The sequence below is a fragment of the Acomys russatus genome, chromosome 6 (genome assembly GCF_903995435.1).
Source record: "Acomys russatus chromosome 6, mAcoRus1.1, whole genome shotgun sequence".
NCBI classification, from domain to species: Eukaryota; Metazoa; Chordata; class Mammalia; order Rodentia; family Muridae; genus Acomys; species Acomys russatus.
The window spans coordinates 49,448,065-49,569,960 of NC_067142.1; the positions used below are offsets into that span (position 1 = coordinate 49,448,065).

General features: G+C 42.5%; 2 protein-coding genes across 6 annotated transcripts; one reads left to right on the forward strand and one right to left on the reverse strand.

The window, feature by feature from the left end:
* The first annotated feature begins 9,385 nt into the window (after nt 1–9,385).
* On the forward strand, nt 9,386–35,385 carry Ncf2 (neutrophil cytosolic factor 2). The gene is made up of 15 exons (XM_051147581.1): nt 9,386–9,638; nt 12,003–12,085; nt 16,017–16,125; nt 20,028–20,162; nt 22,624–22,731; nt 24,414–24,473; nt 24,824–24,867; nt 28,473–28,614; nt 28,796–28,864; nt 29,681–29,756; nt 31,435–31,460; nt 31,865–32,016; nt 32,167–32,278; nt 34,470–34,647; nt 35,192–35,385. Exons 1-15 carry the CDS (start codon nt 9,465–9,467, stop codon nt 35,302–35,304), a joined length of 1,581 nt encoding a protein of 526 aa, XP_051003538.1. The 5' UTR covers nt 9,386–9,464; the 3' UTR covers nt 35,305–35,385.
* Nucleotides 35,386–37,891: 2,506 nt separating this feature from the next.
* Smg7 (SMG7 nonsense mediated mRNA decay factor) lies at nt 37,892–105,847 on the reverse strand. Of its 5 annotated transcripts, none has more exons than XM_051147574.1 (24): nt 105,674–105,838; nt 84,402–84,540; nt 77,374–77,405; nt 74,581–74,698; nt 72,795–72,927; nt 66,970–67,141; nt 65,525–65,596; nt 63,677–63,827; nt 63,205–63,340; nt 58,658–58,820; nt 58,031–58,184; nt 55,874–55,944; nt 54,267–54,327; nt 50,246–50,365; nt 49,024–49,312; nt 46,344–46,488; nt 45,326–45,708; nt 43,938–44,309; nt 43,107–43,256; nt 41,177–41,257; nt 40,638–40,797; nt 39,694–39,864; nt 39,429–39,574; nt 37,892–38,734 (listed from the first exon to the last, which is right to left on the reverse strand). In XM_051147574.1, exons 2-24 carry the CDS (start codon nt 84,503–84,505, stop codon nt 38,621–38,623), a joined length of 3,498 nt encoding a protein of 1,165 aa, XP_051003531.1. In that variant the 5' UTR covers nt 84,506–84,540; nt 105,674–105,838; the 3' UTR covers nt 37,892–38,620. The 5 variants fall into 5 exon arrangements, with proteins under 5 accessions (XP_051003531.1, XP_051003529.1, XP_051003530.1 ...); XM_051147572.1 differs by having other exon boundaries at nt 48,886–49,312; XM_051147573.1 differs by lacking the exon at nt 84,402–84,540 and having other exon boundaries at nt 48,886–49,312; nt 105,674–105,847.
* Nucleotides 105,848–121,896: the final 16,049 nt, after the last annotated feature.

Genomic DNA, 121,896 nt, shown 5'->3' on the forward strand with positions numbered 1-121,896 from the left:
CTGCCTCTCGAGCTCTGGGATTAAAGGCCTGTACCACCACGCCCAGCTAGTTATTGTTGTTGTTATTATTATTTGTATAGGTATTTTGCCTGTAATGTTTGCTGTAAGCATACAATTCAAAGCAAAGAAGGAAATAGGAAAAATTTGTCCCAAAGCAGGAATTCCAAAGTTTTGGTTTAAAAGAGGAAGCATGTATGGACCCTAGGCAGAGCGCCATCCTGTCATGCTTTAACCTTCCTGCAGCATAACTTCTCTGCTGAGTGTTGTTTTCTAAGAACTCTGAAGAGGAAATGGTTACTCAGCTGATCGCTAAGGTCCAGTGTGCTTCAGAGAAGGGGGCTTGCAGTTAGGACAATGGTGCAATTGAGAGTCCTTGGGGCCAGCTGAGGGGGCGTTGGCCTGCACACTGAGAGCCCTTTGCTCAAACCAGCATGGGGTAGGAGGGAGGAAAAGTCAGGACCGCTCAGCAGCTCTCTACTACACAAAGATTGCTTGTTTATTTCTCTGTCCTAAGGTTATTATTTCAGTCTGGCAAGAAAGCAGCAGTTTAGAAATTCTTCTTAGAACCATTTAGCTGATGGTGAGATTAAGACTCAGGAAAAGGAGCCGGGGCATGGTGGCGCACACCTGTAATCCCAGCACTGGGGAGGCAGAGGCCGGTGGATCTCTGTGGGTTTGAGGCCAGCCTGATCTACAAAAAAAGTCCAGGACAGCCAAGGCTACACAGAAGAAACCCTATCATGGAAAAAACAAACACCTTATCGTCATTATGAAAATTAAAAGAAAAACTATTTATGGTCCTATGCATTTGGTGCACTAGCTGAGTGGTTTTTTTTTGGGGGGGGGGCAGGGATTGTTTGTTTGGTTGGTTTGGTTTTTCAAGACAGGATTTCTCTCTGTGTAGATTTTGCTGTCCTGGACTCCCTTTGTAGACCAGACTGACTTCAAACTCATAGTGATCCACTCTCCTCTGCCCCCTGAGTACTGGGATTAAAGATGTGCACCACCACTGCCGGGCTGACAGGGTCTTATTTTAAAGTATAGGCTGACTCAGACTCACAGTTCTCCTGCTTCCAGCCCTCAGTGTTATGACTGGAGTCATATGCCACCACTCAATCTACATTTTTCTAACACACATTCAAATAAACTGTTGATATATATATAGATATAGATATAGATATAGATAGATGTGTGTGTGTGTGTGTGTGTGTGTGTGTGTGTGTGTGTGTGTTTGTTGCAAAGTTAATATGATATTCTGCAATTAAAAATGACCTGACCATCATCCTTGAACACGGACTGGTTTTACAATGGATAGCAACACAACCATAAACAAAAAATGAGGAAGCTCTATTCTGATGAGGTAGGTAGTGCTGAAAGAAAAGAGCAAGGTACAGAATGGTGTTTCAGCTTTTATGTTTGTAAAAAGCGGTGGTGAACTCCACTGCATGTGTTTCTATAGCCGACCCTCAGGAAGAGTGCTAGGAAGTTAACAAAATGATTTCTCATGTTCGGGAAACATTTGGCAATGAGGAGAAGAAAAAAAAAAAAAAACCTCTTCCATATTTAATTTTTGAGCTATGTAGATATTTACTTTGTCCAAAGTTAAAATGGATTAAAATAAATATTTATCCACATACAAAACTCACCTTGTAAGCTGACAATCATTTATGTCCCTACTGGGGGGGATGTGTTGCTCTGATGGTCACAGGAATGGGGTGATGGCCATCGTATGCACCCTCAAACTCAGCCAAGTGTCCTCAGACAAGAAAACGGATTCAGTATTAACACTTAGGAGAACCCTTTGCTATGGAAGGATCCCCTGCAGAGTGCTTAGTGATGAACTCCACGGTTAGAGCTGCTCATCATCCTGAAACCCAGAGCAGCCATGTCTCGGTGGGTGAGCAGGGTGCCTGTCTCTGTGAGGGCCACATCCCAGTCTGCTTTGCCAGTTGGGCAGATGAGGAGGAGGAGTGAATCAGGAACTTCCTAGATGATAGACTCTGTGCTCACGTTTCAGCTGGGTCAGTCTGGGAGGCCTGGATGACAGAGAAGAGCAGCCGCTGGCAGAAGAGGACGTCTTCAGAGCAGCTTGCATGTATGTGTATATATATATATATTTCACCCTTTTTAGCATTTATTAATTGTGTGTGTGTGTGTATGAGAACGAGCAGAGGGCAGGGGACACATGTACCACTCTACAAGTATGTAAGTCAAAGACCTGAGGGAGTCAGTTGTTTCCTTCCACAAGGAGTTTCTGGGGGAGTCTCTTAACAGCAGACACCATTACCTATGGAGCCATCTCTGCGCCCTAAAGCAGCTTATTACCACCCATTTCCTCTCTGTATCCTCAACTCCCTGACCTACCTACACCACCCTGAAATCCCTAACACACACGCACGTGCTCACAGACTCTTCCTCTGGCACTAAGAAGGCCTTTATGTTGTCTTTACACATGCTTCTGAAAGCACAGCTCACCTTGGGGTTGTCTTTCCTTTCACTTACTTCCATCTTTGCCGAGCATGCGGTTGTTCCTCGGTGAGAAGCTTTCTAACTTTTTGGTTTTTCAAGACAGGGTTTCTCTGTGTAGCCCTGGCTGTCCTAGAATTCTCTCTGTGGTCAGTGAGAAACCTTCTAGCTTTTTTTTTTTTTTTTTTTTTTTTTTTTGAGGCAGGGTCTCTCTGTGTAGCCCTGGCTGTCCTGGAATTATCTCTGTAGACCATGCTGGTCTAGAACTCACAGAGACCCACCTGCCTCTGCCTCCTGCGTGCTGGGATTAAGGCATGTGCCACCACACCCTTAGTCTTCAGGATTCTGGGGTGATTTAGGACTCTGTTGTTTTTGAAAAATCTCATCTCCCTCTAGCAATTGATTGGTTTAGAATCTCATAGCAAGGACTCCAGTCTAATTTTCTTCTTTGCTATTTTATTTTATTTTATTTTATTTTGAGGGGGTGAAGAGACATACAACAGAATTTACTGGAACAAGCTTGCTGGGGCTGGGCAGTGGCCTGGTCCACTGGAACAAAGAGAGTTCCGAGACAGCCAGGGCAATTACACAGAGAAACCAGTTTCAAAAAACTAAAAAAAGAAAGAAAACTAAAAGAAGAGAGGGTGTACTTGGATGGGCTTTGTTTATTGATCTTTATTGGCAGACCCGTTCAGAATGTTCGCACGTGTTTAGTTGCTACCTCAGAGGAATTAAAAGAGAACCCTGGAGGTTTCTATCTTACTATATGTGGACTCTGTTAGGTTTCAAACTTGGAACGAATGACTGAGGTGCCTATTTAACACATCAATTGGACCTGGCCACTAGGTTCTCCCTGAATTCCTCAACCACTATACCTGTCACAGGGTCCTCCTGGCAGGTACACCCTGCCCCCTACCCGGAACTCTCAAACTCAATGGGCAAGCCTGCTCTTCCCTATTTAATCCAAGCTTTTTTGTTTGGGGGGGGGGGTGCGTTGAGACAGTGTTTCTCTGTGTAGCCTTGGCTGTCCTGGACTTGTTTGGTAGACCAGGCTGGCCTCGAACTCAAAGCAATCTGCCTGTCTCTGCCTACCCAGTGCTGGGATTAAAGGCGTGCGCCACCATGCCCGGTTTACATCTTGTTTTCATTCAAGAATGTGGTGTTTCTAACACGTTGTCACAATTCTTTTTCCTGTGTTGACAGGGTCATTGTGATGCTTAGTGTGGTGAACGGGATAGGATCCAGGAGAGGACCTCACGCCTGGGAGGGATCATCTGCGTTAGATTAACTGATTTAGGAGGAACTGTGGCCAGCAGCTTTTCCTGGGCTTGGGTCCTGCTCTGCATAATGTGAAGAAAGCTATGCAAGCATAAATTGTCTCTGCTTCTTGACAGTGGGTGTAATGTGACCAGCTGCCTCGGGCTCTGGACACCAGGATGGACGGCATCCTGGACCTGTGAGCGCAAATAAAACCTTCCTCCCTTAAGTTGCTCTTCTCAGGGTATTTGATCATAGCAAGAAAAGCAAACAAACAAAAACCAAAAACAAAACAACAACAACAACCAGTTTCTCCTCTTGCTTTATCAGTCACTGACTCACATCCAGTAGCATTGCCTCCAGCATTTGATGTCCTTGGTCCAAGAGCCCTTTGCCTGAAGATGTGCACAGGCTTTGATACAGGATGTTGTGTAAGAGGTTCTGTGGAAAACAAGGAAAACAGGAAGTATGCTTCCTGCCCCTAGCGTGCTTACAGCTGGCCGGATGAATGAGGCAGCGAATAGTCACCTGAGCTCTTGTGTTTGAGTGCTGGGTTATAGAGTGAAAACCCAGAGGAAGGAAGCTCTCTGTGACCTTCTCATGACCAGGGAGGGTTTCAGTAGGATGTGATCAAAACTGATTCTCTAAGGCTAGGCAGGTGGGCTCTGGTCATACAGGCCTGTAATTCTAGTTGCCTAGGAGGTGGCAGCAGGGTGACAAATTCCAGTCAGACCTGGGCTGCAAAGGGAATTCAAGGCCAGCTTGGTCAACCTATCAACCTAGTGAGACCTGTCTGGTTTCAGACCTGGACAAGCAGCTGAGGTGCTTTCCTTTCCTTTCCTTTTCTTTTCTTTTCCGTCTTTCTTTCTTTCTTTTTTTTTCCCAAGACAGGGTCTCTCTGTGTTAGGCTTGGCTGTCCTGGACTAGCTTTGTAGACCAGGCTGGCCTCAAACTCACAGAGATCCGCCTGCCTCTGCCTCCCTAGTGCTGTGATTAAAAGCGTGCACCACCGTACCCAGCTGGCACTGATTTTTTTTTTTTTAAAAGATTTATTTATTATTATGTATACAGTGTTCTGCCTGCATATACACCTGCAGGCCAGAAGAGGGCACCAGATCACATTACAGATGGTTGTGAGGCATCAGGTGGTTGCTGGGAACTGAACTCATGACCTTTGGAAGAGCAGACCGTGCTCTTAACCTCTGAGCCACCTCTCCAGCCCGGCACTGACTTTTTATTTTAAAGGCACCATGCATGGCATTGATATTAATGGAAAATGTAACAATCAAACAAATGGCAGACATGAGAGATACAATGAGAAACCAGATGGATCTCATGGATCATGAAACCGGACATGGATACTGTATTTCTGAAGCACACAGTTTAAATGTGATACCAACATAGAGAGAAACAATATCTCTTGTAACTGCACTTGGAACTCCACGAGTATGTGGTGGCACATGCATGCTTATACGTATATAGATATACAAAATAAATAAGTAAATGTTAAAAATCCAGGTATGGGAGCTGGAGAGATGGCTCAGAGGTTAAGAGCACTGTCTGTTCTTCCAAAGGTCCTGCGTTCAATTCCCAGCAACCACATGGTAGCTCACAACCATCTTTAATGAGATCTGGTGTCCTTTTTTTTTCTGGTGTGCAGGTGTACATGCAGGCAGAACACAATATATAAAATAATAAATGAATAAATCTTTTTTAAAGAAAAAGAGCACTGTCTGCTCTTCCAGAGGTCCTGAGTTCAATTCTCAGCAATCACATGGTGGCTCACAACCATCTATAATGTGATCTGATGCCCTCTTCTGGAATGCAGGTGTATGTGCAGGCAGAGCACTGTATACATCCTCCTTCTCCTCTTCATCATCATCAAATCCAAGTATGATAGCTTATACCTATAATCCTAGCACTTGAAAGGCAGAGGCAGGAGGAGGATCACTGCAAATCCCAAGCTAGCCAGGCCCGCATAGCAAAACTTGGTCTCAACAACACTGAACTCAGCATTTGTACCTGAACCAATCAGAACACTCTCCCTGGGGCATTGTGGGAAATATGACTTGAAACTCACATTGACTTAGGAGACAGGGACCTGAACAGAACTTGGGTTCTTACAAAAAGATGTTTGGGGAAGAAGAGTGGCCGAGAAGCCATTGGTTAGCAGTGGGAAGTAATGACTAAACAGACCATCCCCACGTGGGCCCTCAGGTGATCGGAGGGAACTGTGTGCAGTGATGAAGCAGGGCCATCACAAGCAGGGGTCACAGTCACAGAGGCCAGGAGGGGAAGTGAAAGATGCCTGAGAAGTAGCAGGGATGGGTGGGGAACACTGGGGCAGAGGGAGTAGCCCTTGCAGCTGGGACACAGGGAGGAATGGGGACCTTGGGGTGAGGAGAGGACAAGACAGGGCCTGCCTGCCCCACAAGGAGTCTGGAAAGTGCTTCACAAATGTGCTGTGACCTGTTTGGGGTAGGTTTCAGAAACAATCCACATTGAGAAGGGAGTAGGGTTTACTTAGGGCTGGTTAGGGGACTATGTTAACTTGGAGCTGATGATGGCTCAGCGTGTGGTGACAGGGATTGGGGAGAGTGATCAGAGCTGAGCCTGACCAGATGGCTGATACCCTGAGGACAGAAGGGTGAATTTTCCCCAAGTCCAGCTTCTGCCTGGAGGGTCAAGGTCTAGAGGTCCACTTGGTTCACCCTGAGAATAATCACCGTACTGGTCAAGTTCTGATCATCTGCTGGGCAGTGCCACAGATGTGACTGTTACCTCTGGGTCATTTCCTATCATGCAATGCTAAGCAAGAGCTCTAGTACTGAGCTACTCAGTTTTTATATTGGGACAGGATCTTGCTAGATTGCCCAGGCAGGCCTTGAATTTGGGATGCTTCTGTCTCAGCCTCTCAAGTGGCGAGGGTGCCGGGCCTCTATCGCTAAGATGGGCTCTAAATCCTGCCATCACTTCTTAAGAGTCAGTGCCAAAGGCCAGGCATGGTGGCTGACGCTTTTAATCCCAGCACTCAGGAGGTAGAGGCAGGCGGATCACTGTGAGTTCGAGGCCAGCCTGGTCTACAAAGTGAGTCTAGGACAGCCAAGGCTACACAGAGAAACCCTGTCTCAAAAAACCAAAACCAAAAAGGGGCTGGAGAGATGGCTCAGAGGTTAGGAGTACTGACTGTTCTTCCAGAGGTCCTGAGTTCAATTTCCAGCAACCACATGATGGCTTACAACCAACCATCTGTTATGTGATCTGACACCCTCTTCTGGCCTGCAGGTGTACATGCAAGCAGAGCACTGTATACATGGTAAATCTTAAAAAAAAATAAAATAAAGGCTGGGCGTAGTGGCTCACGCTTTTAATCCCAGCACTCGGGAAGCAGAGGCAGGCAGATCACTGTGAGTTCGAGGCCAGCCTGGTCTACAAAGTGAGTCCAGGACAGCCAAGGCTACACAGAGAGACCCTGTCTCAAAAATTAATTAATTCATTCATTAATTAAACTAAATAAAAAAGTCAGTAATAAAATGAAATAATAAAAGGCAGTGTCCAACGTTTCAAGGGACCTAGAGCTAAGCCAGGAGAGAGGAAATATGGTTGGTATTTAGGAGGAGAGGAGACAAAGGGAAAATAGTCCCTCTGTAATCTAGAGTGTGGAGGGCTGTCACAGGGGTGGGGACATAGGGAGAGACTGGACAGATGAGTCCGGAAGTATGAAAAAATTCCAGGCAAAGCAGTGAGATAGGAAGGCCTGACAAAGACAGGGTGAGTCTATGCAATGGCACATTGGTTTCTCTATTCAGTCCTGCTGTCTTCCATCTTACAAGCCCAGTGTTTCAGGTGCCACAAAACAAGACTTAGAAATATTCATGTCTTTTGCCTTCATCATTGTCTAAACTACCATGAAGTCTGGACTTGAGCAGATTTCATCCTTTTCACACTTTACCTCAGAAGATGTGTTTGTTTAATTTATTTATTTTTATGTATATTTGGTGTTTGGCCTACATCTATGTCTGTGTGAGGGATGCACTGGAATTTGAGTTACGGACAGGTGTGAGCTGCCATGTGGGTGCTGGGAATTGAACCTGGGTCCTCTGGAAGAGCAGCCAATGTTCTTAACTGCTGAGCCATCTCTCCAGCCCTGGTTTTTTTGTTTTTGGTTGTTGTTACTGTCTTTTTGTTTGTTTTTGTATTAGCATTGAGTTTACCACTACAGTACATAAAGGAACCTTAAGTCTGCATTCACAGAGACTGGTGAACTCCTTAGTTATCAGAACAGGGCTCGTGTCTTCAGCTTCTCACAGATGGAGAAAGGATGATTGCAAGGAACTGGGCCCCTCTGAATTCCCTTAAAGTTCTCTCAGACCTGGATGGGCATTAAAGATGTCCCATCCTGTCTCAAAAATATATGGCATGCTTTTTTTCTTTTTAACACCCCCACAAGACTTAAAAACAAAACCACACCAGCTTGTTGTAAATGTGATTTTGTTTTGATCTCAACTGTGGGATAGGGAACAGACTTGTGAGAGATCAGGTGATGTTAATCCACTAGAAGACGAGCCACCTCGTGTGGGAGCTTGGTTTTTGCCAGCTGAAATACATCTTAGTACAGACTCTGAAAGGAGATACATATATGAGCCCAAAAGAGGAAGCAGGGCTTTCTGGGTCTTGGTGTTGTTTGGCTGTTCATTGCTCCACTTCAACAAGCTCCTAGAGAGACAGCTCCAGAGAACTCCACTTCCCAGCTGCTGTTCCAGGTTCCAGCAGCAACTTTGATTAAGTTGCTGGTCTCCTAAATCCTGCCAACTATGCCAGGGGAATCGCTCCCAGGAACTGAGTCCAAAAAAGGTCTACTTCTCCTGTTCTCATTAACCTCTTTTCTCTCCTATCTAGGGTAGGTGGGTTGGCAGGGAGGTGTAAGCATTAAATAACCTCAAATAAAATAGGTTTGAAAAAGGTCAAAGCCTACAGCTTGTACATAGTGATTGCACAGCGTTAACTCCAGAAGGCTAGGAGTTCAGGCCGGCCTGGGTTACATCCACAGACCACAAACAAGCTTCTTTTTTGTTTGTTTGTTTGTTTTGTTTTTGTTTTTGTTTTTCGAGACAGGGTTTCTCTGTGTAGCCTTAGCCACAAACAAGCTTCTTAACAGCCTGAGACCCAGAGGACCAGAGAAGGGATGAAGAGAGTCAATCAAGTACAGGGCCATGCCCAGACCTGCTGAGGTACCCCTGACCTAAAGCTGCTACAGAAGGCCTGGGAGGCCTTTAATCCCAGCACTCGGGAGGCAGAGGCAGGCGGATCCCTGTGAGTTCAAGGCCAGCCTAGTCTACAAAGCGAGTCCAGGACAGCCAAGGCTAACACAAAGAGACCTTGTCTCGAAAAAACAAAAAAAACAAAAAAACAAAAACAAAACCAACCAAACAAACCAGGACCAAACAGGAGCTCTTAGAGTAACTGGCTGGCCCAGGGCAGGCCGTGTCTGTACTTCCCTTTTTCAAGCCATCTTCTCTCTTTCTTTTTCTCTCTCACTCTCGCTTGCTAGCTTATACGTCAGTTCCTGAAAGGTGGGGTTACTTCCTGACACTATGAAGCCGCCCAAAGGGAGGCTGGGCCCCATTCTGGGCACTAAGCTGGGATCCCCCGCTCCCCCGCAGCCTGGAGCGCCCCGCCCCCAGCTCTGCAGAGAGACACCCTGAACTACTTCCCTGCCTCCTGCTGAGCAGCACCTAATCATGTCCCTGGCTGAGGCCATCAGACTCTGGAATGAAGGGGTGCTGGCAGCCGACAAGAAGGACTGGAAGGGTGCCCTGGAAGCCTTTAGCGAGGTGCAGGACCCCCACTCGAGGATCTGCTTTAACATAGGCTGCATGCACACTATCCTGGAAAACATGAAGGCTGCCGAGCAGGTGAGTGGGAGGCCCCGTGATTATATATAGCCCTTTTGCCCTCTGGAAACATGACCTCCCAAAGCCTTTGAAAGAACAAAAGCCCTCCAGAACTACCGCCACAGGCCCCATCTAACTACCCCTGGCCTGGCAGGCAACTTAAAAACCTCCCAGGGCAGGTTCTCCTTGGCACCCATGGGTGGGGCTCCGCTCTTTACAATAATTTCTCGTTACCCAAGATCGTCTTCTACAGTTACCTGTTCTTTTACAACGCCTCCTGGACACAGGCGTTCTGTCTTACCCTTGCACCCAGCTGTAAAGTGCCTCTTATGGCTTCCTGGATCTTACCTGCTCAAAGAACAATTCTGATCAACACGGCAGGGTACTTCTCTGAGGATTTTGAGGCTGGCTGAAGGAATCACATTGCAATTGAATCATGAAGGGTACGGGGCGGGGCATTTTAGCATCTTTTTGTTTGTTTTTCGAGACAGAGTTTCTCTGTGTAGCCCTGGCTATCCTGGAACTTATTTTTTTAGACCAGGCTGGCCTCGAACTCAAAGATCCGCCTGTCTATGCCTCCCAAGTCCTGAGATTAAAAGCGTGTGACATGACCACTGGGCTTGGGCTTATTGATTGATTGACTGTGTGTGTGTGTGTGTGTGTGTGTGTGTGTGTGTGTGAGAGAGAGAGAGAGAGATGTAGGTGGGGGTGGATATAGCCATGGTGCACATGTGGTGATCAAAGGACAATTTTGTAGAGTTCTGTCTTTTCATTCTTTCCACCTTTACCTGGGTTTCCGTGACCGACCTCACATCTCCAGGATTTCACAGCAAGTATCCTTACCTGCTGAACCATCTCACAGGTGCCGCCCACCTGTTTTGTTGTGGTTTGGTTTTTAAGGTAGGGGCTCTTATCGGCCCAGAACTTGCCTTTTGGGCTAGGCTGGCTGGAGATCCTGTTTCTGTCTCCCCAGAATTAAGATTTAAAGGAGTGTGGTCCACACCTGTTTTAATTTTTAAACCTGGATTCTGGAGGTCACACTCAGGACGTCAAGCTTGTGAGGAAGCATTTTTACCTACAAAACCATCTCCTGGCCTGGAGGGAGCGCTGCCTCCTCCACCTCCCCTCAGGGCAGGCAGCATCCTTAGAGCTGTGGAGAACAAAGCACTGAGTGGAGTCAGGAGGCAGCTTTCCTGGAGGAAGCTCTGCCACAAGCCCTGGGTGCTCACATCTTAGCCTGAACCTGGGACTCTTGGCTATGCTGTGCCAAAGACTACCTCACCCACTCAGATCATTGGCTTCTACCCTTACTAGTCAAGACTTTTCTTTCCCTTCTTCTGTTGCTGGCCCCCTCATCTCCTCTGCCCTTCTTTTCCTGTTTAAACCAACATTAATAATATTATATATATATATACATATATATATATATATGTATATATATATATATATATATATTTTTTTTTTTTTTTCCCCCAAGACAGGGTTTCTCTGTGTAGCCTTGCCTGTCCTGGACTTGCTGTGTAAATCAGGCCAGCCTCTGCTTCCCGAGTGCTGGGATTAAAGTCGTGTGCCACCACGCCCGGCTTATATATATATTCTTATTTGTTATTATTTTAGTGATATAAATACTTACATAGTACATTTATATCAAGCACATACAACATATAGTCTAACTATGTCACTTTCATTTTATTATTTTATTTTTTTTAGTGTGAGTGGGTTTCTTGACTGCATATATGTTTTGACACCATGTGCATACCTGATTCTCAAGGAGGCTAGAAGAGGCTGAGCCCCTAGAACTAGAATTACAGATGGTTTTGAGCCACCTTGTGGGTGCTGGGTATTGAATGTAGGTCCTCTGGAAGAGCAGCCAGCACTTTTACCTGCTGAACCATCTGTCCAGCCCCATCACTGATTTTATTTTTTAAAGATGTATTTATTATGTACACAGTGCTCTGCCTGCATGTACACCTGCAGGACAGAAGAGGGCATCAGATCACATTGTAGATGGTTGTGAGCCACCATGTTGTTGCTGGGAATTGAACTCAGGACCTCTGGAAGAGCAGTCTGTGCTCTTAACCTCTGAGCCATCTCTCCAGGCCGTCCCCCCCCCCCCCCCATCACTTATTTTAAAGAGAGAGAGAGAGAAAAAAAATGAGGTTCAGGGAGATTAGGTAATTTACCACAGGCTACGCAAAGAGGAAACAACACCCTGGGACGTTGCGACCCAAGATGTCTGCCCCCCCCCCATCCCGCCCCCAGGCCAATTTTGTCACCCAGAGTTGCTGAATCATTATGACACACCTGCTTGCCTCTCCCTCGGGCTACTCTGCTGCTTCCTCTCTGCCTGGCTCTGGGACCATGTATGGGCCCTTCTTCCTGCAGGCCTTCACCAAAAGCATCAACAGAGACAAGCACCTGGCAGTGGCCTACTTCCAGCGAGGGATGCTCTACAGCAGCATGGAGAAGTAAGTGGTCCAGGGCTACAGGCACTGTAGGGGTGTGACAGCAAGCCCAGTGGCTCTTTGTGCTCGTAGACCTGGTGTTCAATAAGTACCCTTCAGCTTCTGTGGGCGGGAAGGCTTGCTAGCATCTTCTGAGCAGTTATGCAAGAAATAGCACGCAAGAGGCCTTTCTGGGGGAGGGGAGGGGAGCCTGATCCCATTGGAAGTCATCTGGGTCACAACCACAATGAGCCTAGAAACTACCACCGGCTGCTTGACCAGCTGCCGGGCCTCCCACCAGCGTCCCTACTGAGGACATCCACTGTGCCTCTCTGTGAGGGGCTGAGCAGTCCAAAACAAAGGCCCTCATGCAACCAAATCAACCCTGCCTCCCCCCCTGAGTGTGTTTGCAAAACCCAGCCTAAACTATTGGGTGAGGGTGAGGAGGATGACCCTATCACAAAAGGAAGACTACAGACAGCATATGTATAAGTTAATACAGACAAACAAATTTTACACACACACACACACACACACACACACACACACACACACGAGCTCATAGTTAATGGCAGATTTTAAAGAATGGTTTTCAAAACATCGTGTTAGTACAATGCCATTGGTTGCAGAGACTGGAAAGGCATTCGTTCCCCATTGCCTCACTCTAGTTCTTTCTGGATATTGGGTTGGTAGTGAAGTCCCCTTCCCACTATCACAGCATGCATGTTTGGGGTCATTTACAGTCAATAAAATAGTGAAAAGAGCAGAGGTAGGCGATCGCTGTGAGTTCAAGGCCAGCCTGGTCTACAAAGTGAGTCCAGGATGGCCAAGGCTACACAGAGAAACCCTGTCTCGAAAAACCAAAAAAAAAAAAAAAAAAAAAAAAAAAAGTAAAAAGACACACACACACAAAAGACAACACATCTTTAATCCCAGCACTCAGGAGGCAGAGGCAGGTGGATCACTGAGTTGGAGGCCAGCCTGGTCTACAAAGTCCAGTACAGCCAAGGCTACACAACAGAGAAACCCTGTTTTGAAACCGCCCCCCACCCCACCCCCCAAAATGAACCTCAACCTCCTGTTCTCTCCTTAAATGTCCAAACAACAACAAGTATATGCATAACACGGATAATATTCAAAATGTGAATTGCGGGTGTTTTTGGCAAAAGCCAGACAACAAACTGAGGAAAGTGCTAGTCTGTGTGTGCAAGTTCTAGGGAAGAGGAAACCAGCTGAGAGGAAGGAGGAACTTTCCAACAGTGAAACTGGCCAAGCTTGGTGTCGCTGAGGGCAGGGCATTGAGGGGGACGGGGGAGGGGGGGCAGGGGAAGGCCCTGAATGGGAGGAGAGCGCTGGATGATGAAGGCTGGAAGTCCTCAAGCAGGTCATGGGGGGTTTCTAAGTCAATTAGTATGTAAATGAAGACGAGACTGGTGGGAAGCAATTTGGAAGTGAACACAGGCATCCTTGTGAGGAACAAGGGTCTGAACTAGGGCGGCCAGCAGTAAAATGGACAAGAAGTGCATTGCCAAGGTGGTAACCCTGACAAGGTATGGGGCAGGTGCACTCTGAGTAGACTCTGTCACCCTGGCAGTAGTTGGCTGGTTACAGATGGAGTTGAGAGAGGGTGGACCCTTCAGGGTCACAAATGGAAGCCAGGTGTGTGTCAGTGAAAACACCACTTAGGGAGTAAGAAAAGGAAGGAGGCCAGGTGGTGGCGGCACATGTCTTTAAGCCCAACACTCAGGAGGCAGAGGCAGGTGGATCTCTGAGTTCAAGGCCAGCCTTGTGTATAGAATGAGTTCCAGGACAGCCAGAGCTACACAGAGAAACCCTGTCTTGAAAAACAAAACAAAGAAAGAAAGAAAAGAGACAGTTTGGCTTGAGAATATGCCAGACTTGCAATTAACTCCTCATTAGAGAGTTGCAGAACCAAAATTAAATTTGGTGTATTATTTTTCTCAGCTTTAATCATTATCATTCAGATTAAGTTCTTCATCTTCTTTCTGGAATCACATACACACACACACACACACACACACACACACACACACACACACACACGCGCGCGCGCGCCTTCTTTCATCCTTTCCTCCCTCCACTCAACCTCTTATGAGGCAGGTTTTATGTAGTAAAGGATGTGAGCTGAGGATGGCCTTGAATTCCTACCCCTCCTGCCTCCAATTCCCAAGTGCTGGGACTGCAAGCATAAGCTGCCATGTCTGGCCTTTTCAGTTCTAGATTTTTTTTTCTAAGTTATTCAAAATCTTAGCCATCCAGGCTCTGGAACTTTCAGGTATCTCCATGTAGAAATTCCTCCCAGAAGCCTGTCTCTTTTTTTTTTTTTTCTTTTTTGTCTCTTTATCATAGGTTATTAGAGATAATTAAAAGGAAGACCTTGGAGTTTGTCTTTTGAGATGAAATAGGCTGGGGGTAGGCTGGGCTGGGCTGGGTTATGGCTGGCCTCTGTGTATGTTCTCTACCTCTGAAGAAGATACTGGATTCAGGAGGCGGGGATGAGAAGGATGTTGAGGAGTAGTCACACTGTCTATAAGGCAGCCACCTCCACTTCTCCCCAAACCTGCTAGAGTCCTTCAGTGTGGCCAAGCAATTTGCCTGGTCTACAAAGAGAGTCCTGGATAACCAGGGTTCTATGTAACAAGGAAACCCTGTCTTGATAAACAAAACAACAACAACAAAAACCCAAAACCCAACAGAAACAAATAGACTTTAGCAAGATTACTTCCACCCAGCTTTTTCACACAAAACAAGCATTTTGGGTAGCTTATCCCCTTAAAAAAAAAAAAAAAAAAAGATGTATTTATTATGCATACAATACTCTGGCTGCATGTACACCTGCAGGCCAGAAGATGGCATCAGATCACATTATAGATGGTTGTGAGCCACCATGTGGTTGCTGGGAATTGAACTCAGGACCTCTGGAAGAGCAGTCAGTGCTCTTAACCTCTGAGCCATCTCTTCAGTCCCCCACCCCCCCAACCTTTTTACAAATTCACACTGGAATCTTGATGAGACAGAATTACATGGAGGACTTTGCTGAGTCCCTGCAGTGCCAGGTAGACTCAGGGCATGTCTGTAGCTGAAAGCCACCTGCTCAGTTGGCTCAGCAGGGAGTGAGGCACGTTTGTAAGCCAGCACTGATGACACTTAGCTGAACCTACTGAAAGTTTCCCTGCTCTCAAACAGGCTGTGGAACACAGTGGAAATTGCATCTGCGCAGGGAAGAGGCCATCTGTGCCTCCACCTGCCCTCTCCTTGCTTCAGGGAAATGGCACACACAGCCTGTGCTTTTACAGACCGGGGTCCAGGAAGCCTACCTTCTGGCCTGGGAGATGTGTGGGAGGAACTTCTCCCTCTTTTCCACAGTGTGTGGAGGAGGCAAGAGACCACAAAACCAAAGAGCTAAACTGGACTCCACAGAAGATACTGGGGGGAGGGGGAGGCGGAGCGGGGAGGGCTGTGGGCAGGAGAATGGTGCCCACAGCTACAGCCGTAACAAGGAACCCCTGGCAGCTGTGCCAGGCAGATCTGGCTGTGAGTGAGGGTGGTAAGGACTGCTTTGAATCTGAGACTCTTCTAAAGAGAAGCAGGGTGATAGGTAGGTGTAGTCCTGCCTGGAGTACTTCAGTGAGAGTGAGGATGGTGTTTGAAGGTCACCGGGGTGATCAGAAAGGTGGGATCTGTGTATAAGGCCCATAGAGTAGAAGAATCTTCATTACTGACAAAGACTGAGGGTCCCCACCTGTGCAAAATGACACCTAGCCTATAGAATCTTTGGCCTTGGGGGTTGGAGAAAAGGAAGACTAGGTCAGCCAGAATAGGAGGCCTTCTTCCAGTGGTGTGGATGGAGAGCGGAGAGGCATGGAGACGCGTGTTCTGCATTTCTTTATCCATGACCTGGATGGACTAGCTTTCTCCTCCCCCTGTCCTGCAGATATGACTTAGCTATCAGAGACCTTAAAGAAGCCTTGACTCAGCTTCGAGGGAACCAGCTGATAGACTACAAGATCCTGGGGTTGCAGTTCAAGCTATTTGCCTGTGAGGTAAGGAGCATTGGCCCGGAGAGCACAGTGCTCGATTAGCACCTGCAGAGGTTTACTGAAGTCACACTGACGCCTGTGCCTTACAGCTCAGGTTGTCTGTTAAGAAAATACTCTCATGGGAGGATACAAGGGATGGGATAACAATCTAGATGTAATATGAATAAATTAATAAAAAAAAAAAAAAAGAAAAGAAAACACTCTCAAGAGTCGGGCGTGGTGGTGCACATCCGGTAATCCCAGCATTCAGCGAGGCAGAGGCAGGTGGATCTCTTGAGTTTGAGGCTCATTTGGTCTACAAAGTGAGTCCAGGACAGCCAAGGCTACACGGAGAAACCCTGCCTCCACAAAACAAAAACGAGACTCGATGGTGTAGCTCAGAGGTAAATAGTGTTTGCTTAGCATGTGTGAGGCCCAGGACCTGACCCCAACATTGACAAAGGCAGGAAATGGAAGGGAATAGACAGAAGAAAAAGAGAGATGAGGAGGAAATGCCAATGACTTCAGACTCCTTATAGAGTAATAACTTACTGAGAGTGAACATTTTCTTAAATTAAGATTCAAAAACCAACGCAAAACTAAGCTCACTGTGTGCGCTGAAGGGAGACCAGACAGGAGTGTGCTGGCCTGTGAGAGCCTCCATAGTAATTTGCATATCTTATTTAGCAATTCAAGATGACATGTTATTTGCTCAGCATTACACTAACAGATTCAAAAATCATCATCGGTTCTGTGTGAGGAGCCTGTTGTGACCCATCCGGGTACTTGGTTAGCACTCAAAGAGAGACTGTGGGCCATTTGGTGCAAGTCTGTCAGAGAAGACTGCAAAGCACACGTTGAGGGCCAGTTCTCCAAACAAGGACACGTTCTTTACTTGTATTACTAAAAAGGATGGGCATGGCTGGTTTGACTTGTGAGTTTATGAACTTTTCGTCCCCAAATAACCTTCCCTATCAAACTTCCAAATATACACCACAAGCTTTGAACAACGAAAAACCCCTGCAAATGCCACGGACCTTTATTTAGAAGCCTCGCCGAGCGAATGTCTCTTTTGCTTCTGTTGCTCAGGCACAAGAAGTAAAGTGTTCCTAGGGTTGCTTGGAGCTGCAAGTAAAAATAGACTCGATTGCTGCCCGGAGTCCGTGGGGGACATGTGGCCCGTCTTGCCTTGCAGTCGGCGCACAGCTACGATGCCACTGCTCACAAGGGCAGGGACTGGCGGCCAGGAGAGGCTCCTCAAAGACCCAGATCATTGCTTGCCATAAGTTGTAGCAGACCCTTTGTTGCAGGGGCTGTCAGGTGCCTTCTGGGATATTTTTGGCCCTATCTCTGACCTCTCCCCACTAAATGCCAGGAGCACCCTGCCTCACCTTGTGATGACCAAAATGGTCTCCAAACGTTGCCATTCACCCTGCTGAGGGTTAGTTGCTAGTTACACGTATGGAAGCAGGAGCAAACAGGCAGCTGGTGGTAACGCACACCTTTAATCTCAGTGCTCGGGCAGGCAGAGGCGGGTGGGCCTCTGAGTTCAAGGCCAGCCTGGTCTATGGAAAGAGTTTCAGGACAGCCAGGACAACATAGAGAAACTGCCATCTCAAAAAAACAAAAAAGCTGGGCGTGGTGGCACACACCTTTAATCCCAGCATTCGGCAGGCAGAGGCAGGTGGATCACTGTGAGTTCGAGGCCAGCCTAGTCTACAAAGTGAGTTCAGGACAGTCAAGGCTACACAGAGAAACCCTGTCTTGAAAAAACAAAAACAAAGAACAATAAATAAGTAATTGTGCCTTGTGGTAACAAGCAGAACTTCATGGAGTCTGCCTGTGGTTAGAGTCAAAATGACCCAAGGAACAGGAAATTAGTCATTTCCCTACTTACGCCACTGTTGTAGAGTCTGCCTCAAGGCCCCTCCAGCCACAGAAACTGGTTATGGGAAAAGGCCTCAAGAGAAGGAAACTGAGGGAAAAAAAGAATTTTTTTTTCTTTTTGGTTTTTCAAGACAGGGTTTCTCTGTGTAGCTTTGGCTGTCCTGGACTCGCTTTGTACACCAGGCTGGCCTCCAACTCACAGCGATCTGCCTGCCTCTGCCTCCTGAGTGATAGGATTAAAGACGTGCGCCACCACACCCTGCTGAAAGGGATTCCTATAGCCCAGGCCAGCCTTAAATTTGGTATGTAGCCAAGTCGTCTTGCCTCTCCCTCACGAGTGCTTAGATCCCTGGCATGCCCCATCTGTAAGGGTTATGTGGTGCTGGGCTGGAACCCAGGGCTCTGCACATGCTGAGCAAGCGCGCTCCTAACTGAGCCACATCCTCTGTCCAGTGAGGGTGAACGGTATTTTAAGTCAAAAATGCATTCGTCACACACTATCTGCATCATCGTTTTATGGCCTAGCACACGAGTGTGTTATAGGAGGCACTGGAGGTCTTTTGTGCTCACAGATAAACACTAGGGACACATGAAATGTTAAATACATGCATAGTGTTGTTCTGCCAAGCCTGGAGGCAGAGGTAGGCCAGTCTCTGTGGGTTCGAGGCCAACCTGCCCTACAGAGAGAGTTCCAGGACAGCCAGGACCACACAGAGAAACCCTATCTCAAAAAGCCCAAAAAACAAAACAAAACAACAACAACAAAAACCAAAACAAACAAACAAAAAACCAAACTGATGACCTTAGTTCAAACCTCTGGACCCACATGGTAGAAAAAAAAAGACTCCAAGTTCCTCTGATCTCTGCACGTGCACCATGGCTCACACACACAATAAATAAATGTGGGGAAAAAAAATCTTCATTTCAACCATTCTAAGCCAATGCAGCAGCTCAGAAATGCGTGGTAAAAGGCATCTAGAGCCCCACTCCTGGGCTTGGTCCTGGCTTCCAGCACCAGCTCCAAGCCACTAACTGTATGGAACTGCGGACCTCGCTGCCCAGGTGTAGCTAGCAGGGTAGAATCGTCTGTTGGCCAGGGGCCTCCATTCTTGCTGCAGAAGAGCCTTGTGGAACTGGCTAAGTTTTGTCAGGACAAGGCAGCTGGTGCCCCCGAAAGCATGTGATCTAGGGCGTGGAAGACAGAGCTTCGGTGTCCTTTAAAACTCCACCTCAAGTGTCGCATCTGTTTCCTTTCCAACACACCCTTTTACTAGTGTATCCAAAAGTTTCGTTGGTTCTGGGTGTACAGTGTGCTGTAGACAGTAGACACTGGTGAACGACCCTTCAGTCCAACTGAAGACCGGGGAAACGCTGCCATCCCCTCCCCGACAGCAACTAAAGTGTTCCCCTGGGCTCTGTGAGTGCCGACTCTCCTTCCGGCTCCGCTGGACTTGGACCATGAAGTTGCTGCTATGTTGGAGTCTTGTTATTCCTGTAAACCCAGGCAGGTTCTGTTGGCTCTGGCAGAACAGTGCATCCAGAACCTTTTCCCACCCCACACCTGGCCTACCTACTGCTCGGCCCAGGTTCAATCGCAAGAGCAGGAATAATAATAATGTTATTGTTGTTGTTGTTGTTATTATTATTATTATTATTATTATTATTATTATTATTATTCTAAGAGCAGGAATTAGAAATCATTTTCCTTCCCAGCTCTGTCTCTGCCTCCCCACGGGACCCTGGGAAAGCTCCTCCTCTCTGTATTAGAGCAACACAGAAGCTCTTGTCCCCTTCTGACCTCCTTGGTTGCAGAAGAATGCACACGATACTGCTTTATGCTTTATGCATCAGAAAGTGTTTCCTTAACACCGCTTATGTCTGACATAACTAACTCAGTGGCTAAGGCTACTGTTGACTATCCCCTAAATCCTGGGGAAGGGAACCACGTCACCAGACGGCATTCCTTGTGTGTACATGTGACCCTTCCGTGGCGCCTGGCTTTGGAGTCATTTCAAGCCGTGTGGCCTCTGCTTTTCCAGGTGTTGTATAACATCGCTTTCATGCATGCCAAGAAGGAGGAATGGAAAAAGGCAGAAGAACAGTTAGCCTTGGCAACAAACATGAAGTCGGAGCCTAGGCATTCCAAAATTGACAAGGCCATGGAGAGCATCTGGGTGAGTGTGGTGAGGGAGGAGGGTTTCCTTGGAGTCCCATTGATTCCTAGACTACCAGGATGGGGAGCATTTTCTTTATTGGTTCTGGCCAATAAATGCTCTTTCAGTATCTTCCATCCTGAATCTGAGCAGAGAAGCCATAGCACAGCCCCTGGGTCTCTTCGCGTGGAGGCCTGGGCAGTGCCAGCAGTGTCTTGGTGCTGTGTAGCCTCCAAGCACTGTGAAGAGAGAAGCTGTGTTTCTCTGCTTGCCTTTGAGTCCTAACTGTCGAGCGCAGTGCCAGGGTCAACATAGTTTCCACAAAATTTTCCCAGTTCTATGAGAGAATTGTGAAAATTATTATTCATAGTCTGATTACATTTGGAAGCAACAGTTGTTTTTCTTTCTTTGGAAATATTTTCTTTTCTTTCTTATTTTGGTTTTTCAAGACAGGGCTTCTCTGTGTAGCCTTGGCTGTCCTGGACTCACTTTGTAGACCAGGCTAGCCTCAAACTTACAGAAATCTGCCTGCCTCTGCCTCCCAAGTCCTGGGATTAAAGGCACGCACCACCACCACCCAGCTGAGATATTTTATTTTAAATTATGTGTCTATGTGTGAGAATGTGCATGTGTGGTTAGGTGGGTACAGCATCCAGAAGGGTGTTGGATCCCCTGGAGCTGGAGTTACAAGCAGTTGTGAGCTGTCCTGTATGGGTGCTGAGAACCAAACACTGGTTCTCTGGAAGAGCAGAAAGTGCTCTTAATTTCTGAGTCACCTTCCAGCTACCAGAAGGTAGTTTTAACTAAGTTGTATTTAAAGAGCAAGAAGAGGGCTCAGGTTTGTGCGTGCCTGTGTACATGAGCAATACTGGTACCAGGAGAGCACTGTTACATCCCTTGCTTGGCCTTGAGCTACCCTTGTGGTGCCCTCTCTGCTAGGAGAGAGACTCAAGATACCACGCAGAGTGGGAAAGGGTCAGTGCTCTGGAAAAAGAGGGTGTTGAATGGCTAATGCCAACATAAGGTGATGGTAAAGCTAATTCCTGCTGGGTAACCAAGAGCAATGAAAGAGTTTGCACTACTTTGGTGACCTATGACTTCTGGGATATGAGCATAACCCTCCGTGTAGAATAGCTCCAACATGACCCTATTGCTTAAGACAGCACATGCATTGGTCACAGGAGATGGAGAACTCAAGTTGGAACTGACCAAGCAGCTTTCTCCGTGCTGGTTACCTCTAACAGGCCTAGAATCTGGTTGACTGCTGGGAGGGAAAGAGACAGCAGGAATCTTACTCTGCTGTGAGCCTTGTGAACTGAAATAATGATTTGTGTTGGTAAGATATGCCCTTGGGCGCAATAGTGGCATGAAAGCTATGAGGCAACCAACTGCCTTTGATTGAATTTAAGGCTCACTTTATAGGAGGAAACATACGCTTAGTGCTGCAAATCTAAGTACCCATATTAGAGAGCTCAAAGGCCCCAGAGGTGAACCTACTGCTATTATTTTGCTAAATGGGTGTTGTATCCCACTGCCCTCTAAATTCGGATCTGTTCCCATGGTTGACTACAGATCTCTGTCCTCTGTCAGATAAGTTCCTTTGTACAGTGGGGCTGTGGATGGTGGTTAACACAGAGTCTCGCAAGTCTCCAAGTGCAGAGAATCAATGGCTGAATAGTGCTCAGCCACAAATAGGACATCTGTGTCCCATCCCATCCCGATGGTTCAGGGCCATCAGAGAAAGGAGTGGGGGGGGCAGGGGGGAGAAAAAGTGTAAGACACAGAGGTCGTGGAGGACCAGAACAAAATAGTGTCCTGTAGGCATTAGGAACCACTGGCTGAACTCACAGCAGCTGTGGTTGCCTGCAGACGATCAAGCTGGTCAGCATTCCAGCAGGAGGAAGACAGGAGTTCACAAGGAGCCCCCTCCCTAACTGAAGAGGCATGGACACAGTTGGTAGCTTCTAGGGGAGCAAGAGCCATGTATGCCTGGTCTACATAGTGAGTTCCAAGCCAGCTAAAGCTACCCAGTGAGACCCTGTTTCAGGCGAAGGGTTCAAGGTTAAAGGAAGTCAGGAGGTGAGGGTGGGTCTTGTAGGAGTTAAGGGGAGGAGTTAGGTGAATGTGATAAAAATTCATTGAAATTCTCAAAGAATTAATAATAAATCCAACTGCTTCTGGCTTAGCTTTCTAGAGTAATAAGTCCCTATGGGTTAAAAGAGATGCTCTCTTGAGGCTGTCTCCAGAGGTCCATGGGATGAGGAAATCAGGAATGGTTTTATCACACCCATCTTCAGACGAGGAGATATAGTCATGAGAGATGGAAAGATGTTTTAGTTAGCCAATCCCATATCCCACAATGGCTGACCTGCCAAGGTCGTCTAAGCGCACTCTATGTTGCTCACACAAGCTCACCTAACAGTGTGTTATAATGAACCCTGTACCACTAGGTGACCTGTGACTGATGATGATTCTGTTACAGAAGCAGAAACTGTTTGAGCCCGTGGTGATCCCTGTGGGCAGGCTGTTCCGGCCAAATGAGAGGCAGGTGGCTCAGCTGGCCAAGAAGGACTATCTGGGCAAGGCTACGGTAGGTGGGGCTGCTCAGCTCTCCTCCTCTCCTATGTCCGGGGTTGCATGAGGCCTGGCGGAAGAGATTCAAGCCGACTGCACCTCCTCCCCATTCAGGGATGGTAATGGGGATCTCGCCAACAGTAAGGAATGAACAAACGCTTCCGGTTTATTCTCATCAGGACCCTCCGGTTTCTTCCATCATCCAGACCCTCAGTAACTTCTAAGGTTCCTCTCGGGATCCTGGGTCTTGGGATCAAGGCAAAAGAAAAAAGCCGTAGCGAGGGCTCCCTGGGAGTAGGGAGGGTGTTTTTTTGGCAGAGAGCCAGCAGGAGATGCCTTTGGCTCAATGGTCTTACAATTGATTACTGCTCAGAATTCTGTGGAATCACTCCCATTTTCACGGCCCTATGACCAGATTGCTTCTTCAGCTAGGTTTCTTCTGAACACAGGCCTTAAAGGCTTTCAGACTGATCTGAAGTGAGGCAGCAGGACCTTATGCAATGTACCTCTGACTTTGACAGTTTGGAAATGTGGGTTGTGCAGTCCTGGGTGGTTGGAGCTGAATCACAGAGGCCAACACAACCTGCCTAATAGACATACCCCAAAGAGCCATTAATACATAAATGGATATATCCAGGGCGATATGTCCATACAGTGGGCTACTCAGCCACAAGAAGGATAAAGTACCAATGCATAGTACACCACATGGATGAACATGTGTGCTGTCTGTAGGAGGACAGATACAAATGCTATATACGAGGGCTGCGGAGTGGCTCAGTTGTTCAAGTGCTTGCTGTGTAAGCCTGAGAGCCAGATTCTAGGTCCCAGGACCTGCTTACCTGCCAGGTAGCCATGGAGTCCCTCCTATTAATGACAGGATGCTCAGAGTGAGCAACGCCAGCCTCAGTTGGCTCTGTATGTGACTGAGAGACCCTGCTTCAGTGAATGGTGTGGAAGAGCAACTTGGGGTGACCATCAGCTTAACCAAGGGCCTCTACTTAAATATTCAGGCACATGCAAATCTGCCCTCTTGGGCATAACACACACACATACACACAATACATACACACAATACAGACATATAGACACACAGACACACATACCATGAAAAATGAATAATTCAAGCCGGGCGGTGGTGGCACATGCCTTTAATCCCAGCACTCTGGAGGCAGCGGCAGGCAGATCGCTGTGAGTTTGAGGCCAGGTTGGTTTACAAAGTGAGTCCAGGACAGTCAAGGCTACACAGAGAAACCCTGTATCAAAAAAACAAAAACAACAACAAGAAAGAAAAATGAGTAATTCTATTCATAAAAGGTTTTTTTTACAAACTTGTGTTGCCAGGCTAGGAGAGGAGATTATAAAATACTTGCTAGATCCAACATTTTCTTTTGGGGATGATTAAAATGTTTTGGCAAAGAATTTTCACTTGGAATGGTTAACTTGACGTTCTATTTGTGTCTGAGAGAGAGAGAGAGAGAGAGAGAGAGAGAGAGAGAGAGAGAGAGAGAGAGAGAGAGAGAGAGTGAGTTCTAATCTTGAAGAAGTTCACTCCTGATCCTTACCTCTCATCTTCCTCTGGAACCTACACAAGTGGCAACAGCTCTGTGGTGTGAGGAAGGGGAGGAGGTCTTCCAGAAAGACACAGGTGACAAACAGAGCTGGCAGCAGCACGCTCACTCTCTCTTGTCTGTGTTTCAGGTTGTGGCATCCGTGGTTCATCAAGACAACTTTTCTGGCTTTGCTCCTCTGCAGCCACAGGTGAGGCTAGATCTCTCTGGGGTATTAATAGTCCTGGGTGAAGGGAGCTAGGCTGACACACGGCTCACAATGGTTCCTTCAGCCACCACTCAGCATAGCTGAGTGTCTGCCCCCTACTCGCAGTCCCGGTGTATAGGCCTGGTTGGGAAATGGCCCAATCTCCCAGCCTCTGAGCCAGCTCACCAGAATTTCCAAATCTCCGTTCTCCCTTTCCAAGCCCTAGGAGAGCCATGGTTCACCTCACGGGACCTGGAATAATGCTCAAATTACCATTAATACTCTGTTCTCTCCCCCCCCCCCAACTCTTCCTCTGCTCATCATCTTCTTCATCTTTCCTGAATGTTCCACAGGCTGCAGAGCCTCCACCGAGACCCAAAACCCCAGAGATCTTCAGGTGAGTGCGATTTAGATCCCCATGCAGAATGCTCACACTCTACGCCTGACTTGAGAGCAGTAAGGATGTGAAGAAATCAAGCTGGGGTCAGGCCTAAGCCCTGTGCTCTTTTCTAGGATATTAGGATCCTCCTGTTTTTCAAGGTTAGAAATATGTAATGTAGTTGGGACGGGAGTCCTTTTTTTGTTTGTTTGTTTTTCAGGACAGTGTTTCTCTGTATTAGGCTTGGCTGTCCCCAACTTGCTTTGTAGAGAAGGCTGGCTTTGAACTCAGAGATCCACCTGCCTTCCTGAGTGCTGGGATCATAGATGTGTGCCACCATACCTGGCTTGCATGGGAGTCATATGATGGGTGGGGGGGCAAGGGGGGAAGAAGGGCCTGAGCTGCAGGGAGGGGCTGAGTTGCAGGCCCCCCCGCAACCCGAGCTGCAGCAACCTGGTGTCACAATGGGCATGGCCTCCCACAGAGTGTGTCCATTGGAACATGGCCCAGATCAGAGGTGAGAAGTCAGTTTTGTACTGAGTATAGGTCTCTCGGAAGCTCTTAAGATTCCAGAAGCTAATACAGAGTCTCTTTCCTGTGTGGGTGCTGTTGCTCACTATTGACACATGTTTTCTGAAGGAGGGAAAAGTCTCAAGAAAAGGAAGTCACAGCCAGGCATGGTGGCGCACAGTTTTAATCCCAGCACTCGGGAGGCAGAGGCAGGCGGATCACTGTGAGTTTGAGGCCAGCCTGGACTGCAAAGCAAGTCTAAGACAGCTAAGGCTACACAGAGAAACCTTGTCTCAAAAAACCAAAAAAAAAAAAAAAAAAAAAAAAAGAAAAAAAAAAGAAAAAAAGAAAGTCACTGTGTATTGGCTGAGAAGCAGAGTGGCCTAATCACTCTAAAGAGCAAAGCAAGCCTACTTCCCCCTCCAATAAAGAGTGTGTGTGTGGGGGGGGGGTATACACACTACGGGTGATCCCAGAGCAAGCGGCTGAAGGGGCTCATCCCAAGCTCTCTGGGCTGAAGGAGCTGACCTCCCCACGTCATCAGGCAGGGACTTTGGAAACAGACGCAGGCCTGGGTGGGCCAGGGAACAGGTGGAACCATTCTGCCTCGTTTCCAAGGCAGCCTCACTCACCAGTTCCAGGTGGCACCAATGAGACTCTCCAGGTGTGGAGGGGTGACCGGGGAGTAACCAGGGATGTGGAGGCTCCGTGAAGCGGAAAGGACATGGCCTCCCATAGAGCAAGGCCCCCACAGAGTCTCCACGGTGGCTTTCACTTCCTGGCTGCCAGGCTCCCCATCCCCTTCCTACAAGGCTGGCCTAGGAGGTTCCTCCCCTGGAGGTGGCATTCCCTGACTTCTGCCTGTGTCATTCATCAGCCCATACTTCCTGTCCACCCTGGCAGGGCCTGGGAACTAGCTTCCTCCTCAGAGGGAGGAGGATAAGGACGGTACCGCCTCTAGGACTGGTTTGCTGTTGCTGTACCTGTTGTTTATTTGTTTTTCAGTTATCTCTCTTTATCTGCAGTCTCCTGCTATTTGTCATTTCAGTTACCTGTGGTCAGCCATGATCCAAAAACATTAAGTGAAAAATTCCAGACATGGATCATTAGTTTTATGTTAGGTATGGCAGTGCAAGCCTGTAATCCTATCAGGTAGCAGGACTGCTAACGGCCAGTTAGAGCTAAATAGCAAGATCCCCCTCCCCTCCCCCCTTCCCCCATCTGAAAAAAACAAAAACAAAAACAGAAAAACAGCTACAGGACTACTGGAAGTTTTAGATTGCTTTGAAAATTCTGGGCAGAAAGAGGAAATCCCACCAATCCAGGATCCAACCCACCAGGGATGTATATGTCCATGGTGTGTACGCCACCTGCCCTCTAGTCGCTCCGTAGCCACCTGTCTGCACAGGACTGTCCGCCATGCCAGGCGTGTGCAAAGGGATGTTGAGGAAGGGGTGGGAGAGAGCAAGGGGACACCCGTGACAGGAAGGCAGGGAGAGCTTGGGGTGTTTGTGTGTAAAGGGCACAAGGGAAGAAGTAAAAAGAGGGAGGAGAATCAACAAAAATCAAATTTTATTTGAAAAATTTTCATCATGAAACTGTGTGTGTTAATTAAAGCAAAACAAGACAAAACAAACAAACAAACAAAAACCAAAGAACAAAAACAACAACAAAAAAACAGGGCGAGGTGGGTGCTCAGAGGGCAAAGGAGCTTCTTCTTCTTCTTCTTCTTCTTCTTCTTCTTCTTCTTCTTCTTCTTCTTCTTCCTTCTTCCTTCTTCTTCTTCTTTCTTCTTCTTCTTTCTTCTTCTTCTTCTTCTTCCTTCTTCCTTCTTCTTCTTCTTTCTTCTTCTTTTCTTCTTCTTCTTCTTCTCCTTCTTCGTCTCCTTCTCCTCCTCCTCCTTCTTCTTCTTTAAAGGCAGGGTTTCTCTGTTTAGCCTTGTTTGTCCTGGACTCGCTTTGTAGACCAGGCTGGCCTCAAACTCACAGCGATGATCTGCTTGCTTCTGCCTCCCGAGTGCTGGGATTAAAAGGTGTGGGCCACCACGCCTGGCTCAGAGGCGCTTCCTATGCAAGCCTTAAAGGGAAGGAGAGAATGACTCCACAAAATTGTCCTCTGACCTCCACTTGCCCACGGTGGTGCATGTGCCCCCCAGACACAATAAATAAAACTCTGTAAGTTAGTATGAAATAAGCTCAATAAAACAAAGCAAAAATGTTATCTTTTGAAAAGGATGGGCACATTAACCTGGTGCTTGTTCAAATACCCTTTGTGTTGATTAATACTGGTCCCAAAACACAAGAGTAGAACTGAGAGCAGGAATTCATTTATGCCAAAGCTAGAAAGTTGTCTTTTAAGTTAAAAAGTGAAAGTTGACTTAATAGGGAAAAGGTATGGAGGCTCGCATTTTTGTTTTGTTTTTGGTTTTTTTTTTTTTTTTTTTTTTTTTTTTTGGTTTTTGAGATAGGGTTTCTCTGTGTAGCCCTGACTGTCTTGGAGCTATCTCTGTAGACCAGGCTGGCCTGGAACTCACATTAATCTGCCTGCTTCTGCCTCCCAAGTACTCACATTTCTAATCTCTGCCTTTGAGAGGCTGAGGCAGGAGGATTGCTGAGAGCTCAGGCCGGCCTGAGCTACTGATATCCTGTCTCAAAGACAAAATAAAATGGATGAGTAAAAGGGGAGGGGGCTTTCTAGTTATTAAGTGTTAAGGGAAAGGAATTCCTGCTAGTTTTGCTGGTACCCGCCGACTATAAAAATTACAAGTGCCTTGTGCGGTCCGTTCAGTTCTGAAGTGAAAGGCGATCACATTTGTCTATGTAGGTATAGGAGAAGCAGAGGGCACACAAGGGCTCACCCATCTCTGGGGTTCTTGGATTGCACTGTGTTCCGTGAGGACAAGGGAGACTCCTGTGTGGTCATGGAACACACACGCAGTTTCTCACCCAGTCCTCTCAGGATCCTAGGCAGGCCAGCACTCCGCACTGGTCTCATAGGCTGTGGAAGAAGCGGTGAGTGGGAAGCTAAGTCTCTGGCCTCAAACGCCTTCTCTCGCAGCAAGGGGGTGTGGTCCCAGCTGAATGATGGGCTCGGTCTTCTGTGTACCCCCTCAGGGCTCTGGAAGGCGAGGCACACCGCGTGCTCTTCGGTTTTGTGCCGGAGACACCAGAAGAACTACAGGTCATGCCAGGGAACATCGTCTTTGTCTTGAAGAAGGGGAGTGATAACTGGGCCACAGTCATGTTTAATGGCCAGGTATTCGGAGGGTCAGCGGGAGGCGCTGAGGGCACAGGGGCAGAATCTGCTGCATTACCTGCAGAACTGCCAAGGGCCGCCGTCTGGGTGCTGTCCCTACCCGTGGCTGCGGGCTGTTCTGTGATTTGGGTACTAATGAGTCTCTGTTTTTGCTTCTGGATTCTGCAATGCGACCCGGCAGAAGGGGCTTGTCCCTTGCAACTACCTGGAGCCCGCTGAGCTTCGGCTTCATCCGCAGTCGCAGCCCCAGGTACCGACCGTAGCGCCAAGGCCTAGCCTGTTCCTCTCACCCTTCACACAACTCTCTCCAGAGGGGAGAAAGTGGAAAAGGGGTTGGGTGGTTTTCCTGTCATGGGGAAGGCACACCATGACTCACTAGTTCTGGGCGCTTGAGCTAGAATCAAGATGCCCAGAGATGAACCTGGATGCGCGGGGAAACGATCACCTGTGTGTGGAGGCAACCACTATAATTGGCTGGACTCGCCGCCCACCTCTAGGAGTCCTGCTGGCCAGGGAGACTTAGGAAGCAAAGCTAGGTGTTCCCAGGCATGTCTCTTCACCAGGGCAAACAGTCGATATTTTTGGTTGGTGCAATGTCATTAAAAAAACGAAATACATAAGGGCTGGGAGGTGGTGGCACACGCCTTTAACCCTAGCATTTGGGAGGCAGAGGCAGGTGGATCTCTGAGATCAAGGCCAGCCTGGTCTACAGCGCAAATCCAGGACAGCCAGGGCTACACAGAGAAACCCTGTCTCGAAAACAAACCAACCAAATAAGGGCTGGAGATGTAGCTACACTGGCAGAGTGCTTTGCTTATGTAACATCCACTGGATCCTCAGCACGGAATACATCAGACATGATGGCATACGCTCCTAACAAAGGGCCTTGTATGTGGGGTGTGGGTATTAGCATTCTTATTGTGGCTGTGAATTAGCCCCTCCCCCTTCCTTAGTCATCTCCCTGTGTCATCTTCCAACTTTTAGGAAGTCATGTGCATCCAGCTTCTTTCCAAGGAAGCCCTCTCATGTTTTTATCTGACATTTTGTTTGCTCTTGTCACCCCCAGGAGGACAGCTCCCCAGAATCTGATATTCCACCACCTCCTAATTCTAGTGCCCCAGCAAGATCTCAGTTGTCACCAGGTTGGTGGCCCCGGGGAGGGAGCTCTCTGGGATGCTTCATGACAGATAGATGGCTGCTTTCATAGTCATGTAGGAAATTGTGGTTCCCTTGCCCAGCGTGCCCCTTGCTTTATGACTACATTTTCTCAGAGCCTTGTCTTGCTTGTGCCATCCATCATCGCGCTGAAGTGTGATGCCAACGCTCTGCCCTCGCCTCCTTTGAATGTGTGCAGGTGAAGGGGCGGGAAGTGCCCATCGTGACAGTAGTCACCAAAGGACCCTTAGTAAGTACCTAAATTAAGTTGAGGAAGAAAGGCTGCAGCATCTGCATTTTTTTCATCATAGCCTTTTCAGAGCACTCATGCTCCACAGAGCAGAGCCCCGGGGGGCTTGAACATGGGACCCCTGGAAGGTGCAGATAGAGATCTTTCCAGAAGGATCTTTCCTAGTCTGGGTAGGGAAAAACGTGAGTTTAAGCAGATTCTGATGGCAGCCTGTTCATGACCACCTGACTATCAGAACTGCTTTGACGCCCCCTCCTCTATATAATTGGAAAATTGCAAACCTACAGAAAAGTTGGAAGTAGGCTACACTTGACTACTACACCTTTTCACTTGAATACACCAGTTATGAGGCAGCATGATGGCTTTGCAGTTAAAGGCACTTGCTGCACAATCCCGTGTGGCCTTAGTGCAATCACCAGGATGGAAAAATCAATGCCACAAAGAAGTTGTCCTCTGGCTTCTATGCATGTCAGGGCATGTGCCCTCATATCATGCACACACAATAAAACAAACATTCTAAATGGAAACATCAGTTGCTTACATTCTGTATCATGTACTTGCCTCATTCTCTATCCCTGCACCCTGAGAGCCATTTAAATATAAACTAGAGACCCGTGATAGAGCCTTCCTGGGTGTAAGTCCCCTATGAACCTATGAACAAGCATGCTTCTGCCTAAGGAGTACACTTTTCACCCAGGACACCTACCATTAATACATGACGCTTATTCCACGTGTGAATCTTCAGTGGCCCCATCCAGTGTCCTTCATAGCACTTTTGATTCTTACCTTTGGTATCTGGAGGTTCGAGAAGAAACACGCGCTAGAGAGATTGGCGTCCCAGGTCCCTAGGCCTTTGATTGATATTAGCAAGAGTTCTCCAGTCATTCTAATAGTTAGCTGTACTCAGGCGTTCGTGCATCCTCAGTGGTAAATAGTCTCAGACTTCTCTTACACACACACACACACACACACACACACACACACACACACACACACACACACACACACACGGCTGTGCTAACATGACGAATTTAAAACCACAAAACTTACACAAAACTACAGGACCACGAAATGGTAATGGTTGTAGTGCTTCTGCCTGGGCTCAGGCGCATCTCCCATGCCTGTCTTCTCTCTCTGCCTTGGATCCCCCTGGTTTAACTGGCCTTTGGGAAAATCCTCTGATAGTTACCTCCATGTCGCTCCCTAGGGAAAGAGCCTGGCTTGGCTCACATATCTGTGTGTCGTGTCCCCCCAACCCAACCCACCCCCCGGCCCCTGTGCTTCTCCAGACTGAGACGTTTCGCTAGCGTTTGCTAAGGTTCATAACTGTCCCAGATGCTAAGGGATGAGAAACTGGGCGTAGTGGGTGGCACATGCCACCCTAGCACTCACTTACCATTTCCTTTCCCATTTAGGTCACAAGCAAAAAGAAGAGCACAAGGTAAAGTTCTTCCTTGTTTCTAGGTGAAGAAGACAGGTGAGTCTGGCTTGTCTAATGTGGGGTATCTCTTAGGATTATGGAATAGCAGTGAGAAGGGCTGAACCAGTTGCCACCTGACATTCCATCTTCAGGCCACGGACCCCTACACACGTCACATTAGCCTGTAGTGGAGCACATAGCTCAATAGAAATTCTAAGTGTTAGACAGGAGCCCTCTAAAGGCCCTCAGGAATGCAGAAACCAATTGCCTGTTTATTAATAAACAGTTGTTTTTTAATTAATTTTTAAATTAAACTTATTAACTGGGGTTCTCTTGGTGCCTGCACACAAAGTGGTAGAAGGCTGTAGTGATGCAGGATGCTGCTGAAAGCCACTCTAAGGTGTTCTTTGTTCTTCCTCCGTCAGGAAGTGAAACTCAGAGTGCCTATGCCCTACATGCTCAAGGTACATTACAAATACACAGTGGTCATGGAGACTCAGCTTGGCCTCCCCTACAGTCAGCTTCGGGACATGGTGTCTAAGAAACTGGAGCTCTTGCCAGAACACACTAAATTGAGGTGAGCCTCATGAAGGTGGCAGCTGGGGATGCAGGAGGGCGCGCGTGTGTGTGTGTGTGTGTCTGGCTGATGCTGATGCACAGGACTGGCTATGGGGTGGTTTCTGTGCTGATGGTCTCTGCCTTGGTCCTTACCCATCATCCCTACCAGCTACCAGCCTCGGGACAGCACTGAGCTGCTGCTCTTGTCAGAAGAGAACGTGAAGGATGCCTGGGGCCAAGTGAAAAACTACTGCCTGACTCTCTGGTGTGAGCACACAGTGGTGAGTGGAGGGAGCCAGGGTACATAAGGCCATGTCCACCAACTGAATTCAGCGTTTATCCAACATCTCTCGCATGCCACACAATAGGCTCAGTGATGGGGACAAGGTGGCTTAGAGGCTCAGTCAGTTACAGCAGGCAGAGGGTTTTGTGTGAGGGGGTCCAGAAGTGGACAGCTGCCTCAAGCTACCTCTACTAGACTGACTAGGTCAAGGATCATGGCTATCGCTTGCAACAAGGACAGGAATGACCACGCTATGGCCCAGTTGAGATTGTAGCTACTCTTCACCGTAGATTTCTATGAGGAACTTTTGAGGGAGGACCAGTCTCTTCCTGAGAGCTGGCATCTACCGAGAACTGCTCATGGTCAGACCCTGTACCAAAGTATACTCTATGAAGGAATTCTTAGAAGCCCCCCGTGCTCCTTATACATGCAGGTATATCACACTTCGTAATTTAGGACACAAGGGACAGAAAGGCCTAGTGACCTGGGGTAGAGTGCCTGGCTGCATCTGTAGTCTACCACCAGGCTGAAGTGACAAGGCCAAACTGTCTTACTAGCCCTGAAGTCTAGACAGGAGTCACTTGACCTTAAGGAGAAATTCAGGTGAAAAGTTAGAGGCTAGAAGTGACAGTGATGGGTGAACAGTTGAACTTTGTCCCTTAGTTTCCAGAGAGTAGTTTCCACTTCTTATTCTGTACCCTATGGTGACTCCATTTGCTTTCAGCCTATAAGTGGATTTTACACAGGAGTTGCCCGTTCTTTTGATTGTTAAATGCTATATGCTGTATGGTGGGTAACTTCAGTTTACTCTGCCTGGGAACATTTGCCTAGAAAAGGATTCTACTCTAAATGTGAATGATTTCACTTTAAATGTTCTTTGGGACTGTTATGTCTATACACACAGATCTTCCCTAGCTTCCCTAACAGTCTTCTTAGAGCTCCATCCAGGCTCTCTGCCACTGTTGCCCACAGAGGCTGTTAAGTTGTTCTCACTCACTGATTAGGAAAAGCAAAGCCAATCCCCATTTGCTATGTATGCACCCAGGGAAGCAACATTCATACATTCATTACCAGCCAGAGTGGAGTACTCCCATGTCCTCAGCACTGCCAGAGTTAAGTATTCAGGAAGGGCCAGCTGCTATGATGTCACACTGCTCCATTTTATTCTCTAGTTTCACTATCAGATGTGGAAAAAGATTCAGAGAGGCTATACTCAGGGACCCACAGCTAGTAAATGGGGGCTGGCTTAAAAGCCAGGGAACAGCCAGGCGGAGGTGGCACATGCCTTTAATCCCAGCACTTGGGAGGCAGAGGCAGGAGGATCTCTGTGAGTTCGAGGCCAGCCTGGTCTACAGAGAGAGTTCCAGGATAGCCAGAGTTGTTACACAGAGAAACTCTGTCTCGAAAAACAAACACAGATAAAAGAAAAAGCCAGGGAACATAGGGCTGGGTTACAGAGATGGCTCAGCAGTTAATGGCACTGGCAGCTCTTCCAGAGGACCTAGGTTCAGTTCCTGGCATTGGTCATGTATGGCACATAGACATACATGCGAACAAAACACACTTCAGGCTTAATGGGGCTAATTCCACCTCACTGTACAGTCCTAAAGACATCCATCCAGGAATGGCACATTTCTGTAAGCTCAGCATTTAGAAGCGTAAGCAAGATGACTTCGGGCCACCCGGGGCTACCTGAGAAACTTAGTTAAGGACAGCAAAATGACTCAGCAGGAAAAGGCATTTGCTGTCTGGCCTGATGATTTGAGAGACTCCCAGGAGCCACATAGTAGGAGAGAAGGGACTTGTCCTCTGATCTCCAGATATACTATACATCATGGTGCTCTGTGTCTGTCTCTGACAGAGAGTAATAAGATTAATAAAACAAAAACAAAACAAAACCAACCAAAAAGCATAGCTGAATTTATACCATAGACTGCCATTTACTTCTGGCTCAAATTATTTTCCAATCTGGGAGAAGGAAAAAAAAAAAAAAAAGCAGCACCTATTGGGTCCAAGTAAGGCAACTCAGGGCTACATAGAGTTTTGCACTTCAGTTTCTTTTACCCAACCATTTGCTACTCACATTTTAGGCCTATGGTAAGAACCAAGCATCAGCTGCATCCATTAATAGTTTCCAGTATTCACTGGCCAACAAAGTAACAAACTTAACAGGCCCCTTACTATTTTAGGGTGACCAAGGTTTTGTAGATGAACCCAAGGAAAGTGAAAACTCTGATGCTAATAACCAGACAACAGAGCCTCAGCCTAAGGAGGGGAGCCAAGTGGTAGCAATCTTTAGTTATGATGCTACCCAGCCGGAAGACCTGGAATTTGTGGAAGGAGATGTAATCCTGGTGCTGTCACATGGTAAGTGCTACTCCAAGACCACAGAACCAGACTCACATACCAGGAAAAACAAGGCAAAGGGCAACAAACGGAAACATCAACTCTTAGCCACTAAGGTCAACTGATTTCCTAGCTTTTGGTAAGAGGGAGACGCAAGTGTGTGGCTTTCTCCTGTCCATGACTTTACTAGGCACAAGACTGTAACAGCATTCTGACTGCTACAGAATGTAACTGGCTGAAATTATTCTGCCTTTGCTATAAATCCAAGAAGTACTTTTCTGGAGAGCAGTAGAGGCTGCTAATTGTGACTTAGCTGATTATTAGAAATCTAAAAAGTGACATGGGTGGGAGAGATGGTTCTGTGGGTAGCAGTGGTGGTGCTGGAGTGCTTGCTGAACTGGGAGGGATGCTAGCATCAATGTGAGAAGCTGGGTGTGACCACATTCCTACCCCTAACTCTGGCACTATGGGAGCGAAGACAGGTGGCTTGGTGGAGGCTTGCTGGAAACTGCTAGAAGTGCCAATCTCTTTTTAAGTAACTAGTGCATACTTTGCTCTTTATCAGTGAATGAAGAATGGCTGGAAGGGGAGTGTAAAGGAAAAGTTGGTATTTTTCCTAAAGCGTTTGTTGAAGAATGTGCTGCCAAGGATCTGGAAGGCAATGCCAGAGGTGTCTAGGATGCCCTATCATCTATGAAGCTGAAGAAAAGGAGCCCCCACTTCCAGGATTTACCCAACTCTGCTGTGAGCTATAAAGAGACACCATTCTCTAGAGAACCTGGGTTGAGGATTTCCTTGTACATGGGGGGGGGGGGGGAGATGAATTCTCTGGAAGTGAAATAGAAATGGTCTTGGGTGCTGGTTCGACAGCTAGGTGGAAATATTCTTCCTTTATTAATAGCTTGGGTTCTTGAGACTTTACAGCATATTTACATGTAATTCTATGTATGCACACAGATAATCAACTCATTAAAAAAGCTTTAAGTTTCATTAAAGAGAAGCCAGGCTGAATCAAGTTCCCAAGTAGTAGAACATCCAGTCCCTTGGAGAGTTAAAGTCCTGGACATTTATTAAGAGTTCAATAGTGAGCTGGGCGTGGTGGCACATGCATTTAATCCCAGCACTTGGGAGGCAGAGGCAGGCGGATTGCTGTAGTCTTCAAAGTGAGTCTAGAACAGCCAGGGGTATTACACAGAGAAACCCTGTCTCAAAAAAAACAAAAATAAGCCACACATAGAGTTTCACAGTGAACATAGACCATTAGCATTGGAAAAGCTGCACTCAGGGGCTTTACATGTGTTGTTCAAGACAGGTCATCTTGGTGATCCTTCAGGCTACCTGGAGAAAAGGATCCCTAAGTCCTAGGTCTCGGGACCTCATTGTCCTGCCACTCTTTAGCACCTATGGTTTTGCTATTTTTTCAAATTTGTACAGGTATAAATGAAAAGCTGGCAAGAAGTGAGTTTTACATGGAATCAAAATGTAGGTGAAAGGCTAGCCAGTGAGAGCCCTGGTCCCCAGCCCAAGGCTAAGAGTCATCACTGCTGGCATTAATCAAATTCAGTGAATTTTATAGGCCAGAAGATAAATTATCTCTGAATTGCCTCCTGAAGAGCTACCAAATGGACAGTTCCTGCCTTTACAGAGGACTGTGACAGTCTATTTCTATCATTCACTGGAATGCTAAGAAAAGCAAAATCAATGCCCAAGTATACCCAGGTGTGGCCATCTTCGCTTTTTCCTGCTGTTGAGTGAGCATTTCTAAGCTGGTTTTGTTTCTGTATCCTTTAAGGCAGAATAAACACTATACACAGATCTGGTTGGAGAGAACACGGTTTAATTAAAGGCAAAGCTGATTTCAGCAGCTGCAGATCTTGCACAGACAGACAGGAAAAAAGAAAACCCAAATCAAATCAAAACGAAACACAAGAGAGAAAGTTTATTACACAAAACCAGTTGATGAAGCTTCTCCTCCCCTTCCTCATTACCCCACAGTGAGGACAGCAAGGCAAGGAACCCTGCCGAGAATCATAAAACATTCCGAACACCAAATTCTCATGCAGACTGGGGCTGTAGATGGGAAGTGGGTACTGCGGGGAGGGAGCTGGTAAACCTGGTGGCTGGTCTAAGGTGCAAGAATCAGTGACATTTCCAACATCAGAATGTTGCAGCTGTCTGAATGCAGAGCTTACATACACAAACTGGGTGAAGGGACAAGGAAGGGATAGGAAAGAGGACAAAGGTAGACACTGGGAGGGAAGTGGAGCAGCACAGAGGGTTTCTTTTGCCACTTTGTGAGGGGGTTCACTTTTAGACCTTTCAAAACAAAAAGCAAAAAACAAAAAACCCCAAATACCATGTCAAACTAAAAGAGCAATAGTGTGAGCCTGGGGCTCCAACCACACTTTGTGAAGAGCAGTGAGCAATGCCTCACTCCCCCCTTCTCACTGCTGGGGCTGCCCAGATCCCAGTGACACCTGGGCTCCTGCATGTGCTGTGCGCTACATTGTCTTCCAGCCAAGCTCCACACTAACCCCCACACTTAGCTTGCTTGCTCTCTGAGTAGACAGCCATGTGTGGACACACACACACTCACGCACACATTCCTCCCAGAAAATCCCTACCTAGCACAGCAATTGGACATTTAGATTGTTTCCATAATTTCCCCTTAAAATATTATTTTCCAGGAAATGACTAACAGAAATGCTGTCCTTCTGTTCCTACACAGAACATCTTCCATCCTCTTTCCTCCTAATAAATATCAAAGAGTTCATTCCTTTCTCTCGCCTTCTCCAAAGTGGTGTCGGTTGTGTTTTCTTCTGTGCACAGTGTGCATCTGTCCCTGTGGCCTTCAACTTTGTCCTTGAGGTGAAGGCTAGGAGCCTACGACTGGGCAGAGCGCTGCCCCTCTAGAGCGATGCACGGACTACTGCTTCCTTCCTCTTCAGACCGGCTTTTGGGCCCCATGCTGCTGCTTCTTGGCGAGATGTTGTACACGTTAGGGCTAAAAACAATTACTACAATACAGCATATGGCTAAAGGGGTGGAGACTGGTGCAAGAGGCTGGGAAGCAGGATGGGGACACAAAAACCAACTCAACAAAAATAACCACACTGAAAGCATCCACCTATTAAACTGTGTTCCAGGCTATGAATGGATTAGCCTGCCTTCTGTGAGACTGCTTGTTATGCGACTGCAACAGTGTAGGAATCAAAAACATTAATTTGAAATCTTACAGCAGCTACCTGCTGGTCTAGGCCAGCAGCACACCCACACTGCATCCTCGATTGGGGCTCGAGCACCTACAGAGTGAAGGGCATTTCCTGATGGAGTTTCCAGGCTGGAGGAAGGCCTAACAGAGCCTTCTAAGAGGCCTGTCCTCTCCCTATGGAACACTCCCACTGGCTTGAGGTCAGTTCCCTGTCCTGTCACCACCGACCTCTCATAGGAGCAGCAAACGGTACTGTCTTTGCTCCACACTGACTAGAAGTACGCCTGTGTATGGAAGAATTCAGTGTGGTATTTTGCTACTGAGTAATAAAAGATGTTTAAGAATAATTTCAACTATATTCTCAGTCAGCAAAGCACTCATAATGGATTCCTATTTTATTCCCCAAAGAGGAAAAAAGGACCGAGAAGTTCCTATTGGCTTCTCCCATCTGCCTTCCCTTCTCAGCTTCCACTTCCCACGTGTTGGGGACATGCGCGGTGGAGAAGGTGAGAGGCGTGCTATCAGTAACTGAGTGAGACAAACAGCAGCTCCTCTCTCCCTCCGGAGAGCCCCGGGGGAACGAGAGTTCCTGATGGTTTTTTTCTTTTTGTTGCACTGCGAACATTTCGTGCACACTCAGTGGGCTGGTGGGACACTTACACCCTCTCGACAGCAAGAAACAGACAAGAGGGCTGCCACCTGCAGGGACTGTGTGGGCCAGTCCTGCAAACCCAGCATGCCATGGTTAATGGAGCCTTCATTCCCTGGGTCGCTCCTGTGGCCTCAGTGTGGCGGGTTCATGGCGCCTTGTCCCCGCTGCTGTTTCTGCTTCTGTTGCATTAACAGCTGCTCCAGAGCGGAGGGTCCAGGATGCATCATGGAACTGGACCAGATAGACTGAAAAACAGCCCAGAAAGTTGTTGGCAGAGGTCAGATGCCACACACATCCTCCAAATCCACTCTAAATGCCAAGTAAGTCAGCTCTAGGAAAAAGTCACGAGATTCTCAAGGGGAGTTAGCTCCTAACTAAGATGACTTTAAAACTGCAAACTGCAAAATGAGAGCTTTTTAACCCCAGGCCAGGGTCTTACCATGTCCCCTAGACTGAACTGGAGCAATCACTCCTCCTACCCTACCACTCTGGGATTTCATGGACCACGTGACAAGTCTTTCTACTAAAAGTCATGTAGCACAACGATTTACTACAAAGGTTTTAGGCAAACCGTTTACAATTACATACTTTTTGTTTTCATTTTTTTTTTCAGTCAGGGTTTCTCTTTGTAGCCATAGCTGTACTGGAACTCACTCTGTAGACCCGGCTGGCTTCAAACTCAGAGATCCGCCTGCCTCTGCCTCCAGAGTGCTGGGATTAAAGATGTGAGCCACTACACCCGGCTACAAACTCCTACTTGGTCAAATAAGGCTTAACTCAAACATGCCAAGATACACCAGAATTTTAACATTAGGATGAATCTAACCTTTTACCATTCCGGACGCCCTGATACTACACTGAGTTATCAACCCCCATATTCCTCTCAATCCCAAGGGTGCAGCAGGAGCCTCGTGTTTCCTGTTCCTGAAATCCACTCACCTTTAGGCTTTCCATGAGGACAGCAGAGGAATCCTCCATGGAGGGGCCGTGGCCTGTCCAGGTGCCACTTGGAGTGCTGGCCTGATGCCAACTGCTCTCAGATGATGATGTTGCTGAGAGATAATCGACACCAAAACCACCCATGGCTAAGAAAGGAAAATTGGTAAAAGTCTAATGTTTTATCAAGGGCAGATATCAAGCTCCAGGCAAAGTCAGAACAAGTCATTTCCCCTCTGCTTGGCAGATAAGGAAGTGTGGATCTCACCTGGTTTATCAGTTTTCCACCTATCCGCAGGGCGCCTATCCCTGCTATCTGGAGTCCCAATGGGTCCAAAATTAGAGAACGGAGCAGAGTTATGGTTATGTGTTGGAGGAGAACTGGGCAGACTGCTCGGGTTAGAGGAGTGAGGAGACTGGCTGGCTGGTGTTGAATGATCTGTTAAATAATAGCAATGTAAAAATCTTAATGTCTCCTTCAGATGTGGTCATGACAATTTGAACAAAAGCATTATAATAAGGCTTAGGAGAAAAGGACAAATAAAGGCCACGAGGCTCTCTGTCAGATCACTGTTGTGTCTCATCAGACATATCCAAGACACCCAAAAAGAAAACAAAACTGCAGACAAATTTGTCAGCTTAAGGATTTACAATTTTTATCCACAAGAATCAGAATATGCTGATCTTAAGAATTATTGTAAATCAGGCTTTATGAAAGTGAAACAGAAGAGGACTGGAGAGAGGGCTTGGCAGTTAAAAGAGCACTGAGTGTTCTTCTACAGGACCTGGGTTTGATTCCCAGCACTTACATCGCCAAACTCCAATTCCAGGTGATCCAACACCCTTATGTGGCCTCCATGGGCACTGCACACATGTGGCACACAGACAAGCATGCAGGCAAATGATCCTACACATAAAGTCCTCAAAATAATGCAGGGTGATGGCAGCACACGCCTTTAATCCTAGCACTTGGGAGGCAGAGGCAGGCGGATCTCTGTGAGTTCAAGGCCAGCCTGGTTTACAAAGAGAGTCCAGGACAGCCAAGGTTACACAGAGAAACCCTGTCTTGAAAAAGAAAAGCCCCCAAAATATTTTTAAAGAGAAACAAATATGATAATAATATAAATACATGCCTAATTATAGAATCTAACTAATGCTTAGTCATATGTATAGAAAAGGTAAATTTTATAATTTAAGGTCCAGAGTTGATACCTGAACTGGCAGGAAGTGATGGAGACCATGGAGTCCCTTCAAAAAGGGAGTACAGTGATGTTTCCTGGGAGGCAACTGAGGGGTTCAGTTCTGCCTTGGAGCCGGTTGTCAGGTTTTTCCCATACACTTCATTGAACATACTGTTGTTTGGGTATCTTTCCTGAAAGATGAAGTTAACAACCCAGAAAGAGAGGTAAGAAAGTCATCTTCACAGATGCTTGGGAGACTTTAAGACAAATTGGCAAGAACTTTAACTTCTTCCACTTTTGTTTTCCCCTTTGTCTTTCTTTCACTCTAATGTAAACTTTCTATTTGAGGGGGTGGGGGAAATGAGTCATTTATTTGACCAAAAAAACCAAGCTTTAAAAAATTTAGCATTAAATGAGAAATTCAAAAGGCTTGAGCTCATCATGCATAGGTTACTAGTCTACCCCAATCAGAGGGTAAAATCAAGATATAGAAGATAATACTACAATTGAAAAGAAGAAAACAATCAGCCTACAATAAAAACATAAAATAAGAATCTTAACTTTACTTACCTGGTTGACAGAGAATCCAGTGAGGGACAGGAAAGATGATGAATGTGACATGAGCTCTGAAGGCTTCTCCAATAAAGATTTCTTCAGCCCCAGAAAAAAACAGAAAAGAATAGAATCAAAAGGTGATTCCTTTCATTCTGAAACAATGGACTACCACTTAAGCATGTGTCTGTCCCAGGAGGACAGTGCTCAGGAAAGGTTACGTTCACATCTGTCAACACCATGACACCAGTCAAGTATCAGTTGCCACAGTGAGTCTGTGGCCTCTCTGGTTCAGTACAGGAACCTGGTCCTGGCAGGAACCAGGAGTGTTTTTAGGTATGACCCTGAGGAATTCCCTTATCAAAAGATATTAACTTATCCTGGCACATTTTACTCTCTCATATGTTAAAATATTAATAAGTTTAAAAAGCCTTTCAAAGCCTGGTGGTGGTGGTGCACACCTGTAATCCCAGCACTCAGGGAGGCAGAGGCAGGAGGATCTCTGTGAGTTCTGAGGCCAGCCTGCTCTACAAATCTTTTTTTAAAAGGTAAAACAAAACAAACAAACAAAAACAAAAACCAAAAACCAAAACTGTAATATTCTTTCTTGTACTTAACATAGTTAGCAATGTAATGCGTGTGAAAAATGCCTCAACTTAGTAGTTCACTGTGTCTCACAAATGCACCTGCTTTAGAAAACAGGAAAACAAAACAAGGTTTCTCTGTGTAACCTTGGCTGTCCTTGAACTCACAGAGATCCACCTGCCTCTACCTGCAGAGTGCTGGGATTAAGGCTTGTGCCACTGGTTTTTAACAAGAAAAAGAAAAAAAGAAAGAAAGAAAAAGAGGCTCCATTTCTAAATGAAAATAGACAAGAGTTCACTGGTAAGGACACAAAAGCCACACTAGCAGAAAAGCACAAGTCAGGCACATATGTGAGGCGACACTGCAGCAGCCATGCCCCCTACAGCTTCTATGCTCCCACCCTCAGGGAAGCCTTCACTACCACCCATGCAAGCAACTGAAGTACCAAGAATGGCAGCTACTATCATAAAACTATTTTTATTTATTCTGATTCTATAATTAATACATTTTTAATTCTGTAAGTATTTTACTGCCCTCTATTTATATATAAGAAAAACTCAAATTTTTTTAAGTTGCTTTAGGATGTAGAAGGGTGTGTGATTTACACTTTTCTTCCTGTGTTTACTCCCTAAGCTCTCAGTTCGGATATGACACAAACACTACTGAGCATAACGAATGACACCCCACAGGCTGGGCTCTAGAAGACTGTTTTCAAGCAGGTACTGGTAACCAATTCCTGCATTTTATCTATATTCTCTTCATTATTTACATTCACTGTCACTCATCTACAGTCTTCTAGTCCTGCTTCTAGACAGTTTCTTCATTTTACTCATTCTGTTTGATGACTCCAACTCTGAATTTAGATCAGGGATCTTTTACGATTCAGTGAGCCAAACAAGAAAGAGCCATACACTATTCAATCAGCCAATTGTAAAATCTGAAATATATTTCCTTTACTATTTCAAATACATTTGAGTACTAAAAAAAAAAAAAAAAAAAAAAAAAAAACCCAACAAAACTCTAAATTCTTAAACAATATATTATACAACATTTGAGTCCAGGTGTACATACTACCCAAAAAAAGTTAATTTGTCAGCATCAAACAGAGCACAAGCAGACCAGTAAAAATGTTTTATGACTGACACATATCCAAGCTATAACTCTGTAATTTGGAGGAACCACAGTCAGTACTGTGCTCTATCTGCTATTACTACATCACGTAATTTCGGGCAATACAAAAACACACTTTTTATATTCCTGCAGAGGAAAGCCCCAGAAACAGCTCACCTAAACTAAGTATCATAAAAACCCCAGAAAAGAAGCTGTGGTTAGAGCAGGAAGCAGAATCATGTCAAATACATACAAAGAGGCTTCGTCCAGGAAGAGAGGCGAGAGGACCCAGCAGAGCTGGGTAAAGATCAGGAGGATTAGAAAAGATCAGCTCTTCCTCTTCCTCCAAGGCAGCCAGACTCTTTAACAGGTCCGGAGGAAGCAGAGGGGAGCTCTTGGGGTCCTAGTGACAGAAAGGATCACTGTGAGATGCAATTAGGGACAAAAGCACGTAAGAATAGTACCATGACTGATTAGTCAGGGAACAACTAAAGGCAAGGGTAGAGGCATAATTAATTGTGATGTAGCACACAGAGGAAAAGACTGAAATACAAACCTAAAGTGACATGGTCAACAGTGAAGGAAGACCAAGAGAGAGAAGAGCACAACTACCAACAGAGCAGGGCACAAATGCTAATGCAGCCAGTGAGTACAACACAGAGACAGCGCTTCGAAACAGCACCTGTTTCTCCTCAATGTCAAGAGCAAGGAGATAACTGACTTTGTTCCACTTAATTTATTTAAATAGCCATGAAACCCATGTTTCAACGCAGATGACTCAACCCAGCTAAAAAGCTCGTCTCAGAGCTTACTCCCACGATGCCACTAGATACTTTCCTGACGGACCAGCGAAGTTCAACAACGGCTCAGCTACTGAACTCTTCACTTCTTCAAGCTAAATACATGTGTTTGAAGAGAACAAGGCCTGTACCATAAGTAGTCTTTATAATGTTCACTTCTCATAAGTATGTATGTACACATTTTTATGTATCAACTTAAAAGCCTGTATCTATTTGAGACATTCTAAAGCTATGCAATCCTAGGCCTATCTCCAGGGATCCTGGTGATGGGAAAGGACACACACCTCAAATGGCATCCTGGGCACAGGATCCTGCTCTGGACGGAAGACTCCTGGTGACCGTTTGCTCCTGCGGTCCATATTTGGCGGCTGTGCCATTACTGCTCTGCTATCAGCCATGCTGTAAGAAGAATCCCAGTAGAACTCTGGGACCTTGACTTCTGAGGGATTGTGGTTATATGGCTCCATAGGGAAAGGCTTCATTTTTTTCTCTAGAGGCTGTTGCTGTATTACAGGAGGTTGCAACGACGGCTCAAACAGTTTTATAGGGTCTTGGGTCTGAAGGTAGTAGGGTTGCTTCACAGGCATGATTTTCCCTAGTGGGCCTTGAACCTGAGGGGGATTCCACAGCTGCTTGGAGGCATCTGCCTGTTGATACTGAAAAAGAGGTGCCTGTCAACAAGATGAAGATAAACTGCAACCTCACTGATAGTTAATACTGTAGGGGGGAAAATGCAATTTCCTTACACCTAGGAGATTCTGAGAAGGATCTTGACCCCTCATCTTGTTTCAGTTCAATGACTTAAGAAGTGTAATGCATGTGTATGTGAGACAGGATGTGTTCCCCCGGGCCTCATGTGCTGTAAGGATATGCCACTTAAGAGTGGTATCACACTCATCTTACACCACCTCAAGATTACAATTCTTTCATTGTGGTGTTTATGTTCAAGTAAGAGTTATTATGGTGTTGGGGTGAGGAGGAAGACCAAGTTGGTAAAGCAAGAACCTGAGTTCTGTCCCCAGGACCCATGCAAAAATGCTTGTCATGATGGCACATGCTTGTAAACTCAGTTAGAGATAAAGACAAGAGGACTAGGGCCAGCTACTTTAGCCTAACTGGTGATCTCCGGCCAATTAGCGACCCTGTCTGGAAGGAGGTGGACGGCACCTTTAAGGATGATACTACAGCTGTCCTCCAGCTTCCACATTAAAGTACATGCACCTACCCATCTACACACACACATACTCACATTAAGAAAAGAAGGTTTACAGAAAATCTTAAATAGAGCTAGCAATTAAGTAGCATGGAAACTGATGGTGAAAATCTAATATGCCATCGCTTACAAATAAAGCAAGAAGGCAGGAGAGATGGCTCAGAGGTTAAGAGCACTGGCTGCTCTTCCAAAGGTCCTGCCTGAGTTCAATTCCCAGCAACCACATGGTGGCTCACAACCATCTATAATGTGATCTGGTGCCCTCTTCTGGCGGGCAGGCGTGACATGCAGGCAACACTGTATACATAATAAATAAATAAATCTTTAAAAAAAAAGGGAAAAAAAGAAGGCAAACATTTCAATTTCCTAACAGACTTAGTATTTATTAAATGGTCAAACACTGACTTATCTCAACATTTCTCACTGTTCTAGCTGGAAACACACATAACTGTTGCCTACCTGCTGGAATCCAGAGTGGTGAGGCGGGCTTTTCCCCAAAGCTGGTATGACTTTTGTAGGAGACTGTTGTTGCTGAGCTAGAGCTTGAACCTGCAACTGGCTTGTAGACTGTGCTGTTGGCTGAGCTGGTAAAGATGTAAGGGGTGGCTGGGAAGGTGGCTGTGATTGTTGAGGTCCCTGGTTCATTGGCCCTGGTCCAGAGGGCCGTTGCTGGCTATAAGGAATGTGGGACTGTTTCCCAGCTTGCACCTGGTTTCCTGCTGGAGAGTGAGCTGTAGACTGAAGAAAGGTTCCTGGCACAGAAACACCAGCTGGGAAGGTGTAACCTGAGCCCATAGAAAATGCCACAGGAGGGGGGATAACATATGTTGGGGGTGGGAACCCTTCAAAAGAAAAGAACACAGCTTTAGTTCTAAAGAAACTTAACAAAAGAAAGGGGTAAAATTTGTGGGGAGGATGCTTCTAATACATTATAAATGCAACAATCAACCATGCATATCTTTAATATGACATTAAGAAATACACACTAGGGCTGGAGAGATGGCTCAGAGGTTACGAGCACTGACTGCTCTTCCAGAGTTCCTGTAATTCCCAGCAACCACATGGTTGCTCACAACCATCTGTAATGTGATATAATGCTCTCTTCTGGCCTGGAGATGTACATGAAGGCAGAGCATTGTATACATAATAAATAAATCAATCTTAAACAAAAAAAAGAACTATTAAAAAAAAAAACCCACACTATTGGTTACTTTTCCTCTAACACTAAAGTAAGCACGCTATCCTAAAGATGCTTGTCATGTTTAGTGATGGCAATTCTTCATAGTGACTGACCAGCACTTATATGTAAACTATATAAAAAAAATGGCTCAACCAGAATCCCATAACTACTAGGGAAGCTGAACTTCTTTCTCCTTTACAGCATGGCTTACTAACATGGCCTCTAAGAATACAAAGTATCCAGCAAGTGAACAGAAAACCCCACACTGATGTAATTAGGTAGGGATTGTGTATTTACCTGGTCGGCTAGGGAGAGGAGGGAAGGCTCCAGGGTGATGAATGGGGATGAACTGAGAATTATTTGTCTGACTTGGAGTTTGAGTGACAGGTGTTTTCCTGGCTTCAGACACTGGAGTCTTTCTTAGTTCTGTCTGGGATTTTACCTACAACCAACAGAAGCAAAGCTAACTATAAAAACCTGGTACCCATGTATTAGAAAGAAGCATCTACTCTAAGAAAATATTTAAAACCTATGTCTAAAATATGTTGAAGAACCTTAAACTCACCTAAATTAAATATAGAAAAATAAAAATAAACTACTAGTAAGATAAACAAAGGCTCAGATTTACCAAGAGAATTCTTGTGCTTTCACACACCCTCAGACACCCCAAATAAGAAAAGGATGTACAGACCATCCGTTGTACAAGGCGATTCCTCATGGCAGGTTAGAAGGCCTGCCTACCACCTTCAGCTGTCTGGCAGAGGCCGAGGGCTCTGCACGCTCAATTGTGACTTAATGAGAACTATTATTTCACAGGTGACACACTATGGCTCCTGGTTTAATTTCAACTAGGTAACACTTACTTCTCAGGACTCTCTAAACATATGCAATACTCCTAGTAGCAACAAACAGCCCAAAAGTTCTAAACATCATGCCAACAAGGAGATGCTGTGTGCAGCGCTCAAGGCTGAGCAAAAGCAGTGAAACAGGCAGCAGCTGCAGAAAGAGTACGATAATCATACGTATGCCAAACCTTTCTTCTTCTGTGTTGCTGAGGCAAGGTCTGCTCTGTAGTCTTGGCTAGCTTATGACTCACTATGCAGCCTAGGCTGACCTTAAATGTGTAGCATTCTTCCTGGTCTGCCTCCTAAGGGCTGGAATGACAGGTGTGACTGTCATACCTGTATGCCAGACTTACTTTTTCTATCTATTGGTAGATTTGAGAAGGACTGAAGACAGAAAAAGAGATTTAAAAAAAAAAAAAAAAAAAAAAAGACAGGGTTTCTCTGTGTAGCCTTGGCTGTCCTGGACTCTCTTTGTAGACCAGGCTGGCCTTGAACTCACAGCGATCCACTTGCCTCTGCCTCCCAAGTGCTGCTGGGATTAAAGGCATGCACCACCATGCCTGACAGAAAAAGAGACTTTATTATCAGCATGGGTCTTATGGCAAGGCCATTACAGGACACAAAGAGGATGCTAGACTTAGTCCTCAAACATGTCTAGTTTTGTTTTTGTTTTTGTTTTTGTTTTTTTAAGTTCTGTTTCATTGCTTTCTTTGCATTTCCTTTGTAACCTCTCTGTTAAGGCCATTTCCTATATATGAATGTGGCTTAGAGCATAGCTCAGCTAGAAAAATGCCTGTAAACATAAGACCTCATATAAAAGTGCCAGGTGTGGTGGTGTGTGCTTATAGTCCCAGTGTTATTCAGGAGAAAGGCTCACTTGCTAGCTAGTTCAGCCTAAGTGTTAAGCTCTAGGCCAATGGGAGGCCCTATACCAAAGGAAGTAGATGGCCTTCCTGAGGATGACACCTAAGGTTGTTCTTTTATCTTCATATATGTACATGTGTGTACTAGGAAAATACACGACACTTGTAAGAACACAAGTGTGCTCACACAAACATTAAAAGAGGGAACCACCCTTTGTCAGCATGTCATTCCAACAGCCCGTCTATCACAGAAGTAAACTAAGAGTTACTCTTGCTTATAAGCAGGCTTCTGCAATATGAAGTCCTCAGGCAAACATCTGCATTTGTTACATTGAGCTAACAAATTATCCAGCTACTTATATAGTCATCAAAACATTAATGAAACAGTCAAGATTCTTCTGTATTACATGAAATTACCAGTATCTCTTTGGAAAGGTATTAAAAAAAAAAAAGTTACAAATAGCTGAGAAGTGTTTTTCTCAGCAAGACTTTGAGTCTTGCTTTATCAACAAGCACTGGCTCAAACAGACCAGTCAAAAAAAAAAAAAAAAAAAAAAGATGCTTCATTCTTTTTCTCCAAAACAGTTAAGTTTTACTTTGTACAGTGAATCTTTGTTTTTGAGATAGGGTCATTATGTAGCCCTGGCTAGCCTAAACTTTACTATGTGGATCGGGCTGCTTTTTACTTCAAAGACCCACCTACCTCTGCCTCTTGAGTGCTGGGTTTAAAGGTGTATGTATTACTATACCTAGCCTGTAATGACTCTTAAGGGAAAAGAAAAAGTATATATACATATATTATGAATCTACTAATGCTATGAAACTCCAAAGCTCTTTTGTAAGATTCTTAAGTGGCAATTATACTTTCCAAAGAAAAATACAATCCTGTGTGGTGCACTGGAAGCTAAAGCGATCTCAGAGATCTGCCTGCTCTGGCTCCCGAGTGCTGGGATTACAGGTGTGCGCCACCACACCCAGCCTACCATAACTTTTTACATACCTTCCTATGTGGTCAAAGAATGCACTGAAACATTAGAATGGCTAACGTACTGATCTTTATGAACAAAATAAGAAGCCTTGCCGTTTGTCTGAGCCTTCCTCTACCTGCTTTACAGTTCAAGCACAGCTTACCTGCACTGCCACACTCTGCTTTCCTGTCTCCTGTAACTTCCCTAAGGTGCATCTCTTGGTCTCAGCTCTCCTCTGGTTGCTGTCCTTCTTTCCATCAGCCTCAGTTACAGCTACTCCTTTGCTACAGTCCCTTCTCACCTCTTTGGGAGGAAAGCTTCTTCCTTGGTCTCTGTTCACTTCTAGTGGCTTAATGTTCTCTTTGAAGGTAACCACTGGTTTCTCTCCCATGTCACAGCTGTTGCTTGGATTTCGGCCTGTAGACAGCACTGACTTCAGTCCTGGGCTTCCATCGGTAGCTAGTGACTCTATCACAGATGTTTCTTGCAAGATGAGGTTCTCTTTGGCTTCACTGGGGTCTTCTAGTATTAATTCTGGAATTTCTGTGATAAATAACAATTTCCCTACCTCATTTTCACACTGAATCAGCCTAAAAAAAAAGCAAGAATAAATTCATATATAAAATATATATAAATGAAAAAAAAAACATTAACAACTATGTATAACTTCAACAAGTAATTTTAGGTTAAAGAAACAAATAAATTCATATATAAAATATAAATAAAAAAAAAATCCAGCAACAACTATGTGTAACTTCAACAAGTAATTTTAGGTTAAACAAACAAACAAACAAACAAACAAAACAAAACAAAACACACCATAAAGAGAACACAAATCCAGCCAGCATAAACAGTATTATTAGTAACGGAGACTCTTATGACTAGATCTCACATCACCACAATACATTCATTTTTCTGCCCTTCCCTTTTATTATCTGTGGTTGCAATTACTGAACATGTCCTTGACAAAGCCTATAAGGGAGCCATATGTACTTGGCTCAGAATGGTAAGCTTATATAAGCACGCAAACATTCAAGTGCATGGACCAATGCAGGAATTTGAAACAAACATTAAGAAATATTACTAGCTGACTCTGAAAAGGATATAATCCACCAGAAAAAGGCCAGGGACACAGAACTAGAAAAGAACTTGAACCCAACTGCCTCCAAAACTGCGTTTTTCCCACTACACCAGCAACAGCATCTGGTTGCCACTACTATCACCCTGCTCTGTCAGGACTGAAACTGACCAGCACATTCTTGCCATACAAATCACTCGCTGGACCTGAGAACATCCAATCCAATTCAAATAATCCAGAGGCTTGTAAACCAGAGCAGCTCATGATAAATACAGAAGACAAGGGAGAAGAGAGACTAAATAAATACTTATGATCATTGAGATATGCTACAAATATTGACTTAGTTTAAAGTATTTTATACCAAAGTCTAAAATATACAAGAGGTACATGTGCATGTGATGATAAAGTAATCAAAAAGGAATACAGGAGGCAGCCATGGACATACCGTGGCTGATTGTCAGCAATCCATTTCCCTATAGAGATCAAACGCTGCTGCCGTATTCGTCGCTGTTGGCCCTCTTTGTCTCCTGTAATACCCTGATGGCCTTTGGAAAAATCCAAGTTCCTAAAAATGACATAGCATGTTATAGATGATTAAATAGTAGAGAAATTTTCCAGGCAACCAAATGCAAAACTTCAGGACGTTTCCCACACAGGCTTTACAGACTACATGTAATCAATCAACTGTGCTTACTGGAATATATATTTCCAAAGATTCCAAATACAAGAAGCAAACACCAAGGTTCATTATATTAATATAATATTTTTATTTTCTAGGTAATATGCTCTATCATTATATGAAACCCCAAAGACCCATTTTTCTAAATAATTTGACTAATTAAAAAATAATCATTATGGTCTAGGTGGTAGTGTTTCATGCTTTTAACCCCAGCACTTGAAAGGTGAAACTCTGAGGCCAGCCTGGTGTACTAGTTCTAGGACAATCAAGCCTAAACAAAGAAATCCTGTATCAAACAAACACACAAACAAAAACAAATAAATCACTGTAATGCTAAGGGTCTCTAATGAGCATTTTAAGTTTCTCATTTTTTATGTGCATCAAGTGTTTTGCCAGCAATTTTGCCTGTGTACCATGTGTATGCCTGGTACCTACGAGGGCAGAGGAGGGCAGCAGATTCCCTGGAACTAAAGTTTCAGGTGGTTGAGTTGTGGATACTAGGAACCACACCTAGGTCATTTGAAAGAGCAAAAAAACCTCTCTTACCTATCTCTGCAGCTGCTGAGGTGCCTAGTAAAAGTACTATCAATGTACTGTAAGGCATTCTTTTCTTTTGTTTGTTTGCTTGTTTTTGAGACAGGGTTTCACCGTGTAGCCTTGGCTGTCTTGGACTCACTTTGTAGACCAGGCTGGCCTCGAACTCACAGTGATCTACCTGCCTCTGCCTCCCAAGTGCTGGGATTAAAGGTGTGCACCACCACCGCCTGGCTAGGCATTCTTTTCTAAATCAGAAAAATGTGCAAATGTCATCAAGTATGTAAAGAGTGGGGAAAGAGCTCTTGAGATTTTTCATCATGAATTCTAAGAGAAAAAAAGAATTATTTAAGTCAGAGGTGGTAGTGCATGCCAGTATTGGGAGCTGGAGGCAGGACAGCAGGATTGAGGACACCCTCATGGTTTCACTAGTTAGCCCAACCCCAAAAGCCCTGAAGTCAGGTTGAAGAACACACAGATAAGTGGGAAATAGTTCCAATCTCCAGGAAAAAGTAATTAAAATTAAACCTAATAAGCCTTATAATAAACCACTTAAAGAATAAAAAAGCAAAGTGAAAGAGATTGAGTTCCTTCTAAAACACCCTGGAAATGTTTCAGAGTGACACCTGAGCTGGAACTCAATAAGCAGGACAACCACTAACCAAGACAGTAAAGAAAAGGCAGAGGAGGGAATGTTCTACAGCATGATCAAAGAACGCAGAGGAAAACGGTCATTCAAAAGGACACAGCGAGTGCACACCATGGATGAATAATGATGGTAGGGAAAGTGGTAGAAAACAAAGCTGAAGGGCTGAGAGCTGGATAGAGTGAGTGAGACAGTGTGAGGAGAGGCTGAGAGCTGGACAGAGTGAGTGAGACAGTGTGAGGAGAGGCTGAGATATCAAGATAAAGGAAACCACAGAGTGACCGAGGACAGGTGAACCTGAGTTTCTGTCTTCGTCATGAGATGATGTCAATACTCACTTGAAAGTGCTAGATATAGATGCATTTTGGTTATAGAATTATAACCCTTGATGAGGAAAACAAACAAACAAAAAAACACCACACCAAAAACAAACCACACACAAACCCAAAAAAGAGCTTTTCTAAATTGGATAAGGAGTGTCAGCAAACCTTATGCCTCAAGAATTAAAAAAAAAAACAAAATTATTTTAAAAATGTTAAAAAATGAATAAATCATGAACGATAAACTGTTGCAAAGATGTTAAATAGAACATGTGTAACTAAATTGTCTTTGTCTTTGCTTAAACTTCCTAGAAGTTAAATAAAGCTTAAGATTATGTTTTAAGGATTTTTCCTTCATAGACTATTTATGTAGAAGTTTAAGGTAGCTAACAACAACAACAACAACAACAACAACAACAACAACAACAAAAATTCAAGGTTTTCATAAAAACAAAGTCCACTAGAATTTGCTAACTAAGATGACAATCACAGTTATAAGTTTTAAGAGGTTGAGACATGACTAAAACCTGAGGTCAGTAAGGGCAGCCAAAACTGCTCTTAAGACACCTATAAAAGGAGAAATACACAGCAAAAGAAAAATGGAAACTGAATTTTACTTTATTTCATAGGGGAAAAAAATAGGCTAAAGGAATTTAGCTATTTGAGAAGAGATGGGAAAACAGTGGGGGATATGTTGGGGAAAAAAGTGAAACAGAGTAAGAAGGAAAGAACAAGACAGAGGGGTAGGCCAGGAAGGCAGGAAGAGACTAAGGGTGACTGGAAAAGGGACTTCCATTGCCACTGATTTCTTTTTTTAAACTTCTTGTAAAATTGGTTTGTGCAATGTAAAAAAAAAAATATATGCACAAACACATGGAGAGGAACTATGGCCCCATTCCTTTGAGACAGAGTCTCTCATTGAGGTGGAATTTGGCTTTTTTTTTTCTTTTAAAGACAGGTTTTCTCTGTGTAACAGGCCTGACTGTCCTGGGCTTGCTTTGTAGACCAGACTGGCCTCGAACCCACAGAGATCCACCTGCCTCTGCCTCTCAGTGCTGGGACTAAAGGCATGCACCACCAGTGCCCGGCCCGAGCTTGGCATCTTTTATTTATTTATTTTCCAGCTACACACTGGGGTTATTGACATAACCAGCTATGCTTGGCTTTTATATGACTGCTGGGATCCACACTCATGTTCTTCCCATGTAAGCTGTAAAGTAATAACTTAGCTAAAATTTAGTATTTGCTGAGTATGGTGTGGTGCAGTGCATGCCTATAATCTTGGTACCTGGGAGGCAGAGACAGGAGGGTTGCTGCATGTTTGACACCAACACAGTCTATATAACAAGCTTCAATCTAGAAATGCTATGGAAACTCTGTCTCAAAAAATAAAATAGTTCAGTATGGTGACTCAAACCTTTAGTCACAGTACTTAGGAAGCAGAGGCAGATGGAACTTTGTAAATCTGAGGCCAGCCTGGTCTACAAATTTAGTTCTATGTAGCCAGGGCTACATAGTGAGACCCTGCCTCAAAATACAAGAATGAACATGAATGAATGAATAACAGAAAGATTCTTTTTGTTTTTTGTTTGTTTGTTTGTTTTTCAAGACAGGGTTTCTCTGTGTAGCCTTGGCTGTCCTGGACTCATTTTATAGACCAGGCTGGCCTTGAACTCACAGAGATCCACCTGCCTCTGCCTCCTGACTGCTGGGATTAAAGGCGTGCACCACCACGCCCGGCTAGAAAGATTCCTTTTAAAGACATCTCTTAATTTAAAAAAAAAAAAAAAAAAAAAAAACTAAAAACAAAAAAACAAACTATCTATTTATTATTATGCATACAGTGTTCTGTTTGCATGTACACCTACAGGTCAGAAGAGGGCACCAGACCTCATTACAGATGGTTGTGAGCCACCACGTGGTTGCTGGGAATTGAACTCAGTACCTTTGGAAGAACAAACCGTGCTCCTAACCACTGAGCCATCTCTCCAGCCAGACATCTCTTAATTTTAAGGTAAGTAAAAAAGTAGAATTTGTTAAGTTATCACTTAGAAGAACAATTTTCTTTTCCATCTCTTTATTCTGTATTTCTTTAAAACATTTCAGATTGATTTAACATATACACACCCCCATGCCACTCCCCAACTCCCTAACACACACATACATACACACAAAATATATATGTGAAAAAGAAACGTCAACACAGTTGGGACAAATCAAAGGTTCCTTTACAGGTAGGCCAGATACTTATAAATTTTAACACTGTTAACACTTTATAGCTATTTACCTGAAAGAAGGTCTTAAAGCCAAGAATCCTTGTAATTCAAACTCCTCTGGAAGTGGTGTGGCTAAAAAAGGAAGATGCCAAAATTTGTAGACATTTAATTAAAATTCTATTATTTGGTAGAGTAAAATTTAAGATATGAAAAAAAGGTGAATAAAAAAGCTATGGAAAGAATCTGTAATGTCCATTCTCTGCTTTCCTGTGTTATCACCCAGGAAATCCTGTACATCATTTCTGGTCCCTAGATATCCCTAACTAAACACTCAATACTAAAAACTCAAGTTGTTGGACACAAAGAACTTTCTCATCAGCTCTCTCAACAATTTACAGCTTCACAAGGGTATGATGGTACACGCTTTAATCCTAGCACTCAGGAGGCAAAGGCAGGCGGGTTTCTGAGTTTGAGGCCAGTCTGGTTCCAGGATAGGCAGGGCTATACAGAGAAAATCCATTACGAAAAAACAGACAAACCAACCATAACTAGAATTCAGAGCTTCAGATTAGATCTCGTCACCCTGACGCTTAGGCTACATATGACCTTCAAAGTTATCCAGTGGCAACAGAAATATCATTGAGAGCTTACAGGAAATAGTCTTGGGCATTATTATCCCAAACCTTCCAAATCTTAAAAAGACTCAGGTGACTCGTTGCAAATTGCACGTTTGTGTGCCAGGACAACCTCAGGTGTCACCTTCAAGAATGCTGTTGTTCACTTCCTCTGAGAAAAGTCTCTTACTGGCGTGGAGCTCAGCAATTAGGCTAGATTGGCTGGCAAGAGAGCCCTTAGAATCCTCTTGTTTCTGGCTCGTCAGTACTGGGATTCCAGATATGAAGGGAATTATTTTCATGGATTCCAGGTACTGAATTCAGGTCCTAATGCTTGAGAGTTGAAGTATTTTACTGAGTTATCGTCCTAGGCCCTTGATGAGGAAAATTTCAAAGACAGGGTTAAGTAAATGGACTATGATACATATATGAAGTAAAATATTACGAAGCCAGTAAAAACTGGTTAGCAGCATGTTGGGGATGGTCTGGTACTTTGTATTCGATTGTTAATTATGCCCCACTCTGGGGTCTGATGCTGTCTTTTACAAGCAGACACTCATATATCTCAAAATGTTTGTAACCTTGCCTACGAAATTACTTCTGATTGGCTGATTAAAAGTCCTAAACCTGGGCAGGCCAGAAAGGGGTAGGTGTGGCCAAAGTTCACGGGCTTTGAGAGAAGAGAGAATTTCGGGGGGAAAGAGACAGGTATTGAAGGAGGAAGGAAGCAGAGCTGCTGTTATGGGTTAGCATGGAGAAGACAAGGCCAGACTGGCATGGATGGAGGAAAGCAGGCAATAATAAACAAGTATTTATTAGATGATGGATGGGAGATAATGGAAGATAGTTTTGAGGGTTATTATCTGCCTTGTCCCAGATGAAATAAGGCCATTCTAAAATATATCAGGGTCTATGTTTTTACTGATTGTGAAAGCAGGTTAGATAATACTGCTGTAACGAAAAGTAAAACAAGCAAGCCTCACAAGAAGCCCAGTCTCCCTAGCTTTGACTCAGCACTAGTGATGGAGAACAGGGCACCAATGCACAACTTAGGCAGCTCTCACCGTTAGTACTTGAGAGGTCATCTTCATGGGGATGGAAACTATTCAGAAGAGAAATTAGCCAGGGCCAAATGCTGTAAATAAAAGAAAATTTCATATTTTATTTTTATACAAGAGAAATCAGAATACTAATAAATTACAAAAATGGCATTCCTAATGGCCCTATCTTTTTTTTTTATCCCTCTCACAACTCTGTCATTTTAAAAGCTATTCAACACCCTAGTAGACATTTTCAAAGCTATACCAGCAAAAACACACCAAAAAGGTCATTATACATGAGAGATGCACTACTGCATATTATTTCCCAATGCTCATTTAATGAGTGGAAATAATTTCTTAACCACTAAACATATACATGTCCAGAGTGGTGGAAGCTCACTGCTAGTTCTTGAGCTAGTGACAGCATGGTTACACCAGATCCAAACCTCAATAGTACCTGTTTTTTTAGGGTGCAGTGCATGTGGCTTTAATATCCTTATCTCTAAATTTGCAATCAAAAGGATCACTGCACAAACAAAAATGGCAGGCAAGCCTTGCCCCAAAATAGGAAAACTCTGTAAGCCAACAGAAAACAAAGAGTCCAACTTTTAGAGTTCCTGACATAATTTATTAAACAAGACAGAAGTTTGAGCTTTAGAGTACACACAAGCAGAAATTTTACACACAAAAAATGTAGTACTAGCCGGGCGTGGTGGCACACGCCTGTAATCCAAGCACTCGGGAGGCAGGCCAGCCCGGTCTACAAAGTGAGTCCAGGACAGCCTAAGGTGACACAGAGAAACCCTGCCTCGAAAAACAAACAAACAAAACAAAAAGCAGTATCTAAAACCTATACTAGCATACCTACATTAATATTAAAAGGAGACAGACACTATGCTATGTCCCCAAATCCTATTCATGACAATATCAAAAATAAAGGCACTTGGGGCTGGAGAGATGGCTCAGAGGTTAAGGGCACTGTTTGTTCTTCCAAAGGTCCTGCCTGAGTTCAATTCCCAGCAACCACATGGTGGCTCACAACCATCTATAATGAGATCTGGTGCCCTCTTCTGGTGTGCAGGTGTACACGCAGGCAGAACACTGTATACATAATAAAAATAAATATATCTTTTTTTTTTTTAAAAGGCACTTATGATTAGGGAGGGGGAGAATTGTGAAGTAGAGATCACAGGATCTAATAGGGTGCCGTCATTATTAGATAGTGCCTAGTCAGTGTGTACATGTCAGGCCACAGCAGAACTTCAAAGACAACTACTAAAATAAATACAGAGGAGGAACTTTACCACTACAAAATCTTTTTAAAACTTTATTTCTACAATTAAAAGTACACTGAACCTGTAATCCCAACATTCAGGAGGCAGAGGCAGAAGGATCTCTGTGAGTTCCAGGCCAGCCTGGTCTACAAGCCAGTTCAAGACAGCCAAGGCTACACAGAGAAACTCTGTCTCGAACAAACAAATCAAAAACAAAACAAAACAAGTACACTGGAAATGTAATTCATCACTAAAATCAAAGGTTTTTTTCTTTGGTTTTTCAAGACAGGGTTTCTCTGTGTAAAAGTCTGGCTGTCCTACACTCACTTTGTGTAGACCAGGCTGACCTTGAACTCACAGTAATCGGTGTGCGCCACCACGCCCGGTTAATCAAAGGTTCTTAACAAGTCTCAACCGTCTTGAATTAAGCAAAAGTTTCTTGCAGTCACTTATGGTTAAATATAACACAAATTAAGTATAATTAAAAGGCAGAATCAGCTTACATATCAAAATGGAAGTTTATCATTTAAATAAAACAGAAAAATGTAGCACATATGTGGCTTTAAAATAACAACCCCCCCTTTTTTCTTTCTTTCTTTTTTTTTTTGAGGGGGACAAGGTTTCTCTGTGCAGCCTTGGCTGTCCTAGACTCGCTTTGTAAATAAAGCAGGCTGGCCTTGAACTCAGAGAGATCCGCCTGCCTCTGCCTCCCTGAGTGCTGGGATTAAAAGGTGTGCGCCACCATGCCCGGCTAACAAACTTGATTTTTAATGTCAAGTTCATTTTGAAATGTGAAAAATGCCTCTTTATGCTATGAAAACTGAGAACAAAGGAATACAGAAGGAGTCAACATTTTCTAAGATTGTATGGCTAACCTGAAGAATTCAAAATAAGTGAAGTTACTTACTACTGTTTTTCATCCACCACTGCTTCTTGGAAGACCCTAGGTCGGAGTCTTAGCCAGTCCATGGAGACCTTGACTGCAGGAAGGGGATAGGCATGGTAGGACTCCTGAGAATCATTCTGGAGAGGACATTTGCACAGGATGCCAAGAAAAGACACTTGGGGTGTGGGGTAGAGAAAAAAAGATTCAGAATGTATAAGGCATTTGAAACAGTACACCAGCTCAAGATATTACAATGATCATCCTGCTGTATTAAACATTCATGTATTTTAAGATTCTTACTAACTAGGTATTTTCAGCTGGGCATACTAGCCCATGGCTATAATCCTAGTGCCTGAGAGGCTGAAACAGGAGGACCATGAAGTTCAAGGTCAGCCTGGGAATACATAGTTAAGACTATCAGAAAACAGAAAGACAGAGAGAAAATACTTTCTTTTCTGTGTTAAAATGTTATATAAAGGAGATGACTGGCATAAGCAGACAAACGACAGAATTTGATGTTTAAGCCTCCTGATTCAATACCAAAGAATATAGGAGTCATTTTACATTATCATTGCCGTTTGGCTACATTTACAAAACTACCTCATTATGTAGATTGCACCTTTCAAAGTTAAATGATTTAATACTCACTAAAGAGGGCTAGTAATTGTGTCCAACATAGCTGTTCATCTTGGCTGTAACTATGCTGCTCTGTTTCATTGCTGAAGTCTCGAAGATGATGAAGTTGAAACAGGTTAATGACAGTGACATGAACTAACTGCTGAGAGTTGAAAGCTTTTTGAAACAGCAGCCTCTGTAATGGGAGACAAAAATACTACATATATTATCAAGAACAGTATTCACTTACGACACAAGAATTACAAATCATCAGCGTTTAGAGTAACAGAGTATTGTAATAGCATTACTAGATCAGTAATTTTTTTTTTTTTTTTTTTTTTTTTAAGAGACAGGGTTTTTCTGTGTAGCCTTGGCTGTCCTTAAACTCCACCTGCCTCTGCTTCCCAGAGTGCTGGGATTACAGGTGTGCACCACTGTGCCCAGCAAACTGTCCCATTCTTAATTCTAATATTTTATATGGGTCTCATGTCTGCAAAGAAAACTCTTTGCTCTAAAAGGATCAATTCAGGCACTACTCAGTGATTAAACAAGTTCTTGAGCTAACATTTTTGCTCTAAGAAACTGTCCATATAGTAAAGATTTATCTACTTTTATTTATTTATTTTTTAATGAAAATAGGTGTTTTGTCTGAGTGTATGTCTGTGTGTCATAAGCATGCCTGGTACCTGAAGAGGCCAAAAGATGTTGTTTGATTCTGTGGAATTGCAGTTATGGGTAAGTACAAGCTCCCATGTGGGTGCTGGGGATGGAACCTGGTCTTTCTGGAAGAACAGCCAGCATTCTTAACTGCTGAGCAATCTCTCCAGCCCCAGAAACAATATATATTTTTAATATGACATGAGAAGATAGTATTTGGGGGTATACATATATTTAGACATTTTAATCCATTAGAGGTTGTCTTGTAAGAGACATAAATATTGAATAAAATATTTAAAAAGGACAAATGACACTCTGAGAAGCAGAGGCACTTGGTTCTCTGTGAGTTCAAGGCCACCCTGGTCTATAAAGCGATTCCAGGACAGTCAAGGGTACAAGGAGAAATCCTGTCTTGAAAACCCAAAGATAACAAATGATTGAAAGCAGATATATATAGTGAAAAGATTCCAAACAAAAAAATCCAGGTATTCTCTTGAATCCTTTATACATGAAGCATGACTTAAGATTTGTCTTAAATCTGGGCATGGTGGTGCACGCTTTTAATCCCAGCACTTGAGAAGCAGAGGGAGGTGGATCGCTGTGAGTTTGAGGCCAGCCTGGTCTACAAAGTGAGTCTAGGACAGCCAAGGCTACACAGAGAAAACCTGTCTCGAAAAACCAAAACCAACCAACCAACCAAAAGATATGTCTTAGAACTTTTCACTTTCAAAAGCAACTTTACAAACAGGCAGAAAACACATACTTAGGAACACAAGACAAACGATACGCTGGAGCAGTCAGTAGGATATCTAAGCAAGCACTTTTACAACGATGATGATAAAATTTTCATAGAAAAATCCACATATGATTTTTACCAAGTTTCATTTAAGTAGAGACTGTGTAGGCAGTAACCTACGAAGCAGTGTATAACAGTACCACGCAAAACTGGTGGTCTCACTGTGGTGATGATTCTGCTTTAACATTTGTGATGGGATGGGATTATTCCCACACTGAATAATTTTCAAACCTAAGTTCTTAACAAAGTTGGCAGCTACTAGGATGGATACTTTTAGCTATAGCCAGTCTTCCTCTATCCCTACCCAGGAAACAGTCTAGCTGACAGCAAAACCAAGTGTCATTAGTTTTCTGGTAAGAGTTGATAATACATCAGATGTAGTTAGGTTTGCCATAATTGTCACGATTGTGGCAATTTTGAGGTCAGTAAGGGCTATAGAGTGAGACCTATCTAAGAAAAACAAAAAATCCTCGAAAAACAAACCAAAAGCAGGACTAAAGATCCGGAAAAGATCATTCTTGCAGTTCCAAACCAGTGACTGGAGCCCCTGCCACACCACACATATCAATCGCCCTTACTGCATTTGAAATGGCCACAGTTAATTATATAAGCAAAGTCGTCTTTGCTTTTATAGTTACATTATTATTTGAGAAAAATTCTGATGTTGTTGATAACAACCTCCATGTGATTTGCCATTCCACTGTATAAAGAATGTTAACCCCTTTTCCAAAGACAAACATACTTAAAATTCTCTAATATCTGACAGAATTTCCCAATAAAATCTCTCCTTCAATTTATACACCTAGCCTTCTGAATAACCCAGCTATTCCCACTGATTATACTTTAATCTGACAACTCTATTCAGATTTCGATGTTCTTTTCTAGGCTGAGTAGCTAAGGGCACTCCAGTGATGGTCCACCTCTTACATTCTACCTACAAATACCACGGCCTGAGTTTCAACAGGCCACTGGGAAGAAAGAAATAGGCAAAGACCAGAAGAGATTATTTTGCAGCCAACTATTTCTATTGTAAATATGATACAATCTTATAACCGATCAACTCAAACAGTTATGTGTAATTATTTTACATTGATTATACTTAGCTAATTTATGCTTTCTTTTTTATTTATTAATTTATTCATATTACACCTTGATTTTTAGCCCTTCCCTTGTTTCCTCCCATTCCTCCCTCCCTCCCACTTCCCCCCTTCTCCCCTCCCCTATGTCTGTGATTGAGGGAGACCTCCTCCCCCTATATATGCTCTTAGAGTATTGAGTCTCTTCTTGGTAACTTGCTATCCTTCCTCTGAGTGCCGCCAGGCCTCCCCATTCAGGGGACGTGGTCAGAAAAGGGGCACCAGAGTTCGTGTGAGAGTCAGATCTCACTCTCCACTCAGCGGTGGAGAATATCCTGTTCGTCGGCTAGGTCTGGGTAGGGGTTCGAAGTTTAATGCCTATATTCTCCTTGCCTGGTGCCTTAGTTTGAGGAGGACCCCAGGATCCAGATCTGCCTGTCATAAAGTTCTTCTTGTAGGTTTCCAGGACTCTGTGGGTCCTACTATTTCTCCATTCTTCCATGCTACTCTCGCCTAAAGTCCCAATAAGATGTCCTCTCCTCTGACCCACTTTCCTGGTAAGTAAAGCTTTTCATGGGACGTATCCCTTGGACTAGTGTCTTGATATAAGTGAGTATATACCGTTTGTCTCTTTTTGCTTCTGGGTGAACTCACTCATTATGATAATTTCTAGATCAATCCATTTGTTCACAAATTTCGGGAATTCCTTGTTTTTAATAGCTGAGTAGTATTCCATAGTGTAAATGTACCACAGTTCCTTAGCCCATTCTTCTACTGAGGGACACTTAGGCTGTTTCCGTGTTCTGGCTATTATGTATAAAGACGCTATGAACATGGTTGAGCGTATGTCCCTGTTGTGTCGTAGGGCATTTTCTGGGTATATTCCAAGGAGTGAGATAGTTGGGTCTTGAGGAAGCCCTATTCCCATTTTTCTGAGAAAGCGCCAGATAGCTTTCCAAAGTGGTTGTACTAGTTTGCATTCCCACCAGCAATGAAGGAGTGTTCCTCTCTCTCCACATCCTCGCCAACATGTGGTGTCACTTGAGTTTTTGATCTTAGCCATTCTGATGGGTGTAAGATGGAATCTCAGTGTCGTTTTGATTTGCATTTGTCTGATGACTAACGAGGGCGAGCATTTCTTTAAGTGTTTCCCAGCCATTTGATATTATCTAAATTTGTGTGGTTGTTTTAGACAGCCTATCACTATGTAGCTCTGGCTGGCTTGAAACTCCAAACTCTCAGAATCTATCTGCCTCTGCCTCCCAACTCTGGGATAAAAGCATGCGCTACCCAGCCTACCCAAGTATTTCAACTCTTAAAACACAAGACTGCACAACATTAATAGACAACTCGATAGGTTTACAAAGGAGCAACCAAGATATAGGTAGCTCACTGTTGACTCCAGTAACCTAAACACTGATACTCAATAGCATATGTTCAGTAATATATTCAAGAGTCTTAAATACATTTAAAATAAAGTGTTGTGTATTTTAACTTTTCCCACACCTTTCTCATTATACATTTAAACACTCTTGTTTCTTAATATTTTTCTACTTCAACCTGTTTTGCCAACCTTGCAGGGTGTGTGTGTGTCTGGTCAATGAGAAGGTTGCTTCAACATGTTTGGACACCACAGCTCAGATAACACGAGGGAAGCTGCATGCAAAGATTTCAAATATTCCAGATTAACTCCCACCCACCCCGACCAGGCTTTCTCTGTGTGGCCTTGGCTGTCCTGGACTTGCTTTGTAGACCAGGCTGGCCTCAAACTCAAAGTGATTCCCCCTGCCTCTGCCTCCTAAGTGCTCAGATTAAAGGCGTGCCCCACCATACCTGGCTCCAGATTAATTTTTATTCTGAGTTCACAATTAAGTAGCAACATAGGAACTAGGAGTCTGGTCCTGTGGGTGCAGCTCAGTAGGAAAGCACTTCTATTGCTTGTGTAAGGACCTGGGTTCCATCCCCAATCCCACAAAAAGACAAAAACTTTTGAGTTAATTTTCTCCAAATTTTAAGCCTTCTGACAAGCATTTTTCGTTTTAACTCCCAACCTTAAACTGTTCTTCCAACTTCTCTCGAAGAGGGCTCAATTTTTCCAAACTCTTGCTCAGGTATACATGACCATGGAACTTAATAAAGGCCTTGATGAAGTCAGAAACACTCCACTTGGTTTTCAACTCATCCCGGCTGAAATGAAGGAAAAACTTGAATGAATCTTAATCAGCAAAATTAGCAAAAGCCCTAAAACTATTTGTCTTGAAAGTTCCATGAGCACCCAACAGACAAGAAAAGGGTTCTGTCTAAGGCTAACAGAGCCACAACTTAGATGAGTCAGCAATCAGCTGCAATAAATCACATATTGAGTAAAATTCAGTGCCTGCATACAAACTAATTATGTTTATCTATAGTTTTAAAGATAAAAGATGAATAGATCACTGCCACTATTTCCTGGACAGCAAAATTTGATAGATTAAGGCTCCAGGTTACCCAAATTATTCTTGGAAAAAAGCCAGCCCTACCTACCTTTCCAGTGCTTTAGAAAGTGCTTTCTGTAGATTAGTGGAGGCGGCTGGGAAAGGGAATTTCACAGCAATGCTTCTGCAGTAGTAGAAAATTGTGGTCAGGTGGTCTCCTTTGGAAGAAGCTAAGATAGCCAACTGATTGTAAGGCTGACCTAAAGGAGAAAGTTAAGATTCTAAAGACACCAAGAACCAATCCTGCTATCAAAATACGAGTGCTCAGTTAAAAATGCAAGGTATTGTGTAAGACAAATCCCATGACTATCAGTTACAGATGGACATAATGTGAAATTATACACATTAGTGATGGCACATGCCATCATGTGCACGTTAAGAAGTCACACAAATATTGAGTAGCATACACTTGTAACTCTAGCACTTGGGAGGCTCAGCCATATTGGGCTACAGAACTAACTGGTCTTTAAAAAAAAAAGATAAAGTCAATAAGCACTCACAGTTTCAGAAAGGGTTAGCTAGAAAATCTCCTTGGCTTTGTAAGTGCTGAGGACTCATTACAAGCACTCAGCTCTGCTACTGAGGTGTGAAGGCTGACAAGAGACAATATGAAGTGGACAGTGTCCGGATCATTACTCTACTTGATACATTTTCTAGAATCCAAAGAAATTTCAACATGGCTTAGCAGAATGATTTGTAACAGTAAGTATCTGCTGTTAAGCTCTTTAGGTCAGGAATGCCTATTGTGGGGCCGTCAAAAGTACTATCTTTTAGGTGACCTGTAGGCATACAGTTAGTTACTGTGTAATTTAAGTGCTGATTTCTACACCCCCTATATCTGGTTGCAAGCCTTGTTCTGAGACTCTTCCTGTCTCAATATTGTATAAACTCTGCTCCTCAATTGTCCCTTGATATGCCAATAAGGCAACTTACAGTCAAACACTGAGCAGGGGGAGAGAATAGAGCTGAGCTTCTCGCCAGTCAGGAGAGGAGTTAGAGAAGATAGCAGGGGATTCAGCCATGGGAGACCAGGAGATAGAGCCACAACAGGGAAAGCTACAAAGCACAAGTATCTCTGGGATGTATGCTGGAGGAAACCAAAATAGCTTAGCGGGTTAAGAATAGATAACTGCTCGGTTCTTGTGCTGTGACGCTTGTTTAAATAATACAATAGAGTCTCAATTATTGGTGTGATAGCTGGGTTAAGAGAGAAACTGAGAAATAACTTTAATAGTGACTGATAAATTTTCTAATAAGAAATGGTTATACTGAAAGATCAGGACTCTACAGGCCAATTGAGAATGCTAGAGCTGCCTAGTGTGCCAGTCCATCTATAATCCCAGCACTGAGGGAGGCAGAGACAGACAGAGATCTCTGTCGAGGTCAGCCTGGTCTACAAAGCCAGTCCAGGACAGCAAAGGCTACACAAAGAAACCCTAAATCTGAGAAAAAGCAAAAAACAAAAAACCAAAAACCAAAAAAGAATGCAGAGTTGTAGAAACACTATTAGATCACACTGATTAATTCCATTTATGTTGACTTACTAACAAAGTAATCCCCCCCCCCCCCCCAGACAGGGTTTCTCTATGTAGCCTTGGCTGTCCTGGACTCGCTTTGTAGACCAGGCTGGCCTCGAACTCACAGCGATCCACCTGCCTCTGCCTCCCAAGTGCTGGGATTAAAGGCGTGCGCCACCACGCCCGGCTCAAAGTAATTTTCTTAAAAGAAAAATTCAGTTTAAATATATGGAATATAAAGTTAAAAGGACACCATGAAACTCAATGTTGCTGAAATTCAACATCTACTGCTTTAATACACTTAAAAAGTAGAACATATTTGCTATAGTGCTATAAAGAACAAAGAACATGGTCAACCTTAAGGTGATAGACTGACTCACCATTGGAGGGGACAAGCTGAGCTGCATGCCTATAGTAGGACTCTGCCTGGCTGGTCTGGTTTCTGTATCGAGCTGAGAAGGAAAAAAACAAAAACAAAAACAAAAAACTTCAGTTTAAAACTATACAGATATACACAAAACCAGCAGGAGGGCATGTCCAAAACAGCTAAACAGTAATAATAAACAGCTAAACAGTATAATAAAAAGTATAATAAAGACATTATAATTACTTTAAAGACCATTTAAAGACAGAAAATTTTAAAACAAATTAACTATAGGATTATGTGTGAAGTGTCCCTCCAGCCTTCTTTACTTGGGACATTCAGCATGTAACCAATTGTAAAGCTTACCTAGCCCCCATTTGCAGGTCCTCCAGTGTCATGCATCACCAGCTCCCACTATGGACTATGCTGGTGACCTGGAGCCGGCCCACAAGAAGGGGTGACTTATATGGCACTTAAAAACAAAACAAAACAAAAACCACTATACAATATGATTGGAAAATTAAGTATTTCTTTAATATTTTATAAAGTGATTTTTGAAAAATGCCTGGCATCCACTCTGATATTTAGTGTGTGCAAAGAAGACATCAAAGCAAAACCAACCTAAACACACTGTCACTGCAGCTCCTTGCAGAGCTCACTGAAACGCTGACGTGACTGCTCAAAGTGTCACTCATTTATGGCACTAAGAAATCTAAAATCTACTAATTAAAACAGACTAGTGTTCCTCATTCCTTGTTACTTCAGGACAAAACACAATCCTATAGTTAATTTGTTTTATAACCTTTTTAGGTCACCTTAAAAGGAATGAACAGAAAAATAAGTTATATAATAACCCCAGGTAAAATATATGTAATGGAAATGCAAATTTAACCTTTGAAAGGAAGCAGCATATAAAATGAGCTCTCAGAGCACAAGTAGAAGAAATAGACAATATAGTTCTAAAAGAGGTAATTTATACATTTTAATCTATTCCAAAAGAATACAAATTTCTAATTTAGAAAATATAGCATTACTTTGATAATTTACATTTGACTACTTTTTTTTTTTTTTTTTGTAATAGCCCTGGCTGTCCTGGACTCTTTTGTAGACCAGGCTGGCTTCGAACTCAGGGATCCAACTGCCTCTGTCTCCTGAGTGGTGGGATTAAAGGCGTGTGCCACAATGCCCAGCTTACATTTTTAGAGTTACTATTTGCCTATACCTGGATCAAATCTCAAGAGAATTTAAATTTTAATGAGAATTTTTTTTAATTCTACCAATCTCAAAATGTGGGAAAATGTACACCTTAAAGTGAATTTTATATAATCTAAACCAAACATGCGTACTTGAAGTTTCTTCCTATGACTACTCAAAATAAATAAATAAATAAATAAATAAATAAATAGATAAATAAATAAATAAAAGGATGAACGTGTCATTAATTCCTTTCCAAAGGCTCACCAATGTCTCCCAGGTGGACGAGGCAGTGCTGGCAAATATAGGAACAGGAGCTAGACTGTGGCTTCACTATGGCGCTGGTGTGCGTCTGTTTATTGCTAATAATTCCCAATTGGGAAGACTTCACACGGCATGGCAAATCTACATTAAACACGGTACACAACTCCTGTAATAACTGGAAAAAAAAAACATAAGCAAAACTTAGTACGTTTAATAGTAAAGTTTATACACAAGATTAAGTAACACATACTGCTGAGACTCCAGTAAGAACTTTATGTAATCTTTGATAGGTCTACTCTCATTATCAAAATATTTTTAAACATTAAAAGAAAAAAAAATCAGCAAGCCCATAAAAAACTCCATGAAATTATCCATTTCTCTTAAAAACAAAAACAAAAACCATAAAGATCAACAAATACTGGTTGTTTACAACTGTTTCTAAAATGTAAGACAAGACTTTTTTTTTTCCTTAAGTTCTACAAGATTCACTCTTTATTCTGAAGGTATGAGAGGACTCTCTGCTCTAGTCAGAGTTGCCTTCTCAGCCTGTGTATGTCTGTTACCCCATTCTGTTCTATCTCCTGTCTGTTACACCCTACTCCAATTCTTTAACCATTCATGCATCTTCCCTCTGATCTAACCAGATGAAGGTTTCCTATAGAAAAGAAATGAGAACAGACTACAAAACCATTCTTTTTTAAAATATTTTTTATTAATTTATTAATATTACATCTCAATTGTCATCCCATCCCTTCTTTCCTCCCATTCCTCCCTCCCTCCCATTTTCCCCCTACTCCCCTCCCCTATGACTGTGACTGAGGGGGACCTCCTCCCCCTGTATATGCTCATAGGGTATCAAGTCTCTTCTTGTAGCCTGCTATCCTTCCTCTGAGAGCCACCAGGTCTCCCCATCAAGGGGACGTGGTCAAATATGGGGCACTAGAGTTCGTGTGAAAGTCAGTCCCCACTCTCCACTCATCTGTGAAGAATGTCCTGTCTATTGGTTAGATCTAGGTAAGGGTTCGAAGTTTACTGCATGTATTGTCCTTGGCTGGTGCCATAGTTTGAGCAGGACCCCTGGGCCCAGATCCAGCCGTCATAATGTTCTTCTTGTAGGTTTCTAGGATCATCTGGATCCTTCTATTTCCCCATTCTCCCATGCTAGAGTCCCAATAGGATGTCCTCCCCTCTGTCCCACTTTCCTGGTAAGTGATGACTTTCATGGGACATGCCCCTTGGGCTAGTGTTCCGATATAAGTGAGAATATACCATTTGACTCTTTTTGCTTCTGGGTTAACTCACTCATTATGATCATTTCTAGTTCAATCCATTTGTCCACAAATTTCAGAAATTCCTTGTTTTTAATAGCTGAGCAGTATTCCATAGTGTAAATGTACCACAGGTTCTTTATCCATTCTTCTACTGAGGGACACTTAGGCTGTTTCCATGTTCTGGCTATTATGAATAAGGCTGCTATGAACATGGTTGAGCAAATTTTCTTGTTGTGTGCTGGAGCATCTTCTGGGTATATTCCAAGGAGTGGAATAACTGGGTCTTGAGGAAGCCCTATCCCAGTTTTCTGAGATAACGCCAGATAGATTTCCAAAGTGGCTGTACTAGTTTGCATTCCCACCAGCAATGAAAGAATGTTCCTCTCTCTCCACATCTTTGCCAGCACGTGGTGTCGCTTGAATTTTTGATCTTAGCCATTCTGATGGGTGTAAGATGGAATCTCAGAGTTGTTTTGATTTGCATTTTTCTGATGACTAAGGAGGTTGAGCACTTCTTTAAGTCTCAGCCATTCGATATTCCTCTGTTGAGAATTCTCTGTTTAGTTCTGGGCCCTACTTCTCAATTGGGTTATTTGCTTTGGTGGTGTTTCATTTCTTGAGTTCTTTATATATTTTGGATATTAGACCTTTGTTAGATGTAGGGTTGGTGAAGATCTTTTCCCAGTGTAGGCTGTTGCTTTGTTCTGTTGACAGTGTCTCCTGCCTTACAGAAGCTTCTCAGCCTCATGAGTTCTCATTTATTAATTGTTGCTTAAGGCCTAGGCTGTTGGCAAAACCAAACACTCTTTCTTGACCCTAGAGTCTTTCCAACAATCTTTTAATGCCTTTCTCTTCTCAAATGACTCCTCCATGAGTCCACCTTTTCCTCATCTGCTTTCTCAAAACCTACTCACTCTTTACCCCCGTTACCATCAGATTTTCATTCAACTCTCTTCTACCCCCTACTCACCACTGGCATCAATCAGACAATTTGCTATATAGTAGCTAGCCAAACACAATGACTACACCCCATTATCTTATTGGAGCTTCTGCTGCATTTAATGTGTAGATCTTAGAGCTAAGGAGCTCCTAAGCGTTTTTCCAGCCATGCTTTCACTGTTCTTCATTCAAAGCCTCCCTCCCTGTCTTGTCAAGCATTTGAAACTTGCTTCCTTTCTTTTCTTCACATGTCTTCCTCACTTAATCTCTGCAGACAATTACATTCATCCAAATGTCTGTCTTCCAGCAGGTGCATGGTAAACAAGTCAGTCACCATCACACATCTAGTTCTTGGCATCCTGCTCACCAAGGAAAAACTGTACAGTCCCTTTTTTCAGCCAAGAGTGAAGAATTGACTATGAAGCAGATTATCACTGTTACGCTACATAAAAAATTGATAGCTTTCTTTTCCCATTTTCATAGAGTAAGGACTATTACTATGCTGACTAGTTTTATGTCAACTTGATGCAAGCTATACAGGTCACTTGGGAAGAGGAAACCTCAATCCAGAAATTGCACCACAGGCTTGAAGGGCCCAGCCCATTGTAGATGGATCCAGTCCTGGGCAGTGGTCTTGGTGATATTTAAGAAAGCAGGCTCAGTAAACCTTGAGGAGCAAGCCAGCAAGCAACACTCTTCCACAGCCTCTGCATCAGCTCCTGCCTAAGATTCCTGCCTTGAGTTTTTGCCCTGATTTCCCTGGATGATGGACTTCAAAATGCAAATTGAAACAAACCTTCTATTCAAGCTGCTTTTGTTCATAGTGTTTTATCATAGAAACAGAAAGTTAACTAAGACAATTACTATATTCTTTAGTGGGAAATAATAAAAACATCTTACATGAAATGTTACATGCTTTCACTTTGACCAAGAATTTGGTAGTGCATGGAGCACAAAGTTTTAGGTGAGTAACAAAGTCAAAATTGTTTTATCAAGAAAAAATGACTATGGTAATAAATATTAAGCTTTTAGAATGTGCAACAATCAGATATCTATCACTCTAACATATGTTTTTGTTTAAGACAGAGTCTTTTTACAGAGTCCTAGCTGTCCTGGAAGTCACTAAGGTTGGCCTTGAATGTACAGAGATACACCTGCTTCTGCCTCCTAAGTGATAAGATTAAAAATGTATGCCACCGAAAATATGTTCTAAATTTTTAAAAAGGAAGAAATATGGTGCACATTAAGTTTTCCAATGGCTTCTATGAACGCCAAATCTAGTTTTTCATGTTTTGAAAACCTTATCTGATTGGGAGATGGCTGACGTATGCCTTTAATCCCAGCATTTGGGAGGCAGAGGGGCAGACCAGCCTGGTCTACAAAGCAATTCCAGGACAGCCAGGGCCACATTGAGAAAAACAAACAAGAAGTGACTACCAACAATAAAAACCCAAACCCAAAAACAAACAAACAAAACAAAGCAAAAACACACACAACAAAAAAAACTCATCTGACTTAACACTATTAACTGGGGCATATCACTTACCTTCTGCCCTCACTGATTTTTTTTTCCTTGTCTTCTAATTTGGCTCTTCCCCTTAATTTCTCTAATTGTAATAGTGAATGCACTTTCTGTTCTCATCTGACTAAAGTGAACTGATATTATCAAATTTACTCTCACCCTAATCTTTCCATTGGGCTCTAAACTTAATTATCTATTTAGCATAGCCCCTTAAATGTAAGAAGCATTATCATCTCACAGATTTAATTTGGACACATTTGCTTTTTCCCAGTTCAACCATTCGACTTGTAGCTACTGTAGTCTCTAATCCAGAGAGGGAGCCCTACTGATTCCACTTCAGAATGTCAATTCTCTCCTTTACTATAATAGCACCCTATCTAGTTCCTTTCTCTAACTACAATATCCAGAGTTAACTTCCTTTGGTGGGGGGGGGGGGGTAGGTTAGGGGGCAGCACACTGAGACAGGATACTGCTGTGTAACCCTGACTATCCTGAATCTCTGCAATCTAGGTTGATCTTGAACTTGATTTTGCAGTGACCCTGAGTGTTCCTACACAGGTATGAATCACTCCCACCTGGCTCACTACTTCCCTTCATAGTCTAATACTGTGCCTTAAAAACAACTTTGAGGGTGGTTAGGCTATAGAGCAGTGGCATAGCACTGACTTAGCAAATGTAAAAGTCTTATTATGTAATAAAGCAAAAACAAAAACAAAACTGCACAGCAAAAAAGCATTAGGCTTCTTGACAGTTATCTGTAAAATGAACAAGCCGTTATTAGCTGCTTTACTTTCATTTAATCTTTAAATTGTATTATTGTATATGTATATGGGTGCTTTGCCTGCATGTATGTCCATGTACCATTGGATTCCCTGGAACAGAGTTACAGACAGTTGTGAGCTGCCATGTGGATTCTGGGAATGAACCCAGATTCTCTGGAAGAGCAGCCCAGTGCTCTTAACCACTGAGTTCTCTCCCCTACTCCTGCTTTAACTGTTAATTATTTTGTGTGTGTGCGCGCCCACATTAAGTGCCACTACACACTTGTGTAGATGAAAGGGCATGTTCTGAGAGTAAACTGTCTCCTTCCACTACACAATGAAGGTCATTAGACATTTTTATCCTCTGAATCATCTTGCTGGCCCAATGTATGCACACACACACACACACACGCATACATACATACATGGAAGTCCAAAGAGGGCATCAGATCTTATAATGCTGGAATTACAGACAGTTGAGAGCTGCTATGTGAGTGACAGCTCTGGTCCTCTCAACTAGAGCTCTCAAGTAGAGGGCTAGAGAGATGGCTCAGCAGTTAGGAGCACTGACTGCTCTTCCAGGTCCTGAGTTCAATTCCCAGCAACCACATGGTGGCTAACAATCATCTATAATGTGACTGCATGTCCTCTTCTGGCATGCATGTGTACATGCAAACAGAGCACTGTATACATAATAAAAAATAAATAAATCTTTAAAAAAAAAAAGAAGCTCTCAACTGCTGAGCCATCTCTCCAGCCTGAAATAGCAATTTTCCAAAGGAATTAAAAATTCCATAAACATTTATTTGTAAATTACATCATGATGTGACTAAGGAAAAGGAACTAACTATACAAAGATAATATAGCTTATTTTTCAAACTCAATTTAACAAGTCATTTTCTTAGGTGGTTTAAAATAATTTCATGATCTACTGTGCAAATAAATAATGCTATGAAAACTCACTTGACATTACAACTTTTTAACATTTCATCCGGTACAACATATCTACTGCTTTCAGAATGACTATTCTTGGTTTGATCACATAACTGTTTTTATTCATAGAGTTAAACCTCTGCCCGAAGCATAAATCTCTCCCCTCCCCCTCAGCACTGGAGTTTGAACCCAAGACCTCATACTATATTCCCAAACTTAAATCTTTTATTTTAAAAAGGTATGATGAATATTTTCAGACATCTATATTATGTGAGATTGTATGTGATCAACTTTCACATGTCTCATATGGCAGTTTATAAAGTACTTACATGTACAAAAGGTGTGTACAAAGAGCAGGGTACCACTAAACCTACACAAATTCATATACAAAGCAGAACTCACCTGAGTATAGAAGCCGCTAGCTGCCTCTAGGAACAGAGAAAGGTTTGCCTGGACTTCACTCCGATTTGGGTTTGCTCGATTCTTTGCTTGGCCTTGTAGTGTTGTTATCTGATTCTTAAAGGCATGATTCCAGCTGAAAACAAAATGTAATTCTATTTGGTATAGTAGTGACTTACTGGGCAGACACTGGTCCCCATGGGAACAAGAAAGAACTGTCTGTTATGTTATACCACACCAAACAGTAAACCAGCATTAAAGTCACTTATTTAAATAACTTTATGCTTTTCTTTGAACAAGACCAGAGGTGCATTAGAATGCAACTGACTTTAGTGGGCACTTACCAAATGTTGCAGTAAGTAGACTGGGGCTTTAACTATGAACCTTTAGAGCTATTATAGTAAGACCTACTTAAGAATCCCAGTATAAAAATCAGAACAACAGTGGCAAGATCAAAGTAAAATAAGCTATTAGCAATGTTAACACACTTGGCCAAAAATAATTATACCCTACTCAAGTGACACACTGCCAGGTGCTTTGTACATACTAAGTAAGGTCTGTCGTTTACTTCCCCCAAGCTAATTATCTACAACATTCATTTCCATTCTTGTTTAATGATTTCATCTGATAGGTTAAGGCTTAATACTTTCTTTACAGTATGAAACAGAAACCATACTTCAAATTTGGTTATTTAAACAAATATATTATATGCTGAAATATATTATACTAAAATGGCATTAGTAATTGTATTATCAGCTTAAATTCAATTTTGGTGAAATATAGTACCAAACGTCAACATCAAATTTTGAGGTTCTATAGGCTTAGTTTTAAAAGTAGTTTAGGACACCTGTCAATACTTCATTATTGGTGATGCTTTCTCACCATGGACTCAAATATTACAAACCTGAGTTCTGATTAGTTAGCTAAACTACTAGATTTTCTAAAAATACAGGGCATAAAAAGCACAGAAAAAAAGGACAAGCCAACTTCATCACAACTTGGACTAATAGGCTTTACTAGACAGAATTTGTTTTTGTTTTTGGAGACAGGGTTTCTGTGTAGCCTTGGCTGTCCTCGATTCGCTTTGTAGGCTGGTCTGGAACTTAACAGAGATCCACCTGCCTCTACCTCCCCCAGTGCTAGGATTACAGGCATGCGCCACTCACTGTGCCCCAGCTGACAGAATGTTCTTAACTGATGTTAAATTTCCATTCAGCGAACTGTCCCTGTTTCAATTTATAAGGCAAGATCTTCTACAAACGGCCATTAATTACTCAGTGGAGAATCTGGTTATCTGCTATTTCATCCTTCATAGAAAGAACAAGTGGAATAGTCTAAACATAACATCTTTAGTTTTCTGGTGAGTGGGAAATATAGCCATGTAAATGAACTTTTATTACAATGCAAATAAACTTTCCTATTGAAGAAACAGGGTGACACTGATCATCTCTTCTTGGGCATTGGGCTAAGACCAAACACTGATCAAAGGAAATTTAAATATAAGATAATACAGATAAGGTTATCAATACAGATAAGCTCTTAGAATTTGCGACATCACACATGTTTAGATTTATTTATTCCAGCACGCAGTAAGACATGCCTTTGGTAAAATTCAGATTACTCCTCTTACCTTCAAAGACTAAACCTGAAAAAATACTAATAGTTAAATGCTCTGTCTTTGAAATAGCTTACGCTAGGGAAGGCTGAGAAACAACAACTAACCATAATGTTTTAAAATTCTGACGAGATTCCTGATTGCACAGGGGCGTCCTCAAGTGATAATACTTACAGATCCTGTTCCACTTTCTTGTCTAAAGCATATTCCAGATCAGTAACTAGCATTTTCTGGTACAAGTCCTGCAGAGCTTGCCTGGATGTCCAGACTTCAGCTGGACCCAGCTTAGAATCTGCATAAGAAGAGAAAAACACTATCATATAGTTAGGTCATTTAATCCATGGGCCACACCAACAATTGCTTCTTTCTCCATCCACCAAAGCAAGTCTACTCTCAGCACATTCCATCCACAGCTATACAAGTATTTCAAATGACTTTTACCTTCTGCCTTTCAGCTAATGACTAAATCTGATTCAAAATGTTTTTGTTTGCCTTTTAGCTCTTTTTTAAACTGTGTGTGCGTGTGCATGAAGGATGACTGTGGATGTCTGAACTGGATGAGTAGAACAGAGGAGGGCATCACTCTCCACCTGCTCCTTTGAGACAGGGTCTCTCACTGAGTCTACAGCTTCAGGTTTGTCAGTGATAAAGTCCCAGTGCTCTTCCTGTCCCTACCTTCCCCACCCCTTGGGGTTACAGGTATGCCCAGGACGATTTGACAGGGTTGTTAGAACCTCAACTATAGCCTCCATGTTCATGTAGCAGGAACTCCTGGGTATTAACCATTCCTGCAACCTCTGTCTTTCAGCTTTAAAATACATTATGAAATTAAAATGGCCACTGAAAAATAATTCACCCTTTGCTTCTGGTTTGGCTTTCTGCCTGTTCATGTCACAGCAAGCCATATATCTCATAGTAAGCCATTACATTTCAAGTAATTGATTTACATAAAATTGTTTACCCCCATAATTATATCTCTATGCAAATCATGTTTCCTTTTTATTTTGAATTACTCCTACAAGGATCCTCACAAAATTTTTCTATCAGATCACCATCCAGCAGATGCCTGGATTATTCCTACTCAATATGCCACCTTAATGAAATAGAGAGAATTATTTTCATGAATGGGACATGGCCATCCAAGGCATTTCTGTAATCAATCCATACTATTTAATGTAAAGACAGACAGAAGTCTGAGATTAAATTGCTCAAAATGTCTGAAGAGTAACTGTATATAGGATAGAAGTAGAAAGTCAGGTTCTAAATGTGTATTTATGAACTGGAGCCACATTTTCCACCAAAGTCCTGTAAGGGTAAACAGTTCAAATGCTGATAGTAAGCTGACTCAGTAGAACTACTTAGTGAATTTTTCAATCATCAATTTCTGATATCCAGTTAGGCAATTTAACTTCATTTAGCAGTTTGCTGCTATACAATGCCACAGTTTCCATTCCTGTTTAGGTAGGTTATAAGTACCTGTAAGCCACCATAATCCTGGATATTTGAGTTAATACAGAGGTTTGCTGGCTGGTTAGATCTGGGTCTTGGAAAGTGTTTTTTGTTCATTTGTTTGGAGACATGATCTCACTGTGTAGCTGAGGCTAGCTTAGAACTCTCCATGAGATCTCACTGTGCAGCTGAGGCTAGCTTAGAACTCTCTATGAGATCTCACTGTGTAGCTGAGGCTAGCTTAGAACTCGCTATGAGATCTCACTGTGTAGCTGAGGCTAGCTTAGAACTCTCTATGAGATCTCACTGTGCAGCTGAGGCTAGCTTAGAACTCTCTATGAGATCATACTGTGTAGCTGAGGCTAGCTTAGAACTCTCTATGAGATCTCACTGTGTAGCTGAGGCTAGCTTAGAACTCTCTCTGAGATCTCACTGTGTAGCTGAGGCTAGCTTAGAACTCTCTGAGATCATGCTGCTCTTGAGCTTGTGTTCTTCCCACTTTCACGTCCCATGTGCTAAGATTACAGGTGTGTGCCGCTACACTGGGCTTTAGGGACTGTAAATGACATTCAATTAAGTAAATATAAATACTTCGGAAAAAGTATATACATGGTATATGAAACTTGCTCCACAGATAATACTTTCAGTGTCAGTTCAAGAGTGTAATTCTGACACTGGTATCACCTAATACGGATGATGACCACAAATGCATTAATAGGGAAAGCAGCAGTGACTACACTGTAAGCCTTCTTCCTCTCTTTGTTTTGTTCCTTATGATACAATAATCAGGTTCCTCATACACACCAGCCTGTCGCTGTCCGAGCTGAGGAAACACCACCTCCCCAGTAGTTAGTATACGCCCTCTTCAACTGTAAATCTTGGCCAGAATTCTGGTTATCAAGCAACAGTAGCTGAATTCTTTAAGGGTTAACCATAAAACTAAATTCCTCCCAAATTAGAATACTACCTAGTATCACATATCTGACAGGTTAGGCTAACTCATGCTGTTATGATGGGCATGCTAAGCACTAGCTTTGAATTATCTGTTCACTTCAGTGGCTAAGTCCAAAAACTCTTCCCAAAGGGCTTTAGCTATTACTCAGCAGAAAAGATGTATAAGAAAAAGGTAGCTCACTGAATTTCATACTTTCAGTTTAGTTTCTTTAAAAACATTCTTCCTTAAGGTTTATTTACTACTCAGGTTTGAGTCACTATAAATAGAAAAAGCATTTTCCTACGAAAATATTAATCAAATGCCACAGTTTTATAGTTACATGGAATGTGAATTATTTTATATCTTAAATTATTAATAAAAAGGTTTATAAAATTAAATGATTATATACATTAATAGCAATTCAAATGTGGCATATACATTAAACTCCTGAGAAGCACTTGGCAACCATAGAGTGCTTGTTACTACACCTTAAGTGAGAAAATAAATTTTCTTCCACTAACTTAATAGAATAAATGAAGTTGTTTAAAAAAAAAAAAAAAAAAAAAAAAAAAGACAGCCAATACCTGTCATTTCAGCCTTCAGGACTTCTGCCTGCCTGGATAAGAAAAAAGAACAATAGTTAAAAACAAACCAAGTCAAATTAACATAAACACTAAATCATCAAGTTAATGTATTACAATGAGGCTATATGGCAGGGAAATTTATGCCCTCCTTTAACATCCAGTGTAGCATGAGTCTTGACAAATTGATGTCATACTTAAAAATTATTTCACAGATTAAACTGGTGACTTCCATAAAAAGAATTGTTTCTCGTTTTCCAATCCGATTGTAAAGACAAGCTTCTCCCCCTCCCACGTGCCTTGAAGACTAGTTTGTTTTCAATTTATTGGCTACCATAAGCATTTCAAATTTCTACTCTTCCCAAGCTGCTCATTCTTGTTCCATTTACCACTGGCAAATGACTGTCTCAGAGTCCTGCTCTAGAAAAACTATTCCTGTGACTGGGCATTTACTGCACTTACACATCACTCCCCTTAGGAAATCAAAGTTCATTTCAATGGACCATTCTTTCTGGCATTTCATTGAGTCATGATTATTCTGTCCTCTTTTTGACAATCTTAAAAAGCTCCCTTGCTATTGGACCTTTCCATCTCTTTGGCATTCAAACATACTCAAGTTTTCCATACTTTATTTATTTATTTTTAACCTATCGTTTCCCTCTCTGAAGTTCAAGAAGTGTCTGTTACTGGAGAGGCCCTACACTGACCTCATAGTCTATATCCTCAACGCCGTGCTTCATTCTCTTAGGAGTGTTTTGTTCTTTTTTATCTATCTTGGCAGATTTATCATGGCTTTCCAGCTGTGGAGGGCAAAACCCCCAGAAGTCCTTCAAGCCAACCTTCTCCCAAAGCCCTAATATTTACCAATTCCAGAGAAATGCTGTCCTTCAAACACTTACTGAACTTTCACTGCATTCCATTTTTAGCCACCTTCCCATGTTATACCCACCCCTCATTTGAACTACTGCAAAATATGTATTTGAATGAATGCTTGACTTTACAAACCAGCCATCTGAACTTAAACATTTAGTGATTTTCCACTACAAAATCTTTAGTGACAAATTCTGTTGTCTCTAAACTCTGAATTTCCATTCCTTTTATGCTTATCTAGTGGTCTGTCATGAGCTAAGAACACCACCACCACCCCTTTACTGGCCAATAACTACTTGTGTCTTAGTCAGAGCACCGTACTTCCTTGGGAAACCCATCCGAGGCAAGGAAACTTCAATGCTCTCATGGTCACTTTTTAATAAGTAGGCATCACAGTTTTAAGAAACAAATATAGAGTCCCTTTTTGACTAGCATAATGTTTAGCAGGAACTATAAAGCGCGTTCTCCCTCAGGGTTCTGGTATTCTTTTACACAGAAGAATGATTATAGTTAACAATACATGCTGACTATCTAATCTTAACAGCTAGAGAAGTCGATTTTTGAATGTTATCCCCACCAAGAAGTGATAAATACATAGGGTGAAGAATATGTCAAACACCCTGAGCTTGGATCGTTAGCAAATGAATGCATGCAACTCAACATCATACTGTACCCTCTGCATGTGTGGTTGTGTGTCAACTAACAAAAAAATTTTAAAGTTGTTACAACTTGAGATTTCCATTTCAAAGAACTAAATTGACACAAAAGCTAGAAGAGTATTAAAGTACTAAACGTTTTACAGACAGTACTCTTTCCATAATTAAGTATTTTACAGCAACTATAAATTTTTAAAATTTATTTTTATCTCATGTGTATAGGTGTTTGGCCTGTGCCCTGGTTTTTGTCAACTTGACACAAGCTAGAGTCATTTGAGAAGGAACCTCAACTAAGAAAATGCCTTCAACAGACTGGTCTGTGGAAAAGCCTGCAAGGACATTTTCTTGACTGATTAATGATGTGGGAGGGCCCAGCTCAACAGGGGAGGTGCTACCCCTAGGCAAGTGATCCTGAGTTGTGTAAGAAAGTAAGAGGGTAAGCAAGCAAGCAAGCCAATAAGCAGTTCCTGCCCTGATTTCCTTTTAGGATGGACTGGAAGTCTAAGTGAAATAAACCTTTCCTCCCCAAGTTGCTTTTGGACATGGTGTTTATCACAGCAACAGAAACCCTACCTAAGACAATGTAAGTCTGTGGACCATTTCTGTGCACAGAGCCAGCAGAGAACAGAAGAGAGTGTTAAAGGTTGTAGGTGGAAATCGAACCAACACCCTCTGAAGAGAAGCCACTGTTGTTACCACTCCAGCCCCTAGTGACTGTGAATTTTAACTTCAGTAAAATATGAGTGTTGGGATTACAGATACAGGCATTGTGCCACGGTGCCCTGCTTGCCTTTTTTTTTTTTTTTTTTTTTTTTTTTTTATAATAAATATTAAGCTTTGAAAAGAATCCGGCACAAAAGAACTGTCAAATCAAATGAACAGAGCCGGGCATGGGGGCATACTTCTTTAATCCTGGCACTTGGGAGTCAGAGGCAGGTATATTGCCGTGAGTTCGAGGACAGCCTGGTTTACAAAGCCAGTACAGGTTAGCCAAGGCTACACACAGAAATCCTGTCGTGAAAATCAAACAAAACAAACAAAAAAACCTGCTTAAAAAAAAAAAAAAATCAAAAGAACAACACTAAGATGGCTGTGCTTAGTACCAGTGTGTCATATAGTAAATTTCAACATCCATATAGTCCAGCTTCACTGGTCACTTTAGGTTTTAACTTTCACCATTTAGAAAATCTTTTTTAAAAGATTTATTTATTTATGTATATGAGTGCTCTACTTTCATGCACAGTAGAAGTGGGCATCAGATCACATTATAGATGGTTGTGAGCCACCATGTGGTTGCTGGGAATTGAACTCAGGACCTCTGGAAGAACAGACAGTGCTCTTAACTGGTAAGCCATCTCTCCAGGCCCATTTAGAAAATCTTTACAAGGCCACTGCCATATGATCTTGAAATCCAAAATCACAAAACTACCAATGTTTCTTAAGTTTTCTTTCTAAAGGAAAAGAAGCACAAAAATCAAACTATACTCCAAAAATTCTTGATAAAGAGCTTCAGCAAATTAGTAATTATAGTTTATAGCCAATGCTCATATAAAAATAAACATCCTTAAAAAGCAGGGTCTCATTGTATGGCCTTGGTTGGCCTGAAATTTGCTGTAGAACACGCAAGACACATCTGCCTCTACAGTTCCACCCACCTGGATGAGACAAGCCTTAATGTCCTCTCCCAGGAGAAAATGTAAGCAATGGCGAGGTTTTTGGTTCTTAGTCAAAGGAATGAATAGTCAAAGAATCCAAAAAGTAAATCACCACACTCTTAATAATAAAACAAATACAGCTATAAAATATAAAAATTTCAGAGTATATACATTATCTTTGGACTTTTGTTTTATTTTGTTACATACTACCAGGTGGTCTTCAACTTTGAAGACCATCCTGCCATACGCTCCCCAAGCGCTGGGACTACAGGTGTACCATCACACCTAGTAGAGCTTTTAGTTATTCGTTAAGAGAAATACACTATGTCTGTTAAGCAATAAAAGAAAAAAGTTAAGTTAAAGGGCTTGGATCAGTAATAAATACATTGAAGCTACATACTGAAACAATTCACATGGAGAAAACAGACTCAAGATCTATAAATATATTTAATGTATCTCAAGCACTAGCATCTTCAAGAACTAGCATCACATTATAACATCATTGCCAGACACTGTTCTAAGGGTCTAGAGACAGTTTAACTGTCTCCATTTTATACTTGAAGAAAACAAGCATGAAGAGATAAGTAGTAAGGCCATGCTCACAGTTGGTAGTAGTACTTGAACTCAGCAATATGGCTTCAGAATATAGCTATTAATCACTGCAGCTAAGCTCTGCGTGTAAGAAAGTAAAACTCAACATAACAGTAACAACTTGTGGAACAGGAACACATTAACATTTTTTTCTACTTGAACTTCAGACCCACTTTTGCTGTTTAATAAAATAAAATCATTCTAAGCTCACAGCTATTAAAATAAAACATACGTGCTGGAGAAATGGCTCAGAGGTTAAGAGCACTGACTCTTCATCCTGAGGTCCTGAGTTCAGTTCCCAGCAACCACATGGTGGCTCACAACCATCTATAATGTGATCTGATGCCTTCTTCTGACCTGCAGGTGTACATATAGGCAGAGTACTGTGTATGTAATAATAAATAAATCTTTTAAAAAACAAACATACAAATGCTAAACAACTTTCTTTCAATTTGGGAGAAGTGACTAGAGAAGCTGGGATTTTTCCCTCCCCTACCAAGCAAGAGTCAAGGTAGGTTTTTAATTTGTTACTCTGTTCACTTGTTCAACATAAAAGTTCTAAGGAACAATTTGGGATATTTACAATATTTACTTATTATAGTCATAAACATAAGAACCAAATTGTAATTAATTATGAAAAATAGCAGGCCAAATGCTGTAAAGTGAGTATGTACTTATGAACACACAGAAACATAAATATATAGCTCTTTAGATAGCAAGTTTTTCTCATAATTAACTTGCTTTTGCCCAGTGTATAAAATCTCTGCACACTCCAATGCTGCATACCAGCCATTTCAACCTGTGAGTAGTGACGTCTGTGTGTGTGTGTGTGTGGGGGGGGGTAAGGGGGGCAGAGGGAGGGGAGGTGCAGAACAACCCTTTCGCCTTTTACAGGAGTTGCATATCAGATTCTGCATATCAGATATTTACATTACCATTCATAACAGTAGCAAAATCATAGTTATAAAGTAGCAACAGAGTAATTTTATGGTTGGAGGTTCCCAGAACACGAGGAACTGTATTAAAGGGTTGCAACATCAGGAAGGGTGAGAGCCACTGCTCTATGCCATACATTTACTCCATGACCTATATTCTTTGAGTGTGTACATATAGTTTGTTAAGGACCACTTTGATCTGAGAATTCCAAGGATGAGAGCAAAAGACAAAACTAAGTAAAACAAAGATAAAATGCAAAGCCAAAGCTACAGATTAAGCTGGAGAACCAAGGAAGGCAGCAGATTGTAAGAAGACTTCATGATGTGTTCGATAGTTCAAATTCAGTCCTGTGACAGGAAATCACTGCTAAAAGTAAGAGTGTGCTGGGCGGTGGTGGGGCACACCTTTAATCCCAGCACTCGGGAGGCAGAAGCAGACGGATCTCTGTGAATTCGAGGCCAGCCTGGTCTACAAAGTGAGTACAGGACAGCCAAAGCTACAGAGAGAAACCCTGTCTTGAAAATCAAAAACAACAAACAAACAAACAAAATAATGGTGGTGACAGACACAGAGAAATTACAAAAGAACTGGGTCAAAATGCTACATTTCTGTCATTTCTCTCTAAACACGTTATGATTATAACTGATTATTTCAAAATACCATTTAAAATCTCAAGACCCGGCAACACAGGAAGCAAATAATAAGTGACTGAAATGCCACGCTGACAACAGAGTCCAGATCCATTGGTTAAAAATTAATAGCCTATGGGCTGAAGAGATGGCACCATGGTTAAGAGCTCTTCCAAAAGTCCTGAGTTCAATTCCTGGAAACCATACGGTGGCTCATAACCATCTATAATAAGATTTAGTGCCCCCTTCTGGTGTGCAGGCATACATGTAGGCAGAACACTGCATATGTAATAAAGTCTTTTAAAATTTACTAGCCTAATAATATCATTTGATAATATATTATTTGCGAGGTTTTCTTGTCATGCTTTCATCTATTATAAAGTCTTTACATTTCACTCAGGGTAGAGGCACATGCCTATAACACACCAGTGGTCCTGAGAAAGAGGCAGCAGGATTCAAAGTATGGGCCATCCCTGCATGACATAGAGATCCAAGGCTACCCTGGCTGTGTAGCAAGAGTCTATCTGAAAACCAAAAACCAGGGCTAGGGACATAACTCAATAGCAGAACACTTGCTAAGCCACACCCAACTCCATGCTTGATTCCTAGCACTGAAGACAAGCAAATAGCTTCAAATTCTAGCCATTCTATCAGATAAGTAGTTAATGCACACATTTTGTGGATGGTAAAACAGAAAAGGAGTGATGAAATAGCCTACTATAACAGAATTAGAATGTAGCAGAGCTTGGATTCTATCTTGCAATGTAATTCCAGAACCAGAGCTTAGACACATTTTAAAAAATAAAGCAGGTTTTCTGAAATGAAGTAGCTACAAAAGTGTCACCATCAATCATACTGTTGACTTATAGGGACAACCCTCAGTGGTAAAACCCCATTTTTGATATTAATCAGACATGCTATGTCATTATTAAGATGTGAGAGCAAGAGTTACCAGCGGTCACACTGTTATACACACTGTAATATACTATCACAAAAAGTACTCTGTAACACATTATCACAAAACTCTAGAGGTCTTTCAGACATTTAATTCCATCCATACTGACATACCAAACCCAGAACTGTCATTTCCTGCACTCAAATAAGTCACTAGATATGTGACACAAATTTTCTTTAATTCTAAAGGATAATTTATAAGATGTATCTCAGGAAGCCAGAAAGATGGCTCAGCATAAGAGCATGGGTTACTCTTCCAGCGGAGCCAGATTCTTCTCCCAGCACTAGCATGGCGGCTCAAGCTCATTTTTAACTCCAGTCCCAGGTTATCCAATACCCTGTTCTAGACTACATATTGCACGCTTGGGGCATATACATACATATGCAGGTAAAACACCCATATATAAAAATAAAAATAAAGGAAAAATTTATATAAAAAAAGATGAATCCCATATTTTAATGCTTATAAATGCTCAGAAATTTTATATCTAAATATACAAATTCCTGAAAAGTATTTCAGTACATTTTTTAAAAAGTTTATTTGTACCATAAGATGTCAAAGTAAACCTAGCTTACTTTCTCATAAAGTCACATAAGTAAAAATAGAATCTTTAGCATATCCCTCCCCCATCCTTCAGGAAGTCTCAAATTCTTTTCTCAATGTCCACAGAATATGAAAATTTTAATATACATACTAGAAATTAATACAGTGCAGAAATCCCTTATAGTTTTTATCCTACCTAATATTACTTGATTTCAGATGCTCCTCTGATTTCAAGTTTTCGGTCCTCATCTGGGACTTAAATGAAACGTTTTCTCCCACAATGACTATCTGCAAGAACATCCAATTTTTCACAAGGTAGAATGGTTTAAGACACTCTAGACAGAGGAGAGGAGGAAAATATGAGTTAACACAAAAAAATAGAGAATGCCCCTGGGGAAAAACTTTAAAAATTTTATTTGAAATGATTTAATGTAAAAAGCAAAGGAAAAATAGCAAAGATTTTTTCTTTTTATATTAGTTTCTTAAAACACCTTTAAATGTTTTGTGTGATTTTCTAAATGATTTTGGTTTAGTGCTGCCCTCATGTGCATCACTGTTCACAAACTGAGTGATTTTTCACATGATAGACACATTACCCTGCAGGGATCTGCAGGGTGAGACTGCTGAGGTATATCATCAAAACAGATGGACTCTTAACCAACAGAAAGCCATATACAAGCAACTGAACCAATTCGTAGATGAGCAGAGGTCAGGTTTTTAGGTTTTCAGTCACCGAACAGTATTTGGTCATTTTTATGTGCGAGACACTGGATTAAGGACAGAATATACAGTGATAAGGCAGGTAGGTATAAACAGATCAATAAAGCAGCAGGTAATAGAAGGTGGTAGTTAAAAGCACAGCTCCACATCATGTGCTAGGTGCTGTGCCAGAAAGCAAGCCACAGGAAAAAAAAAAAAAAAAACAATTTCCTGAGGTATCAAATGATTTAGGCACAGTGAGTAAATTATTGACTATTGATCATTGTCTATATTTACAGTTCTTACCTATGTGCTAGACATTATACTTAAGTGCTCTATAGATGTGATCTCCCAGAATGGGAGCATAAGAGATAAAGGTCTTCTTATTCAGACTGCTTGGGTTCAGTTTTAAGCTCTGCACCCCAGTTTAATTAGAAGATGGACATAGTAAGCCATCTCACTAAGATGTTCTGAGGATGGAGAATAACAGAGGTAAAGTCACCAGTACTATGAGCATTGAAAGTAAGTTAGCCATTACTGCCATTTATTGTTATTATTTATAGTTAATTACAACTCCCAACCGGCCAAAAATTGCAAATACAATTTATTATCTTTCTTCTACAAATTAGGAAAGTGAAGCTAGGAACTCATACTAATAAATTTTAGAATAGAAAACATGGTTTTTTAAAATAAATTTTTAGCACTAAAATATGTCTTAACAGAAATGTCAAGCATGCAATGGGGGCTTTGCTGCTATATTTTCAAAGCATATATTCATGGGAAAGAATGAGATAAAATAATCCCAACTTCCTTGACACAGCAAATTAGCTTTGGCTCCGACAATGAGCCTCTGTTACTCTTGGCTTCTTGCTTTCTGCCTCTTGGTACCCACACCTTTATTCATGCTTTTTAATCACTCAACTTGGAATGTACTCCCATTTTCCTCATCTGGCCAACTCATTTCTTAGACTTTAAAAATTGAGTACATAACTCCTATAAGACAGACACAGTTTGGCCAACTGTTCCAGAATGTGTGTACACGTCGTTTCACTGGAGCACTATACCAATAAATCATCTTTTTACATATTTTTAACACTAAAGAAAGTCAGATCTATTCAGTCTTGTATATACATTTAACAACTAGCATGGTGATTACTAGACATTCACCCCAGTAAATACAAATCAATGTGAATGGTGTCTCGATTTAGAGTCAGGATCCTAAACACGTGGTTACTCAAAACTTGATGCTAGTTTTCAGGCATTTCAGAAAACAAAACAAAACAAAACCAAGAAATCAGAGGAACAAAGAATAACAAACTTTTTTGTAAGTGCGGGAAACACCATCTTATACAATTAGAGAAACACATGACTGCTTACTTATCCCTCTAAAATCCAGATCCCTTTTCATGCATGTATGATCTATGTAGTATATATCGAACAGTAAATTAACTATAAAAATTAAAACATCTGAGACGTACAATGAAACAGCTCAGTAGTTCACATACTTAAACAAGAAACTTAGATGAGGCCATCAACAAGCAGGAAGTTATTTCTTCTCATCTCAATTTTGGTATTAGATGTGACATACCGGAGCAATAGTTTTCAATTAGCTTTTAAAAATACTTAATTCTCTGTAATAACCCCTGTGCTTTTCTGAAATGTGAAGGCAATGCAAACTACTACATTAAAGTGAATAAACAGGTCCTGCAACAGAGTAAAAATGTAAAAGAAAGTGATTTTAATTAAGGTAGTGTCATAATAGATAAATGGCCAGAAAAGATTACTTTAAAAGAAAATAGTAATATAATCAGATATTTGTATATGTGAATGACAGAATTAGGATTGATTAACAGAATATCAAATCAGGGTACAAAATGAAAAAGTAAAAAACAGAATTGAAACTATTGTTTATACAAATTAAAAGAAAACAAGACCCTTCTATACAATTAGGATGCCCAAATCCAAAACACTGCCAAAACCAAAACATTGATAGGTATGTGGCTCCACAGGTGCTCTCCCTGACTGTTAATGATAGCACAAAGCAGTACAGCCAATGGAGAACAGTCCTGCAGTTCCTCACACTTTATGCTCATCACAAAACTCAAAAATTATAATTCTGGACCTACACAAACAAAACCTGCACACAGATGCTTACAGCAATATTACCACACCCTGGAGCAACAAGATACCCTACAATGGGTGAAAATCTGTGGTACACCCAGACAACTGTTTATTATTTAGCCCATGAAAAAGGCAAAAACAAACAAAGCACCTTAATGCAGATTCTAAGGGAAAGAAGTCATTCTGACACAGCTAAATATGTGGTTTTAACTGTACGACAAATTGTAAAAGAGAACTATGGCAACAGAAATAACTTCAGTGAGAACCTAAAAGTGCTCTGAGAGTGTTTTTAAGTCCAAAAAGGAAAAAGCAAAAACCGGAGTATGATTTTTATCCTTAACACTAGAAACAGCCTTTACATAATGTACAGTACCAAATACAAGTAGATTAGGGAAGTACAAAGTCCAACTTCCTAACTTGCAGCAGGAAGGGAAATATGGGAGATGAGGTTAATTAAACATCTTGCATCAATATTTAGTAATTAAACATCTTGCATCAATATTTAAGACACTGAACTAACTGCAAAAGGTCTGTATATTATGGTATACAAAGAATATTCTCTACTTTTAAATGGTCTCTAAAATTAAAAAATAAAAGATATGCAGAAGTCAAATTTTTACCAGAAGCCATTTCTTATCTCACATTTTCAGTTTTATCTAGACTTTCATATCTGATGTAAGAAATGGGTCCCCTATTCAAATAATTTAACAAACTAACCCTGATACAGATCATATAGAGCCTATGGTACATTACTTTGGCCTCCAGTGAATCACACATCTCCTGATATTTGAACCCTTCTCTACTGCCTGGGCTTTGTCACGTCACTTTCATTGACACGAAGTATCTGGGGTTTAAAGGAAACATTTTGAGTACTGCTGCTTGGCTGGGAATCACCAGTATACAGACATGATCTAAAGCCCAGGAAAGCCTAGACATTTAGAAACTATACTGCATACAGAAAAGAAAGCACATACAAAGGCTGGAGAGATGGCTCAGAGGTTAAGAGCACTGGCTGCTCTTCCAAAGGTCCTGAGATCAATTCCCAGCAACCACATGGTGGCTCACAACCATCTAGACCTTCTAATGCCCTCTTCTGACATGCAAGTGTACACGCAGAAAGAACACTCATATACATTAAATAAACAAAATCTTTAAAAAAGAAAGAAAAAAACTACAATTGTTAAACACAGTTGTCCTAGAAGCCAAGTTAAAAAAAAAAAAAAAGAGTATCAAGGCAGGCAGTGGTGGTGCATGCCTTTTTTCCCAGCACTCAGGAGGCAGAGGCATGCGGATCTCTGTGAGTTCAAAGCCGGCTGGATCTACAAAGTGAGTTCCAGGACAGCCAGAGCTACACAAAGAACCCCTGTCTTAAAAAACAAACAAACAGAGTATCAAGAAGGCAGAACCTATAAATGCTGTTGACAGGTAAAAAGTAAGATGGGACCTACAAACTGACCACTGGATTAGCAATGTGGAAGTCACTGAGGATCTTATAAAACAAGTTTTCCTTTGGAAAAGAGCATAATTAAGACTATGGATTGCCTCTAACTGTGACTTAGTATAGACAGGTTCTTGCTCTGAAGCCCAGGTTCGCCTGAACTCATGGCAATCCTCCTGTTTCAGCAACTTCTCCCAGTTTGCAAAAGGGCTTTTAAGATGAATACATAATATTTCTTTATAAGATAGGATAGGGAGGAAATAAAAAAGACAAGAAAGCCAAGAGAGAGGGAAAGGTGGGTAAAAACCACCCCCTGACAGGCACCGGGACTCGGCTGAGGACCCTATGACTGAGAATGGCGTCTGGCAGCTACCTGGGAAGGGGCTGGTGCAGAAGGACAAAAGCTTGTCAGCAGCCTGAGCTGCTATGCAAGTTCAAGACCGCTACAAAGACCGTTAGCACTGGAATTCAAACCCACAACTCTAGAGCCCAAACATTTTCATAACGCACAATAGTTAATTTTTCAACGGCTTATGTAATTATAAAATTGTACTACTGCTTATGATTTAAGTTGCCATTTTGAACAGCGTATAAACCACCTACATTTCTCCTTTTCTTAAATGTGAAGACGTTTCTAGGAAACTGTCTTGGCTTTTGGCTTCTACCACAAGCTCTTTGCCAGGAGGTCTCTTTATACCCTCTTTTCTAACCCAAACAACCCACCTTTGGAACTGCTTTGGTTAAAGAGAGAATCACCATAAAACATAGGCATTCTATAATTTATTGCGTATATTAAATAGAAGAACTATCACACAGTATATCCATGGCAACTACAGAATGCTCCTGGAAGAAACTAAGACATTAAAATTAAAAATTTTTATGGATTTCTCTGGTCCAGAGCCAAACATACAGAATTGTAAGAGTTGTTATTTGTCAAGATCAAGTATTTTCCCAAACTGATGAAAAACATATACCCATAGATTAAGTAAACTTTAACCACAGACGAAAACCTATAGTTATTTTAATAGAAGAAACCCTTAAAAAGCAAACAAAGAGAAAAGAAAAACATACTCTGTATGGAAAAATAAAGATAAAAATCATGGCTAAATTCCTATTAAAAAAAAAAAAAAAAAAAAAAAAAGGCAAGCCAAAGGCAACAGTTTTAAAGTACAGAAAAACAAAACAAAACAAAACCCAAAAAAACAAGAAAACCTCAACCTATATAACTTTATATCCAGCAAAAATATCTTTCAAAACCAAAGGGAAAATAAGTAACATTTACAGAAGTACAAGAACAAAGGAACTTTCAGGCCAGTAGATCAATACTCACAAAGAGTACTAAAGCAAAGGCTTTTCAGGATGAAAGAACACACCAAATGGAAACTTGAAACTAAGCAAAGAGGCGACGATTTCCACAAATAGATTTGTGAGTAAACATAAAACAGCACTTTACTTCTTGTTTTAAATTTATTTTAAAATTACTGTCTACTCAAGGAAAAAAAATACTAGATTATAGAGATTAAAACAAATGTTGACACTTGACAATAGTACAAGGCAAAAAAGGGATGAGTAGGTGAGTAATAAGGCCAGGCATGGCAGTGCATATCACTAATCCTAAAACTCTGGAGGCTGAAGCAGATTAAGACCAGCATGAACTATACACACACAAAGAAAAAGGGGAAAGAAACATGAAGGGAGTCAAGTATATTGTTATAACATTTTAAATTAACACATAAGTAGAAATAAAGAAAAGCAGAAAAATCTACAGTTACTGAGACACTTCAAAATTCATCTTTCAGTAAATAACAGAATAAGCAAGGCAGAAAACCAGTAAGGTTAGGTCAATCTGCTCTAACTAAAACCTGTAAGCCAGAGTGGAGCACGCCTTTAATCCCAGGACTGGGGAGGCAGAGGGCAGCCTGGTCTACAAAGCAAGTCCAAAGAACTACAAATCACAGGCGCAATCCCAAGAGCAATTTGAAAATGTTTTAAACCAAATAAAAATGGAAATATGTATAATATGTAGTATGCAGCAAAAGCAGCAGTGAGGCCTTCAGAGATTTGAATGTTTCTATAGAAGAGAAAGGTCTAAAAACCACTAAAAGCATCTATTGTTAGAAGCTGTAAAAGAGGGTGCACTAAGCACAAATCAAATGAAACAAAGAAAACAATGTAAATAAACAATTAAGTGAGAACCAAAAGTCATTTCTTTGGAAATACCTGTAATTTACCACCAAATGATGGTATAGATGATGATCTATAATTAACAGTGCAATTTCAATAAAAACCTCAGCTTATGATCTGATAGAAACTGGTAGGTGATTTTTATATTTATCTGGAGATACAAGCATTTATAACTAACAACTTTCCAACTGAATAAAGTTTTGGAATTTGTATGCTACTTGATTTCAAAACATACTAAAGAGCTATGGTAAGCAAGGAAATTTAAGCGAAGGTACATAGGTACATGCTGATTTCAAGAGTCAGAGACGAACACCTACTGATGTAATTATTGTGGTGGATTAAGAAAGAACCTAAGAGCCCCCATAGGCTCACATATTTGAATGCTTAGCTATCAGGGAGTGGCAGTACTTAGGACTAGGAGGTGTGTGATTTTGTTGGAGGACGTGTCACTGGGGGCGGGGCTTTGAGGTTTCAGAAGGCCTACTCAAGCCAAGTGACACTCTTCCTGCTGCCTGTGTATCTGGAGGTAGAGCTCTCAGCTCCTCTCCAGCACCACATCTGTCTGTGTGCTGCCATGCTTCTTGCTTTGACGATATTAGACTAAACCTCTGAAACTGTAAGCAAGCCAAAATTAATGCATTCTTTTGATAAGAGTTGCTGTGCTAATATGTCTCTTCACAAAAGTAGAGCACTGACTGAGAAACTTACTTATATGTGAGTGTGTGTTTTTGTGTATAGCCAATATTTAATAAAAGTATCAAGGAATTTAAAAAAGAAAAATTCTCAACAAACGATGCTATAACTGGATAAAAAAATTAACTAGAAAACAAGTAATACACCACAACATATGCAAAATTAAAATAGATTGTAGACTTGGCCTATAAAATTTCTAGAGGGAAATTTAGAAGCAAACGGATTAACTTTTAACTACCAGCTCTGGTTTGAATGTTGTGTCTCCTCCCAAATGCACGTTGAAAATTAATGTCTAATGCAACAATACTAAGAGGTGCTGGCTCTCAGAAATGAATACCATATAAAGACTACACCCTCAAGAATGGGACTAGAGCAGTTAGAGAGATGGCTCAGAGGTTAAGAGAACTGGTTGTTCTTCCAAAGGTTCTGAGTTCAATCCCCAGCAACCACAGGGTGGCTCACAACCATCTATAATGAGATCTGGTGCCATCTTCTGGCATGCAGGTGTACATGCAGGCCAAACACTGTATACATAATAAATCAATCTTAAAAGGACTAGTACCTTATAAAAGGGGCTAAAGAAAACTAGCTAGGGCTCTTTGTGACCAAGCTCTCAGACCCTATTGTTGGTCTAATGTCTTTGTGCATTATGCAAATACACACACATACACACACACACACACACACACACACACACACACACACACACACACACACGAGACAGGGATTCTCTGTATAGCCTTGGCTGTCCTGGACTCACTTTGTAGACCAGGCTGGCCTTGAACTCACAGCGATCTGCCTGCGTCTGCCTCCAGAGTGCTGGGATATTTTTAATATCTAATCCTATTTGACTGACACCAGGTGGTGGTGGTGCACGCCTTTAATCCCAGCACTCCAGAGGCTGAGGCATGAGAAACACTGTGAATTCAAGGCCAGCCTGGTCTATAAAGTGAGTCCAGGACAGCCAAGGTTACACAGAGAACCCTGTCTCAGAAAAGAAAAGGTTTGACTGGCTAAATTTATACACAAAGGTCTTCTTTTGTTTTTTGGGTTTTTGTTGTCGTCCTTCTTGCTTTCTTTTCTTTCCTTTTTCCATTCCCTTCTCTTTCCCTTCCCCTTCCTCTTCTTTCCTTGCTTCTTAGGACAGCAATATGGTACACCAAACTGACTGAGAAGGTCTTTGAATTAAGACTGCCTTAATTTGTTTTTAGGGTGTCCTGAGTTCAGGTCCCTGTTACCTACTAGCAAGGTAACCTTAAGCCTCTTTAGTTTTAATTTTGGTACTAATGATCATAATAGGTCATTAGAAGAATTACATTAGAAGTTGTAACATCCTTGTGTAAAGCCCAGTGTAGTTTTAGGCCTCTTTTCTAAATCAACTTAATTTTCAGTATTTTAATATATTAATATGTCATTTTAGTCTGGCGTGGTAGTTAACTGCCACTAACATGCAGTCCTTAACGTGTATTTTCCCTTACTGGCTTGCCCAATTCTTTTTGGTTTTTTTCAAGGCAGGGTTTCTCTGCGTAGCCTTGGCTGTCCTGGACTCACTTTGTTGACCAGGCTGGACTTGAACTCACCTCAATCCGCCTGCTCCTGTCTTCCGAGGGCTGGGATTACAGGCGTGTGCCACCACACCCAAAACAATAAATTATTTTAATAATAATAATGGCCTGTTGCTAAAAAGCTCTCATCTTTAGACGGTCACATGGGTCTTAGGTCAGCATTGGTTCACCTCTAATGTTGATATGTCTTCTCACTATGCCGTAGAGGCTTGTGTAGACCAAGGGGAGGAGTGGCTTTGGAGATGCTGCTTGTCCTCTAATAATAGTCAGTACTTAGGTTTTACTTTATTCCTCACTACACCAAACACTCTGTTTATTTGATTTCACAGCAATTCTATGGGTTACGTACCACTGTTGTTCTGTTTTATATACAGGCAAACAAGACTCAGAATAGCTAAACCTAAAAGTCATTCTCAGATTGACAGAGTTGAGTTTTGAGCTTCAGAGTTAGGCTTTGCAGTCAATAGTCTTAAGTATGCATCATAATGTCTTTAATTTTATATTAGTTACTTGAGATTGTGAGATTTTTGTTTATTATGTGTTGCTATAAAGCATAACATTCATAATTACAGATATAATCTGACAATTTCTCAGGCTCAACTTTTAAAATGCATTTATTTTTTCCAAGGAAGTAGCAGTTAGAATACTTTTTTTGGTAAGTTTACGATGGGAACAAAAAGAGGAGATTCTCTGAAATTCATTGAGATTCTTTAAGGAATGAAAGGAAGAACCGGATCATAGTGTTTCAAATGCTGATAGGCTATCAGATTAAGGGTGGGAAGATAAAAAGAAAGTATACTACTTAAGTCCTCAGTGCTAGAGAGCAGAGGCGAGGGGATCGCTGTGAGTTACAGGCTAGCCAGGGCTATTACAGAGAGAAACCCTGTCTAAAAAAAAAAAAAAAAAAAAAAAAGAACTAGAACATATTTAAGGCATGTTTTAATGCTGTAATCTTTTTCTATGGTGCTTTGGCATTTCACATGCATTAGAAAATTTCACTGACAAAACAAGTCCTACAAATAGGTATTATTAATCTTCACGTTTGGAGGGCGAGCTCCTGTCTTCACATAGGAGCTCATGTAGCACAAGCTGGCCTCGTACTTGCTATGCAGTTACCTAGCTGAGGTCTTGCTTTTACCTCCTAAATGCTCAGATTAACAGGCTTAAGACAAACCACATTTGGTTTCTTGGTGGGGAAGGCTCTGGGGACATGATGGGATCCAACTCAGGATCTTAGGCATACTAAGGGCATACTAAGCAATAACTATACCATATAAGCTGTGCTCCTTGGTTAAGTTTGTTTAATTTGAACTTAAAGATGTGTGCTTCAGTCACTCAAAAACTTAAGTATGTCAAACAATTTGAGTGTAAAAATCTACCGTGGGGCTGGAGAGATGGCTCAGCAGTTAAGAGCACTCACTCACTTATCTTGCAGAGGGCTCTAGTGTGATTCCTAGCAGCCATGTGGCAGCTCAGAACAGTCTAATTCAAATCCTAAGGGATCTCCAGGCACTGCACGCACATAGTGAACAGACGACATTCACGCAGACAAAACACGTTCACGTGAAAAATTAGATATTAAAAATAAAATATACTTTAAGTTACATTCCACAAACTGTATATTCACACGAAGATTTGCAGATGCTCTACGATAGTCTTTATGTCTGAAATGCACTTATGCTGATTCTTAACATTATGCTTTGTATTTTTCATCACTTATAGGAAAATTTCCAAATGAAAGAAGTCCACCTTGGTGGTGGTGGTGTTCTTATATCAGTCAGGGGCAGAGCAGGCGGCAGTCCTTTGTTCATCCTAGCTTGATGCCTGTCTTGGTGGCCAAAGCGGCCTAGGACTCATAAAAATCAAATCAAATCAAATCAAATCCAGGAAGCACAATGCTGGAGGAGGAAGACAAGACAGACAAGATACCTGCCACACCACCCACAGACCTGCCCTCCAGCGCATGGCACAAGTGGGCCATAGACATCCACTTGCCATCAAGCTACACAGTGCCACGCTATGCAGCATGGATGGAGAATGTCACCCAGGGGCCCGCTGACCACGTGGCCAGCCGGCAGAGGGAGTCCCTACAATGTGTGAGTAATATGGTGGGGTCAGATGGGAGAGAAAGAGAAGTGGAGCAGTTTGAGCATTATCAAGAGAGATGGGCCAGACCCACATCTGGTGCACACCTTTAACGCCAGCACTTGGGAGACAGAGGCGGGCGGACCACTGTGAGTTCGAGGCCAGCTTGGTCTACAAAGCAATCCAGGACAGCCAAGACTAACACAGAGACCCTGTCTCAAAAACAAAAACAAAAGAGATTAAGCCAGGTGGTGGTGGCACATACCTTTAATCCCAGCACTTGAGAGGCAGAGACAGGTGGATCTCTGTAAGTTCGAGGCCAGCCTGGTCTACAAAGGGCTACACAGAGTTCAGGACAGCCAAGATAAAACACAGAAGCCCTGTCTTTTTTAAAAAAAAAAAAAAAGCCATGTTCAGAGACATTGGGCAAATCACTTTAATGGTTTTGTTCATGACACCACTGATAGAAGTAGATAAGTTAATTTATGAAAGGTCAACAATGCCAGATTAAGGAGTATACTTAAGGGAAAGTCATAAATAAATATTTAAGAATATTACTTTGGAATCAATGCAAAATATCTATTTGTAGTAGGGCAGACAGTATGGAGTCTGAAGAAAAACAAAAACAAAACCCCAGAATTTAGTCTGAAGGAGAACCAGAATTTGTTAACTAAGCTATTTCTTCGTATGTGTTCCGTTTTGCCACCACAAAGTAATGAACAGTATTTAATGCCCAGTCAAAACTTCTTGTGACCTCAGAAGAACTGTAGGTAAGGTACTAGGCTAGAAGAGTATTTCCACAGTATGAGTAAAACACTGACAAAACCAGTAAGGAAAAAAGAAAAACATTTCCAGAGTGGTAGAAATACTCAAAAGGGTAAAGAAATAGAACTCAAAGATGACTGCAAGAGTTTAAACCTGGGGGGAGAGGGGGAGAGGGGAGAGGCATCACACCTCCAATGAAGAAAATGAGAAAGCTTAATTGTGTAGGAAGAAGGGAAGTATATAAAGCTTCTTCGTGTATTTATTTACTTGTAAGACGAGATCTCAAGTATCCCAAACTGGCTTCGAACTCACACTGTAGTGGAGTTTACTTTTACATGCTGACACAACTTATAGCGTCACGTGGGAAGAGAGCTGGCCTGTGAGTGACCTCTTCAGTAAGTTAATTGATATGGAACACAGCTCACAGCAGAAGGCAGCATTCCCTGGGTGGGGAGGAGGTTTCCTGAACCCTTTAAGAGTGGAGAATATGAGCTAAACACAAGCAAGCATTGATACATTCATTTCTCTTCAGTCTTGTCTGTGCTGTGACTAGCTGTTTCAAATTCCTGCTGCCTTTACTTTCCACAAGTGAAATGACTGTAGTGTGGAATTGTAAGCACAAATTAACCCCTTTGCCTGTAAGTAGCTCTTAAGCAACAGAATGAACAGGAGACTGACAATAGTAAGACTTCACAAATAACAAATGCCCAGAAGGCAGGGGCACAAAATGATTAGTCAGTGCTACATGTTAATTTTCAGATTATGCACACCTAAAATATATAGTACTTACTATGTACCAGAGCACTCTAGATAAGTACATTAACTCTCTCTTTATAACTGTATGCAACAGATATATTACTTCTAGTTCACAGATAAGAGAACAGAGAAATGGGCACAGAAAGTATAAGTGGACTGCCCAGAACAACAGTGACAGGGCTATGACTTAGACTCAAGCATTTCCACCCCAGAGATTAAACTGTTTTGTTTGTTTTGAGACATACTATGTAACCTGGAATTTGCTTGTAGATCAGAGTGGCCTTGAACTCACGGAGATCCACCTGTCTCTGCCCCCTAAATGCTGAGATTAAAGGCATGCACCACCACTTCCAACTGAGATTATATCCAGAATATCCAACTCCATTTATTTTTAACTTTGTGCCCATTTTAGTAAGAGTTCATAAGACTCTAAAAGAAAAGAATGACATCTTAGGCCAATCATTTATCCAGGACTAGCACAATGATTTAAATTGTATGCTTCCTAAGTTTTAGTGAATGATGATTCAATGACAGAAGTTTGTAAGTAGACACAGTATCTAAAAAAAAAAAAAAAAGGAATGCTGTTGGTGGCACATGCCTTTAACCCTAGCACTTGGGAGGTAGAGGCATACAGATCTCAAGGCCAACCTGGTCCACAAAGAGAGTTCCAGGACAGCCAAGGCTGTTACACTGAGAAATCCTGTCTAAAGAAAAGAATGAAAGAAAGAAATGCTAAGAAAAAAACAAGGTGGTGGTGGTGGGGGTGTGGGGGGGGAGGTATGCCATTGTTTTTGCCACCGGTGGCTAAAATGAGCCAGAACAACAAAGCAGGACAGAGTAATCAGAATTGGTGCTGAAAGCAACAGAGCTTAAGAACTTCTCATTTGAGGCCGGGTGTGGTAGCGCACGCCTTTAATCCCAGCAGAAGCAGGCAGATTGCTTTGAGTTCGAGGTGAGCCTGGTCTACAAAGCAAGTCCAGGACAGCCAACACTAACAGAGAGACTCTGTCTCGAAAAACCAAACCAAACCAAAAAAACCAAAAACAAAAAACCCTTCTCTTTTGTCTGTGTGTACACATCACAGCTACTAGGAGTCATATGGTAACTTGTATGTTAGTTAGTAAAACCACCTGAGCCAGGGGCGAGGGACACAACTTTGAGCCAAGCAATGAGGAGGGAGAAGAAGGTGGACCTCTGAGTTAGAGGCTAGCCTGACTTACGTATCAAGTTCCAGCTCAGCTAGGGCTACCCAGTGAGACCCTGTATCAAAACAACCAAACAAAAAACCCGCAACAGCTGAAAGCATGGTCTCTTCTTTAGTCTGAACTGGCGGGACAGGGTAGATGGATATAAGAAAGATACAAAATCAGAGGAAGGCAAACAAAGGTGTGAGTGTAAGGAAGGGAACTAGCTGATTTGGGCCATTATGAGGTCTTAGGCACCTTTGAAGAGGTCAGTATCAATAAAGAAACTGAACAACAACAACAAAATGGATCACAATCAAAGGACAAACAGGCAACAGGTTAAACTTGAAATGTTTAGCCATAAGACAAAAATCACAAATGACAAAATTCCGAGGGAAAGTTAGAATAAAAACTGGCTTTTAAGGGGGGAAAATCGAGATTGTTCCCAGAAAACAGTAGTGAAGAAAATAACACCACACATGAACTAGGTCCTGGCGGAATGGTAGATATAGTCAAGAGCACAAGGGAGAACACGGCTCACAGAAGAACCCCAGCTAACTGCCTTGCCTTGCCTTGCCTTGCCTTTGTTTGTTTTTTTTTTAAGATTTATTTATTTTGTTTTTCGAGACAGGGTTTCTCTGTGTAGCCCTGGTTGTCCTGGACTCACTTTGTAGACCAGGCTGGTCTCAAACTCCCAGAGATCCACCTGCCTCTGCCTCAAGTGCTGGGATTAAAGGTATGCATCTGGCGCTTTATTTATTATTATTATTATTATGAATACAGTGCGCTGCCTACATGTACACTGGCACGCGAGAAAAGGGCATCAGATCACATTATAGATGGTTGTGAGCCACCATGTGGTTGCTGGGAATTGAACTCAGGAGCTCTGAAAGAGCACTCAGTGCTGTTAACCTCTGAGTCATCTCTCCAGGCCCTGCTTTCCCTTTTTTGAGATCCATGCCAGATATTAAGTGTTCAAATTGCCATATTCACATCCTCTACTTCTTATATGTGTGAGAAACTTGTGCCTGGTCAGAACATTTAATATCATGCATGAAATCAGAGTAGATACACTATTTTTAATGTATTTGGAAAAAGTACAAGCATGTTCTGCCTGCTTGCAATGTCAAATGCTCAATCCTCTTTAAAACTCTGGTTCATCTTTCAGTTTTCATGAAAAATCTCATCTCTACCAAGATGCCCTTTCACCCAGCTCCACCTGTTGGAATAAGCATCATCCTTATGTCCACACATCACCTTTGCTTCTCTATAACTGAGCATAGCTAGTTTACTGGCTACTCCTGTGTCTCCAGTAACTTTAAACTTACCACCAAAAATCTGTGTTGGTGCTCTATTCAGTAACTGCCAGAGAGCAAAACTCAATTTACAAAACCAAGCTGAAATATATACATTTGTCTACAAGGAGGAACATGGAAGCTGGTTTAGTACTACCTAAGGGAAAATTGATGAGAAAGCTTACAATGTATGGTGAGGTTTTTGGCAAATTTTTTTGGGGGGGGGTTGAGGGAGAATGAATGATATTGGCATCTGATGGGTACAGGCTAGGGAGGCAGGCTACTCATGGTTTCAGGTGCACAAGATAAATCATGCCCACCCACGTGAGAGTATCTAGCCCACTAGTCAACTAAGTGCCAAGCTTTGCAAAAACCTTTCAAAATGAAGCAATCAAGAAAAAAAGACAACCAGAGTTGTTGCCTGAGATCTCTAAAATTTTCTTTAACAATTAGTTACCTCTTCTTCCTACTAAGAATTGAGCAGCAAACAACTTTGCTAACCAGCTTCAGTTGCGTGTTAACCAGTAAGGAGTTGGTTGTAACACCATGTGTAACAACATGTGACATGTTTGCCAAATCACTGTCTCTTATTTTCCTGTCAATGATAATTAGCTCTTCTTAGTGACAATCTCCCAGGCCCTTTGCCAAGTCTAGCTACAGCAACTAAATACACCTTCATGGCAAACTTCACTGACAATATGTGATGCTCGCCACCACTTCAAGACATCTGTCTGCTCATGTCTGAACAAGATGACAGTTAGACTAGCCCATTTAAACCTTCAGGCACGAATTCACACAACAAATAAAAACTCAAAAGTCTAGTCAGGGTTAGAGATATAGCTAAAGACTCAACAACTTAATACAGTATAAAGTAAAATAGCCCTTTTAAAGTCTGAGACATTCTCCACCCCAACAAAAGCCCCATGAGAAACTGGCTGTACTAGTGGGTCCAGATCTTCCTATAACCTACCCCATTAAAAACATCAACAGAAAGCTCAGTGACTGCTTCCTTCATCATAAAGACAGATGACAGCAGCTGTGAGAAAGCAAAGAATGAAACATACCTAAGACAGGAGGTATACATTTTTAAATCCAACTGAAATCACAAAGGAAGCAGAAATTAACAACCAAGATAATTCAGCCAGTCAGTATCCAAGCAGGCAACGTGCTATTAACATTATTATAACAAAAACTTGTAAGCCTCAAGTTATTTTTTAAAAATTACCATATTTGGTGAAACAGCCATGTTTGACCGATTTTCTGGAATTGAGGCTACTTCACATCCTAGAAAGGCTAAGAGTGGTGGGAGGGATGGATGGGGGGGGGGGGGGGGGGAGGACATAACTCTATAAACCACAAGGATTAATGTCCACAAACAGCTTACAAGTCTTTCTGAGGCTTCCTATCAGACTCAGCATTACCAGATTATTCTAGAAAGCAGAGCCCACTCCACTTAGTTGTCTTTCCTCCTGGCTCCATTCACTAATCTAAGACTATGCCTGCTACTTTACCCAGCCTCAGCCAAGATTCACCATCATGCATTGTATCTTACAATATGAAACTATTTTCCTTCCAACTCAAATAACAACCATTTTTCTGTTACCTCAAAAACAAGTCTGTGGCTGCTGTTTCATCTCTGGCTATAAAGTTCTAACATAGAATGTGACACTAGTTGGTCCTCTCAATAGAGGGTATCAAAGGGAAAATCTTAACAGAGCAGACATTTATGACCATTTTTGTAAAAGGGTCTAACACCATGGAATCAACTTCAAGCTGATGTCACTGAAACACCCAAAGCATAGAAGAAAACGTAAGACAGACAAAGAATAATGAAGAAAGCAAAGTAGGGAGGTGCACAAAGCAGCACCTCTGCCAAGGGCAGCAGCAGGTGCTTGCTAACATCTCTGGCACCTTTGTAATAGGATTTGACCTGTTTGACTGGTATTGTTATGGCTATGATTACTCCACTTTCTCGTCTTCCAGAACTTCGATGTCTTCTCTGTCTCACACTTTAAGACATGTTTGCTTCACCCCCGTTTTTCTGTGTGTCCTGGTTAGTTGTTGGTTTGGTTTTTGTTTGTTTGTTTGTTTTTGGTCAACCTGACACACATTAGAGTCATCTGGGAAGAGAACCCTCAAGAGGGAAAGTGTCTCCATCAGATTGCCTGTAGGCAAGTCAGAAGGGCATTTCCTTGATCAATTGATGTCGGAGGGGCCAATGTTTTGGGGGTGGTGCCACTCCCGGACAGGTGATCCTCATGGTGTAAGAAAGCAGGCTGAGCAAGGTATGGAGGAACAAGCCAGTAAACAGCATCCTTCTATCACTTCTGCATCAGTTATTGCCTTGACTTCCTAAATGATGATGAACTACAATGTATGAGATTATTTTAAACCCTTTACTCCCTAAGCTGCTTTTGGTCCTGGTCTTTATCACAGCAACAGAAACTCAAGATGGTGCCTTTGGTATATTAATTCCCAAACATTTAAGAATCATTCTTTTGCTGGGCATAGTAGCATGCGTCTGTAATCCCAGCACTCAGGAAGCAGAGGCAGGCAGATCGTTGTGAGTTCAAGGCCAGCCTGGTCTACAAAGCTAATCCAGGACAGCCAAGGCTACACAGAGAAACTCTGTCTCAAAAAACCAAAAACAAAAAAACATTCTTTTAAGGTGTAATATTATGCATTACTTATAAACTCATCTATGGCCTATCCTCACCCTTCAGCACCAAACAGAAAGCCTACCATCAATCCACTTTTTCACTCAACATAAGTGTTAGTCTTCAAACAAACTTTCATCTTGTTAAATCAAAAGGAAAACACCTGACTTCTAGTTCTACTTGATGTGAGTGATATACTCGCAATTTCTCCTGCCTAGAACAGTCATGTTTAAGGAAACTTCTTAACTTATAAAATTTAAGTCCTTTCAACATCTATTTGGGCAAAAGTTGTGCCAATCTACTACTACTAGGAGAGAAAAAGCTAGCAAAAGAAATCTGCAGCCTTTTCTTATTTACAGTATCATCTCTTCCCTCCACAGGTTCTTTTCATCTCTGCTGCTTCTTTAACTAAAGATGAATTCAGTTCCCTTTATGTGGAGTTCCTTCTTTCTTGTTCCTAGGCTTTGAAACTGCCATCTTGTTCCTACACTTCCACTACCCCACCATTTCAATACTAGGCACCCCTGCTCACTTACTCCAACAAATTAAAATTCGGTTAAGAGAAGAAAAATCATACAACATGAGGGAAAATCTGCAGCTATGCAGTCTTAAAATCGGCCAACTGACAAAGGCAGGGAACAAAGCTTACCCTAAACTCAAGGTCACAAGCCGTGCCTCCCCTGACCTCTATAAAAACAGCCGTTCTGGGGGCTGAAGAGATGGATGAGCAGTTAAGAACATTGGCTGCCCATTCCAGAGGTCCCAGGCTAGATTCCCAGCACCCACATGGCCATTCACAACCATCTGTAACTCCTGGTCCAAAAAATCCAACACCCTCTTCTGGTGTTTGCACATTAATTTGACCTCCATGATCACTGCACATTAATGCAGGCAAAACACCCATACATATAAAAATAAATCTACTAAATTAAAAACAACAAATTTCTATATTTAAAGAAACTCAACAATGTTCTTTGAAGATAACCTCCAGTCTCCCCTCAGCAGTCTTTAAACGAAAGTGAGAGGAAAACTCAAGTTAGGATAAACTTTTTTGCCTATTCAAGTGTAGCTGGAGATGTAGCAGCCATTTAAACTTTCTCTTTCCACATTTCTCCATTCTTCAGAGCTAAATTCACACCAACCTGTCACTGACTCAATAACCTAAGGGTAATTCTTCCCTCCACACTGATTAGCACAAAAGCTTCTCAGAGCCAGCTATCTCTGCATTCAAAATACCAGCACTTTCTTAATGTTTGTCCCCCTATGGCCCAGACCTCATTCCAAGCCCTAAAGAGCTACTATTTTATGACACAGTAATTGCCTCACAGCACAGCTATGAACATACAGATTGCCTCTTAACAAGTCATCCAAGTTTTCCTTCTTTGGGGGGGGGGGGGGCTCATGAAGCCCAGGATGGCCTTGACTTTGCTAAATAGTGGATGACCTTGAACTTTTGATCTTCTTGTTTCTACTTCCAGAATGGCTAGCTATAACACAACCAGTTTTATATAATGCATGTTAGGTGAGCATTCTACAAATTAAGCTATATTCCAATAACTCTCATCACAAACTTTTTACCTATAAACTAAAAAGATCACAATATTCAATACCCTTTAACATCAGGTTACAGAATAGGTTTTCTCTAATTAGGGCAAAAAATGAACACAGGCCTGCAGCACAGAAAGCTGACCTCAAGCTAGAAGCCAAGCATTTGAACTTGTTTTTACACATCAAGCACATCGTTCTCAATAACTCTTTGGACTTGTTTTCCTAATCTGTAAAAGGAAGAAGTTTAATTCTAAGTTTTCCAGTGTATCACACCACACTCCTGTCTAACTGAACACCACTCTCTCTCTCGCCTCCATTTCCTTATTATCTATGTCCTTACATTTAGAATCTCCCTTTCCTAATCCTCAGCGGTCAGCATATTGTCCGTTCTTAGACTGTAAGTGCTCCTTTAAAGCCTAACAAACGTGTAAGTTCCGTAAGAGGGTGGAGTCCTTACTTTCTATTCTTAGCAGCTGGTACAATGCCTTCCATACAGGTGATCAACCAAACAACTGATGAATCATGTGTGTATAAATGAGCAAATGAACAAAGAAAGCCTTTCCTGATTTCCTTCAGTTGCTCAGGTCATCTCCTGCCTTTGGACTCATCAACATGACACCTTTTGTGGTGATAACTACATTAGTCTGTGCTGTTAATTTACTTACCTACTGGATATCAAGCTGCAATTCCTTAAGATTAAGAACTGCCCTGGTAGAGGCAGGTGGATCTCTGTGAGGTCGAGGCCAGCCTGGTCTACAAAGTGAGTCTAGGACAGCCAAGGTTATAGAGAAACCCTGTCTCGAAAACAAACAAACAAACAAACAAAATTGCCCTGATAGTTTCTATTTCTGTCTACAGCACCTATATTCATGGCTCTATTGTAAAATTTACTGAAGATAGTAAACCACTGGGTAATAGAGAAGAAAAGAGGAAGAAGTCAACTTACAATATCAGACATATATGCTGTGCTAAACTGGAATTCATGCACCAAAGGTTCAAAAGTTCCACTATCCTCTCTCCAGTGTAATCAATAACGACTTTCAAAGGCAGAGCAGCCACCCTGTGCTCCACAGAGCAGAGCAGCCACCCTGTGCTCCACAGAACCACATACCCTCTCCTGCAGTAGACATATGCCTGGGTCTGCTCTCACACCTTCCTTCTTTCACTTCACTAATTTCTTAATTTCTAATTTGAGACAGGGTTGCTCTGTATGTTACACTGGCTGTCCTCGAACTCACAGAGATCCACCTGCCTCTGCCTCCCAAGTGCTGGGATTAAAGGCATGTGCCACCACCCCTGGCTCTGAAATATCACTTATCTACCTATTCAATTCCTTTCTCCACAACGTATAAAACCACTTTTAAAAAGCATTTTTCCTATAAGACCTGTCCTTTTCTAGTTGTTCCTGAAAGACAAAAAAGGCCCAGTTTTTAAGTCTTCAAAACTCCCCAATTAACCTCAGGCTCTAACAACCTTATTTTCCTTTGTCATCAAGGTTTTATTTTACCGTCTAGCTTCCTCCAATCTTTTGCTCAGAACCCATGAAGCCATTCTGACTGAACAACAGCTGCTGTCTTTCCATTCAAAATGTTCTCGACACCAGTGTCAATGCATGTGAGTCTTCTTTAAATGTTCATCAACCCCTGCTTCCTTCCCTTACTCAAGACAGACAGACAGACAGACAGACACACACACACACACACACACACACACACACAACCAGTATCCATGCGTCACTCCATCCCCTTCATGCAAGTTCCTTACATCGCACCTAATGAACGCACAAGACTCTCAGAATGGTATCTTCCAACTACAGTCTCTTCTCAGAACATAACCTTGTTCATAGCACCTCCCTCTTTCCCTCATGTCCCCATCCATTCCCCCCTTTTCGGGTTCCCCAGACTCCTCCAACTAAATACAGAAGGCGTTATTTCTCGTACTCTCCATCCACGACAAAAAAGAGCAAGCTCCGGTTTCTTGCGGTCTCCCCTTCCTCCAATTTGCCCTCCAGTCTGCGTCCTCCCAACCCCCTTCCCCACCAGGTGTGCGGACTTCCATCCTCTACTCTCAGTATGCACCGCTCCAGCCAGCATTCCACGTTTCCCCTACTGTGGGGGCCAGACCCTTCACACCCACCTTCACTCCGGGTCCCTACCTGCTCCTGGGGTGCCTCTCCCTACCCCGGCCCGCGGGCTGAGACCATAGGCGCGCGCGCACACACGTTCTCTCCCTCCCGCTTCCTCCTCAACCTCCCTCCGCTCAGCGCCGGCTTCACGGGAGCTCAGCTCGGCAGACCCGGGGCCAGGCAGCCATGTGTGTGCCCGCCCCCTCCCGCAGCTGCCCGCGAAGCCCGAGTCTCCCAGCCCGGGAGACAGGAGGACGCTGCAACTCCCCCCCACCATCTCGGGAGTCCGCTGTTCCCGGCCCCCAAACCTCCTCCCGGTTCCTACAACACCTCGGCCGGGCTTGGGCACTCACCGGAGATACTGCGCGCTCTGCAGGCTCATCCTCTGCCGCCGCGTCTCCCCCGCGAAGCCTCCGTGGGTCTCTCAGGCTCCTCGGAGCGGCCCCGCGGCCCCGCGGGTGCTGGCGGCCGCCGCCATCTTCCTCTCCTCCGACTCCTCCTCGTTCGGCGCGGGGTTGGGGGGGGGGAGGGCGGGGTGGGGGTAGAGAGTGAGTGAGGCGAGGGGGAGGGAATGGGGAAAGCAGCTCTAGCTGCTGCCCTGGCCTGTGGGACACAGGGACGCTCCGGCTCGGGAGGGGGGGAAGAGGAGGGAGAAGGGAAGGGGGCGGGGGAAGAGGAGGGAGAACCAAAGGAAGGAAGTCGGGTTGGCTCTCGCGAGACTTTAGCAGTGCCGGTCCCTCCGGGTGCTTTCCGCTTCTCTGTACCGCTGCCTTTTGGGATGAGCAAGCAGTGTGGCGCCCGCGCGCCGGCTGAGGGAGCTGCTGGGAGCGCTTGGTGGCTTCCTAGGGATCCGCCCCTCTCCTCCCGCGCGAGGGGACAACCTCAAGCTCAACGCGAACATCGAGCCCCAACCAGACGGGGGTTACAGTCAAAGCCTTCCGCCCTTCCACCCGCCCACTTCTCGCTTCCTTTTTCCACTCCTCCACTTTTCCCCACCGGAAACGCCACCTCTTCCTCCTACAGTTCCGCCCGCCAATTCCTCAACTCTTGCCTTCCCTCGCGCGCCGGGGAATGACGCAAAGGCCTCCCTCTTCTCAGCTGCCCCTCCCCACGCACTCTTGAAGCGTGTTGAAGGGGGGCGGGGGTGGGGGGGGGGTAATAGGGCGGAGCCCAGAGAGAAATAGAAAGAAAACTGATCGGAGTGGGCAGGGCGCTGCCATGGAAACTGGAGGCTGCGGTTGTATTGTCATAGTAACTGGTGTGTGTAGACAGGGTGACCCTCTCCTAGAGAAACGGGTTCCCCCCCGAAACCGCCCAGGATTCCCCGCTTGAATTCCCTGCGTTTTAAAGGCTGGGCGTCGAGATTGCGCCAGGACGGGGTCCCTAAGCGGGGGGAGAAGGGCACACGTCAGCCGCGATGCAGCTCTAGCAGGCGAGAATGTTTGACTTTTCCTAGTGGGTCGACCCTTCCCAAATTCCTACTCCAAATCACCTGCGAGGCCTCCCAGAGGAGACTCGGTGAGAACCCAGCCTAGGAGGCTAACATACGGTTCTTAAACATTTAGGATTGAGAGCGGTCTGAAACGCTAAAGACTGCCTGCCATTCTTAACCAAAGGTACCCCTCTTTTAAAAATCTGCAGTGTTTTAGAACTTCTACTGTTTTTGTTGTTAAGTAGAGAAGAAAACCTTGCATAAAAAGGACCTAGATTTATCAATATGAAGGAGTTTATGAAAATAACTTTCGACTTTGAGAACAAATATTCTAGCTTATATGTATTTTGTGTCAGGTTTAGGGTTAAAACAAACAAACAAAAAAATGGATCCTAATGATGTGGAGTCCTATCAAAGAACAAGTCATTCTGATGGAGTGAAGTGATTCTTGACTTTTTACAGGTTTTATTTTCAATTCATGTTGAAAAGTTATGCAAGCAGCTATCTCAACATGTTTTAGACTATGTAAGGTCATAGAATCCAAGAGTATAGTCCTCACTGTTTAATGAAAACTCAGCATTTCAATGGGATCTTGGTTTTGGTTTGGAAACCTGATTTCTTCTGTTTTTCAATGCTGCCTCGAGAAAAGCTTTCCAGGTCTTGCCTATTAAAAACCAAGAACAGTGTTTATTTGGAATGTGTTTGAGTTCTCAGGAAACGAAAGTACAGCCCACTTGGCAAGGACAGCTTGTCATTAACGAAATAGAAAGTGAACCATACCCCTTCATGCTGCAAGCAGGCTCCGAGTCGGATGCACTATGACGTGAGGCAATTGCAGCGGTACAACGACCTCAATCTTCCACAAGCACCAACGCGCCGCCCACTCACGGGAGGGAGAGCTGCCTAGTGAGAAACGTCCTATCCCCTGTGTAGAATTCTCCTTCAGTTCTGAGAGCCAAAGAATGGAAGTTACTATTATAGATTAAAATATTCTACTTTAGTTTTTTTGTTTGTTTGGTTGGTTGGTTGGTTTTGGTATTTTTGTTTTTGTTTTTGTGTTTGTGTTTGTTTTTCTCGACACAGGGTTTCTCTGTGTAGCCTTGGCTGGCCTGGACTCACTTTGTAGACCAGGCTGGCCTTGAACTCACAGCGATATGCCAGCCTCTGCCTCTTTAGTGCCCAGCTACTTTAGGTTGTTGTTGTTGTTGTTGTTTAAGTCAGCATACAGAGTGGTGGGCCCAGATCCCCTGGGCCCAGATCCTCCCATCATGATGTTCTTCTTGTAGGTTTCTAGGACCCTCTGGATCCTTCTATTTCCCCACATTACGGCACTTATATGTGTATATGTCATATTTTTATCCACCTTCCCCACTGGTTTCCTCCAAATTACTCCCCCTCCCATTGCTGGTGCCCTTCTCCACTCAGTCGTGCCTTCTGCTTTTCTTGCCCTATGAATTCCATTATCTTCCAACACTCATTACCCCGCCTTGAAATCTCTTCTTCCCCTTTCATGGTCCTCTTTGAAGTTTCATGACACATGCACAATTTAAACCTGGATGCTGTGTATGAGAGAAAATGTAATTTGGTTTTGGGGAGGGGTTGTTTGGTTGGTTGTTTTTTGTTTTGTTTTTGTTGGTTTTTCAAGACAGGGTTTCTCTGTGTAGCTTTGGCTGTCCTAGACTCTGCCTCTCTGAGTGCTGGGATTAAAGGTGTGTGCCACCATCGCCTGGCAGGTTTTTTGTTTTGTTTTTGTTTTTAGATTTATTATTTATACAGTATTCTGCCCACATGTGTACCTGCCCGCCACAAGAAGGCACCAGATCTCATTACAGGTGGTTGTAATCCACCATATGGTTGTAACCCACCATGTGGTTGCTGGGAATTGAACTCGGGACCTTCAGAAGAGCAGACAGTGCTCTTAACCTCTGAGCCATCTCTCCAGCCCAAATTCGTTTTGTTTTTTTTTTTTTAATGGTTGAAAATAATCCATTATGTATATATAGCACATTTTCTCACTTATTGCTGGCCACATAAGCTGGTTCCATTTCTTAGCTATAGGAAATAGTATAGCAATAAACATGGATGTGCCAGTGTCTGTGCAGTACGTTGGCTTAGAGTCCTTAAGGTCTATACCCAGGAGTGGCAGAGCTAAGTCTTAGGGTAGATCTATTTTTAGTTGCATGAGAGACTTCTACACTGATGTCCACAGAGTCTGGGTCAGTTTACATTACCACCTACAATGTATAAGAGTTCTTTTTCTGGCTACATCCTCAGTAGCATTTTCTCTTTCTTTCTTGTTTGTTTTATTATTATTTATTTTTGAGACTAGGTTTCTCAGTGTAGCCCTGGCTGACCTGAAACTCACTCTGTAGACCAACCTGACTTTGAACTCTCAGAGATCATTTGTCTTTGCTTCCTGAGTACTGGAAGTAAAGGCATGCACTGCCGCCACCGCCGCCACCTCCCAGTTGTGATTAGTCTTTTCTTTTTTAAAAATTATTTTATTTTTTATTTATTGGTATTGTGCTTGCTTGTATATGTGTGTGTGAGGGTATCAGATACCCTGGAATTGGAGTTCTAGACAGTTGTGAGCAGCCATGTGGGTGCTGGGAATTGAACCCGGGTCCTTTGGAAGAGCAGCCAGTGCTCTTAACTGCTGAGCCATCTCTCCAGCCTGTGATTAAGTTTTCCTAATAACAGCCATTCTGAATGGTGAGATAGACTCTCAGGGGAGTTCCAATTTACATTGCACAGTCTCTCATATGTATATTTCTTATTTTGAGAACCTTCTATTCGTTAGCCTATTTGCCAATTATCTGTCTTTTGGTGGTTACAGATACAAGTACAACTACAAATACTGTACAAATAAAGTTCTTTGTATTTTCTAAATCAGCTGTTCTCAACCTGTGGGTCACCTTCAACACCTTCTGCTACAACAGTAGCAGAAATACAGTTAAGAAGAAGCAACAAAATAATTTCATGTGTGAGAGTCACCACAACATGAGGAACTATATTAAAAGGGTGTAGCATTAGGAAGCTTGAGGCCACTGCTCAAGATATTGATCCCATTTGACGTGTAGTTAGCAAAATGGTTCAATGTTGTTTGTTTGTTTGTTTGTTTGTTTTTGACTACCTGCAGGCTGTCTTTTCACTCAAGCGCTTGTTTTCTTTGCTGTAGAGTTGCGTTATTTAGTGTCATGTAACCTCATTTGTCAACCCTTTGGGGTTATGCCCTGTGTTATCAGAGTCCTTTTCAGGAATTCCTTGCCCATGTCTACATATTGAGGCATTTCCCCTGGTTTTTCTATAGTTGTTTTAAAGTTTCAGGTCTTATAATGTCCTTGGTCCATTTTAAGCTTGTTTTTGTGCACAGTAGAGAAATATATGTATCTCGTTCTATTCATCTATAGATGTTGTACAGCAGCCTTTTTCCTGATATATACTTTCTTTCTTTTCTGAGACAGGGTTTCTCTGGCTGTCCTGGACTCACTTTGTAGACCAGGCTGGCCTACAACTTACAGCGATCCATCTGCCTCTGCCTCTTGAATGCTGGGATTAAAGGCGTGCGCCACCACTCCTAGCTTCTAAGGTATTTTTTAAGCTATCATGAATGGAGTTTTTTTCTGATTTTATTTATTATTTATTTATTTATTTGTTTGTTTATTGTTTTTCTAGATAGGGTTTCTCTGTGTAGCTTTGTCTGTCCTAGACTCACTTTGTAGACCAGGCTAGCCTCGAACTCACAGTGATCCACCTGCCTCTGCCTCCCAAGTGCTGGGATTAAAGGCATGTGCCACCAGACCTGGCTCCTGATATTTTTATAAGCAACTTCATTATTGCTATATTTGAAAGGTAATGACGTTTTGTGATTTTGTACCCTAATGTTTTGCTAAAAGTGCCTAACTTTTGTGGTAGAATCTTTGGGGTCTTTTAAGTACAGTATTATGTCATCTACAAGTAGATATACTTTTATTTTTTTCTTTTCTGTTTATATATAGCTTATTTTTTCTTTTGTCTTCCTGCTCTGTATTTTCAAGCACCATGCTAAATATATTCTGTTTCTATCCTGAAATGTAATGGTTAGATACTTTCAAGATTTTTACCAAAATGTAATTTAATACTAAATAAAATAACCATAACAACCTTTAAATGTTCGGGGCATATGTCTCCAGTAAATAATAAGCATGCCATATACTTCTGACACTAGCTCTATGAAAATGTTCACATCTACTCATTTTGGAAGCAGAAAATGAGATAAAAAGACGAATCCTTTTTATTACCACTGGGTGATCTAGTCACTAAACATCTACTGAGCATTATTATATTACAGGAACTGTCCAGGTTACTATGGATACCGCAGGGAAAGAGGGATGATACTTGTCTTAGAATAACTCACCTTCTGGTAGAGCTGTTGCAGTACAAGAAGTGGTGAGAATGCAAGATGATGGATTTGGTGATTGAGATAAGAACAAAACAGAAACACAGATGAGATTAGAAATAAACTTTATATTTATATCAGCTTTCCTAAGACTTTTTATTAGAGTCTTCAATAACATGTACAATATGCCTATTAAGTAGATAGAATCATGGTAATGTTTAAGTCTTACAGAGTCTAACACATCGATTCTATCTTTAAAATTGATTTTAAAGATCAATAGAATTGGAAGGAGGATCACTATAAGTCTAAAGCCAGCCTTCTTGCTTTAGTTAGGATTTCTGTTGCTGGGATGAAACGCTATGACCAAAAGCAAATTTGGCTTATACTTCCATGTCATAGTCTGGCACTGAAGGAAATCAGGACAGGAACTCAAGCAGGGCTGGCATCTGAAGGCAGAAGCTGACGCAGAGGCCATGGAGGGGTGCTGCTTACTAGCTTGCTCCTGATGGCTTGCTCAGTCTGCTTTTTAAAAATATAATCCAGGACCACCAGCCCAAGGATGGCACCACCCACAATGGCTAGACCCTCCCCCATCAATTGTTAAGAAAATGCCTACAGACATTTTATTTATTTATTTACTTATTTTTGGTTTTTCAAGACAGGGTTTCTCTGTGTAGCCTTGTCTGTCCTAGACTCAGTTTCTAAACCAGGCTGGCCTCAAACTCACAATGATCCACCTGTCTCTCCCTCCCGAGTACTCGGACTTAAGGAATGTGCACCACGCCCTGCTACAGCCAGATCTTATGGAAGCATTTTCTCAATTGAGTTTCCCTCTTTTCAAATAACACTAGCTTGTGTCAGGGTGACATAAAACTAGTCAGCACACTGTCAACATGATGGAGAGCCTGTCTAAATTTATAAATGAGCAATAACAACAGAAACAAAATCGATAGATTCAGAAAAAAATACTGCTTGGAATTTACATATTGATAATGCATACATTCTCTCTTCTTACTGTTCTAATCAATAACCTTGGTCATCATTCTCAAAGAATCAAAAATCAGTGGAATTACAGAATACAAACATTTCTGCAGAAGTTTTACTCAGCCACTAATAGATATAAATTACATCTAAACTAAATAAAAAGTTTAAGAGAAGTTGCTTCATTCCATTAACTCTACCCGATACTAGAGTCTTTTGGCTAACTGATCTCCTGGAGAAGTCACAGGCTAACAGGCCTGGCTCTGTTGTCTCAGTATCTGAATTCTATTTTGCTGATGAAGACATTGCCTACTATAGACCTCCTGTAAGCTTTAATGGTGATGCATGTGATTTTCTCAGCCTGGTATATATACTGGCCCTTAATACATGTTCATTTTCTTTCTATTTGTCTGTTCTTTTATATCGAGGTAAAATGAGTAACTTAGAGACAATGCAATATAAAAATTATATGTAAAGTAATTTAAAAACAATGCCCTAGTTTTTGTCTGTGATACTCATAGAACTGAGTACACTGTCAATTGTTTTTCAGTGCTCTTCAAATAGTAAGTCAGATACACGTTGACATCTAAACTCGGGCCCTCTTAGATCAGGGGGCAGCAGCCTTCCACAAAGAACTTATCAAGGGTGTGTCTACTTGTTCATTCCTAATAGTCATTTAGCCTGGAAGATAGTTGTGAAGCTTTATAGCCCAAAGCCCAGGTTAAAAAGCTTTGAGTTTGGGCCAGGTGGTGGAGGCGCACGCCTTTAATCCCAGCACTCAAGAGGCAGAGGCAGGCAGATCGCTGAGTTTGAGGCCAGCCTGGTCTACAAAATGAGTCCAGGACAGCCAGGGATACACAGAGAAACCCCGTCTTGGAAAAAAACCCAAAACAAAACAAAACAAAAAAAGCTTTGCATTTGGGGCCTGGGAAGATGGCTCAGTGAAGAAAGCCCTTGCTGAACAAGCATAAGAACTGGAGTATGGATTCCTGGGGAGAAGGAAGAAGAAGAGAAAAGAAGAAGAAAAAGGAGGAGGAGGAGAGAAGAAGAAGGAGAAGAAGAAGAAGAAGAAGAAGAAGAAGAAGAAGAAGAAGAAGAAGAAGAAGAAGAATGAGATTGAGAAGAAATGGTTTTTAGAAGCTAATCAGGCATCAAAATATCCAACCTCAAACTCTGTCCTCTACACATGTGCACAGACACATGTACACATAAGCATCCACACATGTTTACCATTCTCCTAGTATTGGCTAGAGAAAAGTTTACTCTCCAAGAATTCTTCACAACTACCAATAAACAAACACCTCCAAGAAATTATAATACCAGAACATCTGCTAATTTAAAGAATAGAGAAAGAAGCTGGGCATGGTAGCACTTGCCTTTAGTCCCAGCACTCAGAGGCAGAGGCAGGTGGATCTCTGAGTTTGAGGCCAGCCTGATCTACAAAGCGAGTCCATGACAACCAGGACTATTACACAGAGAAACCCTGTCTCAAAAAACAAACAGAATAAAGAAAGAATCAGCAGAACATACCTTTAATTCCAGCACTTGGGAGGCAGTGGCAGGAAGATTTATCTAAGTTTCAGGGGCCAGCCTGGTGAGTTCTAGAACAGCCAAGGCTAAACATAGAAACCATTTAAAAAAAAAAAAAAAAAAAAGCCTGGCAGTGGTGGTGTACGCCTTTAATTCCAGCACTCAGGTGACAGAGGCAGGCAGATCACTGAGTTCACTGAGTTCGAAGTCAGCCTGGTCTACAAAGTGAGTCCAGGTCAGCCAAGGATACACAGAAGAAGAAGAAAAAAAAAAAAAAAAGGTATAGAGACAGTAAAAAGGCCAAAAGAAATAAAGAAATGCTATTAGGAAAGGTAGAAGTATTAAAGCCAAGCTTAGCTTCTTCTCATCCCCTATTGACAGGGAGTCTACTGTTAACACAACACTTTAGTATACTACACACCAGGGTACCAAAGGAATCTTCTGGTCCCAAACCTGAAAAGAACACATTTCATGCGAAAGTCTGAGATACTACCAAAACTGCCATTTCTTTCTCTGTTGTCTAACTATGAGAACACAATCACTATTTTCTTTTCTTTTTCTTGGTTTTTCAAGACAAGGTTTCTCTGGGTAGCCTTGACTGTCCTGGACTCACTCTGTAGACCAGGCTGGCCTTGAACTCACAGAGATCCACCTGCCTCTGCCTCCTCGGTGCTGGGATGAAAGGCATGCACCAGCACCGTCCGGCCACAATCACTATTTTCTATTACCTCATTTGTGTAAGTTGGATACTATTCCCTGCACAAAGACTACCAAAGTGATATTTATTGTCACAAATCTGATCTTCCAAGTCTTGGGGAAGCCCGTATAGATGCGCATGTGCAGACACACATCTTTCTCCTTTTTCTGCCATCATCTCTTTAGCTTTTCCATTTGATATTGATGTTAAAATGTGATAAAGATCACATATAAAGATAAATATAACCAAGGCTATATACCCAAGCACTCTCCTACTTGGCCTAGTTCCCCAGCTTCTTGCTCAGAAAACTTTCAGATATCAGAAACTTGGATAATTTGTCCCATACTTGTAAAAAAAAAAAAAAAAAAAAAAAAAAAAAAATCTCAGTACTGTTGAAGTAAGACAAGAGCACATTCCAAAACATTGTATATGAAGCTTTTTTGTTTGTTTTGTTTCTGTTTTTGTTTGCTTATTTTTTTTTCAAGACTTTTTTTTCTCTGTGTAGCCTTGGATGTCCTGGGCTCACTTTGTAGACCAGGCTGGCCTCGAACTCACAGTGAACTGCCTGCCTCTGCCTCCAGAGTGCTGGGATTAAAGGCGTGCACCACCATGCTCGGTAAAGTTGCCAGTCTTTAGATGAGTTCTGTTCATGCCCTTTCCTCTAGCTCCCCTACCTACCCATTCTTGAAGCAGAATTAGGGGAACATTGGTAAACAAGGCAATCAAAAAGCAGGCTCTCTGAGATAGCTGCTTCTTGTTCTTAGAAGACTCTGTGAGCAGAAACAGCAGGAAGGCATGGGGTGAGATTCTAGGCAGAATTAACAGTTGAAAGGCAGCCCCAGCCGGGCATGGTGGCGCACGCCTTTAATCCCAGCACTCGGGAGGCAGAGGCAGGCGGATCGCTGTGAGTTCGAGGCCAGCCTGGTCTACAAAGTGAGTCCAGGATGGCCAAGGCTACACAGAGAAACCCTGTCTCAAAAAACCAAAAAAAAAAAAAAAAAAAAAAAAAAAAAAGAAAGGCAGCCCCATATGACAGAGCTTGGGACTCCATAACATACCTAAGCCGGCATCTGGTTAATAGATTTCAGCCTTGGGCTTCTTCCATCCCACACATATGTAGTTGTTACTTTTCTCTGTGGTGGACTCTTCTGTCTTTCCTGGTTTCCAATTCTTTGTTAGCACCAAGGAAGGAACTCTGTAACCCTCTAGACAACCCCAGTACAATCTGATCCTCTCCAGATCCTTGAATAGGAGACATTTTCATCTCTGAGCCTTTGACACAAATTGCTTCTTCTATCTAAATACCGTTCCTCTCCAGACTTCTTTTCTTTTTCTTTTCCTTTTTAAAAAAATATTTTTATTAAACGTTTTTATTTTTACCTATACACTTATATTATTACACATATATACAATAAACTACCTATATCAAGAAGAACCATGACACAATCAGGAATTATATAAATGTTACATTCTTGATGTTTTGGCTATTTGTATTTGTCAACCTTGAAAAAAAATGTCTTTTTTATCTTGGTGCATCTAAAATTCTGAGTGTAAATCAATATCTATCATATCCCATCATTATCAACTTAAAACATCTATCTAGACCTAAAAACATCTTAATCCCTAAACAACTAAGCTTAATTGTAAAACTAAACTATCTGGCCTTCAACCTCATTCGAGACTTGAGAAGGAATAAAATTGATTACCTGAGTATACCAGAAGTGCAGGTTAGTAGCTTTCCAAATGAGAAGATGACAGAGACAGTTTGCTACCTGAATAGTCACCCAGAACTCTCTATAACATTGGAGCATCATCTTTAGCCTTCTGTCCCAATCCATCTTACAGACATATTTGTGAGGCAGGAACTATTAAGAACTTGCTTACCCTGTCTTGGCAGAGTTTGGCCTTTGACTCTGCCTGCATCCAAGCTTGCCCTTTTTGGGGGCAGAATTCTGTCTGTGGTAGACACAAAGATATTTTGCCCAGTGGCTTGTTTTCTTATGCAGCAAGCCTCACGCTGAACTCTCTGAGAGGAACCTTCGCTGCCTCCCACCCACCTCGGCATCAAGAAAGCAACTACACTATTCTATGTCCCCACAGTGCTCTGCCCATCCTCACCGCAGTCATGTGGGCATTTCTGTGTTCAAGTTGTTCCCTTGGACTGTAAGCTTCATAGCACTGGCTATTGTTCGTCTTGTAGCGGACTGTAGCCATTCCCCTTGAGAAGTGGCCGGTACACCAATGTTCAGTAAAGGTGGACCATGACTTCTCAGGACATCCATAAATGTCTGATCACTTTATTGAGGCATGTTCTCTAGAGGAAATCCCTAAGCAGTTAGAAAAGAGCTTTACATCAATTCTCAACTTCATATGGAGAAACAAAAAGCCCAGAATAGCAAAAACAATCCTATAAAATAAAAGATCCTCCTGAGGAATCTCCATACCCGATCTCAAGCTGTACTTGAGCAACAGTAATTAAAACAGCATGGTACTGGCACAGCAATAGGCTGGTGGATCAATGGAATCAAATAGAAGACCCAGAGATGAAACCACACATATTTGGTCACTTGATTGTTGACCAAGAAGCCAAATCTATTCAATGGAAAAACGATAGCATCTTCAACAAATGGTGCTCGTCTAACTGGATGTCTACATGTAGAAAACTGCAATTAGACCCTTATTTGTCACCATGCACAAAACTCAAGTCCAAGTGGATTAAAGACCTCAACATAAAACCAGAGACATTAAATCAGTTAGAGGAAAAAGTGGGAGCGAGCCTGGAACACATTGGCACTGGAAACAACTTCCTGAACAGAACACCAACAGCCCAGGCCTTGAGGTCAACAATTAATAAATGGGAACTCATGAGGCTGAGAAGCTTCTGTAAGGCAAGAGACACTGTCAACAGAGCAAAGCGACACCTACATTGGGAAAAGATCTTCACCAACCCTTCATCTGACAAAGGTCTAATATCTAAGAACTCAAGAAATTAGACACCACCAAACCAAATAACCCAATAGAGAAATGGGGCCCAGAAATAAACAGAATTCTCAACAGAGGAATATCGAATGGCTGAGACTTAAAGAAATGCTCAACTTCCTTAGTCATCAGAGAAATGCAAATCAAAACGACACTGAGATTCCATCTTACACCCATCAGAATGGCTAAGATCAAAAATTCAAGTGACACCACATGCTGGAGAGGATGTGGAGAAAGAGGAACACTCCTTCATTGCTGGTGGGAATGCAAACTAGTACAACCACTTTGGAAATCTATCTGGCGCTATCTCAGAAAACTGGGAATAAGGCTTCCTCAAGACCCAGCTATTCCACTCCTTGCAATATACCCAGAGAATGCTCCAGCACACAACAAAGACATATGCTCAACCATGTTCATAATGGCCTTATTCATAATAGCCAGAACATGGAAACAGCCTAAGTGTCCCTCAGTAGAAGAATGAATAAAGAAACTGTGGTACATTTACACTATGGAATACTGCTCAGCTATTAAAAACAAAGAATTCCAGAAATTCGTGGACAAATGGATTGAGCTAGAAATGATCATAATGAGTGAGTTAACCCAGAAGCAAAAAGAGACAAATGGTATATACTCACTTATATCTGGACACTAGCCCAAGGGGCATGTCCCATGAAAGTCTTCACTTACCAGGAAAGTGGGTCAGAGGGGAGGACATCCTATTGGGACTTTAGGTGAGAGAAGCATGGGAGAATGGGGAAATAGAAGAATCCAGAGGGTCCTAGAAACCTACCAGAAGAACATTATGATGGGCAGATCTTGGTCCAGGGGTCCTGCTCAAATTATAGCACCAGCCAAGGACAATAGAAACAGTAAACTTCGAACCCCTACCCAGATCTAGCTGATGGACAGGACATTCTCCACCATTGAGTGGAGAGGGGGGTCTGACTTTCATGCGAACTCTGGTGCCCCATTTTTGACCACGTCCCCTTGATGGAGAGGCTTGGTGGCACTCAGAGGAAGGATAGCAGGCTACCAAGAAGAGACTTGATACCCTATGAGCATATACAGGGGGAGGAGGTCCCTCTGAGTCACAGACATAGGGGAGGGGAGTAGGGGGGGAAGTGGGAGGGAGAGAGGAATGGGAGGATACAAGGATGGGCTAACAATTGAGATGTAATATGAATAAATTAATAAAATATTTTTAAAAGTCATATGCCACCATGCCAGCCTAAAATGATTATTTTTAATTAAATGAAATTTAATTAGGCAGTGAGCAAAGAGAACTCCTAAAAATTCAGGTTGTTTCACAACAAAATTTTATCCTGTATTTAAAAAAAAAAACACTAAAATTCAAATTTTGAATTTGGCTTTGTTTCTAATTTGGAATTATCTCAACCAGTTCATTACATGGCAAATGAAATATGTACACTTTCTTTCTAGAAAACAAGGGAAAGGCCATCAGTTAATGAGAAAATAATGCAGAAAACTAAGATTTAAGATGTAAAGAACCATCGGGGGTGGTGGCACACGCCTTTAATCTCAGTGCCTGGGAGGCAGAGGGAGGTGGATCGATGTGAGTTCAAGGCCAGCCTGGTCTACAAAGTGAGTCCAGGACAACCAAGGCTACACAGAGAAACCCTGTCTCAAAAAACCAAATATCCCCAGGCCTTGGCTCCAGTGTGAGTTAGTTTTCTGTAGATGTGACCAGTAACTCTGAGAAGACCTCTTAAAGGCAGAGACACTGACTTCCTCTCATGCTTTCAAGAAGTTTCTGTCTGTGGTTGGCTAGCTCCATTACTTTTTGCTTGAGTTAAGGCTGAACACTATGGTTATCTGGAAATTAGAAAAGAAATTTGCCTCAAGGAGTGTGAGACCTGCCCTTACTACCAGACTAAGGTCACCTGATGGGGCTAGGGGAGAGGAAGTAAACCAAACCGGATGGAGAGGCCACAGCAAGACTGAGGCTGTGACAATCTTATGGAGAGTAGAGTTTTTATATCTTTATCAGAAACAGAACATAATAGCAATTGGCATGATCAGTGCAGTTCTAGTTGCCAGGCTACAACAACTTTCGCCAAGTTATACAGAGTACACAAGACTAATGTCTGAGACCGATTGTCCTGTCAAGCTTCCATGCTTCCTTGACTTCTAAGGGAACATACAGAGAAACACAAAACAGCCTGAGTGCTTCACTGCCTGAGGGAGTGTGTCAGTCTCTCAGGAACTGGAAGGTACTTTGTGCCTCAGGAGCCATGGAGTCTAACCTAAGAATAACCTATGACACATGCCTCTCAAGGCAGCTGGGCCAGGCGACTCCATGCAATGGAGGACAAGAAATAGAGAGAAAGGGGAAGAAGCAGGACTGAGGGCAACCTTCAAAAGCACACCCTTTGGGACCCACATCCTATGGGTAGGTGTCCCCTCCTAAAATGTCCACCACCTCCCCAAATAGCATCATCAGTGAGAGACAAAGTGTTTTTCATGTGAACCTGAGAGAGATATTTCATATTTTAACCATGACAGTCCCCATGCCCTCTGAGTGTGCATGCATGTGTGCGTCTCTCTCTCTGTCTCTCTGTCTCTCTGTCTCTCTGTCTCTGTCTCTGTCTCTCTCTCTCTCTCTCTCTCTCTCTCTCTCTCTCCCTCTGTGTGTGTGTGTGTGTGTGTGTGTTCTCATACTGTCAAAAATAAACCTTTTTGTAAAATGCTGCTTTGATAACAGGTTTAAGGAAATAGCCATATATAGTTGAAGGCTGTGTAAAGGATGAAGATTGCTTTGGAACTATCTTTCAAAATAAAAGTACATATGCCTATGGACATAAATTCTAGTTGTGAAAGCTTTTCACCAAACCTATTGACATGATATCACAGCAACAATACCTTACAAAAAAATTGTGAACTAAAACACAACAGGCATTCAGCAAGAACCAAGTGGCTGACAAAACAGCTGCTCCTCACTCTGCATGCAGTGTGGTAATGCAGAAGGTGTCTAAGACACTGAAAACAAGCAAAGTAGTGTGTCTACTGTGGTGTTATCTGTGAGAAGAAAAGAAGGCATGCATATCCGTGAAGACAACACTGCTAAAAGGAAAGTCAAGGAGCTGGTAATAGACGGTACACATCAGGGGTGGAAACAGAGTTGGCATGGGACACAATAGGAAGGAAAAATACATTTCCTGATGTGACTTTTCCTGTTCAAAAACAAAAATTTAAATCTGCTTCAAGTCCAAGATAGCCATTTGATTATTCATTTCATTAAAATAGACCCTTGGGGGGCTGGAGAGGTAGCTCAGAGGTTAAGAGCACTGGCTGCTCTTCCAAAGGTCCTGAGTTCAGTTCCCAGCAACAACATGGTGGCTCACAGCCATCTACAATGTGATCTGATGCCCTCTTCTGTAATGCAAGTGTACATGCAGGCACAACACTGTATATATGATAAATAAATAAATCTTAAAAAAAAAAAATAGACCCTTGGCCGCACACAAGTACTTAAATTACTTGTGAAACAGCAATTCTTTGATGATTGAAGAACTATACTACACAGCCAAGCATAAACCTTCAACGAAAACATCATCTCGTAGGCTAAATATCCTTTGTCTGAAAAAAAGAAGCTAGCCAGGCATGGTGCTCATGCCATGCCCAGGACTTGGGAGCAGGGGAGAGGCGGAGATTAGGAATTCAAGGCCAGCCTGGGTTACCTACACAAGACCCTGTCTCAGAAAGCCCAAACTACCTACCTACCTACCTACCTACCTACCTACCTACCTACTACCTAGCTAGCTAGCTAACTAACCAACCAACTGAGGCTACTTCCCAGGTGGTATCATTCATAGACCAGCAAGGAACCATCTAACCCTAAACATTTTCCCCTCTTAGTTCGCTCCAGTCCTGGAAGCTCATGTTTTGCTTTTTATGCAAGGATTCCATATTCAAGTAGCCTGTGTTCTACGGCAGATATTCAACGCGGCACACCTGATAACATTAGTGTAGGTGGCCTCGTTCGCAGCCTCTCTGCAAGGAAGCTGTTTCTAGAGAAATGAAGTTAGATTGTTGGAATGAATGCCCTACAACGAAATTCACGTTTAGACCTTTGTCAAGGACTTCCTGGGTGGTAAGAGCCACCATGAGTGCCCTAGCATTTAGAAGAAACTGAGGCAAGGATAAGATGGATACAGCTGTCAGATCCAAATTTATGAAGCACACACTGAAATTCTAGAAAGGTCAAAACTCACAGTGATTGAATCCTAAGGACCCTGGGTATTTCAGGTGTGTGTGTGTGTGTGTGTGTGTGTGTGTGTGTGTGTGTGTGTGTGTGTTGTCATAATAGTATGCCTATTGTAAAACTTTCACATAATCATCTACTCCAAGTATGTCGATGTATATTCTGAAAATACTAGTGTCTTACAGAATTAGTAATGTTGCTAATGTGTGTTCAGGGGAGCAAATCACTGTAGCAGGTCAAGAGAATTTTCCGCTTGATGATATTTTATAGAGATCCTAACACAGAAGTGTGTACTTCTCCAGTGGGAGAAATATGCATTGTACCAGAAATTGTCTTCCCAAAGGACAATTGTCCTTT

What these genes read in the sequence shown, in the direction of transcription:
- Ncf2 (XM_051147581.1), top strand. Translation starts at nt 9,465, where the DNA reads ATGTCCCTGGCTGAGGCCATCAGACTCTGGAATGAAGGGGTGCTGGCA. An exon ending in ACTATCTGGGCAAGGCTACG is followed by an intron (nt 22,732 to 24,413) that starts GTAGGTGGGGCT and finishes TCTGTGTTTCAG; the next exon opens with GTTGTGGCATCCGTGGTTCA. An exon ending in ATCCGCAGTCGCAGCCCCAG is followed by an intron (nt 28,865 to 29,680) that starts GTACCGACCGTA and finishes TGTCACCCCCAG; the next exon opens with GAGGACAGCTCCCCAGAATC.
- Smg7 (XM_051147572.1), bottom strand. Translation starts at nt 84,505, where the DNA reads ATGTTCTTGCAGATAGTCATTGTGGGAGAAAACGTTTCATTTAAGTCC. An exon ending in AAGAAAGTGGAACAGGATCT is followed by an intron (nt 72,928 to 74,580) that starts GTAAGTATTATC and finishes TTTTGTTTTCAG; the next exon opens with CTGGAATCATGCCTTTAAGA. An exon ending in TCCTCATGGAAAGCCTAAAG is followed by an intron (nt 38,735 to 39,428) that starts GTGAGTGGATTT and finishes GCTGTTTTTCAG; the next exon opens with TCTATCTGGTCCAGTTCCAT.